Source organism: Candoia aspera, chromosome 3 (genome assembly GCF_035149785.1).
Source record: "Candoia aspera isolate rCanAsp1 chromosome 3, rCanAsp1.hap2, whole genome shotgun sequence".
Classification (NCBI taxonomy): Eukaryota; Metazoa; Chordata; class Lepidosauria; order Squamata; family Boidae; genus Candoia; species Candoia aspera.
This window is the reverse complement of record NC_086155.1, coordinates 184421106-184565284: the sequence shown is the minus strand read 5'-3', so window position 1 is coordinate 184565284 and position 144179 is coordinate 184421106. Positions and strand designations below refer to the sequence as shown.

The window sequence follows — 144179 nt, the reverse complement described above, 5'->3', positions numbered from 1 at the left end:
GCTTTGCCTAGACTCTCCAGTTCAGCCCAGCTTAGCCTCCAGAACCAAGCCTTGCCTAGAGGTTCCAGTCCAGTCTTGCCTAGCCTCCACATTTCAGCCCGGTCCTATCTGTGTGCCAGTCCAGAGAACCTTGCCTCCAGCTTCTGCCTTGCCATGCACCCTCGCTTCACCAAGTCTGACAGCTTCAATCAGAGAGTTAGCTGAATTCTGCCTTGCTGTTCTACCACAGTCTTATCCTGCAGCCTTGTCTGTTCATCTGTCATTGCCTGGTGGTCTTGATTGAAATTGCTTTGCTCATTTATTCACCAGGACTTTTACTGTTGTAAATAGTTGCTTTAAATAAAGAGTTTTGATAATAATTCTGTCTGGCCACCTCATAGTCTGAACAGGACACATGGGAGATCTGGAGATGTCCCCTCAGTTTGCCCTCCACCCACCAGTGAATGAGGAGATAGAGGTAAGATGTACGCACATCACTTCAAAGGTTCAAATGTCTGAGGGGAAGGGGGTATATGTATTAGGGTTGCTGCTCATGGCAGTTTGATACTTCCACCCTGCATTTGTGACCTATGTGATGAAACTGATGTACAAGGAATTCTGGTAGCTGGAGGCAATCATCCATCAAACTGAACAGTACATTATCCAAAACTACAATCTGACAATACAGGTACCTTTATTAGTTAAGCTAATACATTTTGGAACACAGACATCCTAGTTCATTCAAAGCTAATAGCTGGCACTCAGAACATAATGTATTAGAAAAGAGAAAGTGGCAACTGTCCTCTGACTCTGAAGATTAATATACAGTAAGAATAGCAAACATCCCCTAGAAATGGCTGTTGCCTTATTCTCTACCACAAAAGGAAATACAGAATACAGAATGCCATTTTTGGTTTAGAGCTCCGCATAAGAAATGCAGTCTCCTATGCAGAGAATTCTTGGAATGTGTAGCTCCAATCACATGGGAAAATTCATGTTTTATTAAATCTAGTCCTAAAACATAAAACATTAGTTGATTATATGTAACCAAATGCTGCTAGATGTCCATGGGCAATTATACTAAAATATTAAAAACTGTTTCATTGCTTGGGAGGAGAGATAAAAATATAACACTGTATACTTTTGATTTAGCTGCTTCAATTTCCATTTTTGGACATTAAAAATGTATGCGGTGTAAGAAATTCTATCTTCATTGCAAGAGGATATGAAACTGCCTTTTTTTCCAAGCAAGAATACCAAACCATTTTAAGTGGCTGAGTTGCCAAAAGTCACAAGGAGTTCCTGCTGCTAATCTACTTGCCCAGAAACTAGTAAACCCCTTCATTAGCCTTCATGGACAACCCCATAAAAAATGGCATAAGTGGTTTTGGAGATATTTTACTATTTCAGACAGGGTGTCTGTGGTTGGGTGTGTAAAAAAAAGTCAATATGTCAGCCGCAACCATGTGACTGAAGCTCCACCCCCTTTTACACATATTGGCCTTTTTGACCCCCCTCCTTACAGACTTCCCTGATTCCAAGCCACATTGGAATGTTTCTAGGAATAGTAAGGAAAGTGAATTTATTTCTGAGAGCCTTTATTAGTCATGGGGGTTTTGTTCTAGCCTAGCAACCATGGATAACAAAACCAAGGATAACGAATGCCTGAAAAAAATTATGTCATACATGCACAAAAGCCCATCTGCCATTTGACATATGCATATAGTTACAAAAAATAAGCCAGAAACATTGGATATGTGAAAACCTTTACCTGGACACCAGGGTCTGGTCTATTCGGCAAGTGTGGACAAATGATACCATAGGTAAAGGAGACACGGACAATGGTGAATGACTGCCATCTGTATTTTGAGTCTGAAACTTGTTTCCATTCTGGGGGCACATTTTTTTCTTCCGTATCTTTTATTGGCTGGGACAAGTAAGTATCCCACTGGCAAAACTCAAAAAGATTTCTGGGTGTATGGATGTTTATTTTTAAGAAAAGAAGCTCTTCCATTCTCAGAATAAACACTTAGAATCAACACTGAAATCTGCCTCTTCTGATCTATGTTGAGTGTAAAAGATTTACCCCAACATATCAGGGACTGTGGTATTTTAATGTCAAGACTCTTTACATATAAGCAGAACGATTAGAATTTTGGGTCATTTTTAGTGGTTGTATAAATAATACTGTCTTAGAACAATGTTGGGAACCTGTAGTCCTGCAAATGTAGCTGAACTAACATTCTCAGCAGGTCCAGCTAGCATTGCCAGTGGTGAGTTACTGAGAAATACAATCTATTGTAACAACATCTGGAAAGCCACAGATGACTATTCCTATTTTAGGTTTAGTTTTGGATAATTTATTTCTGTATAAATGCTATAATCGTGATTATTATTATTATTATGCAACAAACAAAATAACAAACTAAGATCCTTATGAGAACAGCATATCACTTCACTTTTGGAAACAAATAACTGGTGCAGGAGTCCCTTGGAAAAAGAGAAACGTCTTGCTTAATAAAGTCCAAATCATTCTTTAGGTTGGCTAATAGAAGCAGCCATGGTTACGAAATTAATCAGTCCCTCCTATTACAGCAAATTGGTGAAGCTTCTATTGACATGTCTTCATCTACATGTCTCATCAGAGGTGTCCGTGCCATTTAGCTACAAAACCCCAGAGGGTTTATTCTTCACAGAATCTTATAATACTTCAATTAAGGGACACCAAGCTGCCAGCCAGACAGCCAAGCATTTATTTCTTGATGACTCCTTAAGTTGTGCCACAGGCCTATCATTAAGAGAATATTTTTCACAGCATGTTGCAAAGATCCTCGCGCCATTAAAAGGAATTGAAATAGCATCCAATTTGTTGTTTCCACCTAACAAAGATATTTTTCATTGCTGGAACAGCCATTAAAAACAATCTGTTTTATTGCCTTCTGAAAGATCACAGGAAGTACACACAGTGATTTATTTCAGGGATGACAACAGTATTAAAAGCACCATGAATCTGTAGGATTTCGAATAAATATTCAGAAAAGCAAAACATTAGGAAGTTTGGTTTTTATTGATGTTCATTTATCATTTCTCCTGCTTAACCTAAGTTTACTGACACCGATGACTGCCCCTCAAACCCAATTGATATCTATACGATGCCCACAAATTAAAATGGGGCACAATCTTTGAGGAACTCTGGAAAACCTCATTGCTATTCATCAACTCCGTATAAGTCTCTTTGGGCTCTACTGAAGGCATCTGATGAAGTAGACTGTGATCCATGAATTGTTATGTGATAACAAGGTTGTTAGTCATTAAGGTGTCACAAGACTGTTACTTTTGCTACAGAAGACTAATATGACCAGAGATTTCATTCTCCATAGCTCACGTCTGCCTCTCTTCTGTTCCACTTCTTACAATGGCAACCTCATCTTGCCTCAGGGTAAAGCTGCCTCTGTTGACCACCTATGTAAATGATGTGGAAATGTCCTTTGGAATAAAAGATTATAACAACAGAAAGAAAAATAGACATACACAATGCTACTGCTGGCTGCTCTGGTGTGAGACCTCCTGCATCTTACTGATGGACAATATAAAATTCTCCTTCATGTGCTGTTCTGACAGCTGTCATTTCTTCTTCTTTTTCCCCTGATTGGTCAGCAGGGCTGATCAGCCATCTTTATCTGTCAGGCCCAGCCCAAGAACAACAGAAGATCAGTCCATTCAAACTCCAGTTCTTTATTTGCTCACACCATAGACAGAATCTTGCTAGACTAAAGCTACTCTACCTTACCTAAAGGGAAATAACCCAGGGGACCTCTAGGGAGGGGCTATTCTGAACCTCTTCATTTTCCCACTGTTGCCTCCCAGACTGTGCCTCCTCTTATCTCCTCCACCTCCTTGGAATGTGCTCCCTCCTTCCTGGGAACCAGCGGCACTGCCGAAATCCACATCACCCCGCCTTCAGAGACACATTCCATAACATCATCCCCCAGAATACTGCAGTGCTCAACAGAGAACCAGAGAGACTCTTGAGGAAATAAGAATGCAGCAGGTGGAGGGCAGCACTTTGAAGTACCATCCATGTAGTCACCAATTTTCAATAAAAGAAATTTAAAAGGTGGCTTCATTTCTGATGCCTCCGAAAAGGAGAAGCTTAGGAAAAGAAGCAGAACAGCCAGAAGCAGGCTGGAGATGATCCAGGTCAAAGGAGGAAGTGGAGGGATCTAAAACTGACTTAGGATTTACCCAACAGAGTGAGAGGTGAAACTAGGAAGATCAGCTGCAGCGGGAAGGTTGCATGCAGAGCAAAGGAAGAGGTTAGAAAGGTTGTGAGGATAGGGTGATATGGAAAGCAAGGAAAGGGAAGGCTGTTGTTGTGTTGTTGTCCTAACAGTCAGGAATCACGCTGAGACAAGGAATAGGTCTCTAGTGTTTATTACTGCTACATAAGACAGAAAATCCTAACAAACTGAAGAAGCGTGGGAAAAACCCAGACAGATAAACCCCAAAAGGTAAGGCGGGTCTGATATGTGTCTCTTTGAATGGCTGCTTAATTCCTCAGTACTACGCATGCGTTTTCCCCCCCAGATAGAGGCCCCCTCCTGCTCGCCATCAGTACTCATGACAGTTGTAGTTATTAAGCACTGCTTTTCTTATTCAAAAATTCCAGTATACATGTTTTTCACTGTCAAGGTTTGTATGCTGGGAGATGGCATATTGTGTTAGCATCAGAAACTAAAACATCAGAACAGATTGGTAACAGGAGTATCCAAAAGGACTATTTCCTAGAAATATTGTCTTTAATACATTAAAAAAAAAATGTGTGTGCGCCTTTGAGTCAGTACTGACTCCTGGCAACTGCCTGGACAAGTCCCTGCAATTTTCTTGGCAAGATTTCAGAAGTGGTTTGCCCTTGCCTCCTTCCTAGGTCCAAGAGAGAAACTAGCCCCAGGTCATCCAGCTGGTTTGTGCTTAAGGCAGGACTAGAACTCACGGTCTCCCAGTTTCTAGTTTGGTGCCTTAACCACTACACCAAACTGGCTCTCAAAATATCAATTAAGGCCCTATTGTTGAATCCCAATTTTACATAATTAATGTATCAAACTCCTTAGACTCTAATCTAATTAAATTTTCATTGTGCTACAATCTTTCTTTAAACCCTTTTTTAATGTGACTCTATCCCTCTTTACTAACAGCCCTGTCATGCTATTCAACAACTGATGGAATCCTTCACCCAACAAAAATTGCAAACCCCTGTGTTAGAGCATGAGCTAGTTGTACTTAATGCTTACTATAATGCTTGCTATATTACTAAAAGCCTGTCTCCTATCTTTCCACTTACATACACACAAAGAAGAACCCATTAATATTTTTGCATGAGATAGTACCCATACCTGAATGCTTCTAAGTTCCCTTTCTATGACATTCCAACAGCAATACTGGGTTTATGGGCAGTGGAACGTTTCCCAGTAAGAATGTTGCTTGACATGGTAACATGGATTATCAGTTGAGATGAAAAGAATATCTGGATCTAAATAAGTTGATTTGCATTAATTTGTTGTATTACTTCTCATACTAAACGTGAGAATGTCAACATTTATAATGTTTTTCCTGGGTATGTGCCAACTTAACATTAATTAAATGTTATTGTGATATTTATGCCATCAGTGACATTTTAAAGGATGCTAAGAGGATGCTGTCAAATGATACTTCAGCTATCAATAAAAAATCTTTCATGTTTAGTCACCTTCATCTGGAATGCCAATCTCCCTTCTATGGTAGAAACCAATTTACACTCTCTGAAGAAATGGCCCAAATTATATCTAAGGTATTTTCTAACATTAAAATGAAGTTAAATATAGATTGCACATAAAACTGATATTTTAAAGTATGAGGCTGACATAGAAGTAATCTGCAGTCCTGCAGTGATTTTGATATATGAATTATGACATGCCTCTCACTGAATTTCATTTAGAAATATCTTGTCTAGAAATACACTTTAACTGTACAGCCTTGTGGGCCAGAAAATCTCACCGATATTCTAATGGGGAAAAAAAATCAGACTAACTTGTTTAACTATTTGGAGCAGCAACCTGAGCACTCATTGGTTCAATGCTTAAACTAGGGCAACTGATGGTTAGGGGCTCATCTACACAGGAGTTCTTTCTTTTCTCTGTCCTCTCCTAGCCCGTGCTACATCTGTGATAGCGTGTGTGTGTTGGTGATCACTCATAGCCGAGTAAGATTGTCTTCCAGGATTAAAATCTTAATGGTGGCTCTGTAAGTGGCTGTAAAGGCCAATTCTGGATCTGCACAACCTCCCACAGTGACGGCATAAGTTTCCAGGTGGAAGACAGTCACAGTGAAGATTTGCTTGATGTGCCTTCCTCTTGGCTTGCTTCTCCCTTTCACTCTGTACTCATGCTTCTTCAAAGTCCGTAGCGCCTTTAATAAGGGCTGACCTCCAATTTAAACACTCATGAATTAGGACTTCCCAGTTCTTAGTGCTAATATTAAACTTTTTAAAATTAGCTTTAAGAACATCTTTGAATCTCTTTTGCTATCCACCAATATTCCATTTTCTGTTCTTAAGTTGGGAGTAAAGTAGCTGCTTTGGAAGACGATGATCAGGCATTCAAACCACATGGCTGGTCCAGCAAAGTTGATGTTGGATGATCATCGTTTCAACGCAGGTGATTTTCACTTCTTCCAATATGTTAACGTTAGTCCGCCTATCTTCTCAAGTAATTTGCAGAATTTTTCGGAGGCAGCATTGATGGAATTTTTCAAGAAGTTGGAGGTGGCATTTGTAGAAAGTCCATGTTTCACAGGTGCACAGTAGGGTTGATAGTACAATAGCTTTGTAAACAAGCACTTTGGTCTCCCTGCGAATGTCCCAATCCTCAAACACTCTACGCTTCATTCACAGAAAGCTATACTCACAGAGCTCAGACGATGCTGAATTTCAGTGTTGATATCGGCTTTTACAGATAGATGGCTGCCAAGATAAGGAAAGTGGTCAACATTTTCCAGTGACACACCTTCAAACTGAATTGATGGTGCTGCAGAGGGATTAGTTTGAACTTGCTGGTAAAGAAATTTGGTTTTTTTAATGTTGAGCGAGAGGCTGAGCTTATCATATGCTTCTGCAAAGATGTTTAGAATAGTTTGAAGATCTTCCTCTGAGTGTGCGCAGACTGCGTTATCATCAGCATATTGGAGTTCTATAACAGAGGTTGTAGTTACCTTATTTTTTGCCTTCAGCCTACTAAGATTAAAAACCTTTCCATCTGTTTAATATATGATTTCTACATGGGTAGGAAGTTTCCTTTCAACAAAGTGTAGAATCATAGTGATAAAGATAGTGAATAAGGTTGGAGCAGTAACACATCCCTGTTTATCGCCAGATCCCACTTTAAATGGATCGCTTTGAGAGCCATCATTATTCAGGATTGTTGCCATCATGTCATCATGGAGTAGCCGCAAGATTTTCACAAATTTATCAGGACATCTGATTTTCAGAAGGATGATCCAAAGAACAGTATAATTTATAGTATCAAAAGCCTTAGTCAGATTGATAAACGCCATGCACAGAGGGCAGTTTTGCTCCTTGCACTTTTCTTGGAGCTGTCGCACAGTGAAAATCATATCCACTGTCCCCCTGGAAGGGTGGAACCCATTTTGAGTTTCAGGGAGGATGTCTTCTGATATAGATAGGAGATGATTTGCAAGAATCCTTGTGCAGATTTTACCTGCCGTAGCTAGAAGGAAGATGCCTCGATAGTTTCCACTGTCTGTCCTATCACCCTTTTTAAAAAGAGTGATAATTATGGCATCCCTAAAATCTGCTGGAATATCCTCTCTCAACCAGATTTTATCAATGAGCTTGTGAAGTTGTGTAAGTTCAAGCCCACCTTCTTTAAAAACCTCAGCAGGAATCCCAGTTTATTTACTATCTGTGATAGTAAATAAACTGGATAATCAGTGCTGATTAGGAGAAGGTCTAGATCTGATGGAGAGATGTGCCATTTCATATGGAATAGTCTTGGAATACAAAATATGTGATTAGGGGTAATATTTTACATGGCTAAATAAAGATTATATCAGTCTTATCTTATGTTTTCCAGATATATTGTACTTGCTGAAATCCAGCACATTTGAAGGGCAACAAATTGTGGAAGGCTGGATTACATGAATGCCAAGGCAAATATAATTTGGAGTTCTTGATCTTAAGGGAAACTAAGGCTAAGAACAGTCATATGTGTCCCTTGAACTTCAGAAAAGTAGATTTTAATAAACATGGTGCAATTATAAATAGGATTCCATAGCAAGAGAAACTAATAACAAAAAGGAGCTCAAAATGGGTGGAAGTTCCAAAAAAGGAGTTATTTGTCCAGCTTGTGTTGGTGGAGGTGTTGTTCTCTTCTTGGGAGTTACTTGATTGAGCTGTTGTTTGCTGCTTGGTTGATTGACTGAGTTAATAGTTCCGTGATTAGGGTATATTGTGCTGTTTGATTGTTCATCTGGTGTTAATCCTGGTGTTAATCTTTGCATATCTTGGTGTTGATTGCTGGTGAGGAGGTGTTCTGGTCTTTTGGCTTTTCTATTGTCTCTTTTGAATGGTATGTAAATGTTGTTTACCTCTATGTGTCTGTTGATGGCTGCTTTGTCTGAGTGCCAGGCTTCCAGGAATTCTCTAGCATTTTTGGATCTGGCTTGGTTAAGGATGCTCACAGTTTCCCAGTTGTAAGTATGGTTAAGTTTGTCCATGTGTTGTGAGATTCAGGAGTTTTCATCTTGTCTTCTGACTGCCAGTTGGTGTTTGTGGATACGCTCTGCTAGTTATCTGCCTGTCTGTCCTACACAGTGGTAAAATGCCAGATAACTGGAGAACAACAATGTTGTTCCTATCTTCAAAAATGGTAAAAAGGAAGATTCTGCAAACTACAGACCAGTCAGTTTGATAATTGTACAGATCATAACTGTAGAGAGCCAGGAAGAAGGCCCTGAAGCAAATATTCAGAAACCCTCAGATAAACAAAGAGACAGAAGCATTCCTTAAATCCTGGGAAGGGAGACAGAATTAAGAGACTCACTGGAGTATAAAAAGAAGGGATGAAAAGCATTAGCAGACTTACAGGTAGTCCTCAAGTTACAACGGCAACTGGGACCAGGATTGCCATCATTAAGCGATGTGGTTGTAAAGTGTGATGCCACGTGACCACATTGCTTAGTGACTGTAATCCTGGCAGTCCTGGTTGCTGTCATAACCCCAAGACCACGTGGGTCATTAAGCATGAAGAGGCAGGAGTCCCAGGCAAGGAGTGCAGGGGGGTAGCATTGGGGGTGCCATGGGTGGGTGCTAGGGAGCATAGGAGGGCCAGTGAGGGCTACAGGTGGATGCTGGGGAGTGCAGTGAGAGGAGGGGATGCTGCAGAGTACAAGATCCCTGGGATCTCGTACTCCACAGTAGGGCTCCTCGGGAGAAAAAGTGATGGGAATGACTTTCAGGAGTGACTTGCAACCTTCCCTGCTGGCTTCTCCATTCACTTTGCTTGTGGAAAAACAGCAGGGAAGGTTGCAAATGGCTATCATGTGACTGTGACTCGCTGAGACATCGTAATTGCAAGCCAGGAGCCTGAGTGCCCGGATCATGATCACGTGATTGCGGGTACACTGCGATGGCCACAACTTCACAGGCCAGTCGTGAGTCCTCCTTGTTCAGCGCCGTTGTAATTTTCAATGGTTACTGAATGAGTGGTTGTAAGACAAGGCTCAAAAGTTGTACTCAAGGAGTGCTTATCTATGGTTCCTCATCAAATTGCAGGTGTCATATCTGATGCCACAAAACTCAGTCCTGAGTCTTGCACTTTGTGATTTTTATTAATAATTTGGAGGAAACAATAGAAGGAATGCTTGTGACACAAAATTGGGAAAGATAGTTACTATTCCAGAAGCCAAAAATAAAACTGATAGAATAGAGGAAGGGTACTGAAAGGAGCAGGATGAAATTTTCAGAAGACAAATGTAGAGTTATGCACTTGAGAAACAGAAATCAGATGCACAGGAATAGTATGAAGGTTCCTGGTTTGGGTATAGTACTTGCGAAAAAGATATTGGCACAATAGCTGATTACACACTAACTGAGTAGTGTGATTTGACTACAAAAAAGACAAATTTAATTTTAGTTTGTATGAAAAGAAGTACAATTTCCAAATTGCAGGAAGTTTCTACTTTGTTAGGCACAAATCAGACTCTATCTTGAGTTTCATGTCCAGGGCACCTCAGATAAAAAGATTCACTTAAAAAGATTCAGATAAACTGGAACACATTAGAAGAATAGTGATGAAAATGACTAGGGGACTAAAAACTGAATCCTATGAAGAGAAGATGATCAGATTGGAAACAGTTAACCCTGAGAATATTGAAGTGAAATAGGAAAACCCTCTTCAAACACCTGAAGGCTGTTATATACAAGGTGGTCAAGACTTGTTCTCTATTGTTCCAGAGTTCAGGACATAGAGTTATAGACAACTGGAAAGAAGATTCTGAATGTATATTAGGAGAGAAAACATTAGTGCAGTCTGACAATGAAACAATTACTCAGACAGTGGGTGGGTTTCCCTTCATTGGATGTGTTCAGGTGGAGACTAAACAGCCATCTAATAGAGATGCTTTAATTTGATTTTTGCATTAAGCAGGAATTGGATTTAATGATCTAAATGAGTAGTTCTGACCATAAAATTCTGTAATTCAGAGCTTAGGAGCTTCTCAGAGGCATCTGAGTGGTTTCTGGTAAAATGCAGTGTTGGACAAGATGGGTGTAGGAATATTTCATCAAAGCAGTTATGACATTCTCTCTTTTTAAATTAACCTTTTGGATCACTAATGTCTTCAAACTGGCTTTCTAATGGCATTATTTTCTTTGTTCATTTCTAATTTTGGGGGGCAAACTATCCAGAACAGATGCACCTATTTTGGCAGGATTTTTGTATCACTCCTTATAGAAACAGAGAAATAAATCCACTAGGGAGCATGCCTAGAGTTTGTCCAGAAATTCTGGGAGGACACCAAAACAAGTGAGAAGAAGCTTGTCTGCTCTCTTAAAAATAACTTAAAATTTAGGAGGGGGCAGAGAAAATATCAGGTAACTGCTTCTTCATTCCCTTTCCAGCCAGAGGCCTGATAGAATGTTCATGTATAATCTCCAAAGGAGTTGCTTTACAGATAACCTTTATTTATGTATGTATGTGAGTATGTAAACTTTTAAAACAGCGGTTTTTGGAAAATTAGGAACAGTTTATTCTCAATTACGATCATGGAACTGCCCAAGGTCTTGCAAACTGGACCAGCAGAGTTTCATTCCAACAGGTATTCTCTGATCAACCTGGGGATAAGATTAACTGAAGTTATGGGCAGACTGATTCTGAATCCTGCCTGCTCCTAACAATAATGTTCTTTTGTAAAGGCTGAGCTGCAATTATAGAGTTATTATAATTATAGAATTATTTTTTATAAGCTCTGCCTCATCTTATATTAATCACAAAACTACATTGCTCAAGAAAGAAAGGGCAATATATGTTTAAAAAACTGGATTGCAACTTTAAATCCCAATATTTTGAATGTGGCAGATAATCAAAATAGTCCAGCAGTTAAAAGAAAATGATGTATAGTCTGATTCATTGATGCTCAAGAGGATTTACTCCCAGTAAGAGTTTATTGGAATTTCAACCTTATACTGTACACGAATCCCAAATTAAATCCTGAATGTATACTTGTTTTATATACATGAATAAATACTGATTTACATATGATACAGTGTTTTATTACGTTGTGATATTTCTTTAGCAAATGCGTCTGAAGGCTAAGAGTACTTTTTGCAGCAAGCACCTATGTAGAATTTTATAGTCTTCTGGCCAGCCTCCCTCTGCAAGGGACTAAAATGCTTTGGCTGCCCCACTAATGGTACAGTAAATTGCATTTTCTCATTTGGAACAATGTAATAGATTTCTCTACAGAGTGATTTATCATGCAACAATTAGGAGCCCTAGGGAATTAGATGACCATTTAAAATTTTATCAGCTTGTTTCAATAAACTGTTAATGTGACCCTAATGTTTGGGAAGCACTTTAATATAATCAGATTTTAGTTGTTCAATCTACTGGCATTAATGGCTAACTCATTAATCATGGTGTTCTCATTGAGACCTTCGACTCTGAGCTAAGTTCAGTGGGCCAGTTCTTGCAATAATAAAAACTACGGGCGATTTTGTATGAAGAAAAAAAAAACTTCCTTTCACAGGAAAATATTGTTTTTGTTGGTCTCCAGCAGCTGACTGGGTCAGTTAGTAATTCATCAGAGATTCAGAGGGAGAAATTACCCTTACATATTGTTTTATTAGAAAATAATAAAATAGCAGCAATAAGTGTATTCTGTAATATTTATTCCAGAACTGGCAATTAAACAGAAACTACTAATACATCTTCTGGACCAACAAACATGGCTGAAGAGAGATGGTAAAAGGTAACTTCTGTATTGGTTCATTTATCTCTGTGTATGTCCTGAGCACGATGTGGCATCAAACAGCTTCTCTTGAGTTGGAAGCATTGTTATGCAGATGCTTACAGGAATGTTGAAAGATGAAAGTACCTTGGTTTTTTTGGCACTGATCATGCCTGTTTTTCTGCAGCATTCACATTTCCCAAACAGCTTGCAAAGCTTTATCACAACGATGTTGTGTTGCTTTATACAATCACGCTTCATCTTCCAGAACTATAGAATTTGTGCAAAACATTTTAAATAGTTGATTTTACATATATAATAAGAAGTACATTCAAAGAAAAAGGCACAGTAATTGTGAAAGAGAAAGGAAAAGAAAGGAAAAAAGAGATAAAGAGAAAAGGAGATGAAAGAAGAAAGAGAAAATAAAAGAATATAAAACATGAAAAGAAATATAAAGAAATGGCTTCCGATTTTCCTCTCGGCAGTCATACATACAATTATCATCAAATCTCTGTCTCCAAGATTACAGCGTATTTCCCTTCTTTCTATAACCTAGTCTTTCTATTCATCAAAAGCACAAGTCACAAAATTATTTTCTTTTTTTATGCAAAAAGTCCATGAGGGGTTTCCAGTCATTAATGAATGTCAATAATGACCTTTCTCTAATCAAGCAAACCAATTTGACCATCTCAGCAAGTTCTTTTGATTTCACCAATCATCCCTCCATGGTGGGTAATTCTGAATCTTTCCATTTTGTGCATATAATAGTTTTGCCACAGTAATCATATATTGAAATAATCTTCCATGACTCTTTTCTAACTGTGTATCCATCAGTCTGAAAAGGAAAAATTCTGGCTTCAATTGAATATTAATCTTTAAAATCCTCCGTATCAATGTGTGTATTTTAATCCATTTTTTAAAGCTTTTTTACATGTCTATCAAGCATGATATAACAGCCTCCTGTGGCGCAGAGTGGTAGGCGGCAGTATTGCAACCGAAACTCTCCCCATGACCCGAGTTCGATCCCAGTGGAAGCTGGATTCTCGGGTAACTGGCTCAGGTTGACTCAGCCTTCCATCCTTCCAAGGTCGGTAAAATGAGAACCCGGCTTGCTGGGGAAGGTGATGACTGGGGAAGGCAATGGCAAACCATCTCGCTATAGTCTGCCAAGAAAACGTCACGAAAGCGGTGTCTCCCCAAAGGATCAGACATGACTCGGTGCTTGCACAGGGGACCTTTCACCTTTCACATCAAGCATGATAGAATGTCCCTTCATGTTGTTCACATTTTCAACATACATTTGGAATGCCTTTATACATTCTACATAATTTATCTGGAGTCATGTACCAACAATACATCATTTTATAAAAAATCTCTTTAAGATCGTAATGTTCAATCCTTTTGACCACATATTTCCCTATTGATCCATCTGTATATTATAACATAAATTCTTAGCCCACTTTATCATACATTCTTTAACTTGTTCTTCTTCCATTTCAAATTTCGACAAAAATTTATACACTTTAGCAATTACATGTTCATCATCTGTACACAATTGCACTTCAAACTGTCTTTCTTTGCTCCATACTATAAGTCGTTTTATCCATTTTAAATCTTTCTGATAGCTGTAAATGGGAAAACCATTGATAACTACTGTATATTCTTCTGCCATTAGTTGCTCTCTTGATTTAATTTTATATTCCCCTAGATAATTCTCCAATAATTCCAGGTATGTTAAACATTTGTCTTTGCCTGTTGTTTCTCTTCTGTAAAATGGTTTTGATGCCGATATCCACAGAGGGGTCTTCAGGCACAGCCCGGGTTTATATCTATTCCATATTCTTAATATAGCACATCTAGTAACGTGGTTTTTAAAATCCAGATTAACTTTATCATACTATAAATATCCATCCAAACCTCAGGTCATGCCATTCTAACTCTAAAAGTATTGTGTTTCTCAGTAACACTCATTTTTTCATCCAAACTAAACAACAAGCTGCAAAATACAGTTTCAAACCCAGTAAACCTAATCTTCCTCCTTCCTTTGTGTTTTGTAAAAATCAGCCCTTCCAACCTATCCCATTATATGGAAACTTTTTCTGTTTGACTTTGTCAGAAAAAAATACTCTTTTCTCTTGCACAGTATGCTAACTGGAACTTCTTTAAGTACAATTACATCTGTACTCAATGTAGTATTAAAGTGCTGCTTGCTGCAGAACTTGATCTCTAGTCTTCTTCCTGACAAAGTGCACAAGGACATCCCTTGGAACATTTCTTAATTTTGCCAATCATGTATTAATCCTACCAATTTGTCAATCCTTGCTTCTGTGTCATCTTCATCCCAATCCAAAAAGTTAGACAGGGACTTAACAATCATTTCTCTGATATCTTCCTCATGGTCTTCTGGAAATGCTCTAAATCTTAAACAAAATTATTTTTCTCTCAGTTCCAGTAATGCCAGGTTATCCAAATCTTTCTCCATCTCTCTGTTTAAAACTCCTGTCTTACTTTCCAAAACTTCTACTTTGTCATTAATTTGTTTTACATCTCCAGCCAACTGTCCTACAGATTCTTCAATCTTTTTTTCTTTTATACTCTTTTTTATCCCTAAAAATCTTTCTTCCACTTCCTTTTTAAAAGCAGCCAAACTATTGGCAACTATTTCACACATATTCTTGCTAAATTTCTCAAACATTTTCTGCAATAAATCAGGTGCGATGCCCTTGTCTGTAAATTGTTCTAGTGAACCTCTCCTTCCTTCTCCTATTTTTGCTGCTTTTCTTGTTGTTGCCATCGTAATATTTATGGTCCAAAAATGAAAGTATATCAATTACCAGTGTGAAAGTAAAAGGCAAGCTTCTCCATTTTTTTCCTGTTTTGCTTTTCTCCATCTTTAACACTTTAGTCCCAATTAGCTCTCCATAGATGCAGTCACCCAGTCTGGTTCTTATTACCCTTATCTTATTTTGTAAAATCCACCAATTATCTACTATCCTTAATAATAAACAATCAACATTCCCATGAAGATCTGGTCTGTTTGTCTAATTAATGTTACTGTTTTGAAAGGCACGTCAAAGAAAAAAAAATATTGTTCTGTTTTCTAAAATTACTGTCCCCTTCATCTGTTAAAAACCTTTATAAATCACAATCTTGCTTAGCTTTTTGCTTTTAAGTCAAAATCCTTTAAGACAGTATTTTTCCCCCCTCTTCTTAATTCCAAAAAGAAGGCAACTCACCAAGTGTCTTTATTTTTTCTTGCTGGTCGGAAGATCTCTCTTAAGTTGTAAATTAATTATATCCAAAAGTATTTAAGAAAGTGAGGTTTTTGCGGGTCAAGAGTCCATAAAGGCTGTACAGTGGTTTTGAGTGCAATGGTAATTTCTTGGCTCCCAAGCTGGTCAACCCATGATCAACTACAAGAAACTCAATTCCTGTGGTCTCCTCATGAGGAGTAGCTATCCAGAGCACAACTGGGCAATCTCTCAATCTCTTCTTCTCCGGAGAGAATTTCATCAGCCAGAACTCACCACCTGGCCGATCTTTGCTGTGGTGCTGTCCCTGCTTGCAGAGGTGCTTGCAGGGATGTCTAACCTGCCATAAGTCCTCACCTGGAAGCCTGAATTTGTGCAGAACAAATGTTACTTGGGATTCAGGATTCAACAGAACTGATGCACAGCCCTAAATTACTAAATTGCTTATTTTTAACTGTGTTTGGTTTTATTTTTTGTCTTTCCATTTGGACAGATTCTGAACTTTGTTCACATATGAATGACAAATAGTAACAGTGAACAAAACTGCATTACCAAAAAAAAAAAAAGGAAATTATTCACCCTCCTGCTAAATAAGAAGTTGATTCGCTTTCCACACGGCTATAAAAGATAGCCTTCCAAGTTTCCCTTGGTAAGGGGTTCCAATACTGATACAACCAAGAAGATCCTTGCATCTTTCCCCCTCTTTTAATTAATTTTAGAAGGCCTGGGAACTTGGGCAAGCTAAGCATGTAAGATCATGCTTACATGATGAAATGACAAAATTGGCCAGAGTGACGTATAATGAGGATATACAGTACATGTATCAAAAGGAAAAAATGAACAATTGAACATAAAACCAGTGTCATAAGGTGGATCTTTCTTTGCCACAAATAATAGTTTCTTCCATTATATCACCGATCAGCCATATAGAAGAGGTCTGCAGTAGTATGCCCAATTTTCATCTTATGATCATAATTGTTAAACTGGATTGACAATGGCAGGGAATCAAACTAAGGGTTAGTGTATCCTTAGCTGTGGTCCAAGGGCAAATCTAATTAGTTGTGCCCTCGTGTGGTCTAGCTCTCAGGTAGATTCAAGGAAGACAGAACTGGGGGGAAAAAAAGGATAAAGAAAGGATCTAACATGTCCTATTCTAGACTATAATGTGCCATGTACAGTGTAAGTATATTCCATGTTGCTCTCAAATCTGCCTTTTCTGTTGTACTAAGCAGTCCACCATACAGTTTGAAATCTGGTTTTTTGTTTGTATCTGTTGACCCTACTTATACCCGTGAACCAAGTTTGTTAACTTCTTAACTCACTCAACTCTATCTCCTTATTTGGCAGGATGGCTAACAGAAGGATGCTGCCAGAGTATTCAGTGATCAGCTTTCACTGCAAGCAAAATGGACAAGTGCACCTGCATTTACTTGCCTGTTATTAATATTAAAGAGATAGAGAAATTCCATGACATGTGATTAGAACAAATTAACATCACAGATACAACCCGCTGCCATGGTTTTATTTAGTATTTTTTTATATATAAATGGGCATCTTTCTTTTACACTGTATATTAAAATGGCTAATTAAACTAAGCAATTCAACTGGAAGCTCCTGTATTTGATTGAAAAAATAAAAAACATTGCATCTGTTTCAAACGATCATATAATTTCAGGCTATTGTTCTGATAACCTCTTTAGTTAGTATTTTAATCGAAATATCAGATTAACTTGTTTAAGTACTTTGATTCCACAAGCTTCTTTGATGTCATATAAGGCAGCCTTCTCTACCTGGCATCCATCAGATGTGCTGGGACTGAAACCACCAATTTCTAGCCATATGTAGCAGAGACATGCATTAATGAAAAGGTAAGTTAAATAATAGGGTAGTTTTGTTTGTTCAAAAGTAGGATCTAGCTACATGTAAAGGAAAAAGGCCATTTAAAAAAAATACTTCAACTGTTGCTGAAATATTAATATTTTTACAAATAATAATATGCCATTTATAACTGGGATATCTTATATTGAGGAATATTATGTTAATGAATTGGGTCTAATTTGGATTTCAGGCATCTCTGACAGCAATGGAAGAATTCATTTTAAAAAAACTGATTTTGGAATGCTTTAGATTTCTCTAATGATACTGCAATCTAAATTATGTAATGCAATATATAAATTATTTACAGTACTGTCAGCATTGACTAATGCATATTTAGCTTGGTCCACAAGGCTAATATATTAAATAAACAACCAGTGTCAGGAAAAGTATGTTATAGTGACCACTCACATGATAAGCAGGGTTCAGAATTATAGGCTGGATATAGGCTAGCTTAAATTCTATTGATGCAACAGCTCTACTTTGGATCCAATCCAATGCAATAAGTTAAGTCACTAATAGTACATTACAAAAACCTATATGTACTTTAGTATCATTTTGTTAATGTTAAAATTGGAGGTTCTAAATGAATAGTTATTTATTAAATTAAAACTGATCTCACTGCCAAAGCAGATATGGCAAAGGGAATGTTATTCTTACTGTTTAGATAGGAAATCAGCTTGACAGAGATAGAAAGGACTTCACATTTCAGAGTAAATTATATAGTTGATAAATCAACTGAAATGGGTCAGCTAAATCCAAGGACTGACATGCCTCATATTTATGAATCCAGAGCTCAAAATGAGCATGTTGTTTGATGCATCAACTTAGGGGAAAGCATCTAAGGAAGAAACAAATTCAAATGATTCCAACAATTGCAAGAAGACCACGAAACTATTATCTCTGTCTCAATCCCATTGAATCATGGCATCTAAAGATGGATTGTATGTGAGAAACATTATCTATGAAAGAAACATCTGAGTAAACATGAGAAGAATTGCTAGATCAAGAGCATGACAGCACTTGCTGGATGGCACTTTGAAGATGCAATGCTGGTGAACAAGATAGAAATGCCATTGTGTAGTGCTGCCTGGGAATTTGGGGAATGGTACTGCCAACACTTTACGTGGATTGTGTGGATCACAACAAACTGTGGCAAATTCTTAAAGAGATGGGAGTACTCGACCACCTTACCTGTCTCCTGAGAAACCTGTATGCGGGTCAGGAAGCAACAGTTAGAACTGGACATGGAACAACCGATTGGTTCAAAATTGGGAAAGGAGTATGACAAGGCTGTATTTTGTCACCCTGCTTATTTAACTATTATGCAGAGTACATCATGAGAAATGCCAGGCTGGATGAATCACAAGCTGGAATTAAGATTGCCGGAAGAAATACCAACAACCTCAGATATGTGGAAGAGCCTCTTGATGAGGGTGAAAGAGGAGAATGCAAAAGCTGGCTTGAAACTCAACATTAAAAAAACTAAGATCATGGCATCTGGCCCCATCACTTCCTGGCAAATAGAAGGGGAAGAAATGGAAGCAGAGACAGATTTTATTTTCTTGGGCTCCAAGATCACTGCAGATGGTGACTGCAGCCATGAAATTAAAAGACGCTTGCTCCTTGGGAGGAAAGCTATGGCAAACCTAGATAGCATATTAAAAAGCAGAGACATCACCTTGCCAATAAAGGTCCATATAATCAAAGCTATGGTTTTCCCAGTAGTAATATATGGCTGTGAGAGTTGGACCATAAGGAAGGCTGAGCGCCCAAGAACTGATGCTTTCAAACTGAGGTGCTGGAGAAGAATCTTAAGAGTCCCTTGGACTGCAAGGAGGTCAGATCAGTCAATCCTACAGGAAATCAACCCTGACTGCTCATAGGAAGGACAGATACTGAAGCTGAAGCTCAAATACCTTGGCCACCTAATGCGAAGAGAGAACTCAGTGGAAAAGACCCTGATGCTAGGAAAGACTGAAGGCAAAAGGAGAAGAGGACAGCAGAGGATGAGATGGTTAGATAGCATCACCGATGCAATGAACATGAATTTGAGTAAACTCCGGGAGACAGTGGAGGACAGGAAGGCCTGGCATGCTATGGTCCATGGGGTCACGAAGAGTTGGACACGACTTAATGACTGAACAGCAACAACTACCAACACATCTAGAGAATACCAAGATGGAGAAAGATGTTTTATATGATTTCTTTTGGCACTTTTTAAGTTCTACAGCCAGTAATTGTGGGTACAGGAGTGCACTATACAACTGAAGAAGCAAAAAAATTAATGAAAAGATGAATGTGAAAGTAGAGATGGACAGTGCTCCAGGGAAAAGAAGGCATTTTAATTTAACCTGCACTCTTCTTCTACTTTAAAAGGAAATTCTCATCTGAATCAATGGCATGAGTGGGCTTCCAACAGAGGACCAATATGATATATGACTTGAGTGCAATACATGACAGCTTTAGTGCACATTATCTGCAGTCCATCATGGAATAATGTGTCACATTAGCTGCTGGAGCCTTCCTGGTTTGATTTAGGTGACTTCATCTGTAGTTAGTTGACTATTTTGAACTGCTTTGGTCAAATGACTCCAGAATTACTCTGCTAGTGAATCTAGCTTGTTGTATGAGCATAAGGAAGCATTTAGTTAAGTATAGAAAAGCTAAACTATGACAGGAAAGATATTCAAAACTTCAGAATCAAACATTTTAAAAACTCTGCTTTTTCTAAATGGGAACATTTAATATTATTAATAAAATGGATTTGAGAAAGTAGGAAACACAGCAGCATAATAGCAAAGCTGTATCTATATTGTATATCAAACACACATTTTTTCCTGGAGTTCTAGCCTTGCATTCAAACAAGTTGCCATATTCATTAACTGTTAGGTGAAGAATATCCACAGCATTGACAGAAGATTGAACTCCACAAAAGGAATGGATTAACAACATAATAAAACATTAATGATGGCTGAAGGGGAAAAAAAAAACTTGCTTCAGTAAAGTGTCTTTACTAGAAGGGCTACATTTGCCAACCTCTGGTATTTTATTTAAGTATCATGTACACTGTTCTTTGATTAGAATGCAATAATTTAAGTTTGAACCAGTCTATTAATAGATTTATGAGCTACAACTCCACTTGTTCCAGCGTTATTTTACAGATGTTGCTGAGCGCTTGAAACTATCAATTTTAGTCTGACTGGCCCAAAGTCACCTAGAACCTTCATTTCTCCACCTCTAAACAAAACAGAGTATATATGCATATACACTTAATCCACATTTACTGTGTTAAAGAAAGTTGCTAATTTGCATTGTGGGAAAGAAGATACATGTGTTGGTGAAATCACAGCACTAGTAAATGGACTTCTCTTAGAACTAGTTTTTCTCCAGTTCAAAGTGAATCATACCTCATATTTGTATACCCTGGAGACAGAAAAAGTATATTTTTAAGTCATCCAGTTCCATTACTTTTCAACCCTCCCCACTCCAAAGATACCTGATGAAGGAAAAATGAGACAAAATGCTGTTCCTCAGTTATCCCAAACTAAGTACGAACATGCCCCAGCAGCCTCTTTTTTCTGCCACATTCGCATGACATTCCCTTTGCCTCAGCCCCATCCCACAGCAGAGGTAGCTTAAAGATGTCTTTAGCTGTTCTGCCTTTATGGTAGTGTTTATCCAACACACTTTTTGTAACAGATGATCTAGCACATGTCACTGACAGTGTTGGGATGTGCCCAAGTCTTATTGATCACTTGCTTGCCCCCTTCCTTCTGGTTGCTAGGCACTGCTCTGTGGGACTATTTTGACCTGGCTGCAGGAAAGACTGGACATTTGACATCTTCAGGGGCTTTTGCCTGCATAATTCCTGAGCAGCTCTTTGTACCTTTGTAATTGACTCCAGTGACTCCAAAACTAGGTGCCATTGTGATGATTGCTAAGCACACGCCATTCCCAACTGCTTGATTCTAACATGCATGCCCTCTGTAGCTATTTCCCAGCAACTTTCAGGTTCTGCTGGCCACAGTTTCAGAACTCCTTTGTCACTACCAGCACTGCTATTCTCTCTGAGCCCCGTCGTTTTCCTGCAGACGTTTCATTGCCAGGCTAGGCAACATCTTCACCTTGCCCACTCCCTTTTCACGCTGACGATGTTGCCTAGTCTGGCAATGAAACGTCTGCAAGAGAACAACAAGGCTCAGAGAGCACCAAGGACTTCACAGTTCAACCCTGAGCTACAAATATTTGCTTTGATTGGTACTGCTATTCTCTTGCAGTCAAAGAATTGTGTCAGGTAGAAGCATCAGGAGAGCCCCCTCCCACATCATCCTATGTCCCCCTGTCCATGGGATACCCATGTTTGGAAATAGTTCTAATGACAGATAAGAGGTGTGGACTGTGGGCTGTGATGAGCATAAGGAGAAGTCCCTCCCACTTTACCCTGCACCTCCTCTTAGTTTCTGTCATGTGTTAAATTGGACAGCTGTAGTTCTAAAATAGCCCCTCACTGTTCCACCCTATGTTAGGGAGGGTGGTTGATGGTTATTTTCTCACTGGCAGGTGATGGCTGGTGGGAAAGGAAAAGAAGCTGGGGGAATAGCTCCATTCAGTGGCCTTATTACAGTGGCAGAATAGAGATAACGACAGGGTCATCACAATTTATGCTGACTTTTCTGGTGGCTGAAGGACTGGTGGATAGCACTTTAACTTGGTTGTGAGGAAGCACTAAATCTCAAAGAATCATAGGAGTCTGGCTTATTCTTATAAAATAACAGACTTTGAATACTATTTAGGCCACTGAATTAAACTGCTTGCCCGCTTCAGGAATCAAATTAAAAGCATCCCTGATAAATGGCTGTCTAGCCTCTGCTTGAACACATACACTGAAGGGAACCCACCACCACTCTGGCAATTGATTGCACTGTTGAATTGTTCAAAGTGCTATGAAATGCAACTAAATGTTAGTTTGAATTTTTCTTAATTTAAATTAATCAATCTGTGTCCTACACTCTGGAATGATAGAGAACAGATCTTGACTTTTTTCTCTATGATATGCCTTCAGATACTTGAAAAGGACTTTCAAATACCTCCTCTCTTGTCTTCTCAAGGATAAACATGCCCTATCCTTCCAATCTCTCTTTAGAAGATTTAGTTTGTAATCCACTCATAATCCTTGTTACCCTTCTTTGAATAAGTTTTATTTCTTTGAATCCTTCTAAAAGTGATTTACGTGGCTGACCAAATGAGAGTAAATTATTACATCCTATGATTTGAAAACCATAGTCTATTCGTACAGACTAAAACTGTATTTGTATTCTTTGCAGCTGTATAACACTGCTGACTCATTCAGTTTGCAATGAACTATGATTCCATGACCTTTTGCACAAGTCCTAATACCAAGCCACAAATCCTCTGTTTTATACCTGTGCATTCAGTTTTGGTTTCTTAAGTGAAAAACTTTGCATTTGCCTCTATTAAATTTATAAATTAATTTTATTTTTATCTTCTAGGGTATTAACTATTCCAAGCAATCCTGGTACAACTGTAAATTTGATAAGCATTCTCTCCCACTCTTCACGCAAACTATTATTTAAAGTAGTGGGCAGAGAACCTAACCTTGTGGCACCATCCACACAAAACAAAACAAAACACAAAACAAGTTAGCTTCAGAAACTGTAGTGCCCGATTCAGGTAAAATTAGACTTTAACTACATTGCTGAAAATAATGAAATCAGTCAGTCATGATTTAAAAGTTAACAAGTTCTTAATAATAATGATATATTACTAGCCTTTAAGCTGCATGAGACACTGGAAGAATGCATTGCTGGTTTATCAACTACAGTTCAACAACGACGACAAAAACAAAAGAATTGGCAGTCAACAATTTTATACAACTCCTTTGAAGAGCTGCAATTTGCATTATTTACTGTTACAGAAACTAAAATCTGTGAAAATCCAGCACACAGCCTACTTGATAATATCACCAAGTCCCATGCATCTCTATTATGAAATAAGACCCACTGAGTTCAGTGGAACTTTTTCCCAAGTACAGAGCAACAGAATTAGAGTGTCACCATCTTTCAACAGCAGAAAACCTGTTAAATCTATTTTTAAAGAAAGAAAACAAAAAAAAGCAAAAAAAAAGTCTGCATTATGCTGAAATATAATAAATAAAACCTGCCCCACTTCTTGAGGAAATGTTAGAATGCTCAACATCTATGTTCTCAACAAGTAAATAACACATTCTTTGGCTACATTATGACCAGATTATATCTATTAGTTACTGCTGTGCACCATGTAAATCTCCAGATTCCCCTGGGAGATGAGAAAATCATTTCAGACTTCAATAACTAACAATCAGTTATTGCTCTGGGCAATAATAAAGCTGAATGCAATTACCTAAAGTGAAGTTAGCAGTGTAACAAATGAAATACAGATTTCTCTCTCTCTCTCTCAAAATAAATGTAGCATCTCCTCATCACATACAACTGCATAGTGTCATAGCAGCCTTTAAAATGCATTATTTGAACACTGCTTGACTTCCTGAAATATATGTGATTAAAACTTATAGAAACAAAGATAGTCTTTATAGTATTATTTGCATGGTTACATGGGTTGAAAGACAAAGGGCTATAAAACTGGAACAAGAAAAACACTCTCCTAGTAAAGTAGGCATCTTTAAAATCTATGTACTTCTGCATAACCTTTCTCTGTTATAAAAATTACAGTATTTAATACATACATTTGTATGGTAGGACATATGCTTAGGATGCAAATAATTATAGAACAATTACCAAGGATCCAAAGCCGTTACAATGTTTTCACATTCTTAAAATTGCAGTCCCAGTCTTGTATTTACAGCAAACTACTTTGAAATTGAGTGGATTGTATTATACAGCTGGTTTTTACCAAAAAAAATAAAATAAAATTAAGAACTGGTGCTGAAGCTTGCTTCTCTCCTCCTCTCTCTGTGTTATGACTTTAGACTGTATATCCAAAGGGAAAAACTATCTTACTACTAATCTAAGCAAGTCACTCTGGAGTCTTTTTGGTTAAAGGACAAAGTAGAATGGGCAAATAAATACATGCCCATTAACAAACCCGATTTTCATCTCCTAAGGAGGCTAACAATATAAATATTATCTTTAGAGGGAAAAAGTAATTTGTTGTTGTTTATTCGTTTAGTCGCTTCCGACTCTTTGTGACTTCATGGACCAGCCCACGCCAGAGCTTCCTGTTGGTCGTCAACACCCCCAGCTCCCCCAGGGACGAATCTGTCACCTCTAGAATATCATCCATCCACCTTGCCCTTGGTTGGCCCCTCTTCCTTTTGCCTTCCACTCTCCCTAGCATCAGCATCTTCTCCAGGGTGTCCTGTCTTCTCATTATGTGGCCAAAGTATTTCAGTTTTGCCTTTAATATCATTCCCTCAAGTGAGCAGTCTGGCTTGATTTCCTGGAGGATGGACTGGTTGGATCTTCTTGCAGTCCAAGGCACTCTCAGAATTTTCCTCCAACACCACAGTTCAAAAGCATCGATCTTCCTTCTCTCAGCCTTCCTTATGGTCCAGCTCTCACAGCCATATGTTACTACGGGGAACACCGTTGCTTTAACTATGCGGACCTTTGTTGTCAGTGTGATGTCTCTGCTCTTAATTATTTGATCGAGATTTGTCATTGCTCTTCTCCCAAGGATTAAGCGTCTTCTGATTTCCTGACTGCAGTCAGCATCTGCAGTAATCTTCGCACCTAGAAATACAAAATCTTTCGCTGCTTCTACATTTTCTCCCTCTATTTGCCAGTTATCAATCAAGCTGGTTGCCATAATCTTGGTTTTTTTGAGGTTTAGCTGCAAGCCAGCTTTTGCACTTTCTTCTTTCACCTTCATCATAAGGCTCCTCAGTTCCTCTTCGCTTTCAGCCATCAAAGTGGTATCATCTGCATATCTGAGATTGTTAATGTTTCTTCCAGCGATTTTAACTCCAGCCTTGGATTCCTCAAGCCCAGCATGTCGCATGATGTGTTCTGCGTACAAGTTGAATAGGTAGGGTGAGAGTATACAGCCCTGCCGTACACCTTTCCCAATCTTAAACCAGTCCGTTGTTCCGTGGTCTGTTCTTACCGTTGCTACTTGGTCGTTATACAGATTCTTCAGGAGGCATACAAGATGACTTGGTATCCCCATACCACTAAGAACTTGCCACAGTTTGTTATGGTCCACACAGTCAAAGGCTTTAGAATAGTCAATCAAACAGAAATAGAAGTTTTTCTGAAACTCCCTGGCTTTTTCCATTATCCATCGGATATTGGCAATTTGGTCCCTAGTTCCTCTGCCTTTTCTAAACCCAGCTTGTACATCTGGCAATTCTCGCTCCATGTCTACCTTGCACGATCTTGAGCATTACCTTACTGGCATGTGAAATGAGTGCCACTGTTCGATAGTTTGAACATTCTTTAGTGTTTCCCTTTTTTGGCATAGGGAAAAAGTAATATGGAGGTCTATTTGTAGCTTTTTGTTGTCCATAAACATCCTTCAGGAATTTGTCCTATTCAATTCTTTGCTAGATCACATTTTTGTTTATATGCCAAGGCCCTGAATTTGTCTGTAAAATACAATTACTGGCATGAGAAACAAAAAAGAAAATAAACTCAATGTGTCTTCTGGTGAAGCAAGTACTATGAAGAATTAACTAGAATGAATTCTTACTCTGGTACACTGACAGTCTGAACAATGCAAACAATAATAATAATTAAAACATAATTTCATGCTGAGATGAAACTTTCTAGAGTCTCAGTTGTGTGGAGTTTATGATTTTTCCATTTTTGTATTTCTGGGCATAATTACGTCCCCAAGGCAGCAGGAGCTCGTGCTTGTTATCTCCCATTTCCCCTCCCAAAACAAGAGTAATTCCTTTATATAGAAATCCAAAAATTGATGCCAGAGCAATAATAACTGTAAACAGAATCTTTTATTATTTTTTAAATCCAAGAATGTAAAATTTAGTGGCACCGTTGAATAAATGAACAAAAACAAACCCTACCCATACTCTAGACAATTAAGGGTAAAGCCAAAAGGTAACGTTTAATGAAATATTGACTCAGTATGTCAACAAAATGATAGCAGACAACTGTATGGATGACAGCATTTAGTAAAATGCTATAAAATCAATAAGGAGAAAGCAAGGTATGGGGAGAAATAGACTCAATGGCTCAGTCTCTGGATAAGGGAATATGGAGCTATTTGTCCTTATTCCCCACATGAGAGAGGTTTAAGTGACTGAGCACAACTTTCTGATGGCCAACTTTATTTTCAGAGGACTCCCTAGTGAGGAGATGCTTGCATAATAAAATTAATATATACTATTTCAAATTATTCATAGATATTCAGTATCTTTTTCATGGAACCAAGTTAAGAGAATATGAGTGGAAAAGCAGAGACATAGGCTCATAGTTTGTGTCTCAACGTTCGAAGCTCTGTTGCACATATACCCTTTGCTTGGTATTGGCTGATTCGCTTTTTGGGTTTTGGTTTCTGGTCAGCTGTCTTTTTTATCTTGAAATATTTTGTTTTCTTTTAATTATCATCTATAATTCACCCAGAGTAGTTGTGAAGACAGGGAGCTTTGGAATCTAAATAATGAATACCCTTTAAAATAAGGACTAGACCAACAAGTATCATTGGTCCTCCCATTAAGCAGAGTAAGGCAGCAGAAACATTCTGAAGAGTGCCTTTGTTTGTATTTATTTATTGTATTTTCTATTTTTACAGCCGGAAATGGGGAAAATGGGCTTGAGGAATGTTTGGGGCAGCCCTGAATGCAAAGTGGATTGTTGTGTTTGGGGCAATAGTGTCTCCAAGGGCAAATGTTTTCTTTACTCACAGCAGCAAACAACAAATATTTACTTATATGACAGGAAATAAAGGGGGCACTTGGGGACATAGTCCCAAAGGATGTGAAAATCTGCTCGCTGTCCCGGAAGACTATAGCCACAAAGACTCAAGCTGGTGCCTGTTTGCACAGCTATAGAAAATGGACTTCACATTACCACTGTTGTGACTGCTACCACCACTGCTGCTACTACAGCAGCTGCTGGAATCTCTGCAGACAACTGCCTGAACCAAAAGCTTTTTTCTTATTGCACAAGTACAGTAACGCATTTCACAACTGCTCGTATCAACTGTCCTCAACTTGGTGCCTGCCAAGTATTTATTTATTTACTGCTCTTAGATGTCAATGCATAGTAAATAAAACTTTATTCTTTTGACTTTCACTGACTTTTCCTCCAACAACTTAACACAGCTTATGAAACACTTTCCTTTGCTTTTACCTTTGTGGACTGAGAGCGTGTTAGAGGCGAGCTTACCTGTCTAAAGATGAGGACAAAAATGGATGTGCTCTAGCCAGGAGATCCATAGGATTATCTGGCTGCCTTGTATATGACAGACCATTTAGCCACTCCCAAAAATCTTAGGAGGCCCAGGGGACATTTTTTTAATATAATTTATTTGTAATATGTATGATATGCTGCCATACAATAAATAAGCAAAACGGTCTAAACATCACCTAGAACCAGAGTCTGACACCCTCACCACTACACCACTCTGTTGTGCCAGGTCAAGCTCAGCTCCTACTGACTTCATGGATGCATACCTCATTTTCTCAGCAGCAACATGGACAGGGCTTGCCATTGCCTTCTTTTGATTTTTCCCCCCCAATTTCCCATACTAGCCTATTCAAGTCTTTGGGAGAGGGGGGAGTGCCTTCCACTCATTGTGGACTTCCAGCAACTATCTGTACAAGTCCCTCCAATTTTTTTGGCAAGGTTTTTCAGAGGTTTGTTTGCCATTGCGTGCTTCTTAGGGCTTGGAGAGAGTGACTGGCCCAAGGACCCACAGCTGGCTTTGGACCTCAGGCATCACTAGAACTCAGGATCTCCCGGTTTCTAGCCTGGTGCCTTAACCATTACTCCGAACTGACTCTCGAAATTATAACTAAGTCCAACACCCTATTTCTCCACACCAGCTGGGCCCTACAATTCTCATCACCACCAGCCGACAGGCAGGCTGCGCAGGAGGGTCAAACACAACTATGGGTCGGAGAATAGGCAAGGGAAGTGCGCAGCAGGCCCTCAGGAGACAAAACGGCGGCTGGGGTGGGGGGGCGGCGGGCTGCCGCCCTTCCCCAACCGGCGGCGCTACCCAGGCAGCCTTCACCTCCCGCGGGCAGGGAAGAGGCGGACCGTTGCCGTCTAACAAGGGAGGCGTCTCTCCGCCACCGTGGACCAGTGGAGGCGGAGCTGATATGCTTCACTCAGAAGGTACCGAGACCGTGGCCGGAATGGTTGAGGGGTGGCAGCTGGTGGGGGACGGGAAGGGACGGAGACTGAACCGCTCTCGCTTTAGCCTGCCCTGAGGCCCCTCACCCTCCCGCGAGCGACTGGCAAGCTCCGCGCGAACAGCCACCATAACCAGAGCTCACATTCGAGGAGGACAGGGGGCGGGCTATTCCGCTAGGCAAACTTTGTACTTCCTCTCTGATTGGTCCGGAGAGTAGCGCTTAGGTCGCTAATGGCTAGAGCTTGCTGCCTATCTAAGTCGGGTCTCAGCTCATACGCATTTTCTCCGGAGGGAGGTTGTCCACAGAGCAATAGAGCGGCCATATTGTTTTCGGGCAATATCAGTAGCTGGCAATCGGGTGGAAAGAGGAAGAACGGGCAAGGAAGAGCGTAAACTCTTCTTATCGGATTTAAATCTTTGCATCCCATCGTTCAACCTCAAGTCTCCCATACAGGGAAACGAAATACACTTTTTTGCGTGGGAGGGAAGGTGCTTATTCCTTCTGCGTAGATCTGATTGTTAGGAGGCAGTTTGCTTTTTCATACGGGCTTCCTTACTCGCCTCGCTTAATTGGAGGGATCGTTTCCTAAAGACGGATTGCTTTGGGAAATTTTGCCGAGGCCGTCCGTGATTTTTAGAAATCGCTAGGCAGGCATAAGATGTTCCCAACTTTGGGTCCGCTGATGGACGGGCAAAGTGATCATGAATATATCTAGTGGCCAAAGTAGTTTTCGCTAACCGGTGGGAAATGATCGAAATTAGGAAGATATATGCTTTTCAATGATATAACTCAATGGTGGCTGGGGAATTCTGGGAGTTGAAGTCCACACATCTTAAAGTTGCCAAGTTTGAAAAACACTGATATAACTGGTAAGATATAGGACTCGTTTCCCACCTGTTTTCAGGCTGAATTGAGACAAGACTGCAGCGTGGCTTTCCAAGTTCAAGATGAGTCTGGCAATGATTCCCAGCCTTTGATCCTTCAGGTGTTGTACAAACACCTCTCTTACCATTGAATGCACTGGATAGGGATCCTGGAAGCTATGGTTCCAAAACCATCAGGGAACCAAGACTGGGAAGCAAGATTAGTCTTTAGACATTTATTTATTTATTTATTATTTATTTATTTATCAGATTTATCACCACCCATCTCCTCCCACCAGAGGGACTCTGGGTGGTTTACAGCAAAATAATCAATAAAACAATAAAAATACAATAAAAATACAATATATAAAAATACAATATCTAAAAGTATAATTACAAGTCAGCAATAATTATAAATAAAAATAGAATCCATATGGGAAATGATCTAAGTCAGTCCTTGTATGTGCTGAGCACTCTAGGGCACTAACCAACCCCAAACATGACGACTCCCCTCCCCACCCCAAGCCAGGTAGCAGAGCCAGGTCTTCAAATTCATCCGGAAGGCCAGAAGCGATGAGGCTAGCCTCACCTCCGGGGGCAGGATGTTCCAGTGGGCAGGGGCTACTGCAGAGAAGGCCTGCCTCCTGGACTCCACCAGGCAGACTTACTGACAGGGTCCGCAACATGCCCTCTCTGCATGATTGGGTGGGACAGGCTGATGTAACGGGGAAGAGGCGGTCCCTCAGGTAGCCTGGCCCCATGCCATGTAAGGCTTTAAAGATGATGACCAACACCTTGAATTGGACCCAGAAGCAGACTGGTATCCAATGCAGCTCGTGTAGTAGTGGTGTTACATGCTCTCTTCTATGGGCACCAAAGATAGCCCACGTGGCTGCATTCTGGACCAGCTGCAGCTTCCAGATACTCTTCAAGGGTAGCCCCATGTAGATCGCATTGCAGTAGTCTATATGGGAGATTACAAGGGCATAAGAGACCATTTGAAGGGTGTCCCGATCCAGGAAGGGGCGTAACTGGTGCACAACACAAAGTTGCGCAAAGGCCGTCCTGGCACGGCTGCCACCTGCTCTTTGAGCAGGAGCCGTGAGTCCAGGAGGACCCCCAGGTTCCGCACCGGGTCTGTCTGGGGCAGTGCAACCCCATCCAGAACCAAAGATGACAACGTCCCGGATATGGAAGAGCCATTATCCCACAGCCACTCCGTCTTACCAGGGTTCGGCTGAAGCCTGTTATCCAGTTCATCTGCTTTTTCTTAAGGACTCAAAGTTACCTTCCACTTCTGTTCTCTTAAACTTGAGTTTGATAAGAGGGCATAGCGGGGAGGGGCTAATTTCCATTTGTGTTGGTGACTGTGGGTTTATAACTAGCTGATGTTAATAAATAAATATTATTTTAGGGGTGGTGACTATGTAAATTTGGGCGCTTTTGGCTAGGTTGATGGGGTTTGTGAGGCTGTATCTTTTTTTTTTCAGTCACAGGATAGAGATAAGGGTGGGTCAAACAGTGAAGATCATAGACATTCAATTGTTTTCTCATTACCTCCCTTGCCCATCAAATTACATACTTTGTTCTTCATCACTATATAAATCCACTAGGACTGACGTTATTGGAGTATGACTGCACAGTTCTAGAGTGGTACAAGTTCAATTTAATTGGAGCCTTGAAAGTGCAGGTCCAAGACATTTTGCTGTCTCTGGCAGCAACAAATCAGGATGCATCTTGTAAATCAAGCTAAGCATGCACTAGACAGGGTTTGATCTCAAAGTGGATGGAATCTCACATTTTTCTTTGAGCCATGATTTCGTGACAGATCAGAGGTATATGGGGTACCCAGCATCCTAAGCTATAAACCTCAGTAGCTGGGCTTATGCAGTGTGCTAAATCAAAATCGAGTTAACCTCTTTATGGCTGAGTTTGTTGTGTGTATTTAGTCTGGTTCTTTTTCTCTCTATTTCCTATGCAGTCCGCTGCCAGGAAAAAGAAAATCACTTTTGGAAGAAGCCAGAGCACTTGGAACCAGACCAGGGGTGATGTGGAATTAGGCTGAGAGCTGTCTGTTATCTCCTCCTGTTCTAGATCATCTTCCTAAAGATACTCGTCAGTGGTGCTATTGCAGCCCCAGTAAGTACTGGCCTGGGAAAGCTCTATGTTCTTATGGATATTGGGTGGTGCATCAAGTATTTTTGGCAGTGGGGATAGTGGGTTAGGCAGTTTTGGTGCTGAGGAAGGAGCAGGCTCAAATTTTCACCTTTATAGTACGCATTTGTTGTAATGTATTCATGAATATGATAAATAGTGCCACTGATAACTTTTCCTAAGAAAATTGTGCCTGTAAGTAGCTGTTATACTGTTGGATCCAAGCTTGTGCTGGCAGCTGTTCTGCTATCTAAATGTATGCAAGCATATAAAAAGTCAGCCTGGTGGCAAATTGTAGATGGAACTGCTGTTGCTCTGTGCAATCTGGGAACATTTCATTGGAAGCCAACAGGAAATAGAATTTTAAAATCAAAGCAGAATAAGAAGGCTTAATATTGTTACTCTGTATTTATATATGCCAAGCAAAAGGGATCATATTGTGAGACCCTAAACAGGGAAACGATGGATTTAAACATGGGCAGTGCCTTAGGATTGCAGAGTGAATGGGTTTGGGGCTTTTAAGAGAGAACAAGAGCTCTGTGCATGTGTTCATTCAATGCAAATATTCAACTGCGCAAACAAGTTTTGATTGTATTTTTTAGAAACATAGGTCAGGGGTTTCAAAATTCTTGAATTCACAGTGGTGACCATGATAGAGGGAAGGAACTTCTAGACCACGGTGGAGTTTCTAAGCCTGTATCTATTCCTTTTCAAAACTTGGATATATAAATGCCACATGCACAGATCAGATTTGTTTGCTTTTACTAATACTTCATGCTTTTTCTGTCTCCCTGACATATATGTATATAACACGTTTGGCAGGTATTATTGTTGGCTGAGCTTCTTTGACTAGGTTTGTTTTTTGTCCCTATCTATTTAAGAATATTTCTTCACTTAGTGGAACTCTGAGAAAAGCAGAGAAAAACTTGGGTCAGTGCCTTCAAACATGAAAAATTAAAAATAAAGGGCAGGGAAACTTGGAATGAATATGTGTAGAATAGTTAATCTTTCTTATGTTCAGTGTCCTTTGAACTTTTTAATTTTAATATATTAATCAGTTTTAGTTAAGAGTACTTGGGGTGAATATCAATCTTTGTTGAGGGGTATTGTCAGAAATCCATGAATATTCATTCAGATACAAAACCTTAAAGAATATACATTGTGAAAATTTAAAATATTTTGTCATGTTTTTTAATGTTTTTTGGATTCCATTTTTTGAAATTTAATTTTTTTTATTAGTACATTTAATAAAAAATAAACAGTTTTTCAAGACATCCCTTGACTTCTGGTGGGGACAAGGCAGACTGAACAGCTGTGCCCGCAGGCTTAGCAGGCAGAACTGACAACGTGGCATTTTTTTCTGGCTTAGGCACGTTTTCCCTGAAGCTCAGGAGTGTTTTTCTGGGAAAGGAAAACACTTGGAATTACCCCATTTGTCCTCCAGAATGGCAGCTTGCAGCCAGAAGATTGTAAACAGCATTTGCGCTCGACTGGTAAGAGCTAGCCAGGAGGCTGGGACTTCATCATTTTCCAAGCTGAGCTGTAGCTTTAAAGGGACATTAAGACCGGCCACCCCATTTCTAAATCACCCAATTTATATATATATTTAAATATATACCCTAAGAGAGGCTTTCTACAGCAAGGAGAAGCTGGTTCTCTTGGTGCTTATTGTTATTTTTGGGATTATTTTTTTTAAAAATTCTTTTTAAGTTTTGGCTTGTTTTCCATCCAAATATTAAGAAGGATTGTGAGTAGATAATTGTATCCCTGTTGTTATTTTTGTACTAAATTTGAAAATATTAGCATTTTCCTACACGTTGAATCGGCCATTTTGAACTTTCAGTTTCCTGCTTCTACTTTTCCAGGGGAACTGTCTGCTTATCACTTTCACTTGTGTAAACATATTCTGTAACTCTTCCATATCCTTGACTTTCGCTGGTTAAGCTCCTAGGAGGCGCCATAATCTGCTTGAGGCATGGAGGATCTTAAACAAACTTTCTCTGACTTCCATAGAGATTTCAAACAGATTCTTTCTGATTCTTACTAAGTTTTTATGCAAGGCATTCAGGACATTGTGGAAAACATGAGCTTTAAAATGTGTTACTTGGATGGGGATGTCATGGATGGAACTGAAGAATTTAACGGCGACAAAAATGTCTCTTCAGTTACTGTTGAAATGCTGGATGAAGATTGGATAGTCAAGTCGAAGAAATTAAAGGGAGAGATCGAGTTACAAGCCCTTAGTGAAATTGATCTTCTGATGGAATGCCATGGAAAAGAAGGGGTTATTATGTATGGCAGGTTTCCTAAAGAGAAGTTGGAGTTTTTGAGGGGGGCAGTTGGGCTGTTTGATTTCTGTAAGAAAAACGCTCTGTGCGCATTGTGGGGACATGTAAATGCTTTGGTCTATTTTGAAGTGGGATAAGGGATTAAGAATATCTATCTGGATTGTTTTTAGGGTTTAGCTGATTTCATTTATCTTTAATGATTTAGATTAAGATTACTAAGGTATAAAAATATTATTTATGTCATTATTTAAATTTATATCACTACCCATCTTCCCCAACACACACACACACACACACACACACACACATACATACTGTATATATATTTCTTCTCTTTCTTTTAATATAAGGGGATGGAACAACTGTATTTAGTGATTTTTATAATGTGCCAATGGAACGATTTATAGAAATAATGTGATTTTGGTTTAATATAGAGCAAGGGATTAATTATGGAAAATAGTTATATATCCTTGCTGTTAAAAGCCGATGTCACCTCTTTTGTAATTAAAAAAAATTCTTGTGTTCTCACACTTTTTTAGTTTTTTCTTTTTCTTTGTAGTTCTTTGTTTTTCTGTAGCTTTTACCTTTGTCTGAAACTTAATAAAATTCTTATAAAAAATAATAAACAACAGTGAAAATGCAATAAAAAGAACACATTATGTGAAATAATGATAAAAATTAAATATAACTTCAAAAAAGAAGAAGAAAAAATCCCATGAACTTGAACTGATAATCATTGGCCTATGATAAATACTGTATTATTGCTTATTCATTTCTGTTTGTAATAGCAATGCCCCAAGTGTCTAATTACAGGTTCAGTTCACAAATGCTTCATGCTGTCTTTGGCTGGGCCTTGTTTCTTTTTCCAAAGCAGATGATCTTGGCAAACTGTAAATTGAAGCCAGAGCTGCAACAATTTTTCAACACATTAGCAGCAAATTTAGTGCTTATGATGAAGAGGTAGCAATCACATTAGCTTCAACAACGGCGAGCGAGATGGCGTGAACTGTAGAAGTTCTGCAGAAATTTTTATCAGCTTGTTTCAGCTCCATGTGGTAGCATTTGCCATTTCACTTCTCAAGCAAAACATGCCCAGCTTGTATGTTAGCTTTGTGATATAGACTAGGAAGAGTCATTCATTAACTTTTACAGTTCTGCCTTCAGCAGGTTATGAATATGCAATTGTGTAGTCTGCAGTTTATGGTGACCCTGTTGTCCTAGGGCAGGGATTCTTAGCTTTTTTTTCAGGATGAGGTTTTCCCTTGGCATTGGAGTGGCTGTACTTCCAAAAATAGGAAGAATGGAAAGTAAATTGATTTCATGTTGTTTTATTAAAATTAAATATTGTAAAAACTACTCTTCTTCAGTCATTTCTTTTAGAATTTCCTACTTCATCTACACGGTAGCTTTTGGAAGTCTCAGTGGGCTGCATCCAAGACTTTTAAAAGGGCTGAATGCAACCTTGGAGACTTGGATCATGCATCATTGCGTGTTTTGAGTGCTTTAATTCTGGATTTAAAAAAATACATGAATGAACTATAATGTTTATTGGGTCATCTATACCTTAAAATACTGAAAGTGAGCTCTTTCCCATGTAACAGGTTCAGAACATTGCTGTCTAAAACAGTCTAGCTATTTACGTTTTATAATTAGCAGGCAGCTTAGGCAGTACTGGCAGTTACTATTTGAAAGACCAGAGTTGTATGTGGTCCCAAAGCAGACATAGAAATAGTGTACAGAAGCCTAAGGTACTTGATGGTTAGACATATCCATCACCAATATCAAATGGACTTTTCTGTTACCTTGTACGATACATAATAGATAAGACAAAATAAAATTAGACATCTCATTACCACAATGGGAGCTATACATTACATATGGAAATAAATGAGCTGTAGTCCAGTTCCGTTCAGTGATGCTACCTAGTAGCTAGAAAATATTGTTTCCTTTTCAGAAAAAAATAAAGCTTCATCTTGCAATATCATATAGTGATTTGATGATGCTCATATTTGATCTACTTATTTGTCATGGTTAGCAAAATTGGGTGTTGTGTAGTTTCAGAAAATTCTGAGATTCATTGTAGAACTTACATTCGGTCCACATTGGTACAAGTCTGTTGGCCTGCTCTGGTCGTTCAGTGAGAGATAAGAACCAAAACAGATGAGATGCAAAAGATCTGCAGATGGTCTCTTGACTGTTAAAATGTGGATTGATACAGCAGTTCTAAGCATGGAGGTGTTATGCCATTTCTCTGCCTTTGAAGCTGCAATTTTGCTTGATAGAAGTGATGGAGATACCTCACGTTTCCCCTTTCAGGATGGCTAGTAACTGCCTCATTGGCACTGCTAAAAATCCCTCCCCCCTGCCCTGTTTCAGGTTAAGTCATTTGATCATGGATCTTTTGTATTACAACTGTTTGGACCTGATAACAAGTGTCAGGAAACATCCAGTGCACTATAGGAAAAGTATGACAATGTTGGGCCAGATGGCTGTTTTCAGGATTTTTTCCCCACAATTATAGTGCTATCCACTCAAACCTGAATCAGCAGAAGCCAATGTTGGCATGAATTTTTCTGTTCACATTGCCAGTCCCTCTCCTCTCTGTATTGCTTTGGTTCCCAAGCACTGCCGGTCACCTGATTTCTTTCCAATGTATTGGGTGGAAAAAAAACTAACCTATTTTACATATCTTGAAGCTGTCATTGGACCGTGTTGGAATAAGAGGAAAACTACTTCTTTAACATCAGAATAGCTAAGGGTGGCTTAAGCCCATCTCACTCATGGGCTGGGGACAAATGTGGGGAATGTCATGGACACCAGGTAGGAAAAGAAGATGTTGCTAGGGCATGTTTGTGTCTTGGTGAGAACATGGCCATGCATGGAGAAATGTTTGATAAACTTCTAAGGAACCCCAAGTTTCCTTTGAAAACTACTAGCTTAGGCTGCATCCATTCTTAAAGCTAAACTATGGCATTGAAGATTTTGACCTTTCTGGGCCTCAGATTCATGCTTCCCCATTTCCTCTTTTGGTGGTTGCCCCAAATCTAAATGTTAAAGTTCGGGGCCAAGAAACATTCTATACAAATATATGTATTTGAACTTTCGTGTTCTTTTTTGTCACATAGAAATTGCTTAGGGATTGTGGCTATGTATAAATACCTTTTCTTCCTTTCCATCCCCATTGCTTCATATGGGACTTTAATGTCTGTTTGAAAGCTGAGGGAAATGCCAGGTTTGGAAAGGGGAAAGGGTAAGTACCCCTTACTTTTCCTATCTTTTACTTTGCAGAGGGACTTTTCTGTTGTCATAAAACTTGTAAAACTACTGTTATATGGGCTTGTAGGCAATATATTGTTTGACTTTCATATTTAAAAGGGAAATGCTTTGTTGCTGTATGCCAGGCTAGTTTGTATATAGCCAGGTTTGGCAGATCACAGTTTTAGCAATAAGACTCTTGTGCTGTTGTGCCTAGTGTAAAGGGCAACTGTTGTTTTCTACAGAATTGTGATGTTTTGGAATAAGAGATAATCCTTTAAAATAAAGCACATCTGGCAACCCAGTCTGTTGTCTGCAATGAATCCATCAGCCCCGAGTTGGACAGTTGCCATGGAACAGTTGTGAATTGAAAAAGTGTTCTGTGAACTGACATATGGCCACACCTGAGATTTACTGCACACGTATACAGCCTTCACATCAGAATGAATTCTCCCAAACTACGCAGAGTCTTCTATAGTATGGCATGTGTACTTCCTGCTGTGCTTGATCTGTTTGAACTGTAGAGAGTTCAAGAAAAGGAAATATATTTGCCCTTCTATATAAATAAAATAAACTCTCCTTCAACTCAAGCTCAACTTGTGGTGACTTCAAGGACAGGCCCATGTAGGTTTTTTTCGCAACAAAAAGGTGTTTTGCTATTGCTATTCAGGGATTTTTTTTTTTTTTACTTCTGAGTCTAGCCTGTCACCCTGGTATTTCCTGGAGCCTCTGTTCAGAGTGCTAAATAGATCAGGTCTTGCTTAACTTCTGAATCCAGACAAGATCAGGCCGGAAAAAGTCCAAAATAAACATTAATTATCTTTGAATTCTAAACAGTCTTTGGGACTGGAGAATATGCTCCTTTCTTGCTAAACTTTTGTAGGGGTAACACTCTCATGTTCCGCAAAGATCCAATGGGAAGGCAGAAAGCCTGTCTCCCTTCTCAAGACAATGGCTGAATGTATCAGTGAAGAAACATTAGCCTGTTTGAGATAGATAAGATATCAAGAATTAGAATTCAAGGATCATCATTTTTTAAAAACAATGTTCTGAGTGATTATAATGCGTTCTTCTAAAACCTTACAATATGTTCATGCTATAATCCATATCTAAATTTTGGCAGCCTTAGAGATCTATAGACTGCAATTCTTTAAAAGCCAGTCATGTCCTTTTGGATAGAATTGTATTTGTTGGTCAAATAAATTTTATTCTCCCCTCCCTTTTGAGTTGCTCCTAGTCTGCTTTGGAAGGTTGGTGTATCTCTAGAGCAGATGTGAGGAACATAGAGTGGGATGGAAGAAGGAGGAGAGTGAAGGGAAGATTGTCAAATTGTATAATTTTAAATGTAACATTATTGTAACAACTCTGCTTTAGAATATGGAATGATCTTTGGAACTATGCAGTCTTTGATATTCTTAATCAGTAGGGCAGAAGAAATAATCACCTCTGGAAGCTCTTATTATTATATATGGAGTATGCTGCATCTCCTAACAGTGACAGATGCCTTGGCTTTGCCAGTTTAGCTTTTAATAATAACTCCACATGGCACATCTTCTCTATTTGTGCTCAGGCTGTTTACATAATATGATCATCCTACTGGATCTACTGTCACCTGGCATTTTTTTTGCCAGAGCAGACCATAAAATTGTATGCCATTACCCAAGTACAGGGCAGAAGATGCTAGACTGTACTGCCAACCAGACCAGCACATTCAGAGATCTTGTGGTTGTTTAGCACAAAAGAGTTGTCCCAAAGTTAAGGATACCCAAACTGGCCAACTATTCAGTTTAATTGGACAACCTCACAGAGAGCAAAAGAAAGTTGGTGATGGCAGAGCTGATTTTTTTTCTTCTATCAAGCACTGTTAGCAGGGGGCAACTGTGTGGAAGAACAGTTGCCTCCATGGCCTTGCTAATGTGTTTTCTGTATGGTTGGCAGGATGCTGAATTGAATAGAGCATTGATCTGATCAGGTTGGATTCATGAAAGTGGAGGACATTACACTATGTCCACATCACCTATCACCTTAATCCTAAGTGCTTGAAATAACCTATCTGGCACCAATGCGGCTAGAAACGGTGACAAAGCTTTTCCAGGGTGTAATGATCTGGGAGAATAACCTTGGGAGACAGGAGGAAGAGGAGCCCCAGCCTAGACTATGGTCACACAAGAGATATCTCAGCCCACAGAAGGAATGGGGGTGTGGAGAGTGTCTTAGAAGGGACCCTCCCTAGTCCTCTGGAAAGTAAGGGTGAGAAAGGGGAGAAGTGCTTAAAGACTTGCAAGTTTCTGTTACTGTAACCTTATAATAAAGGTAGTGTTAGTATTCATAGTTTTGGTTTCTTGTCTGGACTACCTCACAGGGCTGACACAGTGAGACCTTAAGACCAGGCTGGTGTCAGGCTCTAGATCAGTAGACTTAAACCAAAATCAATCAGTTTCCCCAGGTACAAATCATACAGTGTCTACTATCAAAATTTAATGAAGTGAAAGAGATGGGGTAACAAGGATTTCCCCAACTGAACTATTTCCCTTTTAGAGCCAATTTGTCTCCTAAAACGAAAGGGTGGAGCCTTTTGTAATTTCTTCCTAATGGCTTTTCTGAGAACTGGCAAGGAGGTGGGTCTTTTTATGGTAATTAATGGTCTTGCCAGCATCTTTTAGAAAACTGCTTCCAGAATGCTTATCAGCCTGAGAACTGACCCTTACAACAGGGTTAGATCTGCTGGAAATCAATGCAAAACAGTCAAGTCATCCAGTTTGCTGATATTCACTCAATTCTTGATATTTACTCCTCTTATTATCCTCTGTATACACTGACTGGCTTGAACACAAGAATTGTGAAATACAGTAGTTGTGTTATGCTCTGCATAGAACATCACTCAAATATTTAATTAAAGCTGAAAATTCATGGAAGGATTTTAGAGTATGGCAGCAGGAGAAGCCTCCCTTCCTTACAACCACAATTATAGACTCAGATGTTAGTGTAATTATTGATGTAAACCTTCCTGAACATATTTGCAGGCATAGTAAGTCTTTGGAAGAATCCTTACTTTTTTATGTGGCAGATGTTGAGAACTATAATACTGCATTGCAAAGGAGAAGAGGACAGCTGAATAACATTTATGAAACATTTTTTTCAGTGAGTGGAAAATACTCGTGTTGTTGATTTGCAAGTTCTATGTATAATTATACACATATGCAAGCACACATGTTTATTCAGTTATTTTCATTCCCATTAATGCATGTTCTTATTTATGGCTAATAGTGTGATCCAGATTGGTCATTCTATGAACAGATGGCACTCCTTCCATTTATGGAAAACACTAGGATTCAACAGAGGCTTTCCACTGGAATCAGGCTAAGGAAGTAATACAATTTTCCTTGCCACTCCCGTTGCTTTGGAGGATCCCTGGTCCTGCAGAGTTTTCCACAGAGCACACTAGGGTAAAGGGGGAGGAAGGAATCTTGAAATTCTTTTCATCAGATCCAGCCCATACTTCCTTTATTTTGAGCATACTGCTTCCTAGTTCTGATTGACATAACTACAGTATTGCCTCCTTTGTGAATGATTAACTGCCTAGTTAGTTTGTTTTACCGTCATAGGATATTCTGCATGCCACATGTACTGTACGAATACTTCTCATAGGCTAAGCAACCCAAATGATCAGTGAATATATTGTGTGCTCTTTACAAAATGATTTACATTTGTATGGAGACAGTATTCTTACCTGAGAGGGCCAAAGGCTGCATCTGTGTCTAATATCAGAGATGGTTACTGGTAGTTCCAAGCAATATTTTTATGTCTCTCATTGCTGAAAATAGCTTAGTTTCCTGCCATTTGAGAGGGCAAGCACAAGAAAACTATAGGGTATGCTCTAAAACAGGCATATGTAATAGTTAAGAAACCAGGAAACCTCATGAAATTCTTCCCACAAATCCTGCTGCAACTACATGTGGGGTATGATTCCATTTACTTTGCAGTCTTCAACCCCCCAAAATGTTAAGTATAGACATTGGTCCCCAAAAGCTTGTTTGTCCTTATTTTAATAGGAATACATAGGAAGCCTAGGTTAGATATTTTTCTATCTAGTCTGGTATTGTCTGCTGACTGACGTTTGAAACTTAAGCAGAGGAGGGTTTTTCCCATCGACTACTACTTGATTGCAATAGGAGAGAATATCTGTAGCTCAGGGTTGAACTGTGGAGTCCTTGGTGCTCTCTGAGCTTGGTTGTTTGCTTGCAGACATTTTATTACCTAACTAGGTAACATCATCAGTGGAAGTGGGTGTGGGGTTTGCTCTCTTTTGATATACAGTAGCTTGCCCTGCCAGTATTGGTGGGGGTGTGGTTTTCTCCTTGGAAGTTCCTTGATTAGGGTATTGTTTTCTGCCTGATTGTTTGTCTGGTGTTAATCCCTGCTTATCTGGGTGTTGGTTCCTGGAGAGGATGTGTTCTGGTCTTTTTGTTTCCCTCTTAGTTTTTTTTTTCTTTTTTTGTCTCTTTTGAATGGTTTATAAATGTGGTTTATCTCTGTGTGTCTATTGATGGCTAGTTTGTCTGAATGCCAGGCTTCCAGGAATTTCCTAGCATTTTTGGATTTAGCTTGGTCTAGGATGCTCAGTTTCCCAGTTGAAACTGGTTGAGTCTGTCCATGTGAGATTAAGGAGTTTTCATTGTGTCTTCTGACTGCTAGTTGGTGTTCATGGATGCCCTTCTGCTAGTCTTCTGGCTATCTGAATCACATTCAGCATCACCTTCTGCATCACTGTAGCACACAAACCAACTAAAGCCCTCCAAAACATCTTAAGTAAACCAAAAGACCCAGTAGTCCAAGAAGAAAAAACAGGAGTCATCTACAATACACAGTGTAAGGACTGTAACAGCCACTATGTAGGACAGACAGTGTGGTGATATGGCAACTGTGTCTTGCATTTCTCTATGTTATGCATTCACAATCATTTCTTACTGGCATATTTTAAATTAATGAAGCCAGAAACTTAGAGGCTGTCTATGGATCACTAAATTTTCGCTGCTTGTATCAGCCTATTCATCTATCATCCTGTTTTTGAAGATGATCACACAAGATGGCTCTGGGGGTCTTACCAATAGTGTATTATAATGCTTGCCTTCAGCATCTAATAAGCATCAGAACACTATCTCTAAATATGGAGGCTTGATCTAGCTAGATTCCTAATAACCGTGGATACACTTACTCCTATTGAATCTGTCTTTTTTTTTAAGCCATCAAAGCTACTGACTGCTGTAATATCTCAGGGAAATGAATTCCACGAACAAATGAGTTCTGTAACTTAATTATATGTTGCGTGCAATTCTGTAAGTTAATAAACATAGCTGATTGCCCAACCTTATCTTGAAAATCTCTGAGGAAAGAGATGCCACAGCTCAACAATCAGTTATTCTATCACTGAATTGTATAAAGTTAGAATGTTCTTTCTCTGTTTTCCTGAATTTTGAAGTTGGTCTATAGGAGTGAGAATAGTAGCTTGTCCATTTTCACAGTCTGAGCAAGTGTTCTCTGCCTCCTCCCTCACCCCCTTCCCTCCTTTATTTACCTTGCCACCCATTCCCACAGGCTCTAGGTGGCTAACAACATACTGCAAATATAAAAAATAGCCAAGAAAACCTGCAATTCATATAAATGTAAAAAATAAATAAAATAAAAAAATAGACACCAACAAATATAAATGTCATCTGCCTGCGACCTCAACATTCAAATCACAGAACACCCTCCTCTTGTGCAACATAGGTCTTCCAAGTTTTCCTGAAGCCTCAGAGGGATGGGGATGGTCTCATTTCTACAGGGAGGGAGTTCTAAAGAGTGGGGGCAGCTGCTGAAAATACCTGCCTTTGGGTTCCCTATGTGACAGTCCCATAGGGACAAGATCTGTAAGGGAGTTGAGTGTATTTTAACTGGTTGGATAGGCAGATGAATGCAGGAAAAGGCAGTCCCTCAGATAATCAGGTCTGTACCATGTAGGGCCTTATGATAGCCATCACCTTGAATTGTACCTGGAAATCAGTTGGATACCAATGCAGCTCCCAAAGCAGCGAAGTCACCCCAGTATGTCAGGTTCTATCAGGTTACACTCAGACCACCGCATTTTGCACCAGCTGTAGTTTCCAAATGTTCAAGGACAGCCCCATGTAGAATTCATTACAGCGGTCCAAACATAAGCTGACTACAGTATGAGTGACTGTGAGCAGAGCTTTCCAGTCCAGGAGAGATTGCAGTTGGCTACCAGATATAACTGTGCAAGACCTGTTAGCTACAGCTGCCACCTGCTCTTCAAACAAGAGCTATGAATCTGACAATTGGGGACCACCTCTGAATGGAACAGTACAACTTCATTCAGAGTCAAAGATGGAGTTTCCCTGGAATTATTGGGCTCACAAACTCAAGGCTACTCTGTCTTGGATGGATTTATTTCCTGTTCAGATCCTTGGCACTGCGTCAGTACTGCCAGCACATCAACTATTCAGCCTAGGGATAAGATGTATAGCTGGGTATCATCAGCATATTGATGACACCAGATTCTGTGCCAGTGGATAATATGTCCCAGCAGCTTCATGTAGATGTTAAAAAGGAAATCCCTGAGGCACTCCAGAAAGTAGAGATTTCCAGGCAGATCTCTCCTCCTACAACAGAGTAGAACTGATCCTTCAGGAAGGAAAAGAACAGTGTAAAGTAGTGCACTCTTTTTTAATTATTTATATTTATTAATATTTTTTCCAAAGAATAAAGACAAATAAAAAAAGAAAAGAAATAAAAAAGAGACAAAAAAGTGTGAGAAATGAAAAGCAAAGAAACTAAGGTTAAGAAATATATAAATGACCTCCAACCTTTTCAACAGATAATTACAGTCTTATTGTCCATCTTCTCTCTTGGATGTTATACAAGTCCCTTCAGCCCCTCATTTAATCCACATCTTTCTTAATCTTCAAATCCATAAGTCACCATGTCATTTCTTTTTTCTTTCAGCAAAAAGTCCATATAAGGTTTCCAGTCTTTCAAAAATTTTGTTGTTGTTGTTGTTGTTGTTGTTGTTTGCACTCACTCCACTCTCATCCCTCAGAAAGGGTCCAGAAGAATACTATGGTCAATGGTACTGAAGGCTGCTGAGAGATCAAGGAGGATTCCCCTGATCCTGGTTGGACTCCCCTGATCCTAGTCCTGGTCATCCACAAGTGCAATCAGTGCAATTTCTATGTTGTATCCTAGCCTAAACCAAGGGTCCCTGCCAAGGGTCCAAATAATCCACTTTCTCTTGGGCCCTTTGCAGTTGTAGGGCTGACAAGAAAACGAAGGTTGGAGATAGATCTATAAGATGATTGGATCAAGTGAAGGCTTCTTGAGCAGGGGACACACCACAGTTTCCTTCAGAGGTAACAAAAATGCTCCCCTATTCATTCTTCCTGTGATATCTACAGAAACTTAAAAATATGGTCCGTCCTTCCTTCCTTCCTTCCTTCCTTCCTTCCTTCCTTCCTTCCTTCCTTCCTTCCTTCCTTCCTTCCTTCCTTCCTTCCTTCCTTCCTTCCACAGTAGACTGCAGCTAAGGATGAACTAGAACCTAAGTCTCTCTGATGCCATTCCAACATCTTAACCACTGCACCATACTGGCTCTCAAAATATGTGAAACTGAACACTTAATTAAACACAGTATATAACATTTGCTGCTGGACCACTACTTAAAATCTTAGTTCATTTTATTAGCCACAAATTCTTAATTTGGTTTCTTTCTAATGAAGAACTACCTTTTAAAATTTCATTATCTTCATGATCAAAAACACTTATTAATATTTTATCATCTGCAATTGAGGAACCAAAATGCATTAAACAAGATCCGGTTTAATTTCATGAATTTTTCTATGCCAGTAGATATTGCTATATATACAGAATGTCCCTTTGGATCTTATTATTCTTATTAATCATTTATATAGAACCATAAATGAATAAAAAACAGTGCATGTGATTTATAGCTTGTATATTTGCATGTGTGTGTGTGTGTGTGTGTGTATAAATGCATGATTCCTAAGATAGTGAGGATTAGGAAATAAACTTCCTTACAATGTAAAATAATAGGTGCTTTGTTATGAGTGAGTTCAAATATATTGCCTAAGAGAATGTATATATAAGTTTTCTAAAGCTAACCAAGCTTCATCTTTCCATTTGTAATGCTTAAATAAATAAGTTTCCTTCATACATTTTTAAGGATCCTAATGTTAGACGATTTTGTGATGGAATTGATCATTCATATTTGATTGAATATAAAAATTTCACTGAAAGTAGTGACACAAATACTAGCTTTCTAAAGAGGTTACTGAAACCAGAACCCCTTGAATATTTTGGTTAAGTTTTGACCCTACTGATGTTTCAAATGACATTTCCAGGAGAAGTGTAAGACATGTACAATAGGACATGGAGAAGCTTCCACTTAAACCAGGATCTTGTTAATGCTGAAGGCTCTTTGCAAGTCTGTACACATGTAGGCTTTCCTTCTGCAGATGTTAAGAGAGCAACATTGGCAGAGGGGTTATCTGGCACATTGACTTTGGTCATTGAACCTGCCCTTCGGAACAGCATCCACTTCAGAGCTCTGTGTGGCCCCCACCTTGCCTGCCTTCAAGCATTCTTTAAAAAGGCTTTCCCTCCAGGTTTTGGGTTAAGATAGATGGATGGGCCCTTTTGAACTGAAGGAGGGTGGGAAAGGATGATTTTGTTTCCTTAGATGGTGGTTTTATAGTTATTTGTTGTTTTATGGGATTTTTTTTAACTTTGTGATTTTGCCCAGAGCTGTCTGGAGTTGGAGGCTTAGAGATTAAATAAATAATAAACAAAACAAAACAAAACAAAATGAATTGCACAAATAAATAAATAAATTGTTCCACAAATTGACCACTGGAATGGTGCTTTTGTGGGAAGAGAATGCCTATGTGGGGTTAGAACTGTATATTTAAAGACATATTGGATGGATGGAATATTATGTATAAACAGCTCAGGTCTTACTCTAAATGTACAGAGGCTATTTTAAACAATCAAAACAATTTAATAGATAATCACATCATGTATTGAGGAAAACCCTTTGCCCTCTGCTGTGTAGGCTTTCATAGGTTTGGAGACATTTCGTTTTTAACATTGTGAAACTATTTCAGGTCTTACTCTTTTGTTTCATGTGTTTCCAACCTCAGCATGGCAGGAAACCATGTTGGCCATGTTTAACAATTATGCTTGGAGGGGAGTCCAAGCGCCACAAACTAGAGGCTTGGAAACCACACATGCTGTGGAACTCAAATTGTCTACTTCTGCATCAAGGGTATGACTGACCAGAGATCAGTATTAAATAGTTGGAGTCCTTCTCACTGTGGGGCTTATCTTTAGAAAAGTCTCTGCAGGAGGAAAATGCTTTAGAAAAGAAAAGTACTGACAGATTTTATTTATTACGTATTTTACATAGGTTTTTTTTAGGAAGGATGGTCATCCAATTAAGAAAATTGTTTCTGATTGTTCATCTGCCTCTTTACCAGTGTCAGAACCAAGCTTGCCTCTGACTCAGAATTAGTTTCACTTTCTGAGTCAGAGGAGGAATTAGAAACTTACTTGGCTGGAATTGGAGAAACGAAACTCCAGCATGACTCAGCAGAGCAGGAAGAATCCACAACACGGATTGGGTGAGATCTGGAGGAGGATTGAATATGCCACAACGGAGGGCACAATGGAGCATATGCAGGAGACTCCAAGCGCTCCAAAGATCGGGATAAAAGGCAGCTGCACAGAGAGCGAGCTGCCGGAGACAACCGATCCTCTAAGCCTGCAGCTTCGGGAGAAGAGGCCTTACCGGTGTCAGAGTCAGTGTCTGTGGCTGAAGAGGAACCAGCGTTCAAGCTCCACTCCAAAGACGAATTGAATCCTGCATTTGCTGCCAGCGAGGAAACAGTCAGCCGTGCCCAGCAGCCTTTGCCTTGCTTCCAGCCGTGAATCTCCACGATCTCCTCAGTAGCGTGGGCAAGCCTCGACATTCCAGTGCCATTTGCCTTCAGTCCTGTGTACCCGCACCTCATATGCTCTGTTGTGTCCAGGGAATTCACACCTATCGTGTTCAGAATCTGGGTGTCAGCCTAGTCTGGGTTTCCAGCCAAGTCCAGCTTAGTTCCAAGTTCCCAGCCTTGCTCCAAGTCTCCAGTCCAGAGAATCCAGCCTAGTCCAGGGCTTCCAGCCGAGTCCAGCCTTGCTCCAGTTTCAAGCCTTGTCTTCAGGTCTTCAGTTCAGAGTATCCAGCCTAGTCCAGAACCTCCAGCCAAGTCTAACCTTGCTCTGAGTTTGAGTCCTGCTCCAGGCCTCCAGTTATCCCTGTCTGTTGTTTGTAGTCCTGTTCCAGGTCCAGTGAGTCAGAGATTCAGCATCAGTGCTGGTCCAGTACTGTTCCAGTTCGAGAACTGTTGCCTCCAGTTGGCCCAGCTGGGCTTGCTTAACTAAGTATAGCATGTCAAGGACTTCATTATTGTAAATAGTTATTTAATAAAGATTATTCTTTGAGAACCTGTCTGGTGCTTAGTCTGAACAGGACAACCAGTTCATCAGTTTATTCAGTGATTACACTAATAAATTGGCATATTACCTCAGTCCTTAATATGGACTTTTTGAGCTAGTATAGGAAGTATGAAATAAGCAACTTAATAAAAAGTGCCATCAGGGGTAACTTCAAACATTTTCCATTTAAGAAGGGCATATTATTACTCCTGAGAGTTGATTGAAGAAGAAAAGTACATGTGGGTACATCATCCTGGCTGGCTAATACTGGATGAAAATTGGGTGCAGTCTGAGGGATAAATCTAATATTCCTAAGGCCTGAAACAGGATCTAACACATTTTTGCTATAGCATAGAACTTATGTAAGATTATATATATATGCATATATATATGCATATGTATAAATGCCTCGTGTGGTGCAGAGTGGTAGGCGGCAGTATTGCAACCGAAACACTCTCCACGACCCGAGTTCGATCCCAGCGGAAGCTGGATTCTCGGGTAGCCGGCTCAGGTCGACTCAGCCTTTCAGCCTTCCCAGGTCGGTAAAATGAGCACCCAGCTTGCTGGGGAAGGTGACGACTGGGGAAGGCAATGGCAAACCACCCTGCTCTACAGTCTGCCAAGAAAATGTTGTGAAAGCTATGTCCTTCCAAAGGGTCAGACATGACCCGGTGCTTGCAAAGGGGACCTTTCACATGTATATGTATATGTACATGTACATGTACATACACACAGACACACACATGTACATAACACACATAATTTATATTAAAGGTTTTCACAAAAGTAAAAGAAAATGTGAAATAATATAGAGTAAGATTAAAGAAAAGAAAAAGAAAAAAAAGATTTAAAAAGTGTGAAAAGAGATACAAATAGAAAAAAAGAAAAGAGATATAAAAAGCGACTTCTGGTCTTCTTTACAGCAGTTAAAAACAAACTTATTCTCTCTCCTCCCTTTTTAATCAGCAAATCCACAAATCCCCAGTTCAGTTTTTTTCCATGTACAGCAAAAAGTCCATAACAGGTTTCCAGTCTTTAATAAAAGTACTTGTTGTCTTATCCCTGATCAAACAGGTCAATTTTGCCATTTCAGAACTTATGTAAGATTTTCCATTGACTATAGAAAAAGTTCTTGTGGTATTTGTTATGTTAGACCTCCAGTAAATGGTGGTTAAAAATCTAGGTTAAGAACAGTCCAGTAAAAATTCAGCAAAGCAGATGGCTTATGCATAAGTTTAAACAATGCATTGCCAATTTCTACCAAGTTCCATCACTACACAATGCCTGAATAAAGTTGCTTCTAAATGTAGATTAAGAAATGGAGTCCAGCCCATTTGCCTTACTCCATAGTGCTATGATAAAGTTTCCTTCAAATGTAGATTTACAGAAAGAGCCCAACAAACTTCTATTGCTACACACAGAGCCAGGTTGCCAATTCAAAAATCAAACATATTTCCAGATATGGTATCATTGGTGAGTACTTGAATAATCTAGGAATGCTTCTAATAGTGTTGGTTCAGGAGAAAATGGGGCTGTGATATGGAGAAATGAATATTAACATTCAGTTTTGCTAGTGCTGAATATTTAAAGTTGAGAGTAAAGTCCTTGGCCTTTAATTGTATTGCTTTAGCTTCACGTAATACTTTGGATACAATACTCTATTGTTATTTAATAATGTTGGTTATTAAGAGACAGAATTGATGCATTTATAGATTATAAATAATACATGTAAATTCAACATGCACTCTTTTTTGGGGGAGATCCACCTTTTATCATTTTTTAAATTGCTTTTTAAAATATTTGAATGAGGTTTTAGATGTAACCTCAAAGTTAGAAAGTTAAGTTCTTCAGAAGTTGCAGCTGAGGGCTTCAAGGTGAGGACTGATGGTGGGTTAGACATCCCTGTGAGCAGCTCCGTGAGCTGGGACAGCATTGCGGTGGAATCGCCAGCCAGGAGCCAGTTTCTGGCTGATGAAAATCTCTCGGGTGATAAGGAGAGATCTTTGGGATCACCTTCTGGTGCTCTGGAAGAGCTGCTCCTTGCGAAGAGGCCACAGGAATTAAGTTTTTTGTGGTTGATCACGAGCTGAGCAGCTTGTGGAGTCCTTGGTGCGCTCTGAGCTTGGTTGTTTGCATGCAAATGTTTCATTACCTGACTAGGTAACATCATCAGTGCTAGTGAGTGTGGGATTTGCTCCCTGTTTATATGCAATAGCTTGCCCTGGCAGTATTGGTGGGGTTTGCTTGGGAGCCGAGGGATTTACAATGTGCCCATATCCGCTGTGCAGCCTTAATGGACATTTGACTGGCAAAGCTTCACTTCCTTAAACACCTTTGAACTTAATCACTTTACAACCTAAGAGACATATTCCGAACAGCAGTGAAGATCAAAGACGCTCAATGAATGCCTTCTTTTTGAAATTAAGAGGAGGGGAAAAAAATCCCCTCTGTTTTAAAGGATTTTAATTTAAAAGAAAAAAGCTTAACAAGACTGTGATCCAAGAAGGTTTTAAATGGATAAATGGAACAGTGATTTAAAAAAACAGAAGAAATATTTTTTTCTGACGAAAGTGCCTTTGAAAATAGCAAATTAATTAGACTAACAGACCAGACCTTTGTGGGAATGCTGATTATTTATTTTTAAGGACAATAGATAATTGGTGGATTTTGCAAAACAAGAAGATAAAAATAATCTGAGCTAAACTGTGAGACAGTAACTACGGAGAGTTAACTGGGACTAAAGTGCTAAAGATAGAGAAAAGCAAAACAGGAAAAAAAAAAGTAAGAAGCCTGTCTTTTTGACTTTCCCAAAATCTTGTCCTAAGTATGGATTATAAATGCTAATCTGGAATATAAATGGGGCAAATGCTCCTCAAAAGAGAATGAAATTCTTTGAAAAAATTATAACAAGATCTGATTTGCTTACAAGAAACACATATTAGGAAAAAAGTTGTAAAATATTTAAGTCAAAAAAATCTGGGAGAGTTGTTTTATATATAACTTCCCAACTATATCCAAAATTTATATTGTATGTTGGGGTGGAAGTTAATCTACAGGGGGCTAAGACTTTGATATTGGGATTTTATGTCCCAAATAAAGATAAAACAGCATTTTATATAGGATTTATGGATAAATTATTGGATTTTAGTATGAAAATTGTTTTTCCTGGAGGATTGGAATAGAGTGGTTTCTCCCCAAAAGGTAGAACTTCTGAGAAAAATATTAAAAATACACAGGGTAAATTAGCAAAGATTTTTTTTTATTATTTAGGGATAATTTGGAGCTTGTTGAAGCATGGAGATATAAAAATGCTGATTCAAAAGAATATACTTATTTTTCTGAAAGACAGATGCTTTTCAAGAATAGATATGATTTGGAGTTCTAAGACATTGACTAATAAAGTGGAGACTACCAAAGACTTTTTCAGATCACAATCCAATTGGATGGACCTCTTAGGTGGAGATTGAATGAAATGTTGTTATGAAAAGAAATGGTGGTGGAGGATTCTAAAAAGAAGTTAAAGGAATTTTTTGAGAATCTTAATAAAGACATAGGATGGTTTGAGATGCAAGTAAACCTTTTGTAAGAGGATATTTTATACAACATAATAGTGAATTTCAAAGAAAAAGGAAAAAAGAGAAAATATAAATTATTATGGACGAGATTTAAAAAAGGAAGAATTTAAAAAATCCCTACAGATGACAACTATTACTCACAGATTAAGCTTTTCAGAGGCAATTAGCTATGTTAACAGTGATAGAATTTGAATTTTGAATTTGCAAATAAACCGGGGAGATGGTTGGCATAGAAGTTGCGGAAAAAAAGGAAAGAAAGTGATATTAAAGTTTCAAGAAGGAAATACTGCAACACAGATCATGCAAATATGCGAAAAGTGTTTGTATAAAGTATTGTACTACTTTATACAAAGGTCAAGAAATTGAAAGATGTTGCTGAGATAAATTAACTTTTTGATTAGAGAAAAGACTATTGGTGACTGGAAACCTCTTATGAACTTTTTGCATAAAATGAAAAAAATGAACTTGTGATTTATGGCTTTGATGATTAGACAGGATAGATTTTAGAAAGAAGGGTTAGTATTATGAAGTAACTTTAGAGAGAGAGGTTAAAATATAATTGTTCTTACAACTGCTGTGAAGAATATTGGAAACCACTTCTCTGTATCTTTTTTTCTTTTCTATTTTTCCTCAAAGTTTTTTTTTCTTTTCTTGCACTTTTTGCTTTCTCTTTGCTTTCTTTCTTTTTTCTTCCTTTATATTAGTTTGTATTAGTCTGTATTTTCTTTTTTAAAAGTTTCAGTAAAACTCATATTAAAAAAAAGCTATAGCTGCCAGGGGAAAATGTTATTAAAGAAGAGCAGGCTTAGTGTGTGTGTGTGTATGTATGTATGTATGTATGTATGTATATAAATAAAATATCAGATGAGATCTCAGTGTTATTTCATATAAGCAATAAATGTATCTACAGCTCAAGGTGAGGGTTTTTTTTTCGTCTGTGTGGCGTTCATCGATTTTACTTCCACTTTTGATTTAGTAAATAGAGATTGGTTATGGCATAAGCTGGCCACAGCTGGTATTGATAGAAGTTTGTTCTGGATGAGGTGGAGAGTACTTTATAAGTAACAACTGACTTTGTCGAAACACAAGCAGTATGTGTAACAAGATGGATAAAGCAGAAATGTATTTAAGTTGCATTTTTAAATAAACAATGTTTTGTATATTGGGAGGAAGAAAATAATCTAGATCAGAGGTTTTGAAAAGTTATTAACTAGATTAGAACTCCTGTGTGGGGAGGAGGGCTTAATATTAATTAATATTCCTAGGTCTAAAAAATAAATTCTATAAGTAGGATGTTTGGTCATGAAGATTTTTCTTTATTTTCAGCACTATTTCAATATCTGTGAGATACTTTTTATTAGAGATTTCAGTTGTGTGTCATTTGAATCAACACTAAAGTTTTATATTCCATTACCTTCCCAAGCTCTTACCATTTCCAAACTTTTCTCCCTTTCTGCTGGAAGCGAAAATAGGAATGTGTGCAGATGTAGTTGTGTTTTTCTGTTTGAAAGAATAGTTTGTGTGTGCGTGCGAGAATGGTTAGTACATCTAGATGGGGGTCAATTTTGTAAATGAATATCTATTTTACTGGCAAACCACGTTTAATATACAGAGTATACAATTGTTAATATACGAAGTATATTATATACTTTAATATACAGAGTACACACTACACAAATGTGACATGTCCATATTTCTGTGGAAGGGGGAAATCTCCAGGATTCCTTTCAGCTAGAGCTGGTTACCCTAATTTGGCAAAGTGGGGAGACTGGCTTTGCACATTTTTTTTTAATGATTACATTTTTATATTTATTAAGAATTTTACATGAAGTAAAAGACAAATCTAAAGAAAGAAAAAAGTGCAAGAAAAGAAAAAAGAAAAGAAACTAAAGTTATGAAATATAATGACTTCCAACCTTCTCTTCAACAGATAATTACAATCTTATCATCTTCCCTCCCTCTTAGATGTTATCCAGATCCTCTCAGCACCTCACTTAGTCCACATCTTTTTTAATCCTCAGACCCATACATCATCACACCACCTTTTTTCTTCTTTCAGCAAAAAGTCTATATAAGGTTCTGATTACATTTTTTGTTTGTTTATTTATGATTAATTTTTTTTCTGCCTATTCTTTCTTTTCTGTGGAGGGTAATTCCTTCTGAATATGTGTGTATTTGATCAATAGTCATGATATAAAAGGGAAATTTTCAAATATTTTGCTTTCCCCCCCCTAATGAATAATTACTATGGACATTTCAGTTATCTGCCGTTAATGTCACTAGAACTACAGTATATGTCAGCATCAGTATGTAAAAGAAAGAAATAGAAGATAAATTAATAGTTCAAATTTTGAAGATAATATTTGGTCAAGGTTTTAGGCCAGTTATTCTATATATTCTATTCTATCTACAGTATATGATAGATCTTAAAGAAAGATTTGCAGGCTTCCTTTAGGCCACCTTTTGCTGTTCCTGGATCTGAAGTAGAGATTTTAAGTATTGCAAGAAAAATAACTTTGTTTTATTGGGGTTACTGTTATAGAAAAAAGAAACATCAGGCTGTTGCGGAGTATCAGTAGCTTGAACAACTAAGGGTATAGATTAGGTGCAAAGATGCCAACATCTTTTGGGGGAGATGGGCGGTAATTCAATTTGAATAATAAATAAATAAATCTCTTAAATATTAACTCAACAATCAATAAATTATTTCTAGTAGGTTATTGTTGTGCTCTTGGGGATAGTACTTGTTTATGATTCTCTGCAAGTGATATAATATTAAATCAAATGTTAAGTTCAGGAAATATTACAAACTTCTGGTTGCTATGATATTAACCTGAACTTACAAACTTGATTCTTTCTCAAATAAATAGGGCTCCCCCCTTATTTTTTTGACTGCTTTAGAGCTTAATTGGTAATTGGAAAGCACCTTTGGTTTTTATTTGTATACATTACTGGAGTGTCTTTCATTTGCATGATTATGGGTCCAAAATTAAGAAGACTGAGAAAACAAGAATCCCCACTCTTCTTCTGAGGGAGAGCAATTTCTTCAACAAACAGAAGAACAACTGAAAGCATTAGCTGCAGCTGATTTATTCCTGATTCACAAGAGAATGAATGTAAGAGAGAAACAAAGCTATGTGGAGTAGCTTGCCCACTGTGAAAGCTCTTTTCCATGGGTATTAGCTTTCTGAATAACTGTACTTCTGCATGTGAAAATCTTAGTATATGATATAAATCAGAGCTTTTTAAAGATGAAGGAGATTTTATGTTTTGGATCAGAAATGTTTTCCTGATGAACTAGAAATAAAAATAAAAATAAGCTTTTGTTTTTTTGTAGGAAATGCTCTTAACCAGTTGAGATCCTTCAGGTGAATATGACCAAATCCTAACACTAGGTAGCCAATCAGATATGGTAATGTGAACTTGTTTAGTTTTTAGAAGCTTCTTTAGTTGACCTCTTAGAGCAGTGTTTCTCAACCTCACCACTTCAAGCTGTGTGGACTTCAACTCCCAGAATTCCCAAGCCAGCATGCTTAGAGAGTGAACTAGCTTGTGTTTTCAGGATCTTCACTCTGAATGGGCAACCTTTTCATCTTTCTTGGCACCATTCCTTGAAAACGTACAGAATCCTTTCGTTAAGAGTGTTTCTGCTCAAAAACTGACCCAATTTTACTTTTCTTGGATATTTATTTATTTATTGTGATGAGAAGTGTGTGGTCTCCCTTACCACTTCAGTTAGAAATGTTAAGGTGGAGACAATGTGTCCTAGCTGACAGTTTCACTGTGAGAAAAGGGTTATGGTTTTTCCACTCTGCTGCTTAGAAAGCTGGGGTGGGGGCAGGGAGGTGGTACTTCTCTTTGTGATGGCATTTTGAAGCAATGCTTCAATCCAAAGCAAAACCCTTATATATGAAACCATTTTTTTTCACTTTAATTTGCCAGAGCAAAATAAACTATTTACTTCTGCTTTATTTGCCATCAGTAGGACTTTTTCATGATTGTACAGTAGAAAAAGGGTTGCGCTCATTCCTTACTTATTAAAAAAAAGAAAAAGGAAAAAAGAAGGAAGCTGGTTTAATTGTATAAAGAGGATATAGTTTGCTTTGTAAAATATTTCATGAGCTGGTGTGATGGTTACAACAAAATCGTTCCTCAACAAGATGAATAAATAATGAACATTCTTTTTCTTATGAATCCATATTTTAGTTAACAGGCTTATAGCAACTTGCAGGATTTTTTTTTTTTAATCAGGAAAAGGTGATGAGCTATGGTCCTCTGGGAATTCAATTGTGAAAACAATCTCGGTTTTGTACATGCTAATATAGATCTGTTATTCCCTTTCCACATCTATTGCAAGACATTTTAAATTGTGGCTGATCTTTTATGCAAATAGCTGTCTTATTAGACATTGTGGCTGCATGTGCTAATGTCTCTGTGGGTTTCTTGGGAGTCTTCTATCTAACTATCAAAGCAGTTGAAATGAATGATGATTACTGAGCAGCTCTGAAGAACAAAGAAAAGTCACAGCAGTTTTAGAGGTCTTGGTTGCCACAGAATCAGTGACAGCTTGAAGCATGCACACATCCAAGTGCTTCATCTTACTAGACCAAACTTCTTTTTTAATAACAAAATTGAAATTATGTTCAATTCAGTATTCAACTGGGAGTTCAAAAAATTATTTTTTTCACTGCTGATGTTTTGTTGCAAAATATTAAATTGCAATAGGCAGTTTAAAAAAGGTCAGCTCCTTCTGGTGAATGAAATAAACCATATCCTAGGCGTAATTGTTCATCTAATTGTCTTTGTTTTTGTTTCTCTCCCTCCCCCCATATCTCAAATTGAAGATAGGATAAAGAGGGGAAAAATACAAAGAGTGTCTCTGTGTTTATGTTGTTTATCTGTAGTTTCATTGTTCTTATTTTGTTATATAATTTTTTCAATATCTTATCAGCAGGGGCAATGTTCCATAATAGATTGTAGGAATAGTTTATGAATGATGCTCACAATTCTGAGAAAAGAGGGTAAACCTATTAATATCTGTAGTGTATCTTGGAAGAGTTAAAAAATAATTACAGCTTTCATGGAGGCTGTAGCATGGTCATTTTGAAGGACTGATCCTTTAGAATAATGGTAAATGGTAAATTCTTGCTGATGTAGCCATTCATCTGATATACCATGGTTTGTGGGTTGTGAATGGCAGTGTACATTAGAGACCCAGTTGATTCCTCCTTGAGTGGTTTGCTAGTGCTCACTGCTGGGTTGTTTAAATTTCTGCAAGACTTCTGCCAAGGGTTTCCTCCTACCACTAAGACGAGAAGGAAACTTAAAATAAGCCATGAGCTCTTATAAATTTGCTTTTCTTCTTAATGAGGGTGAAAGTTGCTGGCAGGTGACATGTGAAACCTTAAAGAAGCTAGCACTCACTGTTGACAAGTTGCCTGGGGCACTGAGAAAATGAAGACTGAGATGGACCTTTCAGGGATTTTAGGAAGAAGCCATTAACTATTGGAAAATGCAAGTACAGCCAGGATGAGTTTCATTTTGTCAAGATATGTGACATATGTAACTTGAAAGAGTCCATAGATTAGCTTGTATCATCACATGTTCAGCATCTGCAAATTCTGTGCGGTTCTGAGATGTATATAGAATTATTTGTAATGATGCAAGATAGGCACAATCAGGCCACTACAGAAACATCTGCTTTTACACATCTCACTACTGATTTAATATAAAATCACCAAAAAAGGAGTGCATGAGATTCTTAGTGGGAAGAATCTCATTGGGCAGAATTTGGCCCCAATGAAACATTATAACAATGCTACAGCATACAATGTACCAATATATAAAATATGTGATAGGGAAATTTGTAGTAAGGCAAATTAATAGAAAGTACTGTGATATAGAATATCTATAAATCAAACTTAATTCTTCCTTTCAAATGAACAATTCCCCCCAAATGAACAAAACTGCAATTTAACCAGTTGTAAATAAAAGTAATAACTAGAGCCAGTTTGCTCTATACTTCAAAGGGATTATTATTGCTGTTGTTGTTATTATTATTATTATTATTATTATTATTATTATTATTATTTTCTGATAGTCCAGCATTCACTGGAGCGAGAATTGCCAGAGGTACAAGCTGGGTTTAGAAAAGGCAGAGGAACTAGGGACCAAATTGCCAATATCCGGTGGATAATGGAAAAAGCCAGGGAGTTTCAGAAAAACATCTATTTCTGTTTTATTGACTGTTCTAAAGCCTTTGACTGTGTGGACCATAACAAATTGTGGCAAGTTCTTAGTGGTATGGGGTTACCAAGTCATCTTTTATGCCTCCTGAAGAATCTGTGTAACGACCAAGTAGCAACAGTAAGAACAGACCACAGAACAACAGATTGGTTTAAGATTGGGAAAGGAGTACGGCAGGGTTGTATACTCTCACCCTACCTATTCAACTTGTACGCAGAACACATCATGCGACATGCTGGGCTTGAAGAATCCAAGGCTGGAGTTAAAATCGCTGGAAGAAACATTAACAATCTCAGATATGCAGATGATACCACTTTGATGGCTGAAAGCGAAGAGGAACTGAGGAGCCTTATGATCAAGGTGAAAGAAGAAAGTGCAAAAGCTGGCTTGCAGCTAAACCTCAAAAAAACCAAGATTATGGCAACCAGCTTGATTGATAACTGGCAAATAGAGGGAGAAAACGTAGAAGCAGTGAAAGACTTTGTATTTCTAGGTGCAAAGATTACTGCAGATGCTGACTGCAGTCAGGAAATAAGAGGACGTTTAATGCTTGGGAGAAGAGCAATGACAAATCTCGATAAAATAGTTAAGAGCTGACAACATCAGACTGACAACAAAGGTCCGCATAGTTAAAGCAATGGTGTTCCCTGTAGTAACATATGGCTGCGAGAGCTGGACCATAAGGAAGGCTGAGAGAAGAAAGATAGATGCTTTTGAACTGTGGTGTTGGAGGAAAACTCTGAGAGTGCCTTGGACTGCAAGAAGATCAAACCAGTCCATCCTCCAGGAAATAAAGCCAGACTGCTCACTTGAGGGAACGATATTAAAGGCAAAGCTGAAATACTTTGGCCACATAATGAGAAGACAGGACACCCTGGAGAAGATGCTGATGCTAGGGAAAGGGGAAGGCAAAGGGAAGAGGGGCCGACCAAGGGCAATGTGTATGGATGATATTCTAGAGGTGATGGACTCGTCCCTGGGGGAGCTGGGGGTGTTGACAACCGACAGGAAGCTCTGGCGTGGGCTGGTCCATGAAGTCACGAAGAGTCAGAAGCAACTGAACGAATAAACAAACCAGCATTCACAGCCATATGTCTCAATTGGAAAAACCATGGCCTTGATAATAAATGCCTTTGGGATCAGTGTGATCTCTCTGAATTTTAACATTTTTTTCTAGATCGGTCAAAGTCTTTCTCCCAAACAGCAGACATCTTATTTCATGGCTATAATTGCCCCTCTTATATATATTTGAGGCTAGAAAGACAAAATCTATTACTACTTCAACATCTTTTCACCTATTTATACTGGGTTGTCATTTCCTGTGGACATAAAATTCAGGGTTTTCAATACTGATTATTAGATTGACTCTTGTATTTTCTTCTTTCACCTTCAACAAGAGTTTCCTTAAGTCTTTTTTTTTTGCATAGAAACTAAATAAATAAATGAGGAGTGCTACCATGCACACTCCTTTCCCAATTTTGAACCACTTTCTGACTCCATATTCCTTTCTGTTTCTTCCTTTATGTGCCTATTTTTAAAAAAGACCACAAAGTGTTCTGAATCCAACTTGTACTTCTGGCAGTTTTCATTCCAGGCAGTGATGAACTCAAAAGAGCCCGTTTGGTGTAGTGGTTAAGGCACCTGGCTAGAAACTGGAAGGCCATGTGTTCTAGTCCCGCCTTAGGCATGAAGCCAGCTGGGTGACCTTGGACCAGTCATTTTCTCTCAGCCCTAAGAAGGAGGCAATGGCAAACCACTTCTGAAATCTTGCTGCAGGGAGTAGTCCGGGCAGTTGCAGAGGATCAGACATGATTGAACTGCAAAACAAACAAATAAATAATAAAAATACAACAAATATTATTTAACAACAAAGGAGGAAAGAGTCCAGCAAGCAACTTCTACAATAGTTGCCACCCTTCATCTTCCCCCAAGAAGGCAGTTTGAGATAATGGTACTGTAGACAATGTGAAGTGGCGTACTGTATAGCATTAATTTTGGATGCAAAGGGACTTTAGTATGAGCAGATATCATTTCTGCAACACTAGTGGGATTTTGTCCCGTGCCAACCATCTATTCTATGCTGTTCCTGAGGTTTTTCCAACCCTGTTTTGGAGAAAGCTGCAATACAGAAGAGAATGGAAAAATCCCACACAAAAAGCAGAATATGAAGACTTGTTGATCAGAATCAAAACAAGAAAGTAATTTTAAGTGGTAGTAATAATGCATTTATATGATTATTTTCTCCATAACCAAATTCTGCCCTATTTATGATCTTTTTCCTTTACTTACATAATTTATTGATTGATTACTTGTCTTGATGCATCAGACCTTCTGTTGCAAAGATACCATTCAGGTGAGCTCCAAATGCATTTAAAATAGCCATGGACTTTCTTAAGCACTTTTTATCTTTCATTACAGAGTTCATGAATACGGAAAAATGGGTAAAAAGGATGCTTCTTCTGCAAAAACACCTGTTGATCAGTACAGAAAACAAATAGGTAAAGGTTTCTTGGATTTTGTCTTTATCCCATCTCATCTTTTGTAAAGTTTTGCATTAGTACAGTTTCTTAATGACAACACAGTGAATACTAAAATAAACTTTTTTTTCTTTTTTTAGATTCATAGAAAAGCAGAATTGCTTTTATGTTTCTATAACATAATGTATTGTTGCCTATACTCAGAGTCTTTGGATTGCAGGCCGGTTGGTGGGTGGGCGGGCGGGTGTTACAAAAATGGTAAATAAATAAAAATAACTGAATGAATATAGGCCACAGAATCTACACCCAAATATAGATTTTAAATATATTTAAATCTAATCCAAATATATTTTAAATTAAATGTTTAGTAATAATTATAATAATTCATTTCAACATACATTCTCAGAAAATCCAGATATTATTTGCTCCATTTAATGGTCCTTTGGGGTAAAATACAGCTGATTGGATGTAACATATTAATTAAACTAATCCCTGATTAGGGCAGTTTGGAAGTTATTGAGGGCAGCGATGAAATGGGCATGTGATTGTTTCACTGTGCAGCCAGCTTTCCAAATTTCAGTATGAATTGACATTCCTCTGTCACTGCAAAGATTGTGACAGCTGGTATGATTGATCAGGACAGTAATATGATGCCACTCATAGGCATCTGCAATAAGCCATGATGACATTCAAAATGGTGACATGCATGTCATGACATCATTGTCCTAATGACAAATTATGTCTGATGCAAGAATGTAAATTGTGTCATTTCCCCTTTGCCTCTCCATCATTCAAGGCAAGAATAATAAAAATACCAAAAATTAAAAATGAATTTCTACTAAGCCATCGGAGAGCCAAAAATACCTGTAAGTCAGAGTGTATTTTATGACTCTCTTTCCTGTCTTCTCTGTATGGGCTATAAATCCATTGTTTAATTTTCTAGCATAAGAATAAAATGATAGGGGAAAAGAAGAACGCAGCATTTTCTTTTGTTCTCACATTACATGTTCAGGAGCTTCAGCAACGGTAGGATTGAATCCATAGAGTTATATCTGACTGATGTGTGGCTTTTTGTTGGTTTGCTGTGAATAATAGATACAAGAGAATGTGCTCCCCAGTTTACTCCTAGATGTACCTTTTCAATTGAAAAGCACAATTAAGATCTAGGAAATATGTTTCAAGTCACTGTGGAGTTTTCTATTGTCCATTTTTTATGTCAGATTTCCCTATAGAGTGGTGTGAATGTTCAAAGAGTCCTAATGACTTTTGCACTAATATGTATTTGTACTTCCTGATTTTTCCCATTTGCACATTTGGGCAATGGCTAGCCTATCCCACCCTGAATTTATTACTGATGCTCATTATCATATTTGCATGCAACAGCTACAAAGAACCTCAGCAAAACTGACATTTTTTGCTGAGTCTGAATTGAGTGGTTAGGTTTCTGAAACTGAAAATAGATTTGAACTACATATATGTGTGTGTGTGTGTGTGTGTGTGTGTATTAGAATTTTAAAACAAAAGATAAAAACTAAGAACTAATATTTAGAATGAAAAAAGAAGAAAAAGGAAAGAAATAAGAAAAGAACAAAGACAAAAGTGCAGAAATCAAAGAAAGGGAGGGGAAAATATTTATTTATTTATTTATTTACTTCTCAAATTTGTACTACCGCCCATCTTCCCCCGAGGAGGGACTCTGAGCAGAAGTCATAAAGAAGTGACTTCCCATTTTCTTTTACAGCAGTTATCAGTATAAATGTAAATTGATCCCTTACTCTATGGTTACAACATTGTTTACGTTTTTTCTGTAATCTATTTTTTTTTCTAATCAAAACCATATATCATAATTTTATTTTTTTTCTGTTTCCTGCAAAAAAGTCAATAAGGGATTTCCAATCAGTGTTAAACTTAGACAATGTCCTGTCTCTAATTAAAGCTGTCAATTTGGCCATCTCAGCAAGTTCCCTCATCTTCACCATCCATTGTGGGTAAAGTCGAATCTTTCCACCTTTGTGCATATAATAGTCATGCTGCAGTTGTCATATACAAAAACCAAGTTCCATGGTTCTTTCCCAACTGCTTATCTGTCAATCCCAAAAGAAAAGTCTCTGGTTTCAGTGGTAGATTAATCTTTAAAATCTTCTGTATTATACGTAATTCGTCCAAAATTTTCTGGCTTTTTTACATGTCCCCCAAGCATGATAAAATGTCCCTTTTTGTTGATTACATTTCCAGCATAAATTTGAAGAACCTTTATACATTCTAGACAATTTTTCTCATGACATCTACCAACAATACATCATTTATAAAAATTCTCTTTTAAGGCTATAACATAATATAAATTTCAATCTTTTCAACCACGTATTCTCCCACTGATAAAATAGATTTGAATTCTTTATCCGTTTCTCTTTTGGCATGAAATACTCACTTGAGTTAGACATATCAGGTTTAGATACCACCATTGAACATTGGACCATGTCTAATTTGGGGGGAAGCAGTTTTAGCAGCCCACCCAAGAGTTTGCACATGTATTTTCACAAAAGCAAAATGTCTTGTTCTAGCTCAAAGACTGATACATTTGTTATCCATTAAGCTTTCATAAATCAGAACTGTACTCTGTGCATATGGTGAAGTGGACTGAGAGCAGTGAAAATTCAGGCAATGAAAGACTCGCTCTCCTACTCTTTTGGAAACAGAGATATTCATATCTACTGTATGTTTCATGAACTGACACTACACTGAATAATGAGATGTTGAGATACTTACCTACGGTAGTAGAAAAGGAAATCTGTACTGATGATGAAGAATTATTGATTCATTCTTATCTTAGGCCAGAATAGTTTGTTTATGCTCACTGCTTAACCTGGAGAAGTAGATTGCCTCTCTCCCTGATGTCTAGAATATTGGAACAGCATGGTCCAAGGACAAGAAGTACCTGATGGCAGCACTAGATGCTAAGTACCTAGGACGCTACTCTTTCAAGGCAATGGGGAATGTTGGAGAAATGCCCACTAGCCAATTACAATATGCACTGAAAAAACTGTTCTGGGTGACTGGTAATTGAATTGTAATTTTGCGAAGCATCATCAGCTGTCAAAGTTCTCATTCTAAGGCACATCACTGGATATTTTACTAATGAAATTACCAGCAAAAATCTTGAGTAAATCATTCCAACTCACTATAGGCTGCTAAACTCAGTATCATGGCTTTGAGGAAAGATGTATATTTGTTTATGTATCATCACTCTTACATCTTAACTCAGCAGCAGATTCAAAATGAATATATTGAATTGCCTCTGTGGGCAGATGTGGAAAAGGCGAATCTGATAACTACTACAGCTGTGCAAATCCTGTGAAAGAAGGGCTGGTGTCATGTTCTCATTCTAATGTCTGGTTAACATTCTAACGTTTCACATGTCATTCTCTGTTCCGTATCCCTTCACCCGGGGTTTTTCCATTCTTTCGCCCTCCCTTGTTTTGAGGGCTTGGAATGCATGTTTGGGTTTGCGCTCCTGTTCAAGGTTACTTTCCCAGGCGCGTCTAACGGCTTTCAGCACCTGGGAGGGGGAGCGTCCTGACGGGCGACGGGGCGGGACCGGCCCACAAGCAAGGCTTTTAAGTTTGTATTTGGCGCGCTTTTGCTCATTCTCAGCTTTCTCTGTATTTGCATACTATTCCTTTAATAAATCAGTTATCTTTAAGCCCGAGCTTGTGAGACTGAGTATTTGGGTTTAGGCAATCGTTACATAAAGCTGAGAATCATTCTACCCATTTTCCGCTAGCCCCATCCAATCATTGGATAAGAGGGAACGCTAGCGATGACAGAACCTCAACCTCAACTGCGCGCAAGTGAGGGAAGCGAAGAAGAGCGGGAGGCGGTCAAAAGCCGGCCAGTGCTAACTTCGAGAGCGCAAAGAGCAGCCCGTCGAGAGTTGCGAGATATCCAATTGGACGAGCTGCTGATATCCATGCAGGAGAGTCTCAGGAGTGAACATAGAACTGTCATGGAAAGAGCACAGGGGAGGGGGTCTCCACAATTGACCTGGGAGCACGAAGTCCCCTTGTCACCGAGGGTGGTGGTAACCAACCAACCCTCGGAGGAGCCGGTCACTCCGGCCCGTATGAGGGCATTAGAAGATAAAATGGATTTAATTGTGACGATCCTCAAGGATCTACCCAAAGAGGATCTACCCGGAGAGGCAGAGCCCACCCCGGAGGATTGGGAGGAAGAGCCGTCACAGTACCCCAGGCATAGTACCATGGTGACCCGGGGGAGAAGCAAGACTCGATCAGCCCGTCAAGGGGGGGAGCGAGAGGCAAGACCTCCTAGGGATCGACCACCCATGGGGGCTCGGCGCACGCTGACATTAGCGGCACCGCCACAGCCAGCTGAGCCGGCAAGATCCTTCCCACCATTTGGAGTGAAGTTCGATGGGGATCCCACCACGCTCTCCTTCTTTATTACTAATGCCAAGCACTACATAGAGGATTGGGGTCGAAATTTTCGGTCTGAACATGGCAAGGTCAATTTCATTGCCAACAAGCTGAGAGGAAAGGCAGCGGATTGGTATGTGCAACTATGCCAAGCTGAGGCAACTGAGTTAGAGGACTTCGATGACTTTTTGTGGGCACTTAAAGAGCATTTCGAAGACCCCCTAGCTCAAGAAACGGCCAAAAATGACCTGCGGAAACTTTACCAAGGGTCCCTCCCAGTTGCCAAATATGCGTTGGAGTTTAAAGCTTTGGCAGGAAAAGTGGAAGACTGGTCTGAGCCAACAATCATCGAATTGTTCAAGCAGGGGCTTGAACCCGAAATCCTTCGATGGGCTCTGGGTAGAGATGACCCTAAAACGCTATATGGGTGGATTCAGTTGGCGGGAAGCGCAGAAAATGCCCTACGAACCTATGCCCATACCAAGGAGCTTAGACAAACACGTCTCGCTAGAGGAGCGCGCACATCTGGACTTGCCAGCCGCCCTAAACCAAAAACCTGGGAAGAAGAGAGGGAGCAACGGTTCTCCAAGGGTCAGTGCCTCAGATGTGGGAAAGAAGGACATCGAGCCACTTCGTGCCCAAGACGCCGTCCAGAGGAACGACAGACGAAACCCACGGTAAAGACGCCTGCTCCTGCTCCACCACGAAAACTGAAGGCAGCCCTCGCGGAACTGGACCCCCCAGACCTTCCCTTCGGTGAAGAGGAGGAAGAGTTGCAATTCGAGCAGCCGGCGGGAAAAGCCTACCACCTGCCCTGAAGGGCGCCCTAGGGCAGGTGGAAGAAACCGGGCGTAACCATGATTCGGTGAGTGGAAACTTCCCCACACTGACTGTTAAAGTTAAACTAAGCTCAAAAACCAAAACGGTGGAAGTGTGGGCCATGCTAGACTCGGGTTGCTCCCGTTCCCTGATGCACCCTGATGTCGTAGCGGCTCTGGAACTGCCCACGTTCCCTTTGCCAAGACCCATGATTTTCACCCAATTGGATGGAACTATGGCGGGAGGGAAAGCAGTCAATCTTTCCACGGGACTGGTCGCCTTGCAGATGGGCTCCCATCAGGAAAAGCTGCCATTTGTGGTAGCTCCAGTGGGGGGTCCTCTGGTAATCTTGGGGATGCCTTGGTTTGTGAAGCAAAACCCTTTTATCAACTGGCTGCATAGAACTGTGACGTTTGCAGATGGATTTTACAAAGTACCCGAAAAGGACCTACTGGAGGACATGGAGGGTGGTGGGGTAGCGTATACCACTGTGCAAACGCTTCAACCTCTTGAGGGGCTACCCAATCAGTACCAAGATTTTGCTGAAGTATTTGGGGAAAAGGAAGCAGATCGCTTGCCACCCCACCGAAAAACGGACTGTGCCATTGAGTTTTTACCAAATGTAAAATTGCCTCACCCAAAAATATACCCCATGTCTCCCAAAGAGCTTACCACGCTAAGGGAGTTCATTGACAAAAATCTAGCTAGAGGTTTCATTGAGCCGGCAAATTCCCCGGTAGGAGCGCCTGTCCTATTCAGGCCAAAAAAGGATGGGTCATTAAGGCTTTGTACCGATTTCCGCGGGCTCAATGCGGTCTCAATATTAAATAAATATCCTTTGCCCCTGATCAAAGATATGTTATCACATCTGGCCAGAGGCAAAATCTTTTCAAAACTGGATTTGAGAGAAGCCTACTTTCGCATTCGCATAAGGGAAGGGGATGAGTGGAAGACAGCGTTCAACTGTCCTCTTGGGGCTTTCCAATATAAAGTCTTACCATTCGGGTTATCTGGGGCACCTGGGGTTTTTATGCAACTAATCAATGAGGTCTTGCATGACCACCTATTTAAGGGGGTACTGGTATATTTGGATGATGTATTGATTTATACTGAAACCATGTCAGAACATATCCACCTGGTGCGTCAGGTACTAGCTAAATTGCAAAAAGCACAGCTGTATGCAAAACTGTCAAAATGTGCCTTTCATCAGTCGCAAATTGATTACCTAGGGTACCGGATTTCAGCTCAGGGCATTGAAATGGACCCTGCAAAAGTAGAAGCCATCGTGGCATGGGAACCTCCCCGTACCAGGAGACAATTACAGAGTTTCCTTGGATTCTCTAATTTCTATCGAACATTCGCCCAAAATTTTGCGGAAATCGCCCTCCCCCTTACTGAACTGTTAAAAACTAAAGGACAGGGGGATACGCGACGTTCAAAGAACCCAGGCGCGCTCCTTAAATGGACTCCCGCCTGTCAGCAAGCGTTTGAAGCGCTAAAACAAATCTTTACCACAGAACCGATTTTACAGCATCCAAACCCCTCTAAACCCTTCGTGGTACAAGTCGATGCTTCTGATTTTTCCATAGGAGCAATTCTATTACAAGCTGACCAATCTGGCGCTTTAAAACCCTGTGCCTACCTCTCTCGCAAATTCACGGAAACAGAGAGAAGATGGCATGTTTGGGAAAAGGAGGCTTTTGCTGTAAAAACAGCGTTAGAGACGTGGCGACACCTATTGGAAGGCACTTCAAACCCTTTTGAAGTCTGGACTGACCATAAAAATCTGGAAGCTTTAAGCACCAGTCGGAAACTCAGTCCCAAACAGCTGCGCTGGGCTGAGTTTTTCAACCGCTTTGACTTCACCCTTAAATTTATACCAGGCAAGAAAAATTTCTTAGCTGATGCACTCTCGCGCAGACCCCAAGATGCTGGCCCAGGGCCAACGGTCCAAGGCACCGTCTGGACCGACAAACAATTAGGTTTGGCAGCGGTGACTCGCAGCCAGACCCGAGCGCAATCAACTCCGCCTCCAGCCGCTCCGCCTTCCAGCCGCCCGCCTCCCTTGTCAATTACCTCCAATTTGCAACAACAGTTGCTCTCCCACCTTAAAACAGATACTTGGTTGCAAGCCAATAGACACATGTTAACTTTCACCGATGATCTTGCCTGGCGCAACGATCGTCTCTATGTACCCGAACCAATGCGAAAAACCATACTCCAGCGCTGCCACGATGACAAGCTAGCTGGACATTTCGGCTACGTGAAAACTTTGCACCTCGTTCGCCGCCAATTCTGGTGGCCAACTTTACTCAAAGACTTAAAGGAATATGTCACTGCGTGCCCTGTATGTGCGGCGATAAAGCGCAAACCGGGCAAGCCCCAGGGTCTCCTTCAACCCGTGGCCACTCCATCTGTCCCTTGGCAGGATATCTCTATGGATTTTATCGTTGATCTACCCCCTAGTCAACGAAAAACTGTCATTTGGGTCGTCAAAGACTTTTTCTCCAAACAAGCCCATTTTATCCCATGCGCTTCTATCCCCACCGCACAACAGCTGGCACGCCTCTTCCTCATCCACGTGTACCGCCTCCACGGTATCCCCGCCCGTTTGGTGAGTGACAGAGGCACACAATTTACGTCACAATTTTGGCGGGCATTTTTGAAACTTTTGGGTACGAAACAATCGCTTTCTACCGCCTGGCATCCGGAAACGGACGGATCTACAGAGGCGGTTAATTCTACATTGGAACAATACCTCAGAGCTTTTGTTAACTACCAGCAAGACAACTGGGTCGATTTACTCCCATTTGCTGAGGTCGCTTACAACAATTCCATTCATCAAACCACTGGTCAAGTTCCCTTTAAAACAGTTTTTGGACGTGAATTTGTTCCGATTCCTGAACTTCCTCATCCTCAACCGCTCCCAGCCACCCTCGCTGGCTGGGCAGACTCTCTCAAAGACTCATGGTCTAATATTCTACTCGCTCTCCACCATGCCCAGGCTACCTATAAACGCCATGCCGATGCAAAGCGTTCCCCAGAACCATCTTTTGCAGTCGGAGATAAAGTCTACTTGTCAACTAAGTTTATCAAGTCCCCACAACCCTCTAAAAAACTTGGTCCTAAATTTGTCGGTCCTTTTGCAATTGTTGCTCAGCTCAACCCTGTTACGTTTAAACTTGATTTACCTCACAACCTTAAACGTTTACATCCTGTTTTCCATTGTAGCTTACTCAAACCCTGCCTGTCGTCGGACCGTTGGCATCCACAACCCACTCCTCCACCTCCCCTCATGATTGACAACCAGCAACACTTCGAGGTGACATCTATCCTCGATTCCAGACGCCTCCGCTCCACTCTACAATACCTCGTCCGCTGGAAACATTTCCCTCATCCTGAATGGGTTGCTGCTCCAGACGTACATTCTCCTCGTCTCGTAGCCCAATTTCACTCTGCCTATCCTGACAAACCTGCTCCCTAATTTTTTTTTTTGGAGGGGCAATATGTCATGTTCTCATTCTAATGTCTGGTTAACATTCTAACGTTTCACATGTCATTCTCTGTTCCGTATCCCTTCACCCGGGGTTTTTCCATTCTTTCGCCCTCCCTTGTTTTGAGGGCTTGGAATGCATGTTTGGGTTTGCGCTCCTGTTCAAGGTTACTTTCCCAGGCGCGTCTAACGGCTTTCAGCACCTGGGAGGGGGAGCGTCCTGACGGGCGACGGGGCGGGACCGGCCCACAAGCAAGGCTTTTAAGTTTGTATTTGGCGCGCTTTTGCTCATTCTCAGCTTTCTCTGTATTTGCATACTATTCCTTTAATAAATCAGTTATCTTTAAGCCCGAGCTTGTGAGACTGAGTATTTGGGTTTAGGCAATCGTTACAGCTGGGTACTGCACAAGCAGACTGCATATAAAGCTCCTTTCTTAAGATCATTAAAGGAGCCGCATCTTTTTCCGTACTTGCACAGTTGCTTCATAATCTGCTCCTGTTTGTTTCTACATTCAGTTAATGAAGCAGTTTGGCCAACTTGAATATGGCTGCTTTAATGTTTCAGAGAGATGTGCTTGGATGAGCTTCTGCACAAGCCCTTTGAAAGGATTTGCATAGCCCTAATGCTTACGAAAAACAAGGACTGGCTATCAAGCCCATATAATAAATATGAACTGTTTTCTAGAAAAGAGAAAATAATTGTCATATAATACTGATAAGAGAATAAAAATATAACGACCTGAAAAAGGCTTACATGATAGCACGATAATGCTGTGAGTGTCTGATACAGGTGTCTGGAAAACTTCCCTTTTACTGCAATTTTACAATAGAGGAGTTTGCAGCACGACTTAATAACTTCTAATGATTGAACTATTTGATGAGCCCTTATTAGGGCTGGAAAATTGTAATTCATCACTGAACTATATCGAAAGAATGTTCAATGGATATCCAGTTTTGCCATCAACCAATATTGCGATTTAATTACTAGGGAAATGTGATGCTTTTGTTAAAGAAGACCAAGCAAAACATTCAGAACACATAAAGTAAATATTAATGGAATAATCTACAAAAATTCTTAAGTATATCAGTCATTTTCATAATAATTTAAAAGTACTGCATATAAAATACATATGCTGGAGTGCAACAAATACATATTTTTAAACATGTCTTTTATTGCCACTAAAACCAATAATTAAAAGTTCCCAATGCACCTTTGTTCTTTTCCTTGCAAAGCTAAGTGAAATGAAAATTCTGTTATATATCTAGGTGATGGCTAGTTGTACAAACTGACTTTTCTGTGTCAAATATAAATCAAGTAATTCATATTTTGAGAAACCATTTCTGTTTTTCACATTCTTCTATTAATTTCATACATACAGTTATGAGCCTGTTGCTTCCTGTCACACAAGAGTGCGTTGCAAGAATGTCAGGATGTATGCTATTCTTTACATAACCCAGGAAGAACTGGTCAGGATCCCTAGTGTACTTCCACACCTGTGATTGATTTTTTTTCTTCTTCTACCACATAGAATTCTATTCTGTAAAGTCTCCCACCTTTCACCGCTGCTGTCTTTTCTTAGCTAGAGGTAGTAGTGGAGAAGGAGATAAAAAAATTCCAGTAAATACCAAAATGCCATGAGTAGCAGTTCATATCTGGACTATGATATTCACTTATGTGTGAGTTATTCTAATGGGAAGTTTTCTGCAGATAAAACATTAAGGTGCCATCAAATGCTAATTAAAAGGAAGCATGGATTCCAAATGTATAATAGCAGAAGGAATTTTGCAGAGTTCTCAGCAAGTTCTTTGCTGCAACATTAGTTCTGGTCACAAAATGAATGGATCAGAATGTTTATTCAAAGTGGTGGCTACACCTAAATCCTGGCCTGATACCCTCTCTTTTCAGATGACATGGGGTTAGCAGCCTATTCTTATGTAGTATTTGATAAATGTATGTTGTAAAACAACCTTCCTCAACATATGTGTTGCTGGAACTCTCATCATTCCCAAAATGCATGGCCATACCAGTTATGTTGGCTGGGAATAATAAGAGTTACATGACATCTAGAGGGCACCTGTTAGAGAAACCTGCTGTAAATTTTGTTAGGAGTCCCTTAAGCCTGAATGTGTGGGATTGTAAGTATCTGTCAATCAGTCTATTAATTGTTGGTTTAACGGTCACACTAGAGTGTGAAAGCTACACATAGGAAGCCAAAACCCACTCATTATCTACTTAGAATTGATTTGCAGACAGTCAAAGTTGTCTTTTAACTCTTTAAAGTCAAGAGACTCTAGGAATTCTTCTTTATTACAGCTGTTCCAGTTAAATAGGTATGCCATTTACTGGCTGCTAGTTAAGTTTTATGATATTCTGCTGCCATCCTTAAAATGATGACTGCCAGTAGCTGAACAATGTTATCAAACTTGGACTGGATTTCCAGTTTAAAACAATGGAAAGGTCATCTTTATTGACACCAAGAATGTTTACACTGTACATAAAGAATAAAGGTGTTGTTAACATCTATTATTTAAGCTCTTGTCTTTTGAAACTTAATTTTTGTTTTCTAATTTTGATAAAATTAGAAAGCGCTGCAATCCTTCTATAATTACTTCAAACCCAGTTGGGCTTATTTCCAAGTGTATAGAATTGCAAGCAAGTATTTAAGACACTAAGACAACAACATGAGGAGATTGCAAGAAAGATGAATAGGATATCGTCAACTTTTTCAAATATGCACCAACAACATCATGTGAATTACAAGTAGGTAGTAGCCACACGTGCCAGGTAATGGAGGTCTTTGCATTCTTCTGCAGGCATAGTATATAATCAGGCTAGTTTGAATTCAGTCTAAAACAATTTAAGAGCATGACCTTGTGTCTGCAGGCTTACAGTATTTTCAGTATATGGAATCACTGGTATGGAGTAATAAGAATCTCTTTCTCCCTGGCTTTGTACGCAGCAGTGTATGCAAGCAGAACATAGAGAAACTTAGGATCAGGAGGTAATCTGAAAAAGTGGGAGCACAGGGCTTTTTTTTTTCATCCTTCATATACCTCTTTCTGTACCCAATGGTCAAAAGCCAGGAAAAAGGAAACGGAGTATGTTTTTATGAAACGTTCACTGCAGGTGAATTGAAATGGGTCACAGTATTTGTGATATACGTATTATTCTAGTGTATTTTAAGGAGCATGGATGCTATATTCATCATGACCAATGATGTAATTCAAAAGAATTGAGAACAGAATGATGAATGTAATGCTTTTCTTTTGTTGAATGAAATAAGAAATTCATGCTGAGTGACTATAGTAATGATTAAATTTTGCCAAGCATCCCTTGAACTCCCAACATCTATCAAACTATCAAAATGATACAGGCTATGTAAGCATAAATGGGCTTGTTTCCAAGCAGTACTTTGTAACAATACTGTACTTTTAACCTGTGAGCTACCTCGTGTCACTGCTGTATCTTCAGTACAATTATGAACAATAATACAGTGTGAGTTATAAAACAAAAACCTATCAAGCACCTCTTGCTCATTGGCCAATACGCTGATTGATGAAATTGCTCTAACATCACAGAATAAGGACAAATATTCCAACCAATAAGACTGTTCATCATGAAAAAAAAATTCCAAAATCTATTGTGAAACAATTACTATATTATTTCTAAGTGGATTCTACAGTACTTGTTGAAAATGGGCTAGCCTATTGAATGATGGAAATCAGAACATACTTGGTGAACTAGTAAAAAAATTCCTACTGAGCCACATCCTTGATGCATCTAACTCATTATTTTCAACACTCATTGGCAGAAATCTCCAAGCTTCCAGGAGAGTTTTTCTAGTTCTTTTTGATAATGTCAGGAATTGAATTTAGAACTTTCTCATGCAAAACATGCACTTTACTGTTTGATGCATGTGGAGCTCCTAAATTAGAGATGATGGCCTCTCTTTTCTGCATGAGGGTATGAAATTGAGAGGAGGGGTGGGAAGCAAGGAATGGAGGATGGGGTGGGAGAGGACTGTCCGTGTCCCACAAAAGGTTTATATACAAGAACAATAGTGGATTGTTCCTAGGAAGTAATAATAAGGATGTGGTAAGTTTAGCTTCATCTTGTGGTTAAACGTTTTATTTGTTTCAATGCATAAATAGCTGTCATATAATAAGAATATAAATAGACTGCATGTGAGAAACTTAGGAATAATTCCATTTTCACCTATGCAATTACAAGAATTTTCTCTTACCTTCAGATAAGAAGATTGGCATTTGCACATGGAAATTCCATTTCTCTCCCCCTATTTTGACATATCATATGCAGAAACTGCATTCATTTGCTTGCAAATTGTTGTCTAATTCTCTCTCCATTAGTCTTTATTTGTAAAGCTTTGTTCTGTGCCATGCCATGATCTGTGTTCATCTATTCAGTTCCATAAAGTGATATCACACACACACACACACACACACACACACACACAAAGAGATGATCAATTGGTTTTCAAGCCTGGGAAGTTTTGCAATTGTTTTCAACACTAGTAGCAAATAAAATTATGAGGTTTTTTTTATTTAATAATGTGCTGTGAGGGAAATGTTTGTACAATATATCATTATACTGACCGCATAGTTAATTCTTTTCCATCTATCGAAATTCTGTGTACAAGCGTTGAATGTAAAGTAATGCCTCCAATATTATAAGTCGTCAACAGATGGCAGTACTGAAATGCTAGAAGCTCTGACATGTTCTTTAGCATCTGTTCTTTCACTTCAGTTGGTGGGAAGTTGCTGTGAGAAAAAGTTGTGTTGCTTTTTGTGAAATGGAAGCCTGCAGTGAGTGCTCGTCAGTATGGTTTAAGCAACCTGCCATGATTGAATTTTTGATTGCTGAAGGAGTCCCGCCAACTGAAATTCACTGCCAAACGCAGGTTGTTTAAAGTATTGACTGTGTTGTTGTAAGTTCTGTGTATCACTAGGCCAAAAGAAGATGGTGAATTGGAAAGAACTTATTTGTGTGATCAGGGACAAAGTGACAGCAACTGATGAGTTTCATGTGAAAAAGGTAGAACTGATTAAGGGCAATTGGTGGATCATTCAACGGGAAATTGCTGTCAAGCTTGGCATTTCATAGAAATGTGTGGGTTACGTTACTGATGTTCTTTAATGTTAAAAGTTTTGTGCAAGATGGGTTCCTCACATGGCAGAGATGAAAGCTTCAAGAGTTGAAATTTGCCAGCAATTGTCATGCTGTGAGGATGAAGTTAAGAAATGTCTTCACAGCATCATGACAGCTGATGAAACATGGGCTTATCATTGTGACCCCAAAATAAAGTTGTCAGTCCATGGAATATCATCACAACGTTTCACCTGGGAGAGGGAGAAAATTCTAAATCCAATAACAAACCCTAGTTTAAATCATAATAAAAATAAACCACTTTATTTCTTCCTATCATTTTCCCACGGGTGCTTTTCAGATCAACCAAATGTTGATCCATTGGTTGTGACAGGAATTGAGTGATCAGCTTGTTGCCCGAACCTGACATTGTGAGCTGAGAGAGAATAACTGGCCCAAAGTCACCCAGCCAGCTTTCATGCCTAAGTGGGGACTAGAACTCACTGTCTTCCGGTTTCTAGCCTGGTGCCTTAACCACTATATCAAACTGGCTCTAATCAAGATAAACCATATTCCCAGTTTTAAATATCAGACTGCATTCTTCCAGATGGTTGGTTTGCCTGCATAGATCTGCAGAAGCAAATAAGTTCCCATTATGACTTTATAAGTCAGGATTCTAGGATTCATTATTATGTATGAACACAGCTGGAGAGCTGACTTTGTCCAGGTGCTAGACTTCTGTATTATTGGTCATGTTTTGTGCTTTGTTTTGCTGGAGAATGTGAGTCTCTATGTTGAGGGAGATGGTTTCTTAAGGAAGCCCTTGAGAGTCCCACTTGCAAGTTCCTGAGTAAGAAGTTCCCGAATGACAAGTTACATCTCTGGGTTTAAACTGGTTTTTCATAACTTGATTTGACTCTGTTGTCAGAATCCTGGCAGTTGCTCTGATACGGCTGGGATCATCTCCCTTCTTGGGTGGATTGCTTGGATGTGTTCTGCTGGATCTAACAGTTTTATTAATAAAATCTGTTTTGGTTTGGTTTAGGTTTTTTTTTAAGCACTTCCTGGTACCATGTACCATATGGTGGCATTCGTATACTAAAATAATATGTTATATTTTTAGGCTTTCAACATCAAAACACATATATACTCACACAGTGGAAGGAGTAGAAATCAGATGGAAAAAGGCAAAATAGAGAGTTCGACCCAGGGGAGAAAACAAGAAAACCCAACAAATTGTTTGGGTTAATTAGTATTTCACTGAAAAAGCCACAAAGGTGGTTTGTGTGTTAATTTCTACGTCTGTATCCCACTGAACTAAATCAGAGCTTTTTCTGGGGATTTTTGAAACCATAGCAAGCAAATACATTAATTTTGTTTTCTTTATTATGCTTATTTTTTTCAAATGAATGTGAATTTTGTCTCATTGAATCTTTATTTTTCTTTTTTCACATTCTGAACATCTTCAATGCACTATTGCCAGCTTCCTGTCTATTTGTTGGCAGAACTAAACTCTGAAAGCAGATATTTACCCTATTAATAAATGATGGTTCAAGAAATGCATCTTGATTTTTAAAATAAAAAATTATAGATGATGCTCATTAGTTTTAGATGAGGTGGGATTTTCATCTGCCATTGTTTTTTTTCACTAAAATTTGCAAATTAGATTTGCTAACAATAACAAAAGTTAACCTGCTCAGTTTTTCAGCAACAAAGCTCATGAGAAATGCCTTTATTGTGTTGGTCAGTTAAATAGCAGTGAAACTAAGCACCTTATAACTACTACAATTTTGAGAATATAGTTCCTATAAAAGCAAAGACTAATGTCTATAATGTCAAGCTCAAGAGAAATCAATATTCTTCTCTGTTCTGTGTTGGTCAGACCACACTGAGAACACTGCATCCAGTCCTGAAGACCACATTTTAAGAATTATAACTGGAGTAGATGGAGATGAAAGTACCAAGATGATAATGGGCCTGGAAGGAAAAACGTAGAATGAATGGTTGGAGGTATTGGGTACATTTAACTTAGAGAAAAAGAGAAACGATAATTGTCTTTAAGTATTGAAAGGCAGTCATGTGGAAGACAGGGCAGACTTGTTCAGGGTTGTTGCAGAAGGCTGGCCACAAAACATACTGTATGCTTTACATTACACGGAAGTACATTTTGGTTGGACATCGGAAGAATTCCTTAATATAAGAGCTGTCCAGCAATGGAAGAGATGGCCTTGGAAGGTGGTGGACTCTTCTTTGCTGAAGGTGTTGAGGCAGGATGTCAGGGATGGTTTAACAGTGGATTCCTGCACGGGCAGAGGGTCAGAAAAGGTTTCTCGTAGCAGCCATTGTATTCTGTAATTCTAAATATGAGTGAAATTATCATTTTATGCAGTTCAGAAGGAGGTTGAAGACTAAGAATACTTTTATAATGGATGTTATGAAATCTCTCTAAAACTATCAGACTTGTTGCAGCCAATCAAATCAGCCCAGTATAAAATTGGAAGCCTGCCAAAAAGGAAGTTAATAAACACTGGAATAATTTAAAGTTACAAATGGGCAAGTCAAAATATCCCCTATGGAAAGAAAACACTTGTTAGAATTGTTGGAATCAGTAGCTGGAGACTGTTCCTCCACTTCATTCCATCACACTTCTTGGCTGTGCCATTTGTGCTCTGTATGAAACCGAAAGAATCTGCAGGTAGATATTTCCCAGTGGCTTTCTGACAATCCTTTTGTTGAAACTCCCTTCCCCTGTAGAGGTCTAAGCCCCAATAGCTAAACAGAAGAGCTTTGGAGTGGCATTTAACACCTAGGTAAACAGATGTGGAGTAATATTTAATTTTTATTCTGCATTCTGCACACATTGACATTTTCATGGCTGTCACTTTTCCATGATCTGAGATATGTTAAAATTTGCAAAGGTAGCATTCCATCCATCATTTTCAACACTTGCTTATGCTGTTTTTTTTTAAAACTTGTCCAGTACAAATCATTCCCACAGCCCAAAGCTGTGGTCCCTTTCTTAACTGATACTTCAGTTAATATTTCCTCATACAGTTGGAGCACATTGTTTTGCATTGTTCTGCTCATGCTCCATCTGCTTATAAGTATCTACAGCCTCTATTCTTTTATGTAAACTGATATTGGTGTCATTTATTTTGTGGTTGAACTGTTAAGACCTGTCAAGTGGCATTTCTTTTGAAGGAAAGTAGTTTAGAATGGCAAGTTCCCTGAAGATGATATAGTGCAGAAATTATGAGTGATTCAGAGATTGAGATGATAGTTTGCAGTGAGGGAAAAAAAATAAGCACAATTCCATACAATGTCAAAGAAGAGGGAAAAAGTGGAGGACAGCTGTGGAAGCCAGTGTAGCTGCAGAAAAAAACTTACTGAAGATGTGAAGGCAGGAATTGGCTACGTTCAAGCAGAAGCTAGACAGCCATTAAGATTTTTGTTTGAGCTGGATACTAGGCTTTGCCTAAATGGCACCATCTAACCCTACTTTTCTATGATTATTCCCCGCAAGAGAGAAGAGAAACACTGTTCTAGTCAAATGTTTTGTTTGAAGAACATTCAAAGGAGTTTGCATTGGTTGTATAAGCTAAATTTTCAACATCTATGTCTTGGACTATTTTTATTTAAGAATAGTGTTTTACTGTATTTCAACTAGTTTTCATTCTTGTTTTATTGTAAACTGCCCAGAGTTACTCTTTGAGAGAGATGGGCCGTGACTAAATTTGAAATACAAATAAATAAATAAATAAATAAGAATGCAAGAGTAAATCTATTTCATGTTCTGTTTAATTTGGGAAAATGCTCCTTGTTGATGGATTTCATTACGATGACAGTTGTAAGCAATATATAGATAAAAATGTCTTCACTATGGAAGTTCATCCAAAATGACATGACTCCTTGAATTTGAAATTTAATTTCTTTCTGTCAGTAAAGAGTTGTTGCTTACCACTTCTCCCAGCATTACTTATTCTAGTTTCTGATGTAGATATTTTTTTAAAAAATTATGCTTCTCCCAAATCTGCCTTCATAGATATTTTTGTAATACTTCGCAGATTCTTTGGTTCTGGGCAAGTTCTTTCACAAGACTAACTCTTTCCTGCCTTTGGGAGATCTTAGTTTCTTTTCTGCCCTTGCACTGAGGGCCACCTGAAGCATAACCATGTGGGGAATACTTGGATAATTAGGTCTCAGAAACAATTTTCTATATTATCAATATTTCTCCAGTTGAGTGCCACCTGCTCTCAATAGCTTGTACTTGTTTCTGCATCCAACTAGAAATGACCCAAAATGGTTGTTGATACCAGAATATGGGGGCAAATTACATGTCATAGGAGCGTTCATGCAGAGAGCTGATTTGAGCTGGTCCTAAAGACCATTGATTACAGAATTGGAAACAGGGGTGTCTGCAGGGTTGTCAACTCAAGATGGCAGCCATGACTGTGCAATCAAAGCCCCACTCCTTTTTTACATACATTGCATATAAACAGAAAAATACAAGCCAGATATTTAAAGCTGCTTGGATGTGGAAAATAGTAGGAAGCCTCACATTGGCAGTATACACAATAATGAGATTCATGGACCTTTTGGATTGAAAGACTTCTTTTCCCTATTGCTCTGCTTGAGCATACAATATAGAAACAGGAAGTAAGTGTGCATACAAGTGTGATTGCCCTGCAGAATTCACACTAGCAGCACACATACCTGGCCCTCAGGAAAAGACTTAGTAAAGTTGTGATCCATCAAAGGTTACTTTGATGTGCATGTACTTTGTATCAGTTTGGGTTTCTGGGTTTGCGCAGCTTCCCCAAGATGGTGCCCTTCAAATATGGTAGGGCAACAGCCCCCAGAATCCCCAGTACCAGAATTTGAAAGGTACCAGATTGGGGAAACCTGCTTCAGTGTATAGGGAAGAATTGCTTTATGGATTTAAAATTGTAGCTTAACTTGTGAAAGCAGATCTCTAAGCTGAAACTGCAGGGGGAAGGAAACTAATTGAAGGTATAGATATTGCTATACTTAAGAAAGGCTTTTATTCAGGGCAAAGAAACCCTTGGTGATAGCATAAAAGAAACTTATTCACTTTAATGCATCCTTCTTGTTGGCTTAAAGCTGAAATACAGTTACTTGAAAATTAATTTACCTCTCATGAATGACTGGATGGATTATCTTTGTGGCATAAAATGTAATGATATGTCAGCCCTGAGCTCAGAATGCCTTGTGTCTGCTGTAAAAAAAAAGTTGTTCCTGAGCACTTAATGTTGTGTTAAATGATGATGTGTCCTTTGCAAATGTATTATTAGTGTCAAGCTGTTCCATCTCTCAAGATTGAGAAATGGCCAATGATTTGAGCTACCATTAAACCTGAATAAAAAAAGAGAAAAGGGCTGTGTGCTGGGGAAGGAGGTTCATGCACGCTTCAAGTACTTATACTCTGACTGTATTCAATGCATATCAAAATGTTTCCGTTAGCCATAGACTCCAAAAACATCTTTAATCATAGCAATTGAAACTGTATTAAAGCAAATCTCTCTTCCTCTTTTATAAAAGAAAAAAAAATCCCCCACGTATCTATGGGTGTTAATAGTAAGATCCAATAAAAGGGCACTGTGATACTGCTGATGTAGTTACAGTTTGATAGGTTTGCTGTTAATTCAAATGCCAGTGTAGCTGCAGTCCTTTTATTTGAAGTGTGAAGTTTCATATTACTAATACAATTAGCTTTGTGAAGTTATTAACGTCCCATCTCCATAGATTTCTCAAGATCACTTTGTAATAGTGCCTAGCCCTATGGTATTAGCCAGAGGAAGACAGGGGCATGTTAATGAGTAAACCCTTTAATTGTCTATCACAGTCTTTAGAAAACTTCCAAATATATGATTTCTATATCATCATTGCTTCTTGGACAACTCATTTCATTTTAATGTAAAGGTATTCATGCCAGCATAGATAAGTGTAGAGATAGATTGTGATTAACTAGCATGCTGGTTAACTGCAAAATAGCTTAAATGTTTCTTGCTTGAGGGCCAGCTGAAGTTGTCCATATCCAGGACATATACACTTAGCACAAAAATCAAATGCTGAATTCCTTTGCATGTAAATACGTTTATCAAACTCATAGCATTGAGATTCCCAATATGATGTATATGGAAACCTATCTTGATGCCTTCAAAGCTCCCTGCCCTGTTTGATTTATTTTTTTTATAGAGACCTTCTTTCCTTCTTTCTTCTTTCTTCCTCTTTTCTTTTTGAAAAATGGGAAGTTGTGATGCAAAGCATCCATCTCTAACATGATCCTTATTTCTAAATATATCTCCAGCATTTACTAAGCATTCTTATTAAATAAAAATCATGACTGAAACTCAATGCTTTATGCCCACCTGCTCTGGAAACAAAGAGAAAAAACGAGTTGTTCAATTAGTCCTAATTTTAGTTGGCTTCCAGAAGTAGTTGAAAACAAAGGAGGGTGGTTGAGGGTTGATGCTAGATGCTGGTTTGGGTTGTAAGCTTTTGTATTTTTGATTTTATTATTATACATTGCTCTGTTACATATTATGAGCCACTGAGAATCCATTCATGATTATGGTAGGACACAAAGTTAATAAATACATAAATAGGAAGCGGTATAGGGAGAATTATGGTGTATGATAGCAGCTATCTTCAATGGATTGTTTTCTGGTAAATTGGTGTTAAGGCATCAGTGATGTCTAGTATGGCATCTCTTCTGTAAATGACAGACCTTATTTCACTCACTAAATCTCTCCCCTAAGCCTATTAGAAAAGAGGAACTTATTTGAAGCTGATAGCCTGGCAGTGATGATACAAACTACAGCAAGCACACTAAATATATTTTTAATATTTTTCTCTTTTAAAATATATGTCAAACATTAAGGGCATACATATTGGGAATGCAGGATATCTATTCTACAGTTGTGGTAAATCCAGAAATTAGATCTATGGCTTTTGAGATCAGCTCCTCCTCCTCAGATCTGCCTTGTGTACTCTGAGTCCTTTTAACAAGGTTGTATCCAATAAATAAAATGAAGTAAATAAATGAAATAATCAACTACACTAGGAAGAGAGCTCCTCTTAAATTCAGGCAGCTAGAATATTTGGTGCACTATCCAAATACCTTTATTAAGACCAAGTAAAATAATGGATGAGAATGTGCTTGCTTTTAACTTTTCTAGTATGGTTCATGAAGAGAGACATGGAAAAGAAATAGAAAAGTTCAAAAATTAACCCACTATTTTAGCAAAGAGATCTGCAATTTAAACCACATTTAAAGGGGAGTGCACACTGAATAATTAGTAAGTAGGAATTAGTGTTGTAGGTATCAAATTATCCCTAACATTTAGAGACAAAGAAGTAACAGCTGACCTCTCAGTGCGGGAAACACAAAAGCTGACTGAGCATTGGTGTTGCATTATCTCCTATTCCAGCACCATATGTATGCATATTTTATCTTGTGGAGTGGCAGGATTATATCTATTTTATAAAAGATAAAATGAGTACCCCACAGGATACATGGAAATTTTAAAGGGTTGTAACAGGACTGTTTAATGTAGAAAAATCATGGAATTCTACTTTTTAAAAAAAAAAAAAATCCTTAATAAAAATTAAGTATATAAATCCATTAGCTATTGTATTATACAACCTGAGCTGCACAGTATAGGAAAATGTATAATGTTTTTTGTTGTGGTGGTAGAAGCACAAAAATATTCAGGACAGCAGTTTCTTGGCAGATACAAATTAGAGAGAAAGTGCTGAAAAGGGTTTTAAATCTGTAATGTTGATTTCTTTTACTATATGTCAGTTTTTGGCATGCAGTAAATAACTCATTTTCACATACTTTGCCTGTGTAATTAAATTTAGATTGCACATTTTTCATTTCAAATATTTTGACTCTTCCTTGTTTGTCATTCAATTGTGGCATAATTTGTGTGGTCTGTATAAAATGGGCAATAAATTTATGGACTTTTGTTTGGAAGATGGAGCATTGAATAGAACTTGGTAATCATCCCAGGAGGAATTATCTTGAACACGCGTGTGAGAGTTAAAGAACTGAATTTACTTTTGTTTTTGAATTAAAGACAATTAGATATTTCCAGGCACCCATAAAAGACAATGAATTGAGTTAGAAGCAAGTCCATTTGCAGGTGAAAAGAAATGTCTTTGAATTTGAACCAGCTGTATTTTCTATGGAAGAATGTGCTTGCCTGATAGCATAATGTGCTTCTACATAGCATACACTTTATGGTATTCAGAAAATAGGAGTGCATTAATTTTTATGGTGGCAAATGCAGGCAAGGAACAGCATTGGCTGATGATGATAATGAGGATGGGTATGAGAAAGTCTGTGGTCTGGAGGAGGAGAAGGAGCAGGAAGGTCAATGAAGGAAGTTCTGAAGCTGCATGTTCATTAAGCAGTAACCAGGTGCTCATATGCTATTGTGCTTGGACAGCAGTAAACACAAAGCACAAAGTGGAAGACCCGATTAATAGCTGCAATTGAGAAAGAAAGAAGAAAAAATGCCCTGATATTTTTAGTTGACTATTTAAGGCCAGTCATAAGCCAACTAAAATGCTAGGATTTTCAAGAATAAATAGTCTAGACCAGCCTTTCTCAACTCTGACCCTGAAGGAACCCTTGAAATATTTTTCAGGCCTTGAGGAACCCTTGCATATTCAGGCTCAAATATGGGCCAGAAGTTACAAAATTATTACATTAGTTTCATGGGTAGGCCTGTATATATGTATTAACAGTGTTCTTAAACTAAAAATAAAGAAATGAAACTCTCTTTAATGTTAAGTTGCCTGAATTTGAAATAATTTTTTAAATAACTCATGATCTCCCAGGGAACTCCTGGTGACCTCTCGTGGAACCCTGGTCTAGACTGATGTAGAGAGTCTGGCTAGACTGTTGAACAAGTTTGGTCCCTACAAAGAAGTAGCACAATGGGAGTAATCATAGCAGGCAACAAGTATAAATTTGAGAATGACTCCAGTCAGTGATGGCAGGATATCAGCACCTGATCATATTCCCTAGTTTCTTTTTGAGTGGAAATATATGAAATAATTTATAGTAGGGTTGGGGGAGGGACAGAATATGATTAGTTTGCATTTATTTATTTGTTTGTTTGTTTGTTTATTATATTGATTTATATAGCTGGCCATCTTACCAGTTGCAACTCTGGGCGATGAGGATTAAAAGCTAACAGGGCATTTGAAAGCCCACTTTCCTGGTTTCTCATTTTTGAACTAATACATGAATCAAAATGCACTTGTCCTTCAAATTTGCACTTCTTCAAATTTTGCTTTGTGTGTGTACATCTATACCTATATAGTAAAAAATGCAAATATTTATGAAAATTGTGCAATTATGTAAGGTACATTGTGAAAATTATGTACTGTATATTGGAGAAGCCTGGCTGCAAAAACTGTACAGTAGCAGAATTGCAAAATAAAAAATAAAAAATCATACAACTGGAGAAATGTGCAGATAGAGTGATGGATATAGATATACAAACACAAACATTTTATTGCAAACGTTTAAAAAAATATTAAGAGGAATGAGGAAAAAATGAACAACAGAAAAAAAGCTTGTCACTCCCACCATCTTGATTTTTTGACTCTCCTCCAGATGCTCCTGATCACACTCAAGAGCTGACTCAACCTCATATGCATGTAGGCAGATTCTGTTCCTCTACCTCTATATGCAGTTGGACTTTAAAAGCCTTCCCATTCAATAAAAGCTGTACTGTAATACTGGACAATTAAGTAACTTGCACTTCTTCAGATTTTGCTGTGTGATTTGGCAGTGCTTGGATTTGATAGTTCTGCAGTCCAGCCAATGGACCCTGGAGGGGGTGGGGGAATTGCAAATTTAGGGGAACTACTGTCTGAAGGGTGGTTTGGAGGGTGCAGATGTCTGTTACTGTTCCAGACAGACATCACAGAATGTGGATTAGTGGTTATATAGATTGCACTTTTAACTACTATCACTTTCACTTACATGGTTAGGCCTGGTGAATGAAGATGATCACAAATTTAGTTGGATACATCTGGAGATCATCAGGTTGGGAAACACTGTTCTAGTAAAATGTATTGTTTGAAGAACATTCAGAGGAGTTAGCATTGGTTATATAAGCTAAATTTTTAACATCTACTGTATGTCTTGGACTATTTTTATTTAAGAATATTGTTTTATTATATTTTAAACTAGTTTTTATTCTTGTTTTATTGTAAACCGCCTAGAGTCGCTCTTTGAGTGAGATGGGTGGTGTCTAAATTTGAAATATAAATAAATATAAATAAATAAATAAATAAATAAATAAAGGTTTGCGACCTTTTGGATCCATCTAGCAGTTTTGCCATACAGGTGGCTATCTTAGGATTTTTATTTTTTTATTTAAAAAAAAGATGGTTCAACAATTTAAAGGAAGTTTTTTTTTTCTTTTGTCTTTCATTATCACAGATTTAACAGATGTCTTCTGTAAATTTTTACACACAGTTGATTCAAACTCATATTCTCTGGTATGTACTCTCTATTCTGGCTATAATATTTAGCAAGGAGAGTGAGAAAATTAATCACAGATGCTTTGTTTTTGAGATTTACCAGCTGTAGTTTCATTATCTTCAGCAAAGGATCGTTACCTTGCCGTGGTGCTGGAGCTTGAGCACCTCAGTGATGCCATGAGCTAAACCGTGAAGGGCCACCCAAGACGGGAAGGTCATGACAGAGAGGTCAGACTAAATGCGATCCCTGGGGAAGGTAATGGCAACCCACCCCAGTATTCTTGCTGTGAAAACTAAATGGATCAGTACAACCAGAGATATGTCGGTATACCATCGGAAGATGAGACCCCCAGGTCGGAAGATGGTCAAAATCCTACTGGGGAGGAACAGAGGATGAGTTCAACTAGCCCCAGACGTGATGACACAGCTGGCTCAAAGCCAAAAGGACAGCTAGCAGCCGACGGTGCAGGTGGTGAACGGCGAATCCGATGTTCTAAGGATCAACACACCATTGGAACCTGGAATGTAAGATCTATGAGCCAGGGAAAATTGGATGTGGTTATTGGTGAGATGTCAAGATTAAAGATAGACATTTGGGCGTCAGTGAACTGAAATGGACTGGAATGGGCCACTTCATATCAGATGACCACAGATCTACTACTGTGGACAAGAGGACCACAGAAGAAATGGAGTAGCCTTCATAATTAATAGTAAAGTGGCTAAAGCAGTGCTTGGATAGAATCCAAAAAACGATAGAATGATTTCAATTCGAATTCAGGGCAAGCCATCTAACATCACAGTGATCCAAATATACGCCCCAACCACAGATGCTGAAGAAGCTGAAGTAGATCAGTTCTATGAGGATCTGCAGCACCTACTGGACAACACGCCTAAAAGAAATGTTATTTTCATCACGGGAGACTGGAATGCTAAGGTGGGCAGTCAAATGACACCTGGAATTACAGGTAAGCATGGCCTGGGAGAACAAAACAAAGCAGGACATAGGCTGATAGAATTTTGCCAAGACAATTCACTATGCATAACAAACACTCTCTTCCAACAACCTAAGAGATGGCTTTATACATGGACTTCACCAGATGGACAACACCAAAATCAGATTGACTACAAGGTGGCGGACATCTATACAGTCAGTAAAAACAAGACCTGGAGCTGACTGTAGTTCAGATCACGAACTTCTTCTTGCACAATTTAGGATCAGACTAAAGAGATTAGGGAAGACCCACAGATCAGCTAGATATGAGCTCACTAATATTCCTAAGGAATATGCAGTGGAGGTGAAGAATCGATTTAAGGGACTGGACTTAGTAGATAGGGTCTCGGAAGAACTCTGGACAGAAGTTCGCAACATTGTTCAGGAGGCGGCAACAAAATACATCCCAAAGAAAGAGAAAACCAAGAAGGCAAAGTGGCTGTCTGCTGAGACACTAGAAGTAGCCCAAGAAAGAAGGAAAGCAAAAGGCAACAGTGATAGGGGCAGATATGCCCAATTAAATGCCAAATTCCAGAGGTTAGCCAGAAGAGATAAGGAATTACTTTTAAACAAGCAATGCACGGAAGTGGAAGAAGACAATAGAATAGGAAGGACAAGAGACCTCTTCCAGAAAATTAGAAACATTGGAGGTAAATTCCAGGCCAAAATGGGTATGATCAAAAACAAAGATGGCAAGGAGCTAACAGAAGAAGAAGAGATCAAGAAAAGGTGGCAAGAATATATGGAAGACCTGTATCGGAAGGATAACAATATCGGGAATAGCTTTGACGGTGTGGTCAGTGAGCTAGAGCCAGACATCCTGAAGAGTGAGGTTGAATGGGCCTTAAGAAGCATTGCTAATAACAGGGGAGCATGAGATGACGGCATCCCAGCTGAACTGTTCAAAATCTTGCAAGATGATACTGTCAAGGTAATGCATGCTATATGCCAGCAAATTTGGAAAACACAGGAATGGCCATCAGATTGGAAAAAATCAACTTATATCCCCATACCAGAAACGGGGAAACGCTAAAGAATGTTCAAACTATTGAACAGTGGCACTCATTTCACATGCCAGTAAGGTAATGCTCAAGATTCTGCAAGGTAGACTTCAGCAATTCATGGAGCGAGAATTGCCAGATGCACAAGCTGGGTTTAGAAAAGGCAGAGGAACTAGGGACCAAATTGCCAATATCCGCTGGATAATAGAAAAAGCCAGGGAGTTTCAGAAAAACATCTACTTCTGTTTTGTTGACTGTTCTAAAGCCTTTGACTGTGTGAACCATAACAAATTGTGGCAAGTTCTTGGTGGTATGGGGATACCAAGTCATCTTGTATGCCTCCTGAAGAATCTGTATAATGACCAAGTAGCAACAGTAAGAACAGACCACGGAACAACAGACTGGTTTAAGATGGGAAAGGAGTATGGCAGGGCTGTATACTCTCACCCTACCTATTCAACATGTACACAGAACATATCATGTGACATGCTGGGCTTGAGGAATCCAAGGCTGGAGTTAAAATCGCTGGAAGAAACATTAACAATCTCAGATATGCAGATGATACCACTTTGATGGCTGAAAGCAAAGAGGAACTGAGGAGCCTTATGATGAAGGTGAAAGAAGAAAGTGCAAAAGCTGGCTTGCAGCTAAACCTCAAAAAAACCAAGATTATGGCAACCAGCTTGATTGATAACTGGCAAATAGAGGGAGAAAACATAGAAGCAGTGAAAGACTTTGTATTTCTAGGTGCAAAGATTACTGCAGATGCTGACTGCAGTCAGGAAATCAGAAGACGCTTAATCCTTGGGAGAAGAGCAATGACAAATCTCGATAAAATAGTTAAGAGCAGAGACATCACACTGACAACAAAGGTCCGCATAGTTAAAGCAATGGTGTTCCCCGTAGTAACATATGGCTGCGAGAGTTGGACCATAAGGAAGGCTGAGAGAAGGAAGATAGATCCTTTTGAACTGTGGTGCTGGAGGAAAATTCTGAGAGTGCCTTGGACTGCAAGAAGATCAAACCAGTCCATCCTCCAGGAAATAAAGCCAGACTGCTCACTTGAGGGAATGATATTAAAGGCAAAGCTGAAATACTTTGGCCACATACTGAGAAGACAGGACACCCTGGAGAAGATGCTAATGCTAGGGAGAGTGGAAGGCAAAAAGAAGAGGGGCCGACCAAGGGCAATGTGTATGGATGATATTCTAGAGGTGACGGACTCGTCCCTGGGGCAGCTGGGGGTGTTGACGACTGACAGGAAGCTGTGGCGTGGGCTGGTCCATGAAGTCACTCAGAGTCGGAAGCGACTGAACGAATAAAGAACAAGTTTCATTATAAAAATAGACTGTTTACAGTAAAGGTGGTTTCAGTTCTTAATATCTATGTTTGCAGTAAATGCAGATTCAGGTTGTTAACACTGACTTTAAATTCAGTCTGCAAATATTGCCAATTGTAAACTGATTCACAGTCAGATTTAGAGAAATAATAATAGAAAACATAAAATTTATTTCAGCAGACTACCTAAAATCACTTACTGATATGTTGCCTTGATTAATGGGTTCTCTCTGGATACTTGGACATAGTCATGCAGCACATCAATATGCTTTTGTTGAAAGCAACTGATACTTCTTAAGGCATAATGGTACCGATTAAAATCTTCTATTACTTCTCCTCAGATGGATCTGATGTGCATCCAATGCACGTAATTGCCCCTAGACCTTGTGCTTCAGCCCAAACTATTTTTATCTGCATTTAAATTTATTGCTGCAGAAATTATTCCTATATATCATTGTTTTGCACTGCATAATTGCTTTGAAGATGAATGATTTATTGGAAAAAGAGGGTACTTTGTTTTATATCTTTCTACTTAATGGAAAAAGAAGATATTTTGCTGTAAGGCTGATTCAAATATTCCTCCTAATACCTTCTTATTCAAGGGTTTCTCGTGAAAGAGCTAAATAATTCCTGATGATTATAGAGTAGATAGACCTGCAGATCAGGATGATGATAAACCAGATGGTAGTTATTTATTTTTTAATTTATTACAATGTTTATATGTTGCCCTTCAAACCAAACATTTGTTTCAAGAAGGCTTAAAAACCTGTACCTAAAAATATGAACTAAAAACAGCTGGATAAGATACATATTAAAACAATAACTTAAACAAGGCATTTAAACCATTAGCTTCTGGACAACAAAATTAAGGTTCATCAGAAAGCAATTCCCCCTCAAATCCTACTATGCTATCTCATTGTCACAGGGATGGTGTTCCTGGGAGGGATGAGCAAAGTACTCTGGAAATATACTTAAGAGTTCCCCAGGGTCACCAAAGGTGTGGAAGTTATCCCAGTTGGCCAGCTAAATCAAGCAGGCATCTATACTGGGCAGTAGCTAAAGGAAGATGTTGACAATGGATGATCACTTTAGTGACAATAGGAAAACCACATGGATAGACAAGGTAAGCTGACTGACAATATGTTACTGGATGATGGTCCCATCATCATCATCACTGGATGGCACTCAACATGCTACCGGGGAACACCTGAGGATCTTGTATTTATAACACAGATAAAAGCTTTTGGGGCATCTAGTTCCTGATATTGCCATGAGGGAAAAGAACATCTGAAGCTGCAGAGATAGAATTACAGTGGGAATATGGAATGTAAGAAGCATGAACGTGAGAAAGCTCACACAGTGAAAGATGAATGAATCAGCTACACATCAGCATATTAGGCTGAATTGAAATGGACTGGAATTGGAAACTTTCATTCAGAAAATCATACTGTTTACTACTCAGGACACAAAAAACAAAGAAGGAATGGTGTTGCTTTCATAGGAAGTATATAGCAAGGACAGTACTTCAGTACAATGGAGTTAATGGCTGAATAATATCAATTAGACTTCATGGACTACCCTTTCATATGATGGTTACTGTATTCAGGTTTATGGTCCAACCACTGATGCATAAGAGATTGATAGGTTTTATGGTCAAGTTCAATCTGAAATTTAAAGAACATACAAGCAAGTTGTCCTTGGTTGGAGATTGGAATGCCAGTTGGAAATAATAAGGAGGAAACATAACTGGACTGTATGGCTTCAGCAAAGGATCGTTACCTTGTCGTGGTGCTGGAGCTTGAGCACCTCAATGATGCCATGAGCTAAACCGTGAAGGGCCACCCAAGACGGGAAGGTCATGACAGAGAGGTCAGACTAAATGCGATCCCTGGGAAAGGTAATGGCAACCCACCCCAGTATTCTTGCCGTGAAAACTAAATGGATCAGTACAACCAGAGATATGTCGGTATACCATCGGAAGATGAGACCCCCAGGTCGGAAGATGGTCAAAATCCTACTGGGGAGGAACAGAGGATGAGTTCAACTAGCCCCAGACGTGATGACGCAGCTGGCTCAAAGCCAAAAGGACGGCTAGCGGCCGACGGTGCAGGTGGTGAACGGCAAATCCGATGTTCTAAGGATCAACACGCCATTGGAACCTGGAATGTAAGATCTATGAGCCAGGGCAAACTGGATGTGGTTATTGGTGAGATGTCAAGATTAAAGATAGACATTCTGGGCGTCAGTGAACTGAAATGGACTGGAATGGGTAACTTCACATCAAATGACCACCAGATCTACTACTGTGAACAAGAGGACCACAGAAGAAATGGAGTAGCCTTCATAATCAATAGTGAAATGGCTAAAGCAGTACTTGGATACAATCCAAAAAACAATAGAATGATCTCAATTCGAATTCAGGGCAAGCCATCTAACATCACAGTGATCCAAATATACGCCCCAACCACACATGCTGAAGAAGCTGAAGTAGATCAGTTCTATGAGGATCTGCAGCACCTACTGGACAATACGCCTAAAAGAGATGTTATTATCATCACGGGAGACTGGAATGCTAAGGTGGGCAGTCAAATGACACCTGGAATTACAGGTAAGCATGGCCTGGGAGAACAAAACAAAGCAGGACATAGGCTGATAGAATTTTGCCAAGACAACTCACTCTGCATAACAAACACTCTCTTCCAACAACCTAAGAGACGGCTTTATACATGGACTTCACCAGATGGACAACACCCAAATCAGATTGACTACATCCTTTGCAGCCAAAGGTGGCGGACATCTATACAGTCGGTAAAAACAAGACCTGGAGCTGACTGTAGTTCAGATCACGAACTTCTTCTTGCACAATTTAGGATCAGACTAAAGAGATTAGGGAAGACCCACAGATCAGCTAGATATGAGCTCACTAATATTCCTAAGGAATATGCAGTGGAGGTGAAGAATCGATTTAAGGGACTGGACTTAGTAGATAGGGTCCCGGAAGAACTCTGGACAGAAGTTCGCAACATTGTCCAGGAGGTGGCAACAAAATAGATCCCAAAGAAAGAGAAAACCAAGAAGGCAAAGTGGCTGTCTGCTGAGACACTAGAAGTAGCCCAAGAAAGAAGGAAAGCAAAAGGCAACAGTGATAGGGGGAGATATGCCCAATTAAATGCCAAATTCCAGAGGTTAGCCAAAAGAGATAAGGAATTATTTTTAAACAAGCAATGCACAGAAGTGGAAGAAGACAATAGAATAGGAAGGACAAGAGACCTCTTCCAGAAAATTAGAAACATTGGAGGTAAATTCCAGGCCAAAGTGGGTATGATCAAAAACGAAGATGGCAAGGAGCTAACAGAAGAAGAAGAGATCAAGAAAAGGTGGCAAGAATATATGGAAGACCTGTATAGGAAGGATAACAATATTGGGGATAGCTTTGACGGTGTGGTCAGTGAGCTAGAGCCAGACATCCTGAAGAGTGAGGTTGAATGGGCCTTAAGAAGCATTGCTAATAACAAGGCAGCAGGAGATGATGGCATCCCAGCTGAACTGTTCAAATCTTGCAAGATGATGCTGTCATGCTATATGCCAGCAAATTTGGAAAACACAGGAATGGCCATCAGATTGGAAAAAATCAACTTATATCCCCATACCAAAAAAGGGAAACACTAAAGAATGTTCAAACTATCGAACAGTGGCATTCATCTCACATGCCAGTAAGGTAATGCTCAAGATCCTGCAAGGTAGACTTCAGCAATTCATGGAGTGAGAATTGCCAGATGCACAAGCTGGGTTTAGAAAAGGCAGAGGAACTTGGGACCAAATTGCCAATATCCGCTGGATAATGGAAAAAGCCAGGGAGTTTCAGAAAAACATCTATTTCTGTTTTATTGACTATTCTAAAGCCTTTGACTGTGTGGACCATAACAAATTGTGGCAAGTTCTTAGTGGTATGGGGATACCAAGTCATCTTGTATGCCTCCTGAAGAATCTGTATAACGACCAAGTAGCAACAGTAAGAACAGACCACGGAACAACAGACTGGTTTAAGATTGGGAAAGGAGTACGGCAGGGCTGTATACTCTCACCCTACCTATTCAACTTGTACGCAGAACACATCATGCGACATGCTGGGCTTGGGGAATCCAAGGCTGGGGTTAAAATCACTGGAAGAAACATTAACAATCTCCGATATGCAGATGATACCACTTTGATGGCTGAAAGCAAAGAGGAACTGAGGAGCCTTATGATGAAGGTGAAAGAAGAAAGTGCAAAAGCTGGCTTGCAGCTAAACCTCAAAAAAACCAAGATTATGGCAACCAGCTTGATTGATAACTGGCAAATAGAGGGAGAAAATGTAGAAGCACTGAAAGACTTTGTATTTCTAGGTGCGAAGATTACTGCAGATTCTGACTGCAGTCAGGAAATCAGAAGACGCTTAATCCTTGGAACAAGAGCAATGACAAATCTCGATAAAACAGTTAAGAGCAGAGACATCACACTGACAACAAAGGTCCGCATAGTTAAAGCAATGGTGTTCCCAGTAGTGACATATGGCTGCGAGAGCTGGACCATAAGGAAGGCTGAGAGAAGAAAGATCGATGCTTTTGAACTGTGGTGTTGGAGGAAAATTCTGAGAGTGCCTTGGACTGCAAGAAGATCAAACCAGTCCATCCTCCAGGAAATAAAGCCAGACTGCTCACTTGAGGGAATGATATTAAAGGCAAAGCTGAAATACTTTGGCCACATAATGAGAAGACAGGACACCCTGGAGAAGATGCTAATGCTAGGGAGAGTGGAAGGTAAAAGGAAGAGGGGCCGACCAAGGGCAAGATGGATGGATGATATTCTAGAGATGATGGACTCATCCCTGGGGGAGCTGGGCGTGTTGACGACCGACAGAAACTCTGGCGTGGGCTGGTCCATGAAGTCACGAAGAGTCGGAACCGACTGAACGAATAAACAACAAATGGGAGTAGGGATAATCATCATCTATATTCCAGCAGAATTATTTCCAAAAAGTAGACTTTTTTCATGGCAAGCAGAGAAAGAATGCTGCTTTCTGGAATTACATCCCCCAGAGATTTGTGTGGCTCCCACCCTAATGACAACTTGTTTTCCCAGTTCTTGGGAAAGGGTAATTGTAGGCTCCCCATGGTTTTACATTTTTTTTATTTGTAGTATATATTCTTCCAGTCTGCTGTGATTTCTTTCTATATATGTTGTTTTTCTTTTTTAATTATAAGTGACCCAGAGTTGTTAAGGAATTGGGTGGCCTCGAAATTTAATTCAATTAATTAATTAACCTCACTGCATGGAAACATTATATAAATTTTCATTATTATGTAAACTGTTTTCATTAAATCATTGTTCTGTTTCTGTACCTGTCTCTGTGTGTGCTTGCACATGCTGGATTTTGGCATGGCAGGGTGGTTATTTATTTATTTATTGTTTATTTATTTATTTAGCAAATCTATATGGCCACCAAACATGGTGACTCCAGGTCGCCACCTGGTATGCTATGGAAGCAGTGGTTTCGAATAATCATTTGTATGTGACCATCCTGAGCACAAAATAATAAATTCCTCAGATTAGACTCTCATGTAATACCCATTTAAGCAAACATTTCAGTGATTATCGTTGAGCTACCTTTTCTAATATGCACACTAGGTCTCTGTGGCTATTAAAGATAGCAATTGTCTCTTCTTTTGTGAAAATTTGGATATGCCACAATCATTAAATAATTGTCCCTTGTTTACTCTACAGGGCATTCAGTAATAGTCTTTTTCTCCTTCTTCAACAGGAAAACAAGATTATAAGAAAACCAAGCCAATGTTAAAAGCAGCAAGACTGAAAGCAGAGGCCAAAAAAACTGCACCAGGTATAAAGGTATGGCTGGTATATATTTACACCAACATTCAATAAACATTGAGTTTCTTTTTCCCAAAGTGTTGGGTGAATATTGCTCTTTAGAGATTGTTAATGACATTGGTGTATTTGTTTGAGAAATAGTTTATGGCACTGCTAAACTCTAATAAACTGAATGCCAGAATGTAATATATTCATTGACTTAACCCACCGAACAAACTAGGATAACTAAAATAAAAAGGCTGCAGTTTTGTTTGAGAGTCAATTGCTTTGAACTTTCTGAAACATATTTTGGGGTTAACATGCACAGAATTGATAAACATTCTTGTTTTAAAGCAGCTTGTGAGCTATAGTAGATCAAATGACTATTGTCCCTAGTATGCCATAAAATGCCGTGCATCTTATCTATTTATTTATTGAGATCTAAGTCCCATTGACTCCAGTAAGATTTACATAGAAGGAGGGTGTATAGGGTTAAAGTAATTTTGATCACTATGTGTCACTAGTGAGTGCAACTTTTTAAAATATATAGCTGTAGGGCCAAATTCAACTTCCACTGTGTAGCTGATATTCTACTCTTCTCCTCAGATCAGCCGAATCAACCCTGGTGATCTGGCTGTGACAGCTGTCACCCTGTTCATCGCCAGGGTTGATTCAGCTGATCTGGATGGCTAGGCAGGTATTCCCTTCCTCCCTCATGCTCCATGTGTGTCCTTCCCAAAGCTGCACACTCGGAGGAAGAGAACGACCATCCCAGATAGAAGGTGTGTACTGATCTTTGGTCAAGGGGATATGATAGCTGCTGTCATGAGTACTGATGGTGAGCAGGAGAGGGCCTCGATCCAGGGTGGAAAACACATGCGTAGTACTGAGAAATTAAGCAGCCATTCAAAGAGACACAGATCAGACCCGTCTTAGCTTTTGGGGTTTATATGTCTGGGTTTTTCCCACGCTTCTTGAGTTTGTTAGGATTCTGTTTAATGTAGCAGTAATAAACACTAGAGACTGTCAGGGTCAGTCTCACTTCGCAATAAGGCATGGACTCACTTAATAGGTATTAAAGATTTCCGGTTTATCGGAATGGTGGCTGACAGAACGAAAAACGGGAACGGGGGTGCGGTGGTGAGGCGCCCTGTTTATACCCTCTTGTGGGGTCCCGTGCTCCTCCACCCTTCATTGTCCCCAATCACTCTTGATGGGCTCCTTGATGGCTGTGTGGGCGTTTTCCCGGTGTCTTTCCTTGTCCTCTTGGTTCCGGTGTGTCCTCCAGGGCACCAGGTGCGGCTTATCGCTGCTTATCTGAAGCCCTTCTTTTCAGCTGTATATGAGTCCATGGGTGTGGGTGCTGTGGGTACTTGGTTTAAGCCCTGTTTTAATTATCTCCTTCCTCTTTTCCTTAATGATCATGATCCACGTTGTGAGGCTCTTTGTGCCTTGCAACGGGGTCATGACATGCTGCCTCCCGAAGATGTCTTTAGGGTGCTGGTTTCTCTGGGTATGCCTCGTGGAAACGTCTGGTTAGTTGTCTTGCCCTGACATGTTGTGCCTGGACCCACTCTGGGTGTTGGAAATGTTTCCACTTGACGAGGTATTGCAGCTTGCCTCTTTGCTTTCTTGAGTCCAGTATCTCTTGTACTTCAAAATGTTGTTGGTTGTCTATCATGGTGGGTGGGGGCGGGGGTTCCTCCGTATGCCATTTGGATGTGTTTGTCGGTTTCAGTAGAGCGCAGTGGAATACCGGGTGGACCCGTCGCAAGTTGTGAGGCAGTTCCAGTTTGAATGTAACTGGATTGATTACCTCTGTGATTTTAAAGGGTCCGATGAATTTAGGTGCCAGCTTCTTCGAGGGTTGCGAGGTTTTTATGAACTTAGTGGAGAGGTAGACCCTATCTCCCACTTTGTAGTTCGGTGCCTCCGCCCTGTGGTTGTCCGCATATTTTTTGTACGTAGTTTGTGCGTCTGCTAGGGCCGTTTGGATGATTGGCCAGGTTGTTGCCAGCTGTGCTGCCCAGTCGTCTGGTGAGCAGGGTGGGGCATCTGGTTGAGGTAGTTCTGGTATTGGTACAAAGTCCCTTCCGTAGACCACCTTAAATGGGGTGTGGCCAGTGCTTTGGTGTACTGCATTATTATAGGCTACCTCTGCAAAAGGTAGTAGGTCCACCCAGTTGTCCTGTTGGTAATTTATGGATGCCCTCAGGAACTGTTCAAGTGTTGAGTTTAGGATCTCTGTAGATCCGTCCGTGTGTGGATGCCACGCAGTGGACAGTGCTTGTTTAGTCCCGATTAGTTTTAAAAATTCCCTCCAAAACTTTGACGTGAACTGTGTGCCCCTATCAGTCACCAACCTGCAGGGGGTTCCGTGGATCTTGTATATGTGTGTCAGGAACAGGCGTGCTAGTTGTTGGGCGGAGGGGATGGTTGCGCACGGAATGAAGTGTGCCTGCTTTGAAAAATAGTCTTTTACCACCCAGATTACTGTTTTCCTTTGATTGGGTGGGAGGTCCACAATAAAATCCATGGAGATTTCTTCCCATGGGCGGGAGGGGCTGGCTACTGGCTGCAGCAGCCCTTGGGGTTTCCCCCCTTTCCGTTTGGAGGTGGCACATGTGGGACAGGTGGCAACGTAGTCTTTCACGTCTTTTCTCAGGTTTGGCCACCAAAATTGCCTCCTCGTTAGATGAAGGGTTTTTACGAACCCAAAATGTCCCGCAGTTTTGTCACTGTGTGATCTGTTTAAAATTTCCCCCCGCAGTGATTCTGGCACGTACAGGACTTTCTCTTTCCAGGCGAGGCTGTTCTTGATAGCTACATGGTGTCGGTTGTTTTGCGACCATGTATCTGTTTGTAGTGGTTGTGTGAGTCTTTGTTGCCAGTTAGGTGAAATTGAACGGTGGCTCCGTTCGTTCCCTGGCGTTCGTGCTGGCGTGCGCTGATTCCGTGTCTGGCTGCGCGTGACCGCTGGGCAGCTCAGCTGTTTCTTGGTCCATACTGTCCCCACGATGTCTGAGGCTTGCGTGTCATCCTGTGGCCGTTGGGAGAGGGCATCCGCCAGGAAGTTCTTCCTGCCCGGTATAAATTTCAGCGTGAAATTGAACCGCTGAAGAACTGAGCCCAGCACACCTGCTTCAGGCTGAGGCGTTTCAGCGTGCTGAGTGCCTCCAGGTTCTTGTGGTCCATTCAGACTTCGAAGGGGCAGGTGGCCCCTTCCAGCAGGTGCCTCCATGTTTCCAGAGCTGCTTTCACTGCGAATGCCTCCTTTTTCCATACATGCCATCTCCTCTCCGTTTCGGAGAATTTGTGGGAAAGGTAGGCGCAGGGTTTTAGTTGGTTGTCAGAGTCCCTTTGGAGCAGGAGGGCTCCGATGGAAAAGTCGGAGGCGTCTACTTGCACCACGAAAGGCTTGGTGGGGTCGGGGTGTTGTAACACTGGTTCAGCTGTAAAGAGTTCTTTTAGTCTCTCGAATGCCGTTTGACAATCAGCTGTCCAGTTTAGTAGCGCCCCCGGGTTTCTTGATTTGCGCGTGTCCCCCAAGCCCTTAGTCTTCAGTAGGTCAGTTAGGGGTAATACAATCTCCGCCAGTCCCGGGATGAACCCCCTGTAGAAATTCGTGAATCCGAGGAAACTTTGAAGTTGTCTCCTCATGCGTGGGCGCTCCCATGCCAGTATAGCTTGGACCTTGCTTGGGTCCATTTCTATTCCTTTAGCGGAAATCCTATACCCTAGGTAGTCAATTTGTTTCCTGTGAAACTTGCACTTGGAGAGTTTGGCAAACAGCTCTGCCTTGCGAAGTTTCCTGAGCACTTCTTTTAACAAGCATTCGTGCTCACGTTCTGTTTCAGTGTAGATTAATACATCATCGAGGTAAACCAAAACCCCCTTTAAAAGGTGGTCACGCAGGACCTCATTGATTAATTGCATGAACACCCCCGGTGCACCTGCCAGTCCGAATGGTAGCACCATGTATTGAAACAACCCCAATGGGCAGTTGAAGGCAGTTTTCCACTCATCCCCCTCCCGTACCCGTATACGGTAATAGGCTTCCCTTAGGTCCAGTTTAGAGAATACCTTACCCTTTGCCAGGTGGGACAAGATGTCCTTTATTAAGGGTAGAGGGTATTTATTGGATATGCATGCGGCGTTTAATCCGCGGTAATCTGTACAGAGCCGCAGTGACCCGTCCTTTTTCTCACGAAAGAGGACTGGCGCTCCTACTGGAGAGTTTGCAGGCTCGATAAAACCTCTTGCCAAGTTTTTGTCCACAAAGTCCCTCAATGCTGCCAGCTCCCTCTGGGTCATGGCATATATTTTGGGTTTGGGTAGGGGTACCCCCAGGACCAGTTCAATGGCACGGTCCGTTTTCCTGTGGGGGGGGAGTTTGTCCGCCTCTTTCTCGCCGAAGACGTCTGCGAAGTCTGCGTATTTGATTGGCAGTCCCTCTGGCAGCGCCGCCTCTCTGTGCTCTGAAGTCATCATTGCCCTCCCCATGGCCGCTCGGGGGACCCTGTTCCCTGTGGGTGCTTGATAATGCCCGTCAGCAAACTTAATCTCTCTGGTTTTCCAGTTGATAACTGGGTTTTGCTGCACGAGCCATGGAATCCCTAGTATGAGTAGGGGTTGCCCCACCGGTGCCACGATGAAAGCCAATTTTTCCTCGTGGCTGCCGAGCCTTAGTGCGGTTTCTCCGGTGTATTGGGTGACCGGGCCTCCTCCCGCTGCTGATCCGTCAAGCTGAGTGAACACCAAATGGTGCTGAAGTGGATAGCAGCGGAGGTTAAGCGCGGCTACCCGGTCTGGGTGCATTAGGCTTTTAGAGCAGCCAGAGTCAATCAGTGCCCAGACCTTTTCAGTCTTTTCCCCATGGGTGAGGGTGACACGGACATAGAGGGTGGGACATTCCTCACTCACCCCTTTGTCGTTGCGCCTGTTGCTCTTCTCCACCTGTCCTTCGGCACCCCTTAGGCCAGGTGGCTGTCGTTTCCCGTCGGCTCATCGGGATTGCTTCCCTCCTCCTCTGAGCTGTAGGGGAAATGTCTGGCCCGATACTCCCCCCTCGCTGCTGGTTGCTTTCTTGGCGCTGGGTTTGGTGCGGCTGGTGCCCTCCTCGTGCTCTCTCTGGGTGTCAGTTTGGGGCATGCTGCCGCCTTATGGTCGTCCTTGCCGCACGTGAAGCACTGCCCTTTTGCAAAGCGCCGGTCCCGTTCCTCCTTCCACGGTTGGGATCTCGCCTTCCCCGGCCTTGCAGCTGTCCGTGATGGTCTCGCTGTCTCCGCCTGCTGTGCTTCCCTCTGGCCTTGGCGGAATGTGTCGTGGGCGTCCTCTGCTTCCCCTGCCAGCCGGATCCACTCGGTCAGGGAGTTGGGGTTGTTGCGACAGAGTGCCCACCGGAGCACGTTCAAGTTAAGTCCTTCTTTGAATTTCTCAATCAGGGTCGATTGAGACCAGGCTTCCACCTTGCCGGCTAGGGCTTGGAACTCCATGGCATACTCTGCCACGGAGCGCTGCCCTTGCCTGAGTGTTTTCAGCATCCTTTTAGCTCTTTCTTGCTCCAGGGGGTCCCTGAAGTGCAGTTCCAGCGCTCGAAGGAATTCTGTGCTGTCCTGCAGCGCCCGGGCACCTGATTGGCACAATTGGACGTACCAATCCGCGGCCCGTCCTTTTAATTTTATGGCGAGGGCATTGACTTTGCCCCGTTCAGTCCTGAAACAGGGACTCCATTCTTCGAGGTAGTACCTCGCATTTGTTAGGAAAAAGGAGAGTTTCGAGGGGTCCCCGTCAAACTTTATGCCGATGTCCTTGGCTGCCATTCTGGCCTGGCTCCAGGTCACATCTGGGCCTTGCAGTGTGCTGCGTGGGGGCTGGTGCAGGTCGGATCGGCTCCAGGCGTCTGGCGGTGTCGTTGTCTCTCGCTGGGTCCCCTCGCCAGTAGGTCGTCTCATCGTCAGGGTGGGAGGGTGGGATGTCGTCCCTCTGGTGGCCTCTCGGAACCGGGCTCCGCCATGGCCTCCGCCGTCCGCTGGGTCGCCGCTCCGTCTCTCATCCGGGTGCGCCTCCAGTCGTCGGGTGGGCTCCTTGGACCGGGCTCCGCCGTAGCTGCCACCTCCCGCGAGGTCGTCCCGCCGTCTCTCGTCCAGGTGCGCCTCCACGATGCTGCCGCCGCGGGGTTCTTGCGCCGCCGTCAGCTGTTGGAGCAGCAGCCGTATTGCCTGTATCCCCTCCTCCAGCACGTCCAGCCTTGCCGCCGTCTACAGACTCCCGCTGGTGCGCTCGCCACTGCGCTTGCCCTCGCCTCTGGTTGTGGAGGAAGGACCTTCCCTCGGTCCCTCTGTGGTGCCGGGCGATCCCTCGACTCTGTCCGCCCTGGGTGTCGGTTTGGCTCGCCTCTCCTCCGGGGTGCCGGGCGAACCTGGAGAGGATCCCCTTGTCTCGCCCTGGTGGCCCGCGGGCCCCGGGGCACCGGGATGGTTCCCTCCCACTCCTCTTCCCCCGAGCTGGATCCCATACTTACCTGGGCGTTGTGCCGCCCGGACCTCAGCCACATCCCGCCCGAGGGGAGGGGAGCTTCGCCGCTGGGTGCCGAGTGGTTGTTCATACCTAGCAGGGTCCCTCACAAGCTACTTGGATAGGTGCTAGGTAAAAAAATTTTTGTCGGTTCCCATTTTTATGTCAGGGTCAGTCTCGCTTTGCAATAAGGCATGGACTCACTTAATAGGTATTAAGGATTTCCGGTTTATTGGAATGGTGGTTGACAGAATGAAAAACGGGAACTGGGGTGCGGTGGTGAGGCGCCCTGTTTATACTCTCTTGTGGGGTCCCGTGCTCCTCCACCCTTCATTGTCCCCAATCCCTCTTGATGGGCTCCTTGATGGTTGTGTGGGCGTTTTCCCGGTGTCTTTCCTTGTCCTCTTGGTTCCGGTGTGTCCTCCAGGGCACACCAGGTGTGGCTTATCGCTGCTTATCTGAAGCCCTTCTTTTCAGCTGTATATGAGTCCATGGGTGTGGGTGCTTTGGGTGCTTGGTTTAAGCACGGTTTTAATTATCTCCTTCCTCTTTTCCTTAATGATCATGATCCACGTTGTGAGGCTCTTTGTGCCTTGCAACGGGGTCATGACAGAGACCTACTCCTCGTCTCAGCGTGATTTCTGATTGTTAGGACATCAATCCTAACAAACTCCTATCGAAAGAGGGAGGAACAAAGAAAATAAAGGAGAGACATTTGGAAAATGTCTTCGGAAAACCAGGAAATTTGGAAAGCCATCCAACAATTGGCAGCAGCCCTGCAACAACACCAACAACAAGTAGATCTCCAGATCAACACATTACAAGCTGCCATGCTACAGCAGTTACAACAACCAGCTCCGATTAACCCACAACCGGTGCCAGAAGCAGCAGCAGCAGCTCTGCCAGTAGTCTTGAGATCCCAGGGCAGTCTACCAGAGAAGTTTGGAGGAGAAGCAGGACAGTTGAGAACTTTTCTCACACAGTGCACAATGTTTTTCGACAGCAGACTGGCAGAGTTTCCCACAGACAGAACCAGAGTCACCTTCATTTTAAGTCTGCTAAAGGGCCCAGCAGCCAAATGGGCTATTCCCATGGTGGAGAACAACGACCCAATTCTCAAGGACTACCAGAATTTTCTGGCAGGGTTCCGAGCACACTTTGACGACCCGATCAGAGAGGTCACTGCCAGCCAGGAAATTCGGAAGCTCAAGCAAGGCAACAAGAGAGTGGGAATCTACATTGCTGATTTCAAGCTGTTATCAGGAGATCTGGACTGGAATGAGAGTGCCTTGAAAGACCAATTCAAACAGGGGCTGGATGAAGAAATTAAGAATGAATTAGTGCGCCAGGGAACGCCAGCTACCCTAGAAGCCTGATATCAGTTGTCTGTGGTCATAGACACCAGGCTAGAAGAGCTCAGACAGATGCAGCCGGGGAGAGGCAGGGGCCTCAGGATGCTCCCAGGATTTCCAGCTCTCTCCACAGCATCTCTTTACTCAGGACCAGAGGAGCCGATGCAGATCAGGGTGAGCAGGAGGCTTACTTCCGAGGCTGAGAGACCGAAAAGGAGAGAGAGAGCCCTCTGTTTCTACTGTGGAGTCCAGGGGCACAAGCAAATTCCATAAGAGCCCCAGGGCAAGCAGCTGAAACAAGAGCCACCTCTGCCTCTACTTCCAACCAGGGAAACTCCGTCGGTCTCCCTCCACAGAGCTCAGCAGGGAGACCATCAATCAATTAAGAAGGGCTCATTCTGAGGATTCCAGGCACTCCTTTTACCACTTAGCAGTAATAATGTGCGTAAACCCAGAGCACCAGGTCAAGCTAGAGGCCCTCGTGGATTCCGGAGCTTCAACCAATTTTATTGATCTACAGACCGTACAAGACTTCAACATCCCGACCATAGAATTGCCACGTCCCATAGAAGTGGAGACCATTGACGGCCAGCCCCTCAAGGCAGGGGTGATTAGAAGGTTCACAGAACCGGTGCAACTAACAATGGGAGACCACACTGAGTGGATCCAACTTTATGTTACTGCATCACTTAATGTGCCTGGAGTCCTAGGCACACCTTGGCTGAAGATCCACAACCCATTGCTGAACTGGACTATGGGAGCAATCTCCTTCCCAGCTAAGGAATGCCAGCACCACAAGATTCAAGCCACTCTCCTCTCTTCAGCAACCAACGCAGTCACGGAAGTAGGGGGGGTCCAGTTGCCAGCCAAGTATGCAGATTTTGCAGACGTTTTCAGCGAACAAGAGGCCACAGCATTACCCCCCCCCCATAGGGACTGTGATTGCACCATTGAGTTACCAGAAGCCAGGTTGGATCTCAGGAATGCGTACAATCTGATCCGGACACTGCCTCGCCATTCAATGTGGAGGCAGGAATCCTCTGGCATAGTGGGCGATTATACATTCCCCCCTCATTGAGGGAAAAAGTACTGAGACTTTGCCATGAACATCAAATGGCAGGCCACGGAGGTGTTTTCAAAACTCTCCATAGAGCACTGAGAGACTACTGGTGGCCTACGATGACTGCAGACATAAAGGGCTACGTGGCTTCTTGTCATACCTGTAGACGAGCCAAGCCTCTCCCAGGGAAGCCCACAGGACTCTTGCAACCCCTACCCACCCCCAGTCAGCCTTGGGATACAATCTCCATGGATTTCATCACTGATTTACCCCCGGTCCAGGGGCTGACTTCCATACTAGTGGTGGTGGACCTTTTCACTAAAATGGTGCATTTTATTCCTTGCAAGGGCCTCCCATCTGCGCAAGCCACAGCGCAGTTGTTCATGGACCATGTTTTTCGGTATAGAGGCATGGTAAATTACTTGGTGAGTGACAGAGGCCCTCAGTTCACTTCCAGGTTCTGGAGGGCGCTTTTCCAGTCATTAGGGGTCCAGATCCACCTATCATCATCGCATCATCCGGCTGGTAACGGGCAAGCTGAGAAAATTAACCAATGGTTACAGCAGTATCTCAGGTGTTACACCACTTATCAGCAAGACAATTGGCCAGCCCTGCTCCCCATGGCAGAATTTACATATAATAACTCTGTGCAATCCTCTACCAAGATGTCTCCTTTCCAAGCACTCTACGGGGTTAACCCTCGGGTGTTGCCCACCTCCTCCCAGCAGGGAGCTGTTCCAGCCGTGGCTGATTTTCTTAAAGAGCAACAAGCCGCACAGGAGTTGTTAAAGGAGCAGCTGAACAAGGCAAAGAGTGCTTACAAGAGAGCTGCAGATGCTCACAGACAAGAGGGGCCAACGATTGCGGTAGGAGACAAAGTGTGGCTCTCTACCAAGTTTTTGACCTCTACCAGACCCTCCAAGAAGTTGGACTCTAAGTTTGTGGGCCCTTTCACTGTGGTACAGCAGATAAATCCAGTGACTTATTGCTTAAAGCTGCCAGCATCCATGAAAATTCATCCAGTCTTTCACAGAGCCTTGCTAGCCAAGGACCCTCCCCCAAGTGCCTTACGATCGCAACTGCCCCCCCACCTCCAGTAATTGTGGAGGGGGAGGAGGAATACGAAGTCGAGGAAATTCTGGACTCTAGGAGGAGGGGAAGGGGCATCCAATATTTCATACACTGGAAAGGGTACCCTGAGGAAGAGCGCACGTGGGAGAATGCCAGAGATGTACATGCACCAACACTGGTTCATCGATTCCATCAGCTTTTCCCTCACAAACCAAGCCTCGCACTCTACCAGAGATTCCTCACTTGGCTGAGCAAGCAGAGGAATTTGTAAGTTTGCACTTTCCACCCCCGCCTGAAGCCTTGACACCAGTTACAGAGGAGGGGGGGGGGACCACAGCCTTCCACCTCGGGCTTGCATTTCCCAGCGGGGAGGGGGGACGACTCTTCTAATTATCTAGCTATTTTCCAGCAGCAGCCACCTGGGCCGGAAGAGTTATCAGACCTGGAGAGCAGCACTGATTTGTCCTTGGAGGAGTTTTCCTTTGAAGAATTTCCATCGTTGCCCAGTTCCCATGGGAGCTTAGAAGCAGACATGGACTCTTATCAAACGTCTGGAAGGGAGGGGGCTGAAATGGAATGTGAATCTGGAGGGGAGGGTGATGTCATGAGTAAGGATGGCGAGCAGGAGCGGGCCTTGATCCAGGGTGGAAAATGCATGCATAGTACTGAGGAATTAAGCAGCCATTCAAAGAGACACAGATCAGACCCGCCTTAGCTTTTGGGGTTTATATGTGGGTTTTTCCCACGCTTCTTCAGTTTGTTAGGATTCTGTTTAATGTAGCAGTAATAAACACTAGAGACCTACTCCTCGTCTCAGCGTGATTTCTGACTGTTAGGACAGCTGCACTCTCCAGCTAGAACCTCCAAACAAGCTCAAATACAGAAAAGCATCATTTTAGGTGTACCCTGGTCCTCCACGGGTAGATATGGTAGGTATTTAGGGGGCTATAGGAAGGAAATAATCAGTAACAGTTTTCATCTTTGACTCCCCATATGGTAAAATATTAGCTTTGCTATCAATGACTCAGCAGGAAGGATGGTGGACTTTAAATTATTTTGGAACACCTTTTTTGAAAGAATATAGAAAGTATATTTATTACCTTGATAAATAGTATTAGGAAGCATGTTTGGTTAAACATACATAGTTTATTTAAATTCCTTGTGTTTCCCCTCAATTCTGGGAGGCTTTAAACTGAATTAATATGAAATTAGTTTAGCAATGTACGCTGAGATAAAAATGAAGTTAAAAATTCAAAAATGAGGCATCTCTGTTGAAAGGAATTTCAGGAATGCTCAGAGAATAACATTTTCTTGTTTCTTGCAGAGTAGAAATAATTTTTTTCTCCCAACTTCACTTAGAGGAAATGTAAAGGTAGTAATCCTGTGCTGTAACAGCTGTGGAGCTGCCATATGATATATTTGGTTGTCTTCCAGAATTTGCTATTGTAATCATGAAACAGAGATTTCTTTTGTTCCCTGATAGCTGATCTCCATCAAGCATTGCCATGGAATACAGACTATTTTCACAACATAATCTCCTCCATCAGTGTTGCATCAGGATTTAATGAGGAAAAAATTGTTGCCTTTTTTTCCTTGCTTATTTAAAAGGCAGGTTACTAACCTATAAAGCTGTACTGTATTTTTTTCTTCCCCTTCCTGATTCAGACATACCTCTTTTGTCCTCTTTTCTGATTGATTGCATGATAGATTTGGAACCAGCTTCAGTCAGGAACAAATTACTGTATGTAAAATATTGTAAGTTATAACAAAATCTCTCTCTCCCCCTGAAAAAAAATTCCGGGGTGTCAGGGCTAGCAGATGCATAGTCCTAGATTGAGAATGACCTCAAATTGGGAAGCTTTGACTTCCAACAAAGACACTGGAAAGATCCAAAATGAATGAGTTTTCAAATAGAATCCATCTTTAAAATTAAATCACTTTAGCTAAGTGCGATTAATAATAAACCTTTTCAGAGGAAGGGATGTATATCCCATTTTTCCCAGGCTCTAAGGTTTGGGCTGCTTTGCACATGCTTGCTCATATCATTTGATTTCTGGACATTGGAACATAGTAGTTGACTGCCTATTGAATTGTAAATGGACTCCATAAAAAGCAATTGTCGTCAAGGATTCATACAATTCACATGTAATGAAAACTGGTTTAATGTTATATGAGTAATCCTGAGCTCAAATCTCAGTTCCCATAAACATTCAGATTTAGTTTCCTATTGAGTATCACAGACTGCAATAGTTAGAATAAAACAGATTCCTGGTCAGTTTCGATATAAGAGCAAATGCAGGTGTGCATTAAAAAAGGAAGAATGAAATTGAATTTCAGGTAAGAGGAGAAACGATCATCCTTGTTTATCTAAACTACGTTTTAGACAACTGAGAATGTTACATCTGATACTCTTAATGTGATGTTATATATAAACTCTAGCAGGATATTAATGCTAACAGTCTACTACTCTGGGTATGATATTCCCTGATATCTTAAAGCTAACTCCAGTGCTGAATGCTCTTGAGTAACTTTAAACATCCATCATTATGGTCTTGAAATCTTGAGATCAGTTGGCCAGTCTAGGAGAGTTTTGCATTCAATCCCAACAAGTGTTCATGGAGCAAAGTATTGCATAGGCAATATTTAAACATGTGATGACGAATACAAAAATGGTATGCATTTCCTATGTACCATCTATACTTAGATTTCATTTCATTGGAAAGAACAACATGTGGGTAGTATGGAAACAGACAGATAAAGGATGAAAGCAATTTAATGGAACAATGGAAACACTAGATGCTACTGGGCTTGGAAGATCTGTTATTGTTCAGAATGGAATTCTGATTTCTTTGCATTTCAGAAATACTTAATGAAACATTCTTTCAACATTTCCTATTACTGTGTTTATTGCAGTTAATTGAGTTTCTGTTAGGAATGTAGGTTTGCAAAAGTTTGCTAAAGTTTGTTTGGGGTTTTTTTTGGCCTGAGAATGGGGCCCTAAACTTTTCTAAATCAACCCCAGTGTGGTACTTTTGATTTAATCTCTAGCATGTTAATTAGTATATCCTGTTATATTTTGATTGCCTGCCATTTTCATGTAGGCTTGAAAATAAAAAAGTTTCATTTAGTCATTGCCATTTAATACTTTGTTAATTTCCCCAATGAGTGATTTTTATCTGTGTTGATAATGTCAATGTAGCAACTTGTGAGCAATAAATATCCAGTATTTTTTGCTCTTCTTGAAGAAGGATGACTGCTTAAATGCTAAGTTTATATGTTTTTGGATACATATTACAAGCTATTCGTGTGTTGATAGTTTCACTGTTAAAATGCGAGTGAACTGTTCATGGGTACTGTTTTCAGTTATTCAACAAAAATCCCACCTGTATCCAAATTGTGACCATCATTTGTAATTTCTCTAAGTTTAGAAATGAACAGGACCCCAGGTTCAAGCAAAGCCTCACAAGATGCTTTGTTAAACACCTCATCTGCTTTAAGATAATGACTGATGATGAACATATTGCACTAAGCTAAAGTATAGTTTGTTTATTTTTGGCATAGTATGTTGGGCAAACCCAGGTAGTTGTAACTTACTCCAAAAGCCATGGTTAAGTAACTATGACTTAATGTGATATGGGAACCCAGCCAGTGGATTTTCTTGAAACTTCTAGAAAGGGTTAACATTCACTGATCTGAGAAACAGTTGTGTGTTTTCCTCCAAATGTGTTAGACTTCTCCCATAATTTCTACATCTGGAGGGCATCGGCTGGAGAAAGGCCATTGCAGAGGGCCTGGAACATTCCTAGGAATGTTCACAGGAAACATTTAATGATTAAGATTCACTGTCAACTCCTGAGAACAAAACATGTAATTGCTAAAATGTATGAACTTTTATTGAAATTTGAAATGGAAGAAGAACAAGTGAAAGACTGTTGATAAAATGGGCTTAGAACTTTGGACATAACATACTGATGGAACAATGGGAAAAATATGTGGTTAAAAGGAACCTTTCCTTTCCTACCCTTCTTCACTTTCTTATTACTTTATTCTTCTTTAATTCAAAATTTGTACTGTTTTTAATCCTGTTGAAAAACTTCAATAACAAAAAAAGAACAGAAAGCATGGCGTACAATCTCATGGAGTATCACGCTGCAAGGTGAGGTGAACAGGCTATCTTTAAGGCAATTTTGTACACCATTGCTAATTTCCTACTAAGAAATTCTGATGAGCTTCTAAGACTCAGTTTGTAAATGTCGGTGGAAAAGGAATGGCATTTCCTTTAATTTTCAGAGGAGTTCGGTGCATGATGCAGGATGGGATTTGGGTGAGGGGTAATATAATGAGAGAAATACATAACAGCAAAGCCCATTAGTCAGCTGGGGCCCACTTCAGAAGCTAGTTTAGCATACGGATTAAAGCCAGCTACCAGGGAAAATGAAATGGTAAAGCAGGCAGAGAAGAAACTATAATATCCAGGGAGATGGTAGGATTTCATTGCTCCTGAGCAGAGGAAGCTTGTAGTTGTGTTCTACTCATGCATTGTGTCTTCTTGGGGTGCTAGATGAATCTGCCATTGCGATAGAGATGAGAGAATAAATAAATTCAATTCTCGGTTCCCATTATAGTTTAGATTTGTGAGTGTATGCCTGTGTGGTTTCATACAATAATTTTGGAGATGATCCCTGATGTTAATTCCATTAGACGAAACCAAAAGATGATACTGAAGCTTAAATTAGCCTTCTTACCTTCTTTACAAAAATGGAGATTGGGAGTGAAAGAATACCGCCAATATAAATAGTTTTTTAAAGAGCTCATAAGACAAATTATTTGTATGGAAAAAGAAATTTGGGCTGTCTGCAGAATGATAATCCACAGAAAAACCTTAGCCCAAGAAGCTATAACTGAAAAGTTTGTAAAATGGCACATACTGAATTATGCATCTAAAATACTGCAAAATTATAACATGGATTCATGTAAATACAAATAAAGTATGTTCCAAAAGAACCTGTCAGATGAGCCAACAGATCTCTCCATTCTCAGAAGTTGACAGGAAATATAACTCTTTAGAATAATGTTCATCCTTTTATGTTTTTTTTAATGCTCATGAAAAGAAAATGATTGAGAAAATCATTCAGTCCACTTTGATCTGTTATGCAGAAGAAACCTGCTTCCAAATCCCATTTATCTCTTTTCTCATTCATTTTTCTTGTACCATTATCTAAAGCTTTATTGATAAAATTGTAATTTTATTTATTTTTTAATGCATGTGAATTGTGTCCTCTCAAGTACTTCATGCTGCAGATTTGAGACCTGAGCTATAGTTATACTCCATAAAACTCACATCCTTCAACAAGTTTTTTGTATCTGTTATGGATTTCAGTTTTGAGTATGCAGTAGAGCAAGCTGCTTTTTAAAGCTGAAGGAATCTGAAGAGCTATGTACTTTTATGGATGGATAGCATGAAATTTTAAATGGCCGTGAAGTCTTTTGTGAATTCTGCCCCTCGCAAACCAGAATGATAGGCCTGTGGTTGCAAACATTTTTAGTAGGAATCTTTCTAAGCTAAACAAACACCTAACCTAAATAACCATATGTATGTGTGTGAATGTATGTATGTGTACTGTATGTATGTATGTGTGTGTATGTATGTATGTATGCATGTATATGTGTGTATGTGCATGTGTGTATTTCAGCCTGAATCCTCTGCAGAATGCCTTTTCACTGAGGCCTTTATTATGAATATTACTATAATCTACTATGCTGGTCCAGTGCAGGTTGATAGATTTTTTTTACTTGTATGCCTAAGAGGGATTGGCCAATCCAAAGTCACCCAGCCGGCTTCCGTGCCTAAATGAGGAATAGAATTTGAGTCTCCCCACTTCTAGTTCAGCACTGTAACCAGTGCACCACACAGTCTCTCATATGTATGTGTATGTGAACTCTTAGTGATGCCCACTAACAGAAAATGTTGCTGACCCTGGTATAACTATATAGCCACTCTGTAGAAAATAAGCAAGGCTGAAACCACAATCAGGGAGGTCCTGATTCCAGTAAAAATTGTCCCTTGCTACCATAAAATTTGGCAGTCTCACTCTTTGAGTGAGATGGATGGTGACAAAATTCAAAATATAAATGTAAGATTAAAAAAAGAGCCTTCATTCCAGTTTGAAACAGCATCCTCTGACAAACTGTGTGTTCAATGGGTGGTGAGAAATGAAGATTCTGGCAGGAAGAACTGAATTCCCCATCTACCAGGACCCTTATGTTTCTCCAGATCTCCACGTAAAATTATCAGGTGTATTTATGATATGTAATTTCACAGTCCAGAACAGGTTGGAATCCATAATCTGAAATAGCTTTGAAACCTACATGTGCTGAAGAATAACTCCCCAAATCCCTCACCACTGGCTGTATTTTCAAGGGCTATTAACCAATGTCCTAGCTTTCCTAACAAATGTCATAGCTTTGGTCTAGAAAATATTGGCAAAAGACAGCCGTTTCAGAATAAAATTCTGTTAAGATATAGGTCCTGAAGTTAAAAATAAAGACAAAAACTCCTTTGAGTCTTGTTGATTATGTAGACGTGTCCAGGTAGTTTTCTTGACAACAGTACAGAAATGGTTTGCCATTGCCTCCTTTCAGAATTTTTTTTAAAAATTCCTAGTGCAGTCTATATTGCTTGGATTTCCTCATGATCTCCATGATTACCATGTGTTTTGATCCTCTGGAGCAGCCTTTCTCAACCTTTTGACCCTGGAGGAACCCTTGAAATATTTTTCAGGCCCTGGGGAACCCCTGCACATTCAGGCTCAAATATAGGCCAGAAGTTACAAAATTATTATATTCATTTCATGGTTAGGCCTGTATATATGCATTAACAGTGTTCTTTAACTAAAAATAAAGAATGAGACTTAGCTCTTTAATGTGAAGTTGCCCAAATTTGAAATAATTTTTTAAATAACTCATGATCTCCCAGGAAACCCCTAGTGACCTCTCGTGGAACCCTAGGGTGCCACAGAACCCTGGTTGAGAAACCTCAATCTGGAGTAGGAGACTAAAAACAAAAAAACTCCAATACAATACTTGTATGTATATGTGTGTATGTATGTATATGTATTTTACATTGCTGGACTATGGTCTATAATATTAAAGCCATTCAGAGGATTTCAGTGGCTATTACTGATTATGATGATGATTATATTTATAAATTTAAACATGCAGCTCTTATTTAACTTAAAATGATGCCTATTTTTTTTCTTTTCTTTTTAATACAGGAAGTCAGCCTTGTCCTTGCAGCTATATTGGTATTTTTATTGGCGTGTTACGCTTTCTTTTATCTTAACCTTTCCAAAGAAGATGACCTTGGTCTGGAAAAAGATGAAAATTAGCAGAATTGTTTTTGAAGATTTCTTCTAGAAAAGCATTACTCTTGTCTACTTCAGCCATGAACACCTGCTCGTCATGAAAGTGGACAAAATGTGAATCGGTTCCTGCATTCAGAAATTAATAATACACTTGAGAGTATCTCAGCCAGCCTTATGGATATTAATGAGGTTCATCTTTTCAAACTGTAGTTTATTGGCTAAAGTTGACCATTCTCCTCACTTCTTTTTCAAACTGGAAATATTTAATTCCAGAAAACAATTTCCTATATTTGTTAGTGTTACTGTGTGGGTGAAAAGAATTTGATTTTCTTGGAGTCATCTTTGAATTAGAATCACTTCTCTTTTTAAAAGATGGCAACAAATACAAATTATAAAAATGGCATAAACACAACCAACATAATCTGTGATATCTGTAGACATATTTCTGTTACTTCCAAGTAGCAGTAATTGCTGTGAGAGTGATTCAGCACATTCTTAAATCTCATCTCCAGGACAAAGAGAATTGATATGTGCTAAACTGTATCTGGGCCATACATGGTATTTGTTGGATTAAGAACTGTATAACATGATTTGCTTTGTAAGTTAAACTGATGAACTGGGAAGTGAGTGTACTACGCACAGTCCTGTCATTACCAGCATTATAAGAGCTTCCTCTTTGTATCATAGGACCAATGCATCAAAACTACACTTCATATTCTCTTAGTTTTAGTAGGACAGTAAATCACATGCTTATATTCCACTTCAGTTGGGAGATTTTAAAAGTTTATCTTTTTATGGAATATAGTCATTGGTATTAATATTATTTGAAAAACATACATAGTAGCCCTGTACCAAAACCTAGAACTCAAAATGTTTCATAGTATGCCTACTACGAGTAGGACATGGAGCACAATCTAATTCATATATAAAGCCTTTGAGTTAAATGGAAATCATTCCAAAATACATGTGTTCAAAAATTCTACCAAGCTGGCTGCACCTCTGCAAGTGCAGATGTCAACAAAGTACTTTTTATTTACCTTTTTTTTTCTTTTTTAATCAATTTGCAAAGGCTACCTTGACTTAAACATTTCTTTTAGGAAAGAAAGCTGGGGATTCTATGAAAACAATAGTTAAAGCAAAACCAATAATAAGATAACAGAGATGTATGATATATCTGAATTTATTTCCTAATACCAAATAAAACTATGTGTGAGTACTGCTATTTGTGAGAAAAGCCGGAACCAAGAACAGGGGAAATTTATTCCAAATCCTTTAGTAAAAATGGAATGGGTACTATGCAACTTGGACTTACAGAAAGGGCAACTTCAAGCTACTGCTGACTCATGTTCTACCATATCTTCTTACAGAAGGTGAAAAGTTTAACCATAATAAGAAATAAAGCTTTCATGTTATCAAGATTGGTTGAAAGAAGAGATCAAATAATAACCATATTTTAATCATTTGTAATTTCAGCACATCTATATACTAACTATAGCATATAGCCACCCCCATCTCATCCCCACTTTGGTGCAAATTTATTTTCAGCATCCTCCTGAGTCTTCTGTGCCTGGGTATCAGTAGTCATCTTTTTCATTCACTGCCAACTGTTCACGGCACATGTGTTCTGTCAAAAATGGCACCTGGATGATAGAAACTCAAGGATTCACATATGCTTTGAAGCAGAGTTCCTTCCTCTTGGGCTAACTGAAAGAGCGTAAATAGAAAGTTCACTCAATGTTGATTTTAATTAATACGCTGCTTCATTAACATAAAGATGAAAATTCTATTTTAATCATATCGTGCAATATCGGCATGAAAGATAAAATATATGGTAGCTTTAAAAATGACAGAGTATTTTGCAATTAGGAATTTTCATTTCTTCTCAATAATGGCTCATACAGAAAGGAACATCAGAGTTCCTTTATACTTTATTGCAAGATGTTATTCCAGATATGCTATATCATGACTATCTTCTCTTCATGACCTCAGTTCCAAAGAAACATTATTTTAAAACATATCTGAATAAATGATTTGATTTGGTATTTTTACGTTCAGAAATGTTGGCTGGAAAGGTTATGATGAGGTCCACAAACATGGGTGTTTACACTGATCATTCATATAGCATTGGGGTGCCAACTCAATTATTGATCAGAATTAGGAAGTTTAATAAATAAGGTTTCAGTGTCTTTATCAAAATCTTTGGATTTATTTTAGCATATTGACCACAATACTTCTTAATTCTATCTACAGACCAATTGACAGAATGCTGATTAGTTACAAGAACTACTTTTTTAAAAATGCTATTAGTAGATTGAAATACTTGATACACTAAGAAAATTTTCCAAAAATATCAAACACAGAGCAACTGAAAATGTGCAAAAGTATACATGTAGAATTTTGCCTCATTTGCGTGATCATGAAAAATTGTTATGACTAAGCAAATGATAATACAATTCCTTGAGACAGGAAAAAGTAGTGGTATTGGAAATGTTTCTCCAATACGTTGGTAATGAATTCTGTTGATACTTTAGGGAATGAACAATTGAATTCATTCTAGCAAATCAGTTGACTGGTGATGATTCTATGCAAATGTTCCCCTCTCACTGAAGCAGTGAATATACTGAAGAGGCCATTTTTATCAGTCCGCAATCATGTTGACATCCACCCTGCATGATCTTTCCCTTTTGTAACGCAATGTATGGGGATCAAAGTACATAATTTGGCCACTTCGTATGGTCAAGGAGGGACATGTATTTGCTAGTTCCATTACCACTGGTCTGTTAGTATGTATGATTGGAACCCAGCTGGAAATAAAAATTTTCTATGCACATCTTTGATACTATTAATGTAATTCAGAATTCCAAGTGTGGAATAGTAAATGCATTTGATAGATACTTTTTTTCCTTCCTGAGCAGAGGAAAGAAATTTCACATGGCACATCAGTATACTTCACTGAACAGCAGCCTCTCCTCATGTTTACTAAAAATCCAAATTGGTGGAGAGACAGCCAAAATGTTAGGTGCTAGTATCTCTCAAACAGATGTCTCAGCATTATTTTATCGCGTGGTTGGATGAATAAGCATGCATAATTGTGAACTGCTACACCGTAGGTGCCATTTATTTATTTATTTTAAATGGGCCAATCTGTTTACAGTTTTGTAAATATCAATATCAGGTTTTGCCAGTTTTTGGAAGCAATAGCAGCTATGCCCTATAATTACTGGGATCAAACAAGTAGCTAGGAATTTCATAACAACACACATATGCTAGTTTTTGGAATTACTATATAATTGTACTACATTTCCTTTGCAAGTTAATTGAAAGACAGTATGTCATTGTTAAAAATATGGGATTACTATTATTATTACTGCTGACACATCCTATACCTTCCATTTTTTTTAAAGAAATAACCTCTAGATTCAAGTCTAAAGATGAAGCCATGCATTAATATTCCTAGTCTGCTACTTAGGATATGAGATTTAGCAGTCATAAACCTGTTTGCTGAGGGGATTCAGCAGGGTCAGATTTTATACAATTCAACAGTCAGCTCTGGCTAAATCTACAACTGGCAAAAGTGATGAGGACCAAGTTTGTAAATAAGGCCATCAATCTTAATTCATACAAAATCTGCTATACGTAATCTCTCAGATTTGTACTGAAAAATATTAAAAAGAAAAGGATTGAGCTTGACTCCTGGTGATTTTATGGGTATGCCAATGTATTGATCTTGGCAATAGTAAGAAAGTGGAATGCCACAACTGTCATCTGAGATGTTTTTTTAGGATCCTAATTTAACCTATCCTCCTAAATCCTACAATGCTGTCTCATCATTGTTTGGCAGGGGAGGGGCAGATCCTGGGATGGATGAGAGAACACTGCTGGGAGTATATGCCAAGAGTATCTCTCTCCAGCAGGGTCACCCAAGGTGTGAAAGTCATCCCAGGTGCCCAGATAAAACAAGCAGGCATCAATATCGGGCAGCAGAGATATAGCAAGATGCTGATCACTTGTGACAACAACAAAAGCATTTCATGTTCCATGGGAGAAAAAAATGGTAAGCAATTCCTAATTTTACTAAGAAAACCTTATGGCTAGACAAAAAAAGTGATTGATGATATAATGCCAGATGATGGACCGCTCAAGTCATATGGCAGTCAACATGCTACTAACAGCTAGTGGCTGCTGTTTCTATGCAGGAAAAGAAAATCCAAAGCTGCAAAAATAGAATTCTGGTGGGAAAATGGAATGTAAGAAGCATGAACATGGGAGAGCTTAACACAGTGAAAGATGAAATGAATCAACTGTACATTGCCATCTTAGTCATTAGTGAATTGAAACAGTTTAGAATTGGACACTTCGAATCAGAAGATCATATAGTTTACTATTCAGGACATGACAAACAAGAAGGAACAGCATTGCTTTCATGGCCAGGAAGGATTTAGAAAGGAAAGTACTTTGGTACAATGCAGTCAATGACTGAATAATGTCGATTAGACTGTGGACAACTCCACCATGATGATTATCCAAGTTTATGCTCCAACCACTGATGAAGAAGAAGAGGTTGACAATGTGCTGTGTGTGGAGACTGGAATACCAAAGTTGGAAAGAGTAAGGAAGAAAATATAGTTCAACTGGAAACTGGCCCAGGAAATTGAAATTAAGCAGGAGAATGACTTGCCAGTTTCTATCAATCCAATTATTTCTTCATTGTTAACACAATCTTCATTTACCAAAATGACATCTATGTACATGGACATCATCCTACAGTGTATACCAGATTCAAAAGTGTTAAACCTTAGTTCTAACCAAAGTATGCCATCAAATCTGGAGAAAGATAGACAAAAGAGGAAGAAGAGGACAACCAGCAGTAAGATGGATGGACTCAATTACAGCAATGATGGATGCACATTAGAAGAACTGAGGGGCCTGATTTGGACAGATAATTTAGTTAAGTCTAGTCTACAGCCTGGCATTTCCTAACAGTCTCCCATCCAAATAGTACCCAGGTATGACCCTGCTTAGGCTTTTAAGATCAGTCAAGTGTAATTTTCCTCAACCAGGTGCCCTCCAGATGCAGTGGACTATAGTTTCCCCCACCCCCAGTTCTTCAGCAAAGGATCGATACCTTGTGGTGCTGGAGCTTGAGCACCTCAATGATGCCATGAGTTAAACCGTGAAGGGCCACCCAAGACGGGAAGGTCATGACAGAGAGGTCAGACTAAATGCAATCCCTGGGGAAGGTAATGGCAACCCACCCCAGTATTCTTGCCGTGAAAACTAAATGGATCAGTACAACCAGAGATATGTTGGTATACCATCAGAAGATGAGACCCCCAGGTCGGAAGATGGTCAAAATGCTACTGGGGAGGAACAGAGGATGAGTTCAACTAGCCCCAGACGTGATGACGCAGCTAGCTCAAAGCCAAAAGGACGGCTAGCAGCAGATGATACCACTTTGATGGCTGAAAGCAAAGAGGAACTGAGGAGCCTTATGATGAAGGTGAAAGAAGAAAGTGCAAAAGCTGGCTTGCAGCTAAACCTCAAAAAAACCAAGATTATGGCAACCAGCTTGATTGATAACTGGCAAATAGAGGGAGAAAATGTAGAAGCACTGAAAGACTTTGTATTTCTAGGTGCGAAGATTACTGCAGATGCTGACTGCAGTCAGGAAATCAGAAGACGCTTAATCCTTGGGAGACGATCAATGGCAAATCTCGATAAGATAGTTAAGAACAGAGACATCACAATGACAACAAAGGTCCGCATAGTTAAAGCAATGGTGTTCCCTGTAGTAACATATGGCTATGAGAGCTGAACCATAAGGAAGGCTGAGAGAAGGAAGATTGATGCTTTTGAACTGTGGTGCTGGAGGAAAATTCTGAGAGTGCTTGGACTGCAAGAAGATCAAACCAGTCCATCCTCCAGGAAATAAAGCCAGACTGCTCACTTGAGGGAATGATATTAAAGGCAAAGCTGAAATACTTTGGCCACATAATGAAAAGACAGGACACCCTGGAGAAGTAGATGATGCTAGGGAGAGTGGAAGGCAAAAGGAAGAGGGGCCGACCAAGGGCAAGATGGATGGATGATATTCTAGAGGTGACGGACTCGTCCCTGGGAGAGCTGGGGGTGTTGACGACCGACAGGAATCTCTGGCGTGGGCTGGTCCATGAAGTCACGAAGAGTCGGAAGCGACTAAACGAATAAACAACTAGTATGCTCATAGATGTTAGGCACTGCAGACCAATGTATTTGGGCACCAGATTGGGAAATGCAATAATCCCCTGGTCTTGGACTACCACTGCATATCAAAGAATGTTTGCATAATGATATGATGTTGTGCATAACCAAAATTATATACACAGGTAAGAAAATTGTGGTTAATGAAAGTAACTGAAACTCTATTTTTAGCCATTTATCAGCCATCTACATTAAGTTTTGTCAAGTTTGCAAAATGGATTTCTACATAGGTTCTGGAGCAAATGTGTAGTTTAACACAGCACCTTGTCATAGCTCAATAGAAGGCCTTCTGGAAGCTGTGCCTAAATGAATGTGCCTTAGCTTTGTTAGTACAAGCTCTCCATGATAAATACATTGTCAAAGTGAGATACATCTCTGAAGATCAGGTTTCAGAAGGCATTAAATCCTCAAGTGACATGGGGGAAAGACAAAAGTGCCCTATTATGAGGAAATCTCTCAGGGTACATGGCTTAGATTGTAGATTCATTATTAGTGTTTAATGAGGATACGGCCGAGCCCTGGAACTCTTTTATTTATCACAACTTATGTCATTTGTGGGAGAGGCCATGCGGCACAAAGGTAAAGAATTGCCAGAGAAGAGCAGCTTGAGAATGGTGAAGATTAATGAACAGATAAAGACACATATGATTGCCTGTCTTTCCAGCACAAGCCGCTACCAGCTCATTAAGCCAGCGAGAACTCTTGAGACAGTTTTTACAAACAGCCTTGCTTTGACAAGGGACCGGTGGCATCTCTGTCCACATTTATAAAAAGGCTTCTTACATTACAGCCAGGGAAGAAGCTTTAAAAATTGCACATTTTGTCAGAATGTCTGTGTTTGAAGTTGAGCCTGAGGAATAGTTGCTGTTTTTAACCTTACCTATCCTTTAAGCTGGAGGTGGGGATGGGAATCCTTTGTTTAAACTTTATTGCAGACAATTACAAATAAACTGGAGCAGTATTTTTCTCTGTTGGTTAAGCACATTTACTATCCATCCAAAAATGTTATTAAGCTATAGGATTTGTATATTGATGATTAAATGTTTCACTTTATTTTAAAACAGTTTACTTATAGCTAAAGAGCCAGTTTGGAGTCGTGGTTAAGGCACTGGGCTAGAATCCAGGATACTATGAGTTCTAGTCATGTCTTAGGCACAAAGCCAGCTGGGAGACCTTGGGCCAGTCACTCTCTCTCAGTCCGAGGAAGGAGGCAATGGCAAACCACTTCTGAAATCTTGCCAAGAAAACTGCAGGAACTTGTCCAGGCAGTTGCCAGGAATCAACACTGACTTGAAGGCACAAAAAATGAAATGAAATGAAATGAAATGATCTGTTTCATGACCTGTTAAGATGTCCCAAACATGAATACTCATCAAGAATAAAGGAAATACCCCATGATCAGGCTTTACAGTTTTATATCTGTTCTGTTCTACCTCTGCAAACATAAAAATGTACCTTGTAACTAGGTTATCATGAAGCTGATAGAATAAATGAATTCCTTGGCACAGCTGTTGGTAAGACAGCCAGACCAATGAAAGAAATTGAAGATCCTGACAGCATAAAAATAAGCTGCAAATAACTGCTCTCCATGAGATCCTGCAATTTGGGAAAGCGAGGTATAAATCAAATAAACGGATAAATAAGGATACTCCTGTATTACTGAATCAAAGTAACACTTCATTTTCTGGATATATCTCCACAGGTGGTGAGTTGGACGGTCTCCTTAATATCTATCACCCTGGGAATTTTAGTCTTGGTTTTAAAAACAGAAAGCATTTTGTTGGTCTTTACAATTTCAGATATAGGCCTGAAGGTCCCAGTGCCAAAAGACAACTTACAAGTCACAGGGGAAACTGAGCAAGATTTCCAAGAAACTGGGGTACCATCTAAAAAACTATTTTCCACCACTGTAACTAACAAGAGATTTTATTGTGTAAATAGAAAAATAAATTCAAATGTGCATTGTTTGTATCACTTAAAAAAATTCAATTTTCCTTGTAAAAGGTCAGTACAAAATTTTAATTTTTAACACATAGCTCTAAAGTTCAAACATCATTTTCTGGAGCATCTGTGTTTGTTGCTTGGTATAAATAGCAAATATCTCACACATGTTCAAGTTATGAAGAAATGAATCAGTAAATGTTACTGACTCAACCGCACATTCACCCTGCACATCTGCTGGTAAATACTTAAAAGAAACTCCAAAGGTGATGCTTACATAAGCTTTTTCTTCAATTATTCCCTTTATTTATTTTAAATCAAGAAAATCTACATTAAACTGGTACATTTTAACCTGCACATATTTTTTGACATAAGCTTTTGCTGTCATGCTTATCTCTGACATAAACAATGAAATCTCACTGTTCCTTGTAGAACAACGATTCACTACTTGGCCTGGTCATACAATGGATTTTATCAGAGACTTTCTCAAGCCAGCCTATAGACCAGATCGTATCATGCCATCCATCCACGGAAATATGGTTTAGATATTTCTACTGCTTAGCAATAACTAATCTGGCTGCTCAAAATGGAAACGTAATACTTTTTTACTTTGCATTTTTTCGTTCTGTCAAATATATATAGCAAGCTTAACCCTGGAGAGAATTCAATCTAATGTTTAGTTATATGCGACATGTCATTAAACACCTTCTTCCAAAAAATCTAAAACTTTATCACATTCCCACCAGAGGTGAAATAACATTCCCCTTAATTTATAGCCTCCCCAGCAACTCACTGAATATTTAGAAAAAATACGTGAGATTCTTATCAGACTATGCCACCAATGGAAAAGTTTAAGATGTATTTCCTGTATAGATGCTGAAAACAGAGATTGGCATCTAATTCTTCTTCTAAATCTAAGTCCTAGGTTTCTTTTAGCTCTGAGGTAGATTCCCCATAATTTATTCAAATAAAATCTAATATATTTCTGAAATTATGCCTTTAGGTTCTGTGGAAAAAAAATGTTCTCCCCAAAAAGAGATAGATGCCTGTTTGCAATCTCCACCACTTTTTATTTTGTAAACAAAATAAAAAAACAAAAACCATGTTACTTTTTGTTCTCATTAATTTGCTCTAAATTGAAATGACTTTTAATAAAAGTTTTTTATTCTATAGAAAAACTTTATTTTTCCATGGTTTCCACTGTATGGCTCTTTTATGAAATGTGGATATGGAGGAGAAATGCCTAGAATACTTCCCAAAAGCCTCTTTCTCCATATTTGACACATTCTTCAGTTGTTCTCTAAGACAAATGTAAAATCAACACCACACATTCTTGCCTTTCATTTCTTTCTCCTATCAATATCAGTGCTCACCCAAGATAGAAAAATCGCTTCAAGGACTCAGGAGGTTGGAAAGAGGAAGGAAGGAAGGAAGGAAGGAAGGAAGGAAGGAAGGAAGGAAGGAAGGAAGGAGAGAGAGAGAGAGAGAGAATGAATGAATGAATGAATGAATGAATGAATGAATGAATGAATGAATGAATAGTGGTAGCTTCAAGCCTGTCACTCCAATGTTTAGATTAGAATTAGTCCAGTTCAGTCACCTCTGACTATATTTTATATAATGAGGTTTAAAATATACATAAATAATAAACTGTAAAATAACTGAACAAATAGTGGGGGGAGGGGGAAACACCTCTCTTTGTTCTGAGTCAGGTCTTCACTGTAGTCAGTAATGAGGGAGGCTTAAAGCTGTAGCTCAAAACATCCAATCTGTGATCCAGCACAACTTGTTTCCTCCAGAAGTGTTCAGTGTGGCTCCAAAAACCCTGTTCTTAGCTTTTGGCAGTGGTCACCAGTCCTTGCCACAGCAAACTGGAAGTACAGATCATCCCTCTTTCTAAAGCTTCCTAAAAAAGAGGATGCTAAAAACAGCTCCATCTTACAAAACAAAGCCCATCCATGCTAAACATTCAGCCTCCACACCCTGGAAAGCAGGGTGGGAGCTCTGCATCAATGAGAATTCACTTTTACAACGTCAACACTCATGCACAGGGGAATCAGGTTTAACTCACCCTTGATGGCGGATATTCCCCTCTATTTCAGGAAAAAAAAGCCTTCTCAAGAGAAGATGAAAATTAATTCTGCTAACCCAAATCTATGGCAGTGAGGGGCACTTTTAAGGTTACAGTCCTGTGATCCATGAGAGGACATCACAGGAGGTAAAAGGATTTGTTCTGTTTTTCTCTAAGCCAGTGTTTCTCAACCTCCGCGACTTTAAGATGTGTGGACTTCAACTCCCAGAATTTCCCAGCCAGCAAGCTGAAGTCCACACATCTTAACGTCGCCGAGGTTCAGAAACGTCGCTCTACCCACAACTATTCACTCTGCCAATGTGAACAGAATCACACCTAGGATCTTCTACTCGTTCTTATGATCAGTATGTTTCATTTGTCATTTATGATATTTTTCTTCGAAGGTGCTTTCTTGTTTTTTCTGAGCCTGGGTGGATATACTTAACAATAGCTATTTTATCCTGCCCCGAAATTGTGGAAAAACAAATGAGGGGCTTTTCCCAAATTATTTTCCCCCACGTGCATACAGTTCTGGAAAATAGCTGACCTTTCATTCACATTCCGCTCATTCGCGGTTCTGGAGTTGCCGGAAAGCCTTTAGCAAGGCGAAGCCCAGAGGCGTCAATTCAGCGGAGTCAAAACGTTTCGCGGCCCGCCGGCAACCCCCCTGGTCGCCCGTTTCTTTCCTAACTCTTCTACAGAGCTACCGTCTCTGAGGTAAAAACATCCGGAGGGCCATTCGGTGGCTGGAAAGAGGCTTTTCTGGCGCTCACCGGTGCCGATTAGACCGTAGGGCAAGCAGAGCTCGGAAGGAAGGCGAGAGGCCTCGTCGTCGCTCTCGAATCGCGTGGGGATCTTGGAATCTCCGTCTTTGGAGAATTGGGGAAATGCACATCCGAGTTTAACCCCCAGGAAAAGAGTACAGACTTTCTTCCGTTATTCATCCTTTCTGCCTCTAATTTCCATCTTGCCTCCCTCGCACAGAACTGGTCAGGCACGAAAGCGGTGGAATACGAATTCCAGGAAGTGAAACGTAACAATTAAGGAAACTTTCAACTTTGAGGTGGGGGCTGTGGGAGGCTGGGTGGGGGTTAAGAATTCCGAGGCTCTCTTGCTCCGGTGGAGAAGTATCTGAAAGGCTTGCTTTGGTTCCCCCGGGGCTCCACTTAAGCCCCTGAGGAAGCCTATACTAAGGACAGTTTTCCCAGGATAGCTTTTTCTAAAGCACCGCTACAGGAATGCAAACACTAAAGAGGGTTTGAGAACAAGGTCACAGAAACAATAACTCACAAAGCAACTCCTAATAATGTATATTTTTCCTCTTTAACTATCATCCACACTGCTATCCCACTTCTCAATAATACAGCTGTGAAGGTAATGTAGGAAGAAGGTTGAATAATAGCACAGGCCTTTTCACTGGCTGCTGGCATCAGCCACCATGCTGATCACAAGTCACTACCATGGTTGTACCCTCACTGAAAAATTAGCCTTTAATTAACTTCGGGAGCTGTAGAATTCTTGCAAGGCAAGACTTACTTGTATCTTTCAAAATCTCATGATCCTATATAGAACAGGACAGTCCAGATGCCCAGAGGAATGGACTGTAGAAAAAAGCAGCTCCAGGGAGCTGGCCAGCTGCAATTGTTGCCCTGCGCTTAAGAGCAAGAAGAATTAAATATCCTGTCCATGTATTGAGTTGCCTGTGATACTGGCATGACAACAAGAAGAGAACGCTGGCATTTTAACTTTTTAAAGTTCATACTTAATCTGAGCTGCCCCCAACCTCAAGACTGCCAAATGGTGAAGGATCTAATGACATGGCCTTTCCCCACTGCTCAGCTGAATGCTATCCACCTGCCTTAGTCAACAGGGCACTATACTGACAGGGATATGTTGTCCCTATTCCTGATCCCTATCCTGCTTCTATTGCCACTGCTCCATCATTCCTGGATACCTTCATTTCCATACTAGTAGGTGACAAAGCTGAACAGATTTTATATACCTTGAGGTTGCTGTTGGAGAGTCAGATTAAGGTCTGGGGGGAGCTACTTTAACCCTGGTACAGATAAAAGTGGCTTAAGTTTGTCTGGCTCATGGGCTGGAGAGGAGATGAAGAACTTGGCAGAACATCATGGTAAAAAAAAGCTGCTAGCGCATGTTCATGCTGTAGTTAGGTGCAAGTGGGCATATGCCGACAGTGTGGTCCTGAAAATTCCTTTTGCATTATTCCAGTCATTTTCATTCAATTTGATGAGGAGAAAATGACTTTTGCAAAGAAAAATATTGAAAGAAGAAAAATTCAGTGAAATTCTCATGGATGGATTGAGCTTACTTTAGCTATAAGAAGGCCAGGAACTATCTGTGATTGTCCTGCTATGGTACAAATTATGTCATGTGGGCCTTTAGTCATCCCACTTCTCACCTTTCATTTAAAATCCAGAGAAAGATGTGAAGCAACTTCTTCCCTTGGATTTTTTTAGATCAACTATCCAATTCAGTAACAGTCAAATTCAAAAGAGTTTCTAAACTTCTGAGGAGTTTCTTTCATGAAGGAAGTTGAAGAGTGATTTCAGCACAGTACTGTTTAATACAATTATAACATGAGACTGTTTCTGCCCCTTGACATTAACAGCAGAACCTGGAGCATCTTTTCAATCCCTATCTGATTTGTCTTCCAATTCATTTTATTAGTGGATTAACTCCTGTGTACAATTTCCTTCTTGAGTGCATTGCTCTTCCCTTTAAAAAACAGCTGAAAGTCCTAAGAACATAACTGGGAACTTGTTAGATTAGTCATGGGTTTAACTAACTGCATCCTATTTCCATTAGAGAAAAAAATCAGTAAATCCAGTTATCCTGCAAGGACAGGAAGATAACATCCCAAAACTAATATATTGCTTCTGAATCTGAATGTTCCTAATTCTATCATATATAGTAGGCATTGTCAGATTTATCTTCCATGAATCTATCTAATCCTTTTCATAAGTGATATAAGACTAGTAGCCATTACATATCTTGTGCTGTGGAGTTCTATAACTGAATGATTAAGCAGGGAAAGCCTTTCACTTTATATTTCTTGAACCTACTCCCAGTGTGGAGAGCCACTTATGTATCATCAAAAGAAAGGACAGCTGACACCCACTTGCATAACATATGCATGTCCTAATTTATTTAATGTATTTAATGACAAATTTGGAAAGATTTCTGTAATTTAATTAGAAATGTATCTCACCATCAGTGGTGGTGATGAGACTATGGCTGGTGCCCATCTGGATTAAACTGTTGAAGGACAATTGCAGGACTCCTTTTTTATAGTTCTTTGACGCAGACAGAGCGTGCTGGTCTTTGGCAGCCCTTGCAAAGTAGGTCTGTTGTTCATGAGCTTCCCATCAGTTCCTGGAAGCTGTAGCATTACAGAAGATCTTGCTTTGTCAGAAATAAGCCTAACTAATGTTTTACTTTGAGCTCTAAGTGTACAGGCTGCTTCTTGGCGGGGGAAGGAAGCAGGGGGTGGCAATAGGACTTTGTGTTCTCATTGAAAGGGACGGGTGCCTGTGTTGTGAAGGGGTAGGTCCCAAGGGATGGTAGCTCATTTCTGCCATTACAGCAGGCTGACAGGTAGAGCCTGACAGCACCCATCAATCTCGCCTTTAACAGCCTGAACTTTTGCCATTTCAATTCCTAAGAGAAGCACGCAAACTGCGATGGGCTGTCAGTGAGGTAAAAGTCCTTGGTGTCAGAGCTGTTCCTGAGGGGGTTCTCTACTGCTGTACATTTTTCAGCCAAGAGCAACTGCCCTCTTTTTAAATTATTATTATTATTATTATTATTATTATTATTATTATTATTATTATTATTATTATTATTAAAGCTGACCATGAGGTGAACAATAACGTGGGTAGAGAATGGGAAGAATGCAGTAATAATCAGCTAGGTTGCTCCCTAATGTATGCTATGTGTATATGTGTTCATGTTTACACTGGATTGCTTGACAGCATGGTTCATCTAGGGTGTGACAAATGTCCAAAGGGAACATCCAATTAAAGTATTGCTAAACAATTGGATATATGGTTCAAATCACATCTGAAATCATACACATGCTCACAGTGTTTCTGTGGATTGGCTAGAACTCAGTATGGCGGCGATGGTATGACCTACCAAGCAAAACCACTATTTCATAAGACAATTATCATCGTGTTTACTTAGCCAGATCAGGTGTCTTTACTAGAATACCACCTAGTTTGTCAGCATTAAAAAAAGCAAAAACGAACTAAAAGCCCAACATAAATTGCCCTGTTCTCCTCCTTTTCTTTCCTCATACTTCCTTCTCCTTTACTTACACTTATTTTTACTATAATTTTATTACTTCCTTTAAATACTTATTCTTTCCTAAATTTCAGCCTCAAAAGAATCCTGTGAGGTTGTTTAGAAGAAGAGTTGGTAACTGGCTCAAGTTTCTCCTATGAGATTCATACTGAGTTCAGATATGAACCCAGGTTTCCCTAGTCAAGGTCAAAGTTTTGTTTGCTTTAGACTTCTGTCTTTCAGAGCATGGGTTATTCTGCAACTGTTTTGATTTTAATTCTGTTCACTCTGTTGATGTCATTATATCATCAGCAACATTTTCTTGACCTTGCCTTGGACATAAAGCATATTTGGAAACTCAGTGCCATTCACAGATCACCTTAAAGAATAAAAGGCAATATATGAATTGGTGCAGGGATATGCTGGAGGCAAAGATGGATTGCAAAAATAGAAAGGTATGGAGAGGTATAACAAATGGCAGTGGTTTAAACTAGATTTAATTAGATTTCCTTTTATTTCCTGCCTCTACTTTTCTTTCCTTGCTACTACTTCCTCCTCTTCCGCCCTCTGCAGGAGGTTGCCTATCCTGAAAAGGAATAGCATGCTGGATAAGTATATATGCAAGGTATCTCTCTGAATTTCCACTCCAGGAGTTATGATGAATAACCCAAAACAGTTTAATGCATATGCATTTGCTACTAATTCTATTAAAGTTAATGCAACAGCTGCCATTCTCGGGAATCCCCTTATTATTCCCAGTGTATTAAGCTGCACTTATATGGTTGCTCTTCATCTTCAATAGTGCTACTAGGGTTGAGGGGGACCTGATTAAGATGTCTTCTGAGAGGGCTATACACGGGGGTGATGTGATTCAATGTTGATTTGATTGAATGTCTGAATCATATTGACTTTCCAAATCAGGTTTAGATTGAATGGTCAAACTGAATCAATTCTCTGAATCAATCCTATGATTTGATGGTTTTTTTCCTGCATACACAGAAAGGCTTTGTTTCTGACTCAAATCACCTTTGTGAATTGGATTTACCCAATGTGACTATTTGATTCAGAAATCCAAATTGAATGATTCAAAACTCCTTTAATGTTTCAGTGAGATTTGCATGCTGCTGAGGAAATCTGCAGTAACACCAAGCATCTCTGTTCCTCCAGAAGACTTGTAGGGAAGGGAGGCAGAGGAGGAGAAGGCAGGAAGCCCTCTGCTAATTGAGGAAAGAAGTCTGTGGCTCAGATCCTACAGGGCATGGAGCTTTGGATCTATGCTGAGTGGTTTAATTCTGGCACTGCAACTGTCCTGGTGAATAGGCTAAAAAGACTGGCTACAGAGGCAAGTCTTATAAATGGAATTTATTACAATGATCCCATTTCCCTAAATGTAATAACCACTTCGGGGCTTCTCCACTATCATCCATGAAATGTTGCTAGACGATGTGAGGAGACTGAGTCGATGCTTGAAATATCCATAGGGCCTGTGAGCAAAAGATTCATGGAGAGACGAATATGATTCAAGGCTCTCTAATGCAGTGTTTCTCACCCTCAACAACTTTAAGACATGTGGATGCTAGCTGGGGAATTCTGGGAGTTGAAGTCCACACGTCTTAAAGTTGAGAAACACTGCTCCAACAAGTATGATTCAAGGCCCTCTAATAAGTCTTCATATTATTGTAGGAAAAGTTAAGAAAAAGTAACATCTGTAGAAGCTTTACCTTTATAAGAAAGAGCAGAGGAAACAGAAATGTGGAGTGCTTTGTGGAAAGAAAATATTGGGTTGTTAATTGAACATAGTGTTCAATTGTTTGTAATTGTTTTATCTGAAAACTGTTTAAGTGTGGATTTATTTATGATTTACAGTTATTGCTATACTGTTATTCTCTGTTAGATGCAAATAGGACTAACTTACTGATGTAGAGGAGCCTCTTCATATTTAAAGATCTAGTCACTCCTTTTTAATTAGGTATACATAAATAAATAAAGAGAAGACATGAACTTGGCTGTTCATTCTAGAAACGAAACAAAACAAAATAGGAATCCCTGTTATTTTAAATGTGTATCATTCTTCCATTCAGAATTTCCTGGGTGGGATTATGAAGGTGGCTTATCCATTTTATGTAATATTTTTTTGAAATGGAAACATGCTTTGAAAGAGTTAATTGGACTATTTCATGTGCTTCCTTCACAAAGGGAGGAAGCAGATGTCCTGGTTTGAAGAGTAGAGAGTTGGTTTTGTCAAAGTGCTGAAGGAGACTTAATGGCTGTGGATATGAATGACCCAGCCAATCCTTCTCCTCACACATTTATTTATTTATTTATTTATTTATTCATTCATTCATTCATTCATTCATTCATTCATTCATATTCATTCATTCATTCATTCATTTATTCATTCATTCATTCATTCAAATTCATTCAATTTGTATAGCTGCGAATCTCACATTTGTGACTCTGGGCAGCTCACATAATTATAGTTTGCCCAACTGGGGTGTGCTCAGAATGGTACCTTTTAAAAGTAAGATGTGATTTATAATTTTGAATTAGGAAAGAAAAGGGAAGGCCCAGAGCTCCTGGCAGAGCGGCTGGAAGTTAATAAGGTGTTAATTGAAGTACCAGCTGACAGTAGCACTTCAGGGATTAGTTGACAACTGAATTTTATAAGGAGGAGAGTAGAAATAAAGAGTGTTTATAATATATATTGGAAAAAGAAAATAACAGAAGTGTCTTAATCAAGAAATAATTGATGGACACAATCTTGGGCACCATTAAGAGAAAATGGGTAAAACTGTGAGTTATGGTTTCTCATTTTTCCTAATTTATGTTCATTTGATGTATTTTTCATTTAATTGCATATTTTTTGTATTCTTATAAACATATGTATTTTAGGCACATTTCTCCTTGTATATACATTTCTTCTATGTAATTTGGCTTAACATATGCAGTTCTGCCACTTTTCTCCTTATAATGTAATGCACGTTTGCCCATTTTACTAATATACACATATACATTTTGACTGGAAAATTACACTGCACAATTCAAAGAAGTACAAATAACATTTTTGTTTGCATATTGGTACAGGAAATGTGAGTTAAATCATTTCTATTTAATGAACCTATTTCCCTAAACTTTAGGTGGATGGGATAAATTATGAATTCTTTCCAGGTTGGATTGCCATGCCTTTGCAGATGCCATCTGATATTTACCATCTTGAGATGATCATTATGAGTGGAGAGTTATGAGCCTTCATTGGTATCCTTCATCCCTTATTATATTAATAACCTTATTTTCCTCTAATTATCTTAAGATGGCATACATGGAGCCAGACTTCATTTTATTCTCACAACAACCCTGTTGAGGTCAGAGAATGTGATTGATTCAAAGTCACACAATGATCTCCATGGTTGAGTGAGAATCCTGTTGTTTTTTTTAAATTAAAAAAAAAAATTAAATTCCAGTCCAACATCAACTATACCATATTACTCTCACAACGCTGTGCATATCCTACAACAGTCAGTTATCATACATGACCTAGCTTTACATATACACATTTCACGTAGCATCCTTCAGGAGTGTTGGACTACAATCTCCAGATTCCCCCAAACACAACTGGAGATTGCCAGACTGGAAGAAGCTGTTATAAACGACCTAGCATTTTATCCAACAAAGACTTTGAATTATAAACCCCCGTAAATTTACCAATAAAATAGAGGTTTACACTATGTTGTATATCACGTTGTTGTATTTGGAGCAATCCCTGCTAGTTTTAAAAGGCTCTGTTTTAAATCAATTTATATTTGTCTAGAAGAGTTTATGATGTATGAAATTATTATACATTCATAATTTGATTTGTTTGATATTTCTGTTTTGCTTCTCCCATGTCACATTCATTCACTGTAGACCTTCTTCACTCTAAAATTATAGATCTCCTTTGGCATGCATACTACCATATAATAATCATTTTACAGTATATTACAATTGCAAATTAAAGCTATCTTTAATTTAAAGGTATCTCTACCCCCATTTTCATTATATAATGGCTGTCACAGCATAAATTATGTGGGTGTATAATTCTCCTGGGTATCAGCTCAGACCTGAAACACTGGATAAAATGAAAGACACAAAGCCTGAATTTTGACATGAGAATAAATAAATAGCATGCTGCATAAATATTGAGACATTGAGCATAAAAAGTTCATGTGAAAATGCAACTTATTTAATTCCCTTAATTTTTATTAAATTCATGCACATTCTCTTGCTTTTCTACCCAAGGGCACAGTAAGCTGTGTGTATAAATGTGCTCAGTAGGAGAGCAACTTGCTTTCTATAAATTCCTCAAATTGGATTTCTGTTCTATATTAAATACAAGATAATATATTTGTTCACATAATGCCTCTCCCTTTTGGGGGCCAAGCTCTATGTTATGACAAAAATTGGCTGCTGCCTTAAAAGCATCCCATCTTGCATATTCTCTTATATTACCAAAGGAGTCTTAAGGCCACAGGGGTAATGTTGACCTCACTGGCCACATACTTTGTTGCCACTCGGCCTATTTATCCATCATCAATCTCCCTGCCAAGGGTCTGCAGTCATATGGACAAACTCAGTGCATATACATTTGTGTATAGGACCTCACAACTGCAATTCTTCTGGTGCCTGCATCAGCAGGTTTATGGTGCTTGACAGGGTGTGACCCCCAGCTGCATCCAATGCATGGGGGAATCACTTCATTATAGAGGACATGAGAACATAGGAAGACTGATTTTAGTGATATCCTTGTTTATGTCATATAAATAGAGGGCTTTGAGCATCATCTTAGAGAATCTTTTGCTGGGGCTGGCACACTCTGGCTTGAGTGGTTAAGCAAGGCAAATGGCTATCGCCTGCAGCTAATATGGTGCTGGTACTGGTACTGGTGCAATGTTACCTTGTGGATATAAAGTCAACATTAAAATTAACTCCAAAATCTATAACTGAATTTTGGGGAGTGATTTGTGCAGTGAAGAGGCAATATTCTCCGCACGAATTGCATCTGCAGATAATCCCCCAGCGGCTCTTTTTAAGGTGACCCATCTCCTTCTGGGTAAGGAGGATTCAGGGGTGTACCTGCAGGGGTGTGCTAAGGAATTTGTGGATTTTCTGACAGATAAAATCACTCAGGTTTGTTCCCAGTTGGATGCCAGTGTAGATAATGGTCTGGTGGAGATGCCTGGGTAGGTTCTTGCCCAGTTATCTGGGAACACTTCGACCCTGTTGCTCCTGAAGAAGTGGACAGGATCCTAGGGACTGTGAGCTTGGCCACCTGTGTGTTGGATCCATGTCCCTCCTGGCTAATAAAAGCCTCCTGGGAGGTGAAGTGTGGGTGGATACTGGTGGTGACTAATGCATCTCTGGAGGAGGGGGTTGTGCCCCAGCCTTTTAAAGAGGCTGTGGTTCCTTAAGAAGCTATTGCTTGATCCCATGTTGATGGACAGTTTTTGTCCTGTCTCCAACCTCACCTTTTTGGGGAAGGTTGTTAGAAGGTGGTCATGCTGCAGCTCCAGAGCATCCTGGATGAAACAGATTATCTGGACCCCTTCCAGTCAGGCCTGGATTCAGGCCTGGATATGGGATGGAAACGGCATTGGTCGTGCTTTTCAATGATCTCTAGCGGGAGCAGGATGGAGGGTGTGTGACCCTGCTGGTTCTACTTGACCTCTTGGTGGCTTTTGATACCATCAACCACGGTATCCTTCTGGAGTGGCTTTGGGCATTGGGGGTGGGGGGCACTGTGTTGTCCTGGCTTACCTCCTTCCTCTGGGACCATTTCCAGTCAGTGATGATTAGGGGCAAGAGATCCTGCCATTGGCCCCTGCTTTGTGGGGTGCCGCAGTGGTTGGTGCTCTCTCCTTTCCTGCTTAACATCTACATGAAGCTGCTGGGTGAGATCATCCGTCACCATGGGGTGAGATATCATCAATATGCTGATGATACTCAGTTGAACTCTCTGCCCACGGTGAGTTAAGCGATGCCGCAACTGCCCTCTCCCGGTCCTAGAGGCTGTTGAGGTCTGGATGGGGAGCAACAGGTTGAAGTTGAACCCTGGCAAGACGGAATGGCTGTGGGTTTGGGGCTCTTGGGTTTCCAGAGAATTACCATCTTTGGTCTTGGATGAGGTTGCCAGGGCCGCAACTAGGGGGGCAAGCAGGGCATGTGCCCTGGGTGCCGCTCTGGGGGGGGCGCCAAAATGAGCACTGGGGGGAGGCACCAAAACGGGCGTGGAATCCATGTTTGCCCTGGGTGACACAGACCCTAGTTGCAGCCCTGGGGGTTGCACTGTGAGTAACCTGGGGGTTCTCCTGGACTCATGACTCCTGCTCGAAGAGCAGTTGGCAGTTGTGGCCAGGAGAACCTTTGTACAACAGTATGTTGTGTACCAGCTATGCCCATTCCTGGACCAACAGGCCATTCTCACAGTCACCCATGCCCTAGTCACCTCCCTTTTGGATTATTGTAATGCGCTGTACATGGGGCTGCCCTTGTAAAGTATCTGGAAGCTTCAGTTGGCTCAAAATGCAGTAGCCCACATAGTTTTTCAGAAGCCTAGACTTGCTCATATTTCATCTCTTTAAGTGGGAGCTGCATTGGTTGCCGATTTGCTTCCGGGTCCAATTCAGGGTGCTGGTTATCACCTTTAAAGCTCTTACATCCACCTGGCCCACCAGAGCAGGGAGGCATGGCATGTTGCGGGTCCTTTAGCTAGGGAGATACATCTAGTGGGACCAAGGAAAAGGGCCTTCTCCGTAGTGGCTCCCTCCCTTTGGAACATCATTCCCCCAGATATAAGATTGGCCCCTTCCTTGCTACTGTTCCAGAAGGCCCTGAAGACATGGATCTGTCAACGGGCCTGGGGACCCCAGGCTGCTTTAGAGCCAATCAAGTGGCTGATATGAATGTGTTTGCTGCTGCTTGGGGGTGTCTTGTGTTTTTATGGTTTTTAATTCTGTAAGCCTCCTGGAATCACCAGGAGTGAGTTGGGCGGCCTTATAAATCTGTTTAATAATAGTAAGTGATCATCATTCCCATGAATGACTGCATTCCAGTCAGCTTGTGTGACCTTGTGCAGCTTCTGCTTAGCTATTTTTTCTGCTCCTACAGATATATTTATTTTTCTCTTTGTGAGGATGATCACTTTAAAATCTCTCTTTCATGTTTCTGCATACCTCTGGTTGAGGAACATTGGTTTTATACATCTGGAAGGTGGCACATTTGGGAAAACTGGTGTATACCACATATGTTTACACACTGCAAGAGAGCATCACTTCAGCTGATATGAGACATTATCGCCATGAGAGAAAAATACTACTGTTTTGGACAGATTGCTTGTTTTCCACTAACTTGGAAGTAAATTCCATTACATTTTTTCCATTTTCTGCTACTCAACAACTCAGTTCTATTCTTTCAGTCAACACCATGTTAATGCAAGCAGGGGGTAATCCTTTGTAGCAGCATTTGAACAACTACATTTTAGCCTTATCTGTTCTGTGAGCTCAGCCTGTTTAGCTTGCAGATTGTTTGTGTAAACCCAGAAAATGGGGTTAGGTCAGTAAACCACAGTTCAGTTAACCATGGGTAGCTGTGTTATGCAAATACAACTTGAGTATTACCCATTTCACCTGGCTACAGCTTAATTGCTTTTAATTAGATTTTCCCAAGAAGATTGTTTTGCCTTTTTGACACAAAGCAAGGTCATTTGTGTGTCATTATTGTTTTCCTCCAGGCTGTCAGGCATCAGTTTTTGGTTAATTTGCCAGGTATGTAGGGAGACCAACAATGGGAGGCATTTTGTAGCAGATATTTCTTGGGGAGGAAAGCAGGTGGCACATCATTATATCTGTCTCTGACATCCAGGTGTTCAGTAGGTGAACTTTGACATCAATCCCTTTATATTCAGCTCCTCTGTCCTGCTCTTTCCTTTTGTCATTTGAACCTTAAAAGGCTGAGATACCAGCTTCTGCTGTTTAGAGAGGATGGTTGTTATCATCCCTGGAAACTCATTAAAAAATGAAATCAGTTTCAAGGAGTAATTTGTTTGCCGGTGAGTGCTATTTTAAGAACTATTCCATTCAAAATCTTTTGAATGAATGAAGCCCAATTATTTAAATCTCTTGGGGCCCAAGTGTTTTTGACAGTACTATTGTGAGTGACAGGATCCCTGGAAGGAGGTACTTGATATTCACATCCAGGTGAATGCCACTAATTCTGGTTGTTGATCACTGCTGGCCAAATGAATAAGCAGGGTAAGTGTGTGTCTGTGAGGGTAGTGGTTAAGGTGTTGGGTTGAAACCAGGGAGATCCAGACCCAGGTTTCAGTCCAGATTCAAGAAGAGAAACTTTCCTTTGGGCAAGTCATTGTGGCTGTGTTCTCAACAATACACAGAACCACAAATTACCAGCCATATTTTAGTTTAGTTGTTAAACAGCCCTAACCATTATGATTATATTATGATTTAATGCATTGGGTAAATCAAGAAAAAGAATGGACCAATGAAAAAAGGATCATGCTGTGTGAATACAGTTTCAAGCCAACCTACTTGAGTGGTTGGAAGAAAATTGTAGACGGAGTGCCATGTATACTTCCTGGCTGGGGAATTCTAGGAGTTGATAGTTGCCATGGTTGAGAAACACTGTATTAAAGGATTGAACAACTCAGTTCCATGTTAGATATTGCCTTCCTGCTATCTCCTCTAAAGCTGATTGCTGATAAGCCAAAGAAATGTAATGGGTTCAATCCAAGGAGTAAATTATTGAGACCATAATTTGGCTTTTCCTGGAATTTTCCAGAACACTTCTTGCTCTGATGGATTACTAATAGGACAATGCATGTTCATTCAGCTAACAGAGGCTCAAAGAACTGAGTGACCCCATAGATGGATTAATTAATCACTAATATGATTTGGAAGCCACCTTAGTACCTTTAACAAATTTATAGTAACATAGTAGTTGAAAATCTCCTTTGTTCTGATTGACCCCAAGCTGCACTGGTCTGTATGTATATGCAGTATGTATGTATTTACAGGACTTACATGGCAGCCTATCTCATATGATGACTCTAGTCCTCTCACAACAATCCATAAAAAACATAGTTAAAAACAAAAGTACCCTCCCCTCAGGCACCAGACCAACCATCCTTGCAGCTTAACCCCTATCCTAGCCCAATGCTTCAGGGAAGAGCCAGGTCTTCACAGCCCTCTAGAAGGTTAAAAGGGTAGGGATCCCTCAGGTCTCTGGTGGGAGGCTGTTCCAAAGGGATGGGTGGCCACCAAGAATGCACATCTTCGAGGTCACATCCAATGACAGCTTTTAAGGGAGGGGACCTGGAGTGCACCAACCCTATCTAACCAAGTAGAACAAACAGATACCCTCAGAGAGAGGCAATCCTGCAGGTAACCTGGCTGCGTGCCATGTAAAGGTGCTAACCAGCACCTTGAATTGCACCTGAAAACAACTGGAAGCCAGTGCAGCTCATGCAGCAGTGGTGTTACTTAAGTGAACCACAGGACACCCAAAACTGTCTCCTGCTGCATTCTGGACCAGTTGCAGTTTCCAGATGCTCTTCAGGTCAGCCCCATGTAGAACATGTTGCAGTAATCCAATTGGGAGGTGAGTAAGGCATGGGTGACTGCGAGCAAGGCCTCCTGGTCCAGGAATGGGTGCAATTGGCACACAAGATGCATTTGTGGAAAGGCTCCCCTGGCCATGTCTGCCACTTGTCTTCCAACAGGAGCTGTGAGTCCAAGAGGACCCCCAAATTGCATGCCAGGTCTGTGCGGGGGAATGTCATCCCATCCAGAGTCAAAGATGTCAAAGATGGTATGATAGTGCAGTCCTGATCAAATGACTCATCTAAGTGCAAGTTGTTTCCCATGTTAGCATTGGGGGCTTTATGCAAATGCTGAACTGTTGATGGAAACAACTTTCTCAAACAGGTCACTGACATGGGGGGAAGTTCTTCAATATCCTACAAAAACACTCTTTTGAGTCTAATGATAGGATATATGCAGTTGAACAACAGATTGGGCTGAAGGCAGATAGTAAATTTAAAAACCTTTTATTAATAGATAGCACTATTAAATTCTCTCTGTTTTATGCAAATATGTTACTTTGTTCCTTATCAGCAAAGAACTACTTTGCTGACAAAGGAAGGGATAATTGAATTAGCTTTAATTCAGGCATGGGAAACAAAAAAGTGATTCTGAAATTTACAAAAACTAGAATTACCAAGAATTTAAATTATAAATAAATAAAATTAACAGCTGGGGCATGAAACTGTGGGGTCATTCAAAGCCCATCAGTGTAGGCTTAAGGACCTTAAGCAAGGTACTTGAGTTGAAACTGGTCACTATGGTTAAGGAACTTGTGACACTTGAGAAGTTTCTGAATTCCGGTTCCAAGAATCCTTAGGATGCATGACCAATCATGAGGGGTGCTGGGAGTTGTAGTTTAGAAACTGTTCAAGTGCCACAGGTTGCCTACTCCAGTTCACCTTCCAAAGTGTTCTTAGTTTTTGTGGTAGTGAATTCACCTAAACAAATGCCAAAAAGTGGAGAGGAACCAAGCAACCATTTTCTTTCCAAAGCCAGTAGATAACAGTGAATCACTGGTCTCTTGCACCCAGATGAGCAAGAGCCCCAGGATTATATGATATGAAATGTTGTAAGCATGCATATACACTAAGAGGAGTCCCCAGCAGAGAATTTCTTTACAACTGATAAGGAAACAAGATAACTCTAAGGGAGAAATGATATTGTTCAAAGTATGAAGACACTGTAGACACGTTTTTTGAAATGCAACATAGTAGCTTTGATATACGAAAAGTGTCAAGTATCGAATTGTTATTCTAACAAGCTGATCCTGTACTTCACTGTGGAAGGACAGAGAGATAAGGAAGCACTCCAGGGTATATCCTTGAAGCTACTGTCTTCATTCTAGGTATAAATCCTAAAGGCATTTAGTAACAAATTGGCATTGTAACAAGAATTCCCTAATTAGAAAATACACTAAAAGCATATATGTAATATAATGTAAAACATGATTATATAATCACCCTGATCACCTCGATTGACCAGACTGTTGCCGGACAGAGCCCTGGTCACAACTCACTTTCCATTTGTCTCGAATCCTAGCTTTTCTTCTCCAGGTTCGGCCAAAGTCCTTGACTATTGGATCTTCCCATCACTTTGGAGGTTGGCCAATAGGTCTTTTTACTTCTCTTGGATAACATTCAGCAACTGCTGTTGTCCAACGGCCATCCCACATGCGCATGACATGTCCTGCCCAGAGTAGCTTCCATTTTCGATATTCAACGATGACATCATTTATTCCACTTCGTGTTCTAATCTGGCTGCTTGGGATGTGGTCTCGGAGAGAAACCTTCAACATGAATCTTTCCATAGCCCTTACTAGTCTTGAAAGCTCGTCCTCTTCTGCCTTTGTTAACAACCATGTTTCACTTCCATATAGCACCGCCGATAAGACAGTTGAATTGAAAAGATTAGCAATCAGTTTTCCGTTGATCTTCTCATTCTGTAAGACTTCCCTAATGGAGTTGTCTCTAGCCCATCCAGCTTCCTTCTGACCAGTTCTTCTCTTTGATTGTTGTTCATTTTGATTAGCCATCCCAGGTAGACATAGGTAAAATTCTTGTTACTACTCTTTGATAGGTTCATTCTCAAGCTTCATTTGGAATTTTGGAAGGTTCCCTGTCTGCATATATTTTGTTTTAGTGTGATTCATCTTTAGACCCACCTTTCTGTTTTCGGCGTCAAGTTGTCGAAGCATTTTTTGCAGCTTTCAAGCATCCTTTGCAATCAGTACAACATCATCTGCAAATCTGAGATGGTTTATATTCCCTCCATTTATATCAATTCCATCTTCCCATTTCATTTTGCGCATGATATATTCCAAACAAGCATTGAAAAGTTTAGGTGAGATCATATTGCCTTGCTTTACACCTTTCTCCACTGGTATTCATATTTCAGTTTCAAAGAGAGTAGTATTTGTAAAGCAGTTGGTATTTGCTTCTTTGAGCAGCATGATTATATAATAATATAATTAATTCAAGGCAAATTCTTATTCCAAATCAAAGTTCTCTTTGGTTTCTTGGGCTGGCCAAGAAGACAATCATTTATAAACTGTGGAGTCCCTGATGCTCTCTGAGCTTGGTTGTTTGCTTGCAGACATTTCATTACCCAACTAAATAACATAATCAGAGCTAGTGAGTGTGGGGTTTGCTCCCTGTTCATTTATAGTAGCTTGCCAGCCAGTGTTGGTGGGGGTGTGGTTTTCTCCTTGGAAGTTCCTTGATTAGGGTATTGTTTTCTGCTTGATTGTTTGTCTGGTGTTAATCCCTGCTTAACTGGGTGTAGGTTGCTGGAAAGGACGTGTTCTGGTCTTTTTGTTTCCTTCTTCTTGAAACTGTGAGTAAGCTAAATCCAAGATGCCCTGAATGTAGGGTGTCTGCTTTGCTTTTACAAAATGCTAGATGTAATCCCTGCCCAAGGAGAAGTAGAAACATCTCTTGTCTGAAAACACAGATGCTCAATATTGCCAGCTTCAACTGTGGTGATTCAATGGTTCTGTAGGCTAAAGCAGTACATATTGTTCTTATATTCCAATGCTGAACTGGACATCTTTATTAGAGAATCCTGTGCTTTCCAAGGTTCAAAATCAATAATGCCCTTTCAGAATAAGGTTAGTTTATCTGCTCTTAAAAAAAAAAAGACACAAGAGTTTTACAGTCTGGAACAAAGTTAGAAATTTTCCATGTTTGGTTTAGTTTCTGAATGAAGTATAGACATTTCTACATCATTGTTCCCTAAAACATTTAAAAGATGTTTAATATTCTGATTTAGTCATATTACTTTTCCCAGTAATACACATTTTCATAGAAGGTTTTAAAATTATATTCCAGGGAATTTCACAAACGTCCTTCTTGTTGCTGCTTTTAGAATTGTGGTAAATGGTTGTCAAATATTCTCTCATAAACATTCTAAATAGGGGGAAAAAATCCAGAAAACAGCACACGTGCTGTTTTCCTCCTTCACAGCAGAAGATGTTGCAGAGGTCTGTGTACAAGAATAAATGGAAGGACTGACTTCAGTTCTTGGGTCACAGGCAGAGAACTAATATTTAGGCCCCATAAGCTAAATGCATGTTTAGAAGGATGACAGTCTCTCATAAGCCGTGAGCCAGTTTGGTCTAGTGGTTAAGGCTCCAGGCTAGAAACCAGGAGACTGTGAGTTCTAGTCCCACCTGGCTAGGTGACTTTAGGCCAGTCACTCTCTCTCAGCCCACAACAGGTGACAAGCTGATCAGTCAATTCCTGTCACAATCAGTGGATCAACATTTGGTTGATTCAAAAATGGACCCTGCACCCATGGGAAAACACTAGGAAGAAAAAAACCCAGTCTCTCATAAGATACATTGTGAGAACAGAAAGTGTAGTCATCTATAAACTGTACCACCATCTATGTTCCACCTGTAGATGTATAAACAAACACAAATATTATAAAATGTATTCAAGAAAATCAAACCTAAGTAAGTACCGTGTTCTTGTAATGTCTCCCTGCTAAGCTGGAAGATTATTATGCAATGAATGTTCATAATTAATTCTAAATTAGTTTCTTAAAATTTATTTTTCAAATAAGCCACCCATAAGCCATTCCACACCAACATGTTAGCTTTAAAAAGTGTAGAAAATGACATGAGCCCAAGTGGATATTTATTCTTGGAAACTCTCCATACCTAATTTGAGATAATTGTAGTTTACAGTAATTTAAAAATTTGCACCAAGAGATAAATAGATGCATAGCCCATGCAAATTAACAATAATAATCATAAAAAAGATTTTGAATATTTCTGTCAATTAGTACTTTTCAAAATAAAAATCAAGAGGTGTTAGCTAGTGACATATTTCAACTGGTGCTTAACGTTTTTCAGTTTTGTTCCTGTTGTTAAAGACACACACTAAGCTTACATGCTAAACACATATAAAAAACAAGGATTTGTTTGCTGGAATGAGTTCACCCTGAAGTTCATTAATGTGAGCTAAAACAGGAACTAGAAAACCATAAGGAGAGCCAAGCAGCAGGTATACTACAGTAAATTTTCACAAAGTCTACAAAATTCATAATTCAGAAGATCAAAAAGCAAAGTGCTGTCTGTATATATTTTCTTGATAGAATGTTAGTAAATCTTTGTTTACATCAATGTTTCTCAACCTAGACAACTTTAAGATGTGTGAATTTCAACTCCCAGAATTCCCCAGCCAGCACTCACACATCTGTGCAGGAGGGAATGAACCACACCTTCCATAATGGAAGAGTTTTATGAATTCTACTATCCACATCTATTGGTGGTCCCCTCCCTTCCCCATCTTCCATAAAAGTTTTCTGAGGAGCCATTAGTCTAAATATGCATGGAGAAGAAGAAGACTAAGCTTGATTTCAGGAAAGAATAAAAAAGAGAGTCAGGAGAAGAGAAGGATCAGAAGAGAAAAAGGACAGCCCAATAAAATGGATATGGTTCAGTGTGAATCCCGTCCACCACAGTTCATTGCATTTCCATCATCATAATGTTGTCCCATGTTCATACCTCTCAAAGTACTTCATTTTGGTAAAGGTAAGGGTAAAGGTTTCCCTTGACATTAAGTCCAGTCGTGTCCGACTCTAGGGGGCGGTGCTCATCTCCGTTTCAAAGCCGAAGAGCCGGTGTTTGTCCGTAGACACGTCCGTGGTCATGTGGCCAGCATGACTAAACAGAACGCCGTTACCTGCCCGCCAAAGTGGTACCTATTAATCTACTCACATTTGCATGTTTTCAAACTGCTAGGTTGGCAGGAGCTGGGACTAGCAACGGGAGCTCACCCCGTCACGTGGATTCAAACCGCCAACCTTCCGATCAGCAAGCTCAGCAGCTCAGCGGTTTAACCCGCAGCGCCACCGCGTCCCACCACTTCATTTTGAGGGAGTGTTCAATTATTGGACTTCACATGTTACTTTGGTAACTGTTCTGGCTTAAGAACAGAATTAAAAATGATCTACAGTATACAAACCATGTCCTACAACCATTGATCTTTGCCCCCAGCTTCCAAATGTTCAGTTGGACATCAGCTAGAAAAATCCAATGAATCAGCTAAATCCTGTATCCAATGTATTCATTACTCAAAAGTTAAGTTCTTTATGGCTTTGTGGATATGTCTATGGAGTTTTATTGGCAACCATATGGAAGTGGTTTGTCACTGCCTTCATCCATGATGTTTTTCTAATTCTCAGTCTCTAGCCTAGTGGGAAAAACATTGATGTTTGGATCTATCGAAAGTGCTGCTGCTTCAGCAAAGGATCGTTACCTTGTCATGGTGCTGGAGCTTGAGCACTTCAATGACACCATGAGCTAAAACGTGAAGGGCCGCCCAAGACGGGAAGGTCATGACAGAGAGGTCAGACTAAATGCGATCCCTGGGGAAGGTAATGGCAACCCACCCCAGTATTCTTGCCATGAAAACTAAATGGATCAGTACAACCAGGGATATGTCGGTATATCATCAGAAGATGAGACTCCCAGGTCGGAAGATGGTCCAAATGCTACTGGGGAGGAACAGAGGATGAGTTCAACTAGCCCCAGATGTGATGACGCAGCTAGCTCAAAGCGGAAAGGACGGCTAGCGGCCGACGGTGCTGGTGGTGAACGGTGGATCTGATGTTTTAAGGATCAACACACCATTGGAACCTGGAATGTAAGATCTACGAGCCAGGGAAAATTGGATGTGGTTATTGGTGAGATGTCAAGATTAAAGATAGACATTTGGGCGTCAGTGAACTGAAATGGACTGGAATGGGCCACTTCATATCAGATGACCACCAGATCTACTACTGTGGACAAGAGGACCACAGAAGAAATGGAGTAGCCTTCATAATTAATAGTAAAGTGGCTAAAGCAGTGCTTGGATACAATCCAAAAAACGATAGAATGATCTCAATTCAAATTCAGGGCAAGCCATCTAACATCACAGTGATCCAAATATACGCCCCAACCACAGATGCTGAAGAAGCTGAAGTAGATCAGTTCTATGAGGATCTGCAGCACCTACTGGACAACACGCCTAAAAGAGATGTTATTTTCATCACAGGAGACTGGAATGCTAAGGTGGGCTGTCAGATGAATTACAGATTCATCTGTAATTACAAATGGAATTACAGGTAAGCATGGCCTGGGAGAACAAAATGAAGCAGGACATAGGCTGATGGAATTTTACCAAGACAACTCATATGATTCCAGATATGATTCTATTCGCAGGTTCATGGCTAAGTGTGGCTCTTTATATAGCTGGAACAACAGCATCCATGCAGGATGGGAATGGATTACATAAAGGTAAAATTGGTTTGCATAAAGACATGCCCTTCCTCATGGCACCTATTGTTAAAATGTCCAAACAATATCTTCCCTTTAAGTTCCAGTTCTCCAACCAGAGCTACTATCTCAATATTTTGAATAAAATATTCTACTTTGGAAACATTAATGTTTTAATGTATGCAGTGAGGCTGAAATTTCTCTTATAAAAAGGCATATAAAGCTGCCCATCATATAAAGGCACTGAGTGTGCTAGATTTCATGACACAAGGAAAATGATGAACTGTAGGAGACTGTTATGGCACAAGTAATTTCTTTGTAACAGGCTGCTTGACCCCAAATCATTTCCATTCCTAGTCCAACATTTAGAAACTCATAATTGCTGTTTCTTGCATACAGTATTGAATTTGTAGCTTCATACAGGGGGTGATTGATTTATGATGCAATTATGTATTCACACAGGCTGTCATTTGAAGTTGATCAATATCTTTGATTAATGTGTGCTTATTTTATTGTTTATGTTTGAAAGCACTGATGAACTAATTGAATTTCAGGGCTAGTTGTGGTGAGGACTGCTATTATGCTTGAACATATATATGTTCTCAATTCTTTGTCTGAAGAGGGTTTTTTATTATTATTTTATTTTCATTGTTCCAATTTAAAGGGGAAACAATGAAGTAATATCAGGTAGCTCCTAAATCACAAGAGTTTATATAAAGCTTCTTAATTCTAAGCCCAAATTTAGGAGGCTACTCAATGATGAGGGAAAATACTTCTTATTTGTTCAAAGGCATTGTTCATTATGATTCATTTACATATTTTGGAGCTGAACCTTCACTGTTTAAAGACTTAGGCTTGCAAACCTTTTGCAATGCTGTCTTGTAGTTCTGGGACTTACAACTCATCTTGAAAATGCCAGACTGGGGAAAGCTGGATTGGAGCTCTTCTGTCTGGTCACCAGTTTTACTCCCAAACCTTCAGAAACATTTTGGGGGCATTCTTTGATTTCCTTCCCATTACTGATTTGACCATGCTCAGAACTCTCCAGCAAAACATGTATGGAACATCCTCTCCAAGCTTGTCTTTGCCTTTTGGTTGTGAGAAAAAAGCCGCTCTCTGGCAAGATACTCTGGCTGGAAAGGGAAGACGTAGAAGGCAGAATGAGGTGGTTTTTACAATGGGAAACTGCCCACTGCAAAGCTCAGGAGTTAAAAGTTTCAATTATCTCAGTGAAACAGCTCAGCTAAGAAAGGCTATAGAAGCAACACCTTGCAGTAGGGACCTGGGAGCATGGTGATGATTTCAGATTGGTGTAAAGAAACTTATCTTGTTATTGTGAAACAGGCCTTTCTGTTGAAATGAATAGTGCCCCCCTTTGCCCTGCGGATGATGTCCATGTGAAGAGGTGTGACTCCAATTCTGTGGAATTGCCATTAAGAATGGGATTTTGTAGGTGATACACTGAATCACACAGTCAACAACTATATACGTGGACCTTGCCAGATGGATTACACAGAAATCAAATTGATTATATTTGTGGAAGGAGATGATGGAGAAGCTCAATACTATCAGTTAAGACAAAGCCAGGAGCTGACTGTGGGACAGGTCATCAAATTGCTCATGTGCAAGTTCAAGTTGAAGCTGAAGAAAATTAAAGCAAGTCCAAGAGTGCCAAAGTATGATCTAGAAAACATCCCACCTGAATTTAGAGATCACGTCAAAAATAGATTTGATGCACTAAACACTGATGACTGAAGACCAGAAGAGTTGTAGGAAGACATTAAGTACATAATACACGAAGAAAGTGAAAGATCATTAAAAAGGCAGGAAAGAAAGAAAAGATCCAAATGAATGTCAGATGAGACCCTGGAACTTGCTTTTAAATGTCGAGTAGCTAAAGCTAATGAAAAAAAGAATGAAGTAAGAGAGCTAAATGGAAAATTTCAAAGGGCAGCTTG

General features: G+C 40.0%; 1 protein-coding gene across 2 annotated transcripts; it reads left to right on the top strand.

The window, feature by feature from the left end:
* Nucleotides 1–28783: 28783 nt before the first annotated feature.
* On the top strand, nucleotides 28784–114100 carry TRIQK (triple QxxK/R motif containing). 2 transcript variants are annotated; one of them, XM_063299477.1, is made up of 5 exons: nucleotides 28791–28927; nucleotides 31792–31949; nucleotides 60298–60377; nucleotides 93863–93948; nucleotides 111183–114100. In XM_063299477.1, exons 3-5 carry the CDS (start codon nucleotides 60317–60319, stop codon nucleotides 111294–111296), a joined length of 261 nt encoding a protein of 86 aa, XP_063155547.1. In that variant the 5' UTR covers nucleotides 28791–28927; nucleotides 31792–31949; nucleotides 60298–60316; the 3' UTR covers nucleotides 111297–114100. The 2 variants fall into 2 exon arrangements, with proteins under 2 accessions (XP_063155545.1, XP_063155547.1); XM_063299475.1 differs by lacking the exon at nucleotides 31792–31949 and having other exon boundaries at nucleotides 28784–28927.
* The last annotated feature ends 30079 nt before the right edge of the window (nucleotides 114101–144179 follow it).

What these genes read in the sequence shown, in the direction of transcription:
- TRIQK (XM_063299475.1), top strand. Translation starts at nt 60,317, where the DNA reads ATGGGTAAAAAGGATGCTTCTTCTGCAAAAACACCTGTTGATCAGTAC. An exon ending in TCAGTACAGAAAACAAATAG is followed by an intron (nt 60,378 to 93,862) that starts GTAAAGGTTTCT and finishes CTTCTTCAACAG; the next exon opens with GAAAACAAGATTATAAGAAA. An exon ending in AAACTGCACCAGGTATAAAG is followed by an intron (nt 93,949 to 111,182) that starts GTATGGCTGGTA and finishes TTTTTAATACAG; the next exon opens with GAAGTCAGCCTTGTCCTTGC.